At 48.0% G+C, this 142,780-nt stretch overlaps 3 protein-coding genes across 6 annotated transcripts; 1 reads left to right on the forward strand and 2 right to left on the reverse strand.

Annotated features, from left to right (window-relative positions):
* Positions 1-4,042: 4,042 nt before the first annotated feature.
* On the reverse strand, positions 4,043-31,937 carry LBP (lipopolysaccharide binding protein). The gene is made up of 15 exons (XM_037012723.2): positions 31,759-31,937; positions 28,881-28,995; positions 26,341-26,469; positions 23,624-23,779; positions 22,927-22,990; positions 19,611-19,674; positions 18,167-18,258; positions 17,472-17,648; positions 16,048-16,107; positions 14,017-14,184; positions 12,659-12,726; positions 12,094-12,136; positions 10,337-10,400; positions 9,441-9,517; positions 4,043-7,436 (listed from the first exon to the last, which is right to left on the reverse strand). The coding sequence occupies exons 1-15, from the start codon at positions 31,880-31,882 to the stop codon at positions 7,392-7,394; spliced, it is 1,446 nt and encodes a 481-aa protein (XP_036868618.2). The 5' UTR covers positions 31,883-31,937; the 3' UTR covers positions 4,043-7,391.
* An 8,248-nt stretch (positions 31,938-40,185) lies between these two features.
* Positions 40,186-74,880, reverse strand: BPI (bactericidal permeability increasing protein). Its single transcript, XM_017652788.3, has 16 exons — positions 74,744-74,880; positions 69,496-69,689; positions 66,696-66,810; positions 65,274-65,402; positions 63,625-63,786; positions 62,320-62,383; positions 57,263-57,326; positions 55,605-55,696; positions 52,483-52,659; positions 51,351-51,410; positions 49,790-49,957; positions 48,620-48,687; positions 45,962-46,004; positions 43,212-43,275; positions 42,056-42,132; positions 40,186-40,539 (listed from the first exon to the last, which is right to left on the reverse strand). The coding sequence occupies exons 2-16, from the start codon at positions 69,623-69,625 to the stop codon at positions 40,501-40,503; spliced, it is 1,452 nt and encodes a 483-aa protein (XP_017508277.3). The 5' UTR covers positions 69,626-69,689; positions 74,744-74,880; the 3' UTR covers positions 40,186-40,500.
* A 23,881-nt stretch (positions 74,881-98,761) lies between these two features.
* Positions 98,762-137,676, forward strand: KIAA1755 (KIAA1755 ortholog). Of its 4 annotated transcripts, XM_037012790.2 has the most exons (15): positions 98,762-98,883; positions 110,053-110,250; positions 113,817-115,128; positions 115,616-115,813; positions 118,198-118,321; positions 120,857-120,950; positions 121,775-121,861; positions 123,150-123,266; positions 124,980-125,078; positions 126,043-126,191; positions 128,483-128,621; positions 129,680-129,802; positions 130,427-130,648; positions 132,865-132,999; positions 134,491-134,621. In XM_037012790.2, exons 1-14 carry the CDS (start codon positions 98,878-98,880, stop codon positions 132,949-132,951), a joined length of 2,955 nt encoding a protein of 984 aa, XP_036868685.2. In that variant the 5' UTR covers positions 98,762-98,877; the 3' UTR covers positions 132,952-132,999; positions 134,491-134,621. The 4 variants fall into 4 exon arrangements, with proteins under 4 accessions (XP_036868685.2, XP_036868684.2, XP_036868683.2 ...); XM_037012789.2 differs by lacking the exons at positions 132,865-132,999; positions 134,491-134,621 and adding an exon at positions 131,695-132,814; XM_017652787.3 differs by lacking the exon at positions 132,865-132,999 and having other exon boundaries at positions 98,763-98,883; positions 134,491-137,676.
* Positions 137,677-142,780: the final 5,104 nt, after the last annotated feature.

Genomic DNA, 142,780 nt, shown 5'->3' on the forward strand with positions numbered 1-142,780 from the left:
GACAATGGTTAAAGATCTGATGAGAGCTTACTGTAAGACAGTTGACATAAGGAAATTCTGTTATTTCTGTAATACAAAACATTTAGTAACAAAGTTTAGCATCATTCTCTTTGACAGTGCTTTCCTGGTAAATAAATAAATATATATCAGATAAATAAGCCAAATTAGTCAAATACTTTCTCTAATGAGAAAAAAATTCTTCTGACATGTTCCAGGGGCCCTCTGGAAAATATCAGAGTTAACTAGAGGTAAAAGCACTTTTTTTTTGAACTTAGCATAAGTGTCCAAGACTAGATACAAAAAAAGCAGAGAAAGTGCTTAAGTCTACAGGTCTTCTCTGAAAGCTTCAAGAATGTTTTACTCTTTAATAGTAGATATAAGCTGCTATGCAAATTCTATTAAAAGCTCTAAGATCATTTGCATTAAAAAATATGAAGAGTCCTCTGAAGGACTACTACTAGTAAGATGGCAAACTTCCGGCTTCTCTTCGGGGTCCTTGGTTTCCGCCGGCGCCACCTGAAGCCCAATCACCTCTCGCTCCCCTCCCAATCCCAGCACCTAGCCAACAGCCACCAGCTCCGTAGAAGTGACACCTCAATCAATTCATGCCCCTTCCTATATAACCTAGCACTTTTCCCTAATAAAGCGGAACTCTCCGGTTAATTGCTGCTATGTGTCGCTCCTTTCCTTTCATCCCCCATTTTTTTTTTTTTTTTAAAACATACAGCATATAAATTAAACAAGAAGACCTGGTGGTTGTCAAAAAAATCTATTACAACCTTTCTCAAAAGTGGTCACACGTTTGTCCATTTAAACTTTTACAGTGAAACTTGTTTTTCTGGGAGAAACATAATCTTGTCTAGATTCTAGTTTAATTTTTAAGAATAAATTTTGGTTTGTTAACTAAGTGCATTTAATCAGCTGAAAAAAGCTTTGTTACCATTCTGCTTAGGTGGATAAATTAAGAAAACAAATAATCAGTAACAACTTTAATCATTTGTTGGTTAGAGATTTTTCCACTTATAAAAATATATGGAATAATTCAATTTCTCAGGCCATGCAATCGTTTTCAATAACAAAATATTTCAAAGGCAAATAAAGCTTATACAGTTGTTAACAAACTTTAGCTTTTCGTCTTTTTAATATTACGATTTCATTTTTTTTTTTTTTTTTTAATATTCTGGCAACTCACTGAGACTTTAAGCATGAGAAACTGCTTTGATCTTTCAACATTAAGAGCAGACTAACAGTTAAAGAAAACTGTTTAACTAGAAACAAGATTCTAATTTTGCTGTGCACTTGATGTCAAGACTCACTTGCTTTAATTTCACTAGGCACGACTATATCTGTAAGAATATAGTAATTTATTCTTCATTTGCCCTATGGTCCCAAGCACATAAGCCGGTGAGAATTAGCCTGGGCTTGCCTGCGGCTTGACTGGGTTTATCTCACTTAATCTCTAAACATCCTGACCCTCCCCCCCAAAGCAACATGCTGAGCGGGTCTTCTACAACAAAAGGCACCACGCTGTTTTCTCTCTTTAAACAAATAGCTGTACTTTAGAACAAAGTTACTTTCTTTATCACAAAACACATTCTTTAGCATGCAGAAGACTTTTCATTCTTTATACTTTTTCTTATTAAAACATACATTTTTTAGCATAGAGAAATGTTTTATTACTTTAAATAGTTTTAATTAAAACTTAAAACCATTAGAAACTTTAATTTCCAGTGAACACCGAGAAGCAGGCCATTGTAAACTGTTAAACTAACATTCTTTAGATTGACAAATTTATGAACACATTTTATAATTTCTGTAACCATGAGCTTTACAGCACAATCTCTCATAGAGTATATCTTCTTAACTTAGCAAAACTTTAAGGTTTTAGGTTTCTACAAAGATTCTCAGGCAGTAGGTAGGTATACACACTGTAACACACAATTAAAAAGAGGTTCACTTGCTTCAGTCATTTAGTTCACTCATTCGTAACAACTATTCTAGATTACTTACAAGACCTTTACTGAATATTAGACAAAGCCAAGCTTTTAAGCATTTTATTTTTAAAAGATTTAGCAGATAACATGACTTAAATGACCTCAGGTAAATTTAGGCAGCTGATAACTACAAGGACATGCCCGCCTCAGGCAAACTCAAATTAGCATTAATGCTTAACACTTTTTATCAGGTTTTCTGGAAGTTTTAGAATACCCAATTTTCACAAGCGCTTGTCTTTAAATCAATTTCATTAATACCATCCGGAGGTAGAAAGATATATTCATTTACACACTTAGGGGGTCGTCTGAGTCTGTCTCATGGTGAGAAAGAAGGAAAAAGAATATGAGGGAGACAAAGGCGAAGGATGAAGATGCCACTTCAAACAAAATGACTGTTGTATGTGCTTGTGAACGAGTGCCTGTCGTTGCACAGTTTTTCTTCCACGGGGGACGCGAATTTATCTGGGATTCGCGGCTGTGACCCCCTTATCCTGTCACGGGAGTCTTCTAGCGGCGGGCGCCCTAATGGCTCTTAATTGCCCGACCCGTGCCCGCGGGGAATGATGTAGTGGCAGAAAGGAGGAACGGAGAGAGCAGGAGAACCTTAGAACAAGGAAACTTAAAATGAGAAGCGCAAAAAAATATAAACTGAAACCAAAACACAGTAAAACAGTCAATGATAACACCAAGCACACACACACCACATCTGATCGCACTCGTTCGGACCGGTCCTTCTCTCACTCTGGTGCGCACCACACTCACCACTTTCAGGGTCTTCAAAAACTCTCGTAATTCTCCTGAAGGGCGTCCACTCGGACTGCCGCAGGGTGACGAGCTCGATCTTTTCCTCCTCGGGCGCCAGTTTTCTGCCGATCGGATTTGCCTTCCTAAGGCCGAGTCACTCGGACCCTAGGGCCAGGATTGGTTACCTGGGCTTCACCCAGGGTCGCTAACCTGGGGGCCGGGACTACCAGCCCGGACTTCCTCACTCGGGACCACTAACCCGAGACCATACACGGGATGGCGACTCCCGCTTTATAATGGATTTATGCAGACACGAGGGGGCGACCCTCATACTAACCAGCGTGGATTCTGGAGTTGGCAATTAGGAAGCCTGGCCAACACAGGGTTTGTAGTGCTGACAAGAGCAGAGCTGAGGATGAGTCAGCAGGTGGCAGGAGGTGGGGACCCTCCAGGCCCAGCCAGGCCACAGAGAGCAGATATCAAGTGTCATCAGCTTCACACTGGTGTCTGAAGCCAGCAGTGTGATGACCAAAGGAGTGGGAGGACAGAAGCCCCTGTGCGGTTAGAGGCAGAGAGGCCACAAGACCACCCTCACTTCTGACGCCGATTGCAAGTTGGAGGGTTCCCAAGAGCACCGTAAGTTCCATAATTTGCTAGAAGGACTCACAGCACTCACAGAAAGCCGTGCACTCATGATTACAGCTTGTTAAAGGGAAAGGACACTGCCTGAAACCAGGCAAGGGAAGAGGTGCTTGGGGCAGAGTCTAGGAAAGTTGCAACTCAGAGCTTCCGGCTGACCTGTCCCTACGGGTCTGTGATGGCCTCATTTTCCCTGGCATCAGTGTGTGACAATATACAGTGCGTGTGGGTGACCAGGGAAGCCCACCCAAGCCTGGGTGTCCAAAGTCTCTGCTGGGGCTCCATCTGCAGGCCTGGCTTTCCATCCACATGGGTGACCACAGTCTCCAGCCCCTGTGGAGGTACAGATGGCTCCATGTGACCAGAAGTCCCCAGCTTAGGTCACACTGTTGGAATGTCTGGTGTGACCCAATGCCCCCAGAGAGAAAAAGACTCTCTTCAGGCAGGACTTCCCAAGGGCTTAGAGATTACGTCTCGGGGGCTGAGGGTGAGACCAGGCCTCTTGAGCAATTTGAGTTCCTTACTCCTTGACCCTCATACTCCACAGCGTGATTCCACGTGCACCCCTCCCCTACCTACTCAGGGCCCAGCTCAGGAGAACGGGAGAGTGTGCAGACGGAGAGACCACGAGCGAATACCCAGTTGCTAAATTATGGAAGAGTCTCTTTAAGTTACTGGATCCCATTTCTGGGCATTTATTTAATGGGTGTACCTACACACATACATGTACAGATGCATGACTAAGCAATGATGTACAGATGAAGGCATTCACTGAAGCACTATTTAGCATCAACCATTTGGGTGAGCTGGAGAGAGCTGAGCTGCCAGGTGTCAGAGTACTTGATTAAAGCGGCAACAAGCCAAAATGCTGGTGACTGGGAAGCCTTTAGTCACTCCAAATCCTATAAACAAGGGCTTGAACTAGAGAAAGTGGAGTGTGGGGGAGTTGGTGCAGATATGGGGGCCGTCTCACTGGTGAGGAGCCCCAAACAGAAGCCTCTGGCAATTTTACGGACCCTGGGAATGAGGTGTGGGGGGAAATGGACACAGGGCTGGGAGTAGAAAGTAATGACTACTTACTTATTCCTGGTGGGCAAAAGTTTTTCTCCCTGATAAAAGAGTCCTTGGCAGAGGTACTGAAGATGATCTCTGTTGAAGGCCTCAGATAGAGATTTGGGAACGAAGGCCCCAGGGCTAGGAATGGGTAAAGCAAGACCAGCCTAGGGGCCTGAGCCCTTGACTCCCACCCCTGGAGCCTGCAGTGCGTGGGCTGGGCACCAAGCCTGGTGTGGAGGGGGCAGCCCCTTCCTCCAGGAGGCCTGTCAGGGGAAGCCTTTGTAATCACCTACCAGCCTCAGAAAGCACACATCTAAGTTTTTGGTTAAAATGCTGGGCTTAGGCCCATTCGTATATAAAAGTGAAGTATTGGAAACGACCTAAGAAACCATCAGTGGGGGATTGGTTAAATAAATTGTGGTACATCCCCACCAGAAAATCCTATGCATCTTTAAGAAAGGGGAAGCTGTCTCATACATACACAAGTATGGAATTCTGTGTAGCCGTAAGGAGAGGTCATTGGGAAGTCAGTTAAAAGCAGAGCAGGAGAAACAGGCTATAGTCAACAGGGGGTGTCTGGGGTGGTGTCTTAGTTTGGTGTCAGGATGAGGTCTGTGGTGCAATGAGCCTGTGGGCTCTTGGGGGTTCTTTGACAGCCCAGAGTTCTGACCATTTAAATCAGAATGTTGTGTCCCACATCTGGTCCTTAAAAATATGCAGAGCAGAACAACCTACAACTTTCCCAGGCAACATGACAAACTATTTTACAGTTTGTCCAGGATACTGAGCTGGTGGCTCCTACTGCACTGCGGGGCCCTGTGGAGGCCTTGTCAGTGCCCGGCTCTTCTCCCCACAGCAGTACACGCAAACCTGATTCCTACCTGCTGGCACTTGTGGTTCCTGTGGCCGCTAGAGCCAGCTCTGCTCAGACTAGAGGAACCAGAGGGCCGATGGCTTCCAGGAGCTCCCCGCAACCAGTGACTGATAGAGGATGGTGTACAAGTACCCTGCCTCCCTTGGGTGGATACTCTGAGGAGGGGTGTACACTGGCTCACAGCCCACCTCCCCAGTGGGATTAAGCTCCAGCTACCTACTGTGCTAGCTGCACCTTTATAGGCTGCCTTCCCCTCCCCACTGCATTTTCTGTCCTCCACAATATGTCCTAGGCTCTTCCTCCACGGAAGCCGCTAATGCTCACCTCGTTGTCTCAGGGTCTGCTTCTGGGGAGCCCAAAGCAAGACAGGTGCTCATTGTAGCAGCCATTTACCAGGACCTGGTTATGCCCCAGGCCCCCCCAGTAGCTTGACATGAAGCCATCAAATCCCTAATCACCTGTAAGGAGCCACATTTGATAGATGAGGGCATGGAGACATGGAGTTCTCCTCTGCATATTTTTGAGGACCAGACTTGGGATACGGCATTCTGATTTAAATGATCAGAACTCTGGACTGTCAAAGAACCATCAAGAGCCCACAGGGGCCCAGGGGCCCAAAGCAAGTAAACTGGAATCAAGGCGAGCTCTTTCCCCTAGTCCTGAGGCAATGTTCCTAAAGGCAGGGATGGGAACTGGGTCTGCACTGCCTCTACTTCCCCAATGCCCAGCAGCCCAGCACCTGCGGATAGAAGATGCTCGGTAAGCATGTCCAGCCAGTAACTATCAAATCCCCACCAGGGCTAAATAAATAATTTACACGGATTATTCAGCATCATTATAACAGCCCTCTGAAGTGGCTACTGCTATTACCACCCTTATTTTATAGATGAGGGTCCCCAGGGGGAAAGGACCCACCCAAGGCCACAGGGCTAGTACTGCATGACCCTGAGCCCTCCCCCAGTCTACCACAGGGAGGAGGATGGTGGCAGACAAGTGAACAAAAGGTAAGAGGAGGGAAGAAGGGAAGCCATGGCATACCCTGCCACCAGCTGGGTGACAGAGCATTGTCCCATCTTGGATCGCACCTCTGTGCTCTGTCACACACAGGGTAAATGGGTCTATTCCCTGTGAATTATCTGCCAGCCGGCAGCTCCATCCATCTGCTCACTAACTCAATAAAAAAAATATCAAATGAGCTTTCTGATTCCCAGCGCCCAGGGGCCCAACTACATAACTTGGAAATGACTCTTCAGTAAGTCTGATCAAAGGCTGGTTGTTCAGTAATTAGAAATCATGGCCTCTTCTCTCAGGCTTGGGGCTCATAAACAACAATTGGAGGAGCTTTTTATTTGGGTCAGACCCAAAACCTAGCGGGAACCATTTCCTCCTAATTTACACCCATTTCAAAGGGGAAAAAGCAGCAGGAGGCTGAGCCTTTGCTCTGGGAGACCCACTGGCTCCCAGATCTGCAGCAGGGAAGAGCTGAGGGAGGGGCACATACGGAAATGAGCCCAGGAACTGCCCATGCCCTGAGGTGGGCAAGCACCACAGAGAGTGGGCACTGGCCAGGGCGGAGCGGGGAGCAGAAACCCTTGTTCTGCCACGAGGTTCCCAAAGCAGTGGCCGATGAGAAGGGACTGGTGGTTAGGGTTGTGCTCTGCAGCCCTCAGATGGGACTGACCATCCAAAGGCAAAAGAGGGTGGGCAGCAGGGAGGTTTACCTAGAGTTCCAGGTGGCCCCTCCATTGAACCATCCAGTAAATACTTATTGAGTCCCTGCTAAGTGCCAGCACTCTGTTAGGCATGGAGATCGATGGTGAATGACCAGATTGCCTTCCCTTAAATAAAGATAGTACAAGCTAGTGTGGAGGATGGTCCATCCTGGAAAAGTGCAAAGTCCAGAGTTAGAGGGTGTGGTGCCCTTGTTGAAGAGGAATGTGGGGGCAGAGGCTAGCAGACCTCCTCTCCAAGCTGAGACCAGAAGAGACTTCATCCTCCCAGAATCTCCAGGAATGTGTTGTGCATCTGGAAATGTAACTTGCTGAACCAGCTGTGGCCTCCAAGCCCCACCTTTTTCCTTGCCCTCAAACTCTCTTGTACTGGATGTTGGAGCCCAGGAACAGGAAGTCCTAGGAGAGACAAGACAGGACAGGGTGGTAAAAGCATCCTCTACTTCACAAAGATGCATCTCCGATGTAAAGGGAGGCCCACATCTGGGGAAACATAAGCTCTGCCGAGAAACCAGGTCAGTGCATAAATCGTGTGCCTCTGTCCCCAAGGTGTCCATAAAACACAGCTTTTGCCAGCTACCTTTTTTAAGGTGGTGATTTATCTGTCATTTCCCAAGCTGCTGCTTCCTGGCAGGCCTCATAAATGTCCTTTATGTCATCTAAATTTTCCTTCCTTGGCGAATAACAAAATTGTGAACTGTTGTAGCTTATCTTCCTACCGCCTTATAAATCTCCATCACCCAAAGGAGTGGGAATTCTGAACTCAAGGCAAAGTCCAATTCTTTACCCTCAGAGGTCCATTCCCTGCTTTTGGGGATCAAATGGACAGAGTTGACCTCCAAATTCTAATGAATATGATTGTATTATAATAAATCTTCGAATGACTTCCCATGTGCCAAACCAAGCTAAAAGCTTTCATACTTGGCCTCTAATCTTCAGAAGAGCCAAGCAAAGTTTGAGCTACACCCCATTTTACAGAGGAGAAAGCTGAGGCCAGCTGCATGGATGGTCACTCAGTCTTTGCTTTGAACAACGATCTGACTCCTTGTAAACACGCCACATAGTTGGGAGGTTGGGTACCTCTAGATCAGAAGGACTTTGGACATTTGTTTTCCAAATCTAACAGTTGGTCAGTGTTTCGGTGTTTCTGACTACTCTGTTGCCCTCTCTTTCTTTGGTAGCTGTTATTTGATGGATGTTGATGGTGTGCCAGACACAAAACAGCATCTCCTTTAATGCTCCCAAGCCGGCCGTCCCAGTCATCCCACCTTACAGATGATATTCTAGAAAGATAACCTGAACTGTGGGGCACAGACGGACCATAAAAATGCTTGGTCAAAAGACTGGAGGGAATAGTGAAGAATCAGACATATTCTTTGGTATTTGTGGATATCACTGCAGTATTTCCAGAATCTTTTGCCTGGCCTTAGTGCATCTCCATACCAATAGGTGTTTCCAAGGGGTGGGGAGAAGTAGTCCATCTCTATATCAATAGGTGATTAAGAGGGGGAGCAATCTGGACCAGAGAGGTTGGGTGGGGTCCCTTTTCACAGCTGGGTGGCAAGAGACATGGGTGAACAGAAGTGGATGACTGCTTGTAAGAAAAAAATGGGTTTCTCCTACTTTATTTCTCCCTTTGATTTCGGTTTCAAAGATAATTTGCCCCGGGCTGGGAACATATTTAAGTATTACAGTATTAAAATAGTTAAGTAATTAAATAGTTATAGTATTAAAATAGTTAAGTAAATTAGGGTCCATTTGATGGATGAGACAGGATTTAACATGGGGTGGTGGTTGGGGAAGGGGGCCCATTAGATTACAACAAAAAGAAAAAAGGAAAAGAAAGACAATAGATGTTTTGAATGGTAGCAGTGCAACCATCCAAAACAGTTTTTAAAATGCTTAAAGGAAACAAAAAGACTGGAAGGAAGTATGCCAAAATTCAACCCGTGGGGAAGCACACCAAACATTTTTATAATAAATATATTTATATGTATTATTTTATAGTTATATAAATACATTCATAATAAAGCTCTTCCACTTAAGAATTTAGAAGAAATTTAAAAATTTTCCAATTGGCTTTTAGAACCTGGCCTGTTGGCATGCCTACGATTGCAGTATTTTCAAAATGGGCTGGTCTTGATGTTCCCCAGGCCGCCCACGGTGGTTGGGTGGGAGGCAGTGTGGTACAGGCTGTGTTGTATACTTCCTGCCCCAATAGATGTGCTGCTTCTGAAGGATGTGTGGATAACCTCATGGCATTTAGCCCTGCCCGGAGCATCTGCCCCGTCTAGGCTTTCCCGGCTGCAAAGCTGGGTCCCAACCGCTGAGTTATGGCTCCTGAACCCGAAAAGCTAAACATCCTCCTCCTGAAATCCTCCGGGCTCCCCTGAACACACTGACCTTGTGGATCTGGAGAACAGGATCACAGAGCTGAATATGCTTTAGCAGAGGGAGAGGGATGCCTTTTGCCAAGTTATCTGTAAGTTGGGGTACAACATTGAGAGAGATGTGTTAATAAATAACAATTTTTAGACAGTCTCCCCCCCCAAAAAGAGGTCCTCTCTGCAAACTCTATACATAGTATATTCCATTTAATTATCACCAAAGACCATGAGGTAGATATATTATTGCCATTTTATAGATAAGGAAATTAAGGTACAAAGCAGCCCAGCAACTTGTCCTAGGTCACAGAACTAGGAAGTGGCAGAACTGGGATTTGAACCCAGGTTGCCTGAGCTCTCAACCGTGGTGCTATCCGGAGGAAGTGGCAGGTGTGAGGCAGCATACACTCATGATTAGAAGCCAGGGATGTTGGCTTTGCCCTCCATTTCCTGTCCTGCTTTCTACTGCAGCCAAATGAAAAGGGCCTCATGGAAACAGGGTTTAGGTCTCTGCTTTATTTTTTGACCTGGGAGTTGGCAACTCACTGGGAAGAGAGATCAGAGCTGGGCTGCCTTGTGTCCTCTATATTAACTTGGTCTCAGTCTTTCCCCAGCCACTTCAGGGGTAGGAGTGGGGGGCACTTCTTCTGTGAGTCTCTCCTTCTCCCTTAGGAGGAGGTTTCCTGTGCTCCAAAGAGCTGCACCAATTTCCAAACCCCATGAGAACTCTGGAGGGAGATGAGGCCAACTTCCACACTCCCATCTCACAGACAGTCCACTGAAGCTCAGGGAAGTGACTCACTCAAGGTCACACAGCCTGCCGGAGAGCCCTGTTTCCCAATTCCAAGTCCATCTCCCTTTCCCTCAAAGAGCAGTGTCCACTCTTGATTTGGAATAATCCATGGTGATTCTTACCATTGACGTTTGGGTACAGGGTGTTGAGAATGTAGTAGTTGAGTAGCGCCTCCAGCAGCGCCACCTGGTGGAAAGCAGGAGAGGTACACTGTGACACCTGTCATCTTGACCAACACTAACTGCCATACTACCATGCTGGTGGGGGTGGTTCTGTGTGTGCTGACATAACAAACGTCTTGTAAAAAGCAAATTTCAGATAGATACCTATACCATGCTACTATTTTATAAGAGAAAACTATATTGAGATGCACATTTATAGGAACAGAAAAAATTTGGAAGACTACACACCCAACTGTGTTTCCTCTAGGAAGAACATCAAGGTTTGGCTTAGTCTTATCTTTAGTATTAGATTTTTTTTATGGTAAGAATGTTTTCCCTGATTAGTTGTGTAATAAAAAAAAATTTGAAAGTTAAAACAAAAATTAGACACAACTTTTTACACTAACTGTGTACCAGGTATAGGGCTCAGAGCATTGCATATATATCTGATTCAATCTTTGCAATAACCCCTCGAAGTTGGTATTAATGTCCCCACTTCACAAATGAGAAAACTGAGGCCCACAGAATGAAAGTGACTTGTTAGGAACTGGGCAGCAGGAACAGAATTTGAATCCAGATCTATCTGATTCTACAGTTTTTGCTTTTTCCATTCCACATTTGGAAGACCTTATAGGATGACTTTCTGTGAATCTTTACATATGAATGTTTTACTTCACAGACATTTTTACATGCCATGCACAGATGTAGTATTAGTGTGTCATTACCCACTTTATCCTTCATTCTCTGAAAGGAGTCATCCTTGGGGTCCCTATGGGCAGTGTCTCTCCCCACACTTTATATGTTTCCATTTCATAAGTACTTAAGGGAACATCTGAGCAGTGGACGGCAGGGTGAGGATTATCAGCAGGGGCCAGTATCCTTGGGGTGGGAAGAAGACAACTACTGCAAGTTAAAGTCTATGGATCTCCTCCTCAGCTTCCGAGGAACAGCTGTCATCACCCCACTGTCCCTCTTTTCAGAAATCTCTCTTTGATCGCTTCAGCCTGCACTGATTTTCCCATTCTCTTCCCTCGTTTAATACGGGGCTGTCCATTTCACCACTTTTTCATCTTTGTGGAAATCACCTCTTAGGTTTGTCTGCCCAGTTATCCATTCTACTTGTTTTAATAACAGGTTTCTCCCAGGGAGCCCTCCCTTCTGATCTCAGTCCGTATGCTTTGGGACTGCAAATCCATGGGTTCCAGCTGTAGTTGAAAACCATGCGTGGCTGATTGGCCTTGTCCAATTCCTGGCCACGGTGATTGGCAAAAGAAGGGGCACATGAACAAGGTTAACCAGATGAGAAAATGTGTCTGAGAATGAAGCCAAGACAGACAGGAGCAACACAGAGATGGAGAATACTGACACACTACTTTGAGCACCTGATCCAGGTACACCTGAAATCTCCAGCCTTAGTTTCTTTTTAAATTATATTACCCTGTGTGTTCCTCCTTTTTGCTTAAGACTTGTAGCTGACTTTCTATTCCTGGCAGTTAGAATAATTCTGTCCAATAGATGATTTAATTACATGTTGTCATTTGGGGATGTAACTGTTCCTTGGCCCTATGTTTCACATACTTGAGGGCTTCTACATATTCCAGGGCAGAGAGCAGCTCTTTCCTTTTCTGTTTCTTACTATATGTGCCATAGCATAGCTTAAACACTCTAAAATAATTAATGTTCTAATAATTTCATAAATAAAAACAATAATAACTTACATTGAATGCTCCAACTTTAGATTCTTTCAGTTCCACTTGCACCCTATAATGATTCAGAGAAGATTCAGAGATGTGGGCATTATGCCATGGGAAACCTAAGCAAAGTAGGGGTCCTTAGAAAGGAGGAGGCATTGACTTGGATGGCACAGGGCTGAGGATGGGTAGGGGCAAGAGTGAAAAAGATGATTGAGTAATGACAAAATGACACAACTTTACTGGGAAGACTCACAGAGGGGATGTGGTAGTGTAAAAGAGCTCAGTTGTTATCTGTCATTTCAGGAAGTCTGAAATACATAGATTAAGAAAAAGCAAAATTGGTAAATTCTTTAGAAATTTGAAACTAGTGGGGATTAGGTGGAAATGAAGTTTGTGGAGGCAGGATCAGTGGGGCAAAATGATTGGGCCAACTGGAGTCAAGTTTAAGTTTCCTTCCCAAATGATGGGCCCCTAACATCGGTATCAGAATCTCATCGCATCCCCACCCCCAGCTACAGAGAATCCACGACTGTGTCCAAATGGAGTGAGCACAGTTCAGTGCTCCCATATGGGCAGGAAGCTGACTCACTTTTCTGGCTTCAGAAACCCAGTGATCTTGCTGGTATTGAAGGTCAACATGGCGGACACATTTGTGGCCTGTAAATTCCAGTAGAAGGAAACATATCTAAATGAGGGAGGTTGTCATGTACAGATGGGATAACTAAGAGGATCAGCTGTCTCCTCTAAACAAACAGCTCAATGAGTTAAAAGCAGGAACTTGCCCCCTTGACTGTAGACTCCCAGAAGGCTCACTATAGGTGCTCAATAAATGTTTGAACTTGGACTTGAACATTTTTACTTTAAATTGCTGATTATGATAGCAATTAAACTTTGAACAGATTCTCAAGAGAAGGTACAGAGTGCTTACCCCCAGAGATCACTAAAGGATTGTTTCTAGCTAACCTTAGGGCCAAAAGTCAGCTGTAAAAACAACAACAACAACAACAACAATAATAATAATAATAATAAATGTTTTAATTTAAAATATATTGCAAACAACAATTTTGATAATGTAACAATGATATCAGTTGCAGATGTAGTATCTAGGAGCAATTGACCAGCCAGAAATTTGTCTTTTTGAGTTTCAAACCTGACACAAGGGGGCAAAATTCTCCATCCAGTGAGTAGGACCCCCAAAGGACTGAAAATCCCTTTCTGTTAGATAAGGTCCATTAAGAAAAGAGAAACCACTCTCAATATTTAACTCAGAGGGAATTTAATACAAGGAATTGGTTAAACAAGTGGTGGAATTGCTTAGAAGCTGAAAAGAGTTGGAGAGGCAACTCAGAGATTATCAGAGGCAGAGAGCTGCTTCCACCCCAGGACTAGAAAAACAGAGGGAGAAACTGGGGTTTGGGAGTCACTGTGGAGGAGGCTTAGTCACTGCCCAAGTCTCAGTCCAGGACAGAGAGGGGAAAAAATACTCTAGCTTCTTCCTTCTTCCTGCCTGTAACTCCTTTCAGTGCTTTCTATTGGCTAACCTGGTTGGAAGTCAGAGTGCTAGGGAGCCTGGGAGATGTAGTCTTCAGGGTAAGATATAGATCACAGCAGAGCAGAGAGGTCAAAGACCCCTATACCTTCCTCCCCACAATAGCCTAGTCTCACTTAGTAGGAGATATATATATATATATATATATATATATATATATATATATATATATATATATATATATACATATAAACAAATGAATATGCAAACAGCTATATAAATACAAGAAAAAAATGACTAGGGGCTTAAGGTAGGTCAGGGGTAAGGCCAGTCAAGAAAGGCCTCTCTGAAGAAGTGGTGTTTGAGTTGAGATCTGAAGGAGTTAGCCAGGTGGTGAGTGGGGCAGGAAGCATTCAGGGAAAGGGAGCAAATGGTTTTGCAAAGGCTTTGAACCTTACCACACCAAGCCGGAAGATAGGTGCCCTGACAGAGCTGGGCAGGAGCACAAAGCCCTCAATCTCCATCTGAGGGGCCAAGGACAGATTCCCAGGGGTGAAGTTCAGTAAGGGAGCAGAGACCACCACTCCCTGGAGCTCCAAGTTCATGCTGGGGTAGAGTCGGGCTAACTGCGGGCAGAATGAAGAGATTATGTCAAAAGGAGATATGCAGGTTTGCTGGGAGAGCCTTGCGGGAGTCTGATAAAGCTGAGAAGGAAGGCTTTCTGGTTGGTTTTATTTGAAGAAAATACTCTGGGCCTTTTCCTCTTAACAGTATAAAAGGACATATAGAGTCTGTGCTGCATTGTACTCCATTGTGCATGGGGACTTAGTTGATCTAGCTCTACAGGGCATAAAGTTGTCTCCTAGGTTATTATAATGCCACTCCCTGTATACCCTTGGCTATTATTTGGGGGGATACATTTTTAGAATTGCTGAGTCAAAGGACAGGGATATTTTTAAAGCTTCTGACAGGTATTGCCAAACTGTTCTCCAGAAAGGTTGGGCCAGTTTTCCACTCCCCACTCATCCCTGGGCACTGGGTGAGAGCTTTTGTTTCTCCAAACCCTTATGACGCTCAGGTAACTGTACATATGGAGGCCAGACACCAACACTTTCGATATATGACACAACTAGATCCCACCGTTTCAAAAGGGCTTGTAGTTTAACTAGAACTGAACTTGGGTACAAGACCTTCTCTTTGAAGGGAAATTGGAGGAAGAACAACAGTCTCACGAGCCTTTTGGTTATGCAAATATAAAATCTACATTCTACTATAGAAGGTTGGGGAGGCAAGCTGCTTTACTAAGAAGATGGGCTGATTTGCTTCTCTGTCAGATTATTGTGCAATCAGGAAGTGGGAGGGAGAATTACCTCCTCTTTTGAGGGTACAAAGGCTGTTGGAGCCAGGATGTGGTCAAGGGCCCTCCAAAGCTATCTCTGACAACATGGCATCAGGATTGGTTGTTTGGGGGGTCTAGGAAGAGAAAACGGCCTGGAGGTGCCTTATGGCAGGAATGACTATGCACTCCAGGACCTGACATTTAAAAACTTTCCCACCATTATAATTCTTCTCAGTCATCATCCAAACTTCTTCAAGGCATGTTAAACACTATTGTCTGTCTGAGCTGCTTCTGTGTGGGGAGACTCAGAAGGTAGAGGGGAGGACAGGTGCATTTCTGTGGGATTAAATGAGATCCTGCACGTGAAGACATAGCCCAGCGATGAAAGAGCTACAGGGTTATTCACTACAACACTGACGTAGCAAAAGACAGGAAACAACCTACGTTTCCTTCCATGGGAGGCTGACTAAACAAACTATGGCCAGTCCATACAATGGTGGATGCACCGAAACAAGAGTGAAGGAACTCTTTATCCACCTAGATGGAATGACACTAAGGGGGAAAAGTAAGGTACAAAATGGTGCGTACAGTGTGCTGCCATAAGTGAAAAAATATGGGGGATTAAGTCACACATTTGTTCGTATTTATGCAGAATATTCCCAGGATGTATACAATCTGATAATATTGGTAGACTTGGGATAGAAACTAGGTGGTTAGTGGGCAGATGTGGATGGGAGACTTTCTACTCTGTAGCTTTTTATGGCTTTTGAATGTTGAGCTATGAGAATTTATTATCCAGTCAAAAGCAAATTTTTTAAAGCACCGAAACAGGGCTTGATCCCTGTGCCCTGTATAATTGTTTGATGTTATTAATTAGGGTGCATTTTGTGTTGACATTTCTTGGGATTGTCAGATATCATCAGCAAAAGACTGGGCAACCTGTGGTCCCATGAGACGTGGTGCTCAGGCCTCTGTTATTTGGGCTTTGAAGGGAAGAAACAACAGAAAGAGGCCCCAGCCTTCACTGCGGGCCTCACTGCTGGCCTTCTGACTCTGGATCAAGCTGAGAGGAGTGTGGAGGTTTTAAAGAGAAGCCCCTGGTGGCTGGTGGGCTTGGCTTGCATCCACTGAGGGCTGGGGGATGCCTTACCCGGGGGACAAAGGTACGGAAGGACTTGGTGGTCAGTCGGATGTTAGAATTTGGTGGAATCTGCAGCAAAGAGACACAAGGACATGTTAGGGTACTCCCGCCATTGCTGAAGGTCCAAAGGGAGATGGGGAGGTGGGGATGTTCAAGACCGTAGCTTCCTGACTGCCTGGAGTTACCATGGCAGTGATGAGATGCCTGTACCACATTCACCATGAGAACATGTTACTCTGGGCTACTCTCCTTGGGGCATTGGTGACATGGGGGACATACTCAGAAGATCTGCAAGGGTGAGATCTGCAGTCACACAGACTTAGGTATGGCTCTGGGCCTCATTACTTTGTGGTCTTAAGCCAGTCCCTTCACCCCTCTTGAGTCTCAACTTCCTCATCTGTAAAATGGGAGCAATAGCAGTCCCCACCTGTAGGGTCATTGTGAGGGCTCAGTGAGCTGTGTGTACAAAGCATAATGCCTAGCACATAGTGAGAGCTCAATAAATCAGGTACTATGATCTCATCCACTGAAATAAAGGACTGCACTATAGGCGGGAGGGGTGAATGAAACATGATAATAGAAGCAAAAGGCTTGTGCATGTGTAAGAAATCATTCAAAACACAGTTACTCCAACCATCCAACACATGGCTTCCAATTTATTATCAGACCAAGGTGGATCACCCAAGTTGGACTGTACTGTGTTTCCCCTACCATCCTGGCATTGTTCACAAGACCTCAGCATTACAAAAGGTACGAGAAAAAATTTTCTAAAACCCAGATATATTAAAGAAACTGAAGAAATGTTAAAGATGTGGCCCACTATAAGTTTTAGTATTCCTTATACAAAGCCCCATTTGAAACAGTTGTTTTAGAGGTAAATGCTAGAAAGACTGTCTCTCCCTTTCATTAAGAATCACTAAATCATATGCCCTTTTCACTTTGGCTGCAAGGAAGCTCCTAGATAGATTTTTTTTTTTAATTAAAAATATCAATTTATGGGCACAGTGTTTTCATAATTGGACTTTACTTTTAACTTGGCCTTTATTTCCTATTCTATATAACTTCATGCACTTATCAGTGTATCTGTTATTCTGCCTCATTAACTAAAATCTTTTTTTAAAAAAAGATTTAGAACATACCCCTACAAACCATCACGATGAGAGAAAATATGGATTAGAATAATAGGTCTAGACTGGGGGAAAAGTAAAATAGAAACAAGCCACAAAGCCTTCCATAGTCAAAAGGGAGAAAGAATTTTGACTTTGAGCTTCCTGCAAACCAAAGGAAAATTGTGCTAACTTATATTTTCCCTGTTTTTGATCTTTTTTCTCAGCCATAATTTACCATTTCACTGATGTAAATGGGGTGGAAAGGAAAGAAGGAAGGACAGGTTACATTGTCATCTGTGAGCGCTATTCTGCCACCATCCTTACCATGTCATCTGTGATGGAGAAGTTCAGATACCCTGCCTCGTGATAAACCAGGCTGGCTGTGTTGAAGACATAGTCAGAGACGGCAAAGTAGACCATTTGACTGTGTTCCTCAGGAAGGTTCATGACGGGAGCAACAAAGGCCACTGGGGAATGGTGGTGATGGTTAAAAAATTCACCCTGGAGAGAGAAATAGGATCCATTTGAACTTTTCAAAGTCTAAGCCAGGGGTGGACATCTGAGCTAGGGAGTCACATATACAGCCTGACAAGGGGCCCTGGCTGGAGACACTGCCTGAAACACAACCACTAAAGAAGTTTTCCTTTGGGTCGAAGTGCTTCATGTTCAGAATCCCTTAATGAAAACTCCCTAATTTCTGTATACGAACTACGAGACCTACTGGCCAGCCCCTCTACACCACCTACACCCAGCTGTGACTGGCTTCTCTTGCAGGGTGGGCAAAATGGAGGAGGGGAAGAGCAGGGAGCTTCAAGGTCTCAGAGTCCTGTGGGAGGATCCTGGCTGTGGGAACACTCCCCACCACTCCATATTGCCCTGCCCTTGACACAGCTGGACCCACCAGGGAGATGAGGGTGGATCTGAAGCCAGAGGGACAAGAGGCCCCAAGAAAGGGCTGATCCTGTGGGAATGCTGCACTGGAATGGGAACCACCCAAGCCCCTGCTCCAGAACCCTCACCTTAAACATCACGTCCAGCATTTGGGCTGTTGCCCGTGGGGCCTCCATTAAGCTGTAATCAATGCTGGCAAAACTGTCCATTTCTGTTGTCACTGTGAACCAGAGAAGGGGCAGAATTAGGAGCCAGGCAGTGGAGAAGGGGTGAGGGCTCTGACTGACCCAGGTCCAGTGATTTCTTCAGAGACCCCTGCCCTCTGCCTTAAGACCCTTCACCTAGTTCAGCCCTGGGACAAAGAGCTGCTTCTCCAAGAGACAATGTGGGCTGTCTTGTCCCACTGGCAGATTGGCCACGGAGGGTGGTATGCTCATCCTGGGGCCTGAGTGGGTTTCAGGGTCTCACTCTCTCTCCTCTTTCTCTCTCTCTCTCTCTCTCTCTCTCTCTCTCTCTCTCTCACACACACACACACACACACACACACACACACACACACAGGGCAGAATCCCAGGTCTGGCAGCCCCTCAACACCTGGAGCTTCATGCTGAGGAAGCCACTCAATGGGGAGAATTCTCCAACCCAGGGTATTGCTCCCCAAGTTTATAACCAAGGCCTTAATCTTGGAGGGAAGCCAACCTCTTATCAACATGAACTAAATACCCAGGAAGGTCAGGCCGTGTCCAAAAGGCCCAGACCATCCCTTCCGAAGCCCCAGGGGAATGGGAGTTCTGTGTCCCATGTGCTGGTTTATCTTTGCCTGCCTGGACCTTCACAGAAGGCAGATGTCACCCAGTCGGTGGGGGGGCCTGGGGACCGAGGCATCAGAGAACTTCTCAGACAGTCTATCAGGGACTGTACTGTCCCTCCACTTTATGTGTGCACCCGAGATCCAGGGCCTCCACTTACAGAGAATTGTTCTACAAGTACATTACATGTGAGGGTGAGGTTGTATGAACTGTACCCTGCCCTGCTGTTGGCAGTAGGGAAGGATGGCAAAAAACCTACATGTCCAGCTGCTGGGGACTTATTAAATAAATGAAGACATAGCCAAGTGACAGAATACTACACAGCTATTAAAATGAGGTCTGTTAGAACCACTTTGGAAAACTGTTTTGCAGGATCTGATAATGCTAAACCTATGCACACCATGTGAGCCTGGAACTGACGACTAGGTGTGTACCCGAAGACATGCATCCATAGGTGCAGCTCACAGTTGAACACCATGGGGGTTGGGATGTGGACTGACCTCTGTGTAGTCGAAAATCTGCATATAACTTTTGACTCCTGCAAAACTTGACTACTAATAGCCTACTGTTAATTTTATGTTAGTAAATGATAAAAACAGACTAGAAGCTACATATATTTTACATAATCAAGACATGGGGAGGAAAGGAGACTTAAAATTTTTACTTTGTACATATCTGTCCTACTTAATGTTTTATAAGGTATGTATATGCGCTTATAGAAAATGAGAAATAAAGTAGCTTAGGGATGGGTGGGCTGTCCTACCTGGCACAGTTTGGAGATAAAGCTGTAGGTCAGAGTTAACCAGTTTCTGGACCATTTCACAAATCTGAAAAAAATGGGAGGAGAAAGGCTGAGTGAGTTCCCAGCTTTGGTCTGGTACCTTGCTAATTGCTTCAGTTGTGTTATTTCACAAAGTCGCTATTAATCATCACCTCTACAGAGATTTATCAGTGCTCATCATGTGCCAGGTACTGAAAAAACAAAAATGACCAAATACGCATAGGCCCAATGGGTCCAACTGGACCTTTAGAAATTGAAAGGCTGGACATCTACACAGCCTGCACAACCTGAGGAGGCGACACTGGTTGGAGGCACTGCCTGAAACTCTACTGTTAAAGATGCCCCAGTCCCCCAGAATGTAGGTTGAGTAGCAGAACTAGACAGTCAGTAGAAATAGCCACAAAAATAAGCGTATAATTAATGTAAATCTTAAATGTCATCACTCAGCAAGTTGGTTGGATTGACGGATACTCCCCGTTTCCCCGGGTGCCCTGGGAAGATCGAATGCTCACGTCTGGTAGGCTACAGTATACAGTAGGCACACAGAACTTGAGTTGCATACTTTTCAAGAAAAGGAAATGTGTGTTCCCAAACCGAGTTTCCTATGCTTGCTTTTGTAATCACTCAAATTAACTATGATGTAAACCAGTGAAATATGACCGAGAAAATACTTATTCTTCATATTCTATGAACATCTAAGATAAATGCTCTGGAAAGGCAAGTTGCTTAAAGAAAATACTGTTAAATTTGGTGTGGACAAGAAAAATCATAAATATCTCAAAGGATTCTACACTGGGATTGCTTTGCACATGTTTTAAATTCTCATTGTGGCTAAAGAAATTTGAGCTGGCATTCGTAGCAGATCAATGTTTTATGCAACATGACAAAGTGCAATGCCAATCAAGAGACCATTTTAAAAGAACAGTGCTGGGCCCCAGGTCAAAATATGATAATTGAAGTTATATTTACTGAATCTTAAAACCTTTGGATTTATATGTAAATATTTTGTTTGTGTGTGTGAGAGATCTCACTCCGAACAGCTTTTTTGACTAACCAGCTACCACCTCCTGTGTGAATGGATCTATGTGTTCATGAAGGGGAGGGACATGGGTGGGGGTCTCCAAGACTATGGGATGGGGCCCTGGCCTTATGTAGGCGTCATAGGTGCCTCCTTTGAAGAGGTGACATTTTAAGGGCAAGCCAAAGGGTGAGCAGACATAAATCAGGCACAGGGGCGTGGGGAAGGGCCTTGCATTGGGTTGGGCAGGCAAGGAGTGAACTCCTTAACCTCCCTCTGCAGCTGGCCCAGTTTGGGGAGAGGAGATTGGTAGTGTGGAGCTGCCAGAAAGCAAAGAAAAGGAGTAGTGAGTAGCATTCGTGGTTGATTTCCCAGGAATAAGGAAACTGTCAGCCTCACCCAAGACTGTTCCTTTCCTGCTTTTCCTTCCCATCAGACTATCCCAGAGGCCCCGAGCCTGGATGCCTCACCTTTGAGGGGACCTGCATGATTGGGGATGCGAGGCCCAGGCCTCCATTCCAGACACACAATAGGGCCTCCCAGAGAGGCAGGTGGGCGTAGCAGCTAACGGTATGGTTGAGTTGAACAAACTTGGGTTCAAATTTGTCAAAATTGGGTCCTCCACTACTGTGCAGCCTTTGCAGAATCTCTGTATCTATTTTGGGCTCCTTGCCCACAGAATACAGTGACAAGGCCAAGTGTTTCCCAAGGATTTTGGGAGGATGAGAGGATGAACAGGGAGTATATGTGACCCAGAGAGCAAGCACTCCGCATGCCCATTATTCTTAGCCCTGCTGGTCAGATACCATATCCTGCCCTGAGTGGGAAATTAGAAAAGTCTTGTACCAGGCTTACTTTTCCTGGGACAAGGAGATTTCTGAAGATCTATAAAGATCAGGGGTCAGGTGAGATCTCCGTCTCTCCCAAAGCACCAACTCCTGCTATAAAGCCTTTAGGATAAGCTGCTCTAAGTTCCAGAAGTTCAAATCCTGACCAAGCCCCTTACCAGCAAGGTGACCACAAATTACTCTACCTTTCAGAGCCTCCTCTGTCAAATGTGAAAAAGGGCACCTCCTTCAGAGGTTGTGCTTAAGATTCAATTGTACTGCACCTGTACAGTAGTTAGCACACTGCTCCTGGCCAACCAAGGCTCACTAAATAGCCACCTTTATTGTTATAAATAGTTATACAATGATATGTTATGTAAAACGATTAATTATATTAATTTCTCAAAACAACAATTATCGTAATGTATTACGATAATTACTATATAATTGATTATAATATATTGCTATTGTTATATCATTACTAATGATTATCACCATCATCAACATGGGAGTATTAAATCCACACCACTGAAGAATATCGTGTCCTACTTAGGCGTGGCACCATGGCAGTGGGGTGCTCAAGAACGCGGCTGGCATATTTTCCAAGCCCAGCTACATCCCAGGATCCCAGACACAAAAAGGAACGGAACGCAGCTTGCCACATCCAACGTCTGCTATTCCCATCCCAACCACCAGGGGGCACTCAAAACCGAACCAGAAGATGGACAAGGAAGGGGGCGGGGTTGTGCTTGTGCGTGTGTGTGTGTTTTCTCGTTTACTCCTCCATTGCTTTCTCTCAAGCTAAGGTCACTGCTACAGACGCAGCTTCTAGCAGATGAGCCTCTGAGATGGGATTTGGGGTTGAAGTGGGTGGGAAAAGAGGGTCAACAGGAAACCTCTTTGTTTTAGCCAGAAATTACATTTGGAGATTTCTCATATATACATACATACATACATACATATATATATATGTATGTATGTGTATATTTTTATATATAAAACTGACACTGCTGCTGCCTTCCTGTCCAGGGCAGGTGCTTATGAGCTTACCAGGTAAGAATCAAGTTTTGGGGTTCACACACTCCCAGAGTTTCTGTGGTCTCCACAGGCACCTAAGTGCTGGTTTCCTCTTTGACTTTGTGGGATGTAGGGCAGTGGGAGGCATCAAGCAAGGCCAAGCAGTGGGAGGCAGGAGTCTCCATTTGGCTGCTGCTGTATCACCCTGGGCCAAACAGGAACTATTCTCTCCCCATCTGTGCGGACTCAGAGGCCAGAGACTGGGGTTATGTCTCCAGCTTTGCACATATCGGCTGGGTGACGGACGTTGAGCTAATTACTTGTCTTCTCTGAGCCTTGAGCCAGACCCCATGGCTGTCCAGGGCCAGAGGTCAGTGAGGACTTGCACCAGCCCTTGAGTGGCTTGCCGGATGCCTATCTGCTTGGACATTCTTACCTTGCTCTCCAACACTCTTCGGAACTTGGACTCAATCTGACTGTGGAAGAGATTCAGCAACCACCTGGAGGCGGGAGCACAGTGGATGGTCAGCTGTGTGCCATGCAGAGTCCACAAGGTGCCTGGGAATGCCAGGCCCTGGACTCTGGCCAGACCAGTCCCCAAAGAGAGCCCACCCTACCCCATCCTGGTACTATACTGTGTCCCAGAATCTGAGACAGACAGAAGTAAGAGTCCCAGCACCCAGCATACCCACAGATTGAGTGCACTGGCATCCCAGCCCCTTCTGGGCCCCCATCAAATTCTCTAGATTTGGGTGGGGGGACAGGGAGGTCAGCTTGAGAATCTACGTTTTTCTAATCAAAGAAACTGAGATTCAAAGAGACTTGCCCAAGGGCTTGTATGCTTTTCACAAAGTCTCCTTTGACCAAAAGCCTTTGTGTTGTTCATTCTAACATCCAAATTTTATTTGCCTGGTGTTGGTTTCCCCTGAGTTGCTTTTTTGGTGCAAATGGCACGCCAATACGCCTTGAATTTGTGTCTGTTAATATCAGCAGGGTCCCCCAAAGAAAGATCTCCAAGTATCCCTGATGTGCTTGTGCATTACACCTGGACCCTTATGCTTATCAGAGGCAGGGCTGTGGGCCAGATGATCTCAGGCACAACCAAACTGGCTACTGTCCCAGAGGTGACCTACCCCAAATTTCCCGACATGTCTGCCTCCACATCGCGGATATAGCTGCTGCAGCTGGAGGCAGTGACTGTGGGCCTCCCAGGGGGCTGGCTGCCCAAGAGAAGGTTGACCGAGAGGGTGATGCCCTTGACCTGAAGGTCAAATGAGCCCTGTAGTTTCCTGGAGGAGATGGAAGAAGCAATCATTGGTTCCTAGATTAGGGTCAGCCACATTTGGGGAAGAAAATATGAAGCTCAATTCTTACCCCAAAATAAGTGGAGCTGGAGCAAAAATTTTATTACAAAAATTAATTACAAATGTGTATTATGAAGTAAAGATTTTTGCAATATTGCAAATAAGACCACAAAAGATGAATAAGAAAGCCTGGGTCCAGCTATTTATGGTCAGGGATGGGCAAGGCTTTTCTAGGTGGGATCCAAGACTCAGAAGCATAAAAGAAACGGTTAATAAGCTTGCCAGCCTAGAAAATTAAACTTAACTGAGCAAAATTGTCCTATGCAAAGTAAAAAAAAATTGCCTCATGAGCCAGCCAAAGAGCTAATTTCCTTAACATATGAGCTAATATACGAGCTAATTTCCTTCACATATAAGCTAATATATGAGTTAATTTCCTTAATACACAAAAAGCAAACCTTTTCAAATTAATAAGGGAAGGACAAAACAACCCAGAAGAAAAAAAAAGAGATCAAAGATATGAACAGAAAGTTCAGTTGCAGATAAGCATATGCAAAGTTATTAAAAATGAAAATAATAATGATGCCAATTTTCCCCTAACAGATTGATAAAAGTGTGAAGTTTGAACACCCACTGCTTGTGAAGGTGTGGGTCAACAGAAGTCTCAGACACTGTGTTTAGAAGAGCATGTGGGATATAAATTGGTGGGATCTATCTTAATTTTAACACATCTATCTTTGGCCTAGTAAATTTATTTCTAAGTCTTTATTCTCTAGCTCCTGTGAAGATTTATGAATGGGGCAGCTCATTGAAGCATCATGGGTAATAGCAAAAAGTGAGAAAACAACCTAAATGTCAATTGTCGGGACAGATTCACAAGTCATGAGCAATCATCCATAAAAAGGAATAAAGTACTGATGTATGCTAAAATGTGGATGAACCTGAAAATCATTTTGCTCAGTGAAAGAAGCCAGCCACCAAATGTCACATATTGTGTGAATCCATTTATGTGAAATGTTCCAAATAGGCAAATCTATGGAGACTTATCTCAGATGGTGGTTGCCCAGGAATCTGTGTGTGGGGAAACAGGACTGCCGAATGGGTAGGAAATGATCTTTTGGGATGATGAAAATGTTTTGGAACTAGCTAGAGGTGGTCCCTGCACAACACTGTGAATGCCCTTAATGCCACTGAACTGTTTACTTCAAAATGGTTAATTTTATGTGATGTGAATTTCACCCCAATAAAAAGAATACATTTTTAAAAAGGAAAAAAAAATGGAGGTAGAGCTTCATATTCTCATACAAAGAGATCTTTAGGATACGTCAATGAAAAAGCCAGGACAGAAGAGTGTGGTCTGATTGCTTTCATGGAAACTGAATGTGCATACGTAGGTGACATCTATACCGGGCACTGCTCTGCAGCAGTGCTGGCCAACAGAAACATAATGTGAGCCACATAGGTAATCTAAAATTTTCTAATAGCCACATTAAAAAAGGCAAAAAGAAAGAGGTGAAATTAATTTTAGTAGTATTTATTATTTCAACATGTAATCGATATAAGAATTATTAATGAGAATTCTTATGTTCTTTTTGTACTAGATCTTCAAATCTGGTGTTTCACACTTACAAAAGATCTCTATTTGTACCAGCCTCTTTTCAAGTACTCAGTAAAGACATGTGGCTAGAGGCCACTAGATTGGACAGAGTGGGTCTAAAATGTGGTTAGGTCACCCAGAAGAGACAAGTCAACCCTCCTGTTATGGGCTGAATTGTTTCCCCCTCCAGACTCATAGGTTGAAGGCCTAAACCCCAGTACCTACGAGTGTGACTATATTTGAGACAGTCTTTAAAGGGGTGATTACATTACAATGAGGCCATTAGGGCGCCTTAGGAGAAGAGATTAGGATGCAGCGAGAGACACCCTGGAGCTGTGCACACTGAGCGGAGGACCACGTGAGGACACACTGAGAGGGTGGCCATCTGCTAGTCAAGGAGGGAGGCCCCAGAAGGAGCTAGTTAGTCCTCCTGCACCATGACCTTGGACTTCCAGCCTCCGGAAGTGTAAGAAAAAACGTTTCTGTTGTTTAAGTCCCCCAGTCCAGGACATTTTGTTATGGCAGCCAGAGAAGACTAATGCACCTTTCATCTGAGGACCTTGGAGGTCAAAGAATAGTTCAGAATGCTAGAGAGTTGGTGCCCATGGGAGTCACCCTTGATCAATGGCGAACAGGAGGATGGGGTCCCACTGCTGACTTGGGGTAACTAAAGTTCTTGCACGTAAATTCCTGCTTTAGGGTCTGCTGCTGCGGGCAGAAACCCAGAAGACACAATATTAGTGAGCTTGCCCACAACCCCACAAGGAAGCCCGAGAGGGGAAGAGGCTCTTCCATAAGAGCCAGGACTTGGACCCCAGTTCACCCCTGGGCCTGGGCTCCTTGTATTCGCCATGGGGCCTTCTCATGAGCTAGAATGCCACAGACCACAGGAGGATGGGACAAAGCCCACGGCCAAGGGCCCAAGAGCCTGGGAGCAAAGTCAACTTACAGGAACCTCTTGCGCACTTTCCACTTGCCCTGGACCCTGATGAAGGAGTCAGAGATGGTGAACGTCAGGCCTTGGCCGGGGAGGAGCCTCAGAGCGGAGCCGAGCAGCTCGCAGCTGCGGATGTCCAGGCTGTGGAGAGAGACGAGGAGAGGGCAGCACGGGCCCAGCTTAGGTTCAGCCTTAGCAGGGGTTTCAGTCTCACTCCCCTGCCCCTGTTCTGTGGCATCTGGCTCCCTGACCTTACTGAGCACCTGCTGTGAGCCCTGCACTGACCAGACAGCCATGCTGAGGGCTTTACATCCATTATGTCAGGCCTCACGGTGGGGGGGCGGGGGGTCAGCACCGTTCTTGCTCCCTTTCTACAGAGGGAGAAAGAACCTCCTAGAAGGGATGCATTTACCCAAAGTCACACCAGCAGGATCAGAGCCCACAAATCTCGTGATCCCGGGTGGGATCCAGAGTGGGGCATCAACACACCCCTCTGGGTTTGCAGAGCCATCCCCTCCCAGGACACATCCAGGTGGGAGAACAGGAGAATTAGGTTCAGGGAGGGCTGGGGGCAGCCTCAAGAAAAGACACAAAAAGGGCTGGGAGAAGCAAACCAGACAGTTCCTACTGTGGGGCTGTCACTGGGGAAAGGAAGGCCATGTTCCATTGCACTTGCCTGGCACATAGCAGATGCTCACTAAATGTTTGCTGATGGGCAGAATAAAGAAGGAATGAATGAAGTCATCAAAGGTTCTGAGCAGGAAGAGGGTCATGAGCTGTGAGCTTGATTGCCCTCCCTACTTGCCTAACCCTCAAATAGTGTTTCAGGCCTTTTTTTTTTTAGCATCAGCTGCTTGTGTCTAACGATCCTTTGAAGATGCAGCTCAAAATGCCACCACATCTGGGAAGCCTTTGTTGACTCCTCCAGATGTGCAAACCTTTAGTACTGGGCTACTTAAAGCTTAAGGTCTATCTTCCCTTCTCGCCTACATCCAGCAGCTATACACTAGAGCCTGGATTGTCACTTGAAGGAGGTGGCAGTGTGCTCTCTACTTTACAGATAAGGAAATTGAGGCTCAGGTCAGTCACACAGTTAGTACGTCTTCTTTCATTGGTTGTATGGCAGGAGCCATGCTACTCAAGCTGTGTAGCAAAGCTCAGACTGGAGGAAGACCCTTGCAAAGACCTCGCAAAGCAGGGGTCTTTGCAGCTGGCTCCCCCTATAACCCACCTTGATTTTGTTATTCTCCATTGTACTATTGGCTTTGCTTTTGCTTTCATTGTTGCCAAGGGCTAAGCTAACCTTTGATAAGCAGCACGGAAAAGAGGAGAACATAAACTTCCCAGAAGCTTTTCAGGACAGTGCTCCTGAAGAATGGAACACGCAGGGGCCAGATGGCGATCTTGGCATGGAATACCGAAACCTGCAGTTAGTTAGTCAAACATTGACTACCCTATCTCCACCTTTTGCAATGCCCCTCCTTTTGCAATCTAGTGAAGTTAGTGATGAAGAGTTTTATAGGAAAATTAGGGAAATGGAGTTATGGGAGAATACTGAATGGAATAAAGCTGTTAGTCAGCAATGCCATGAAAAAACTCCTAAGATTAGTCCCTACAGTGATGGGGCCATGGGGACCTGCATATTATATATCAGGGAAATTTTGGTTTCCCCCAGAGGGAAGAGAAATACAGATAAGATAGGGAATTTAATTTTGCTGCCTACTGTGCCCTATGAAGGGATGTATGATGAAGATATGAATTTATGGTTTTGGATTGATTATAAATTTACTGAAGCCTCTAGAACATCTTTGTGGGAAAGAATAAAGCGAAGAAAATGAGCACGGTGCCTGTGGATGAGGGCAGAACGGAAGGCTGGGAAGGCACAATAGAATAAATATTATGAAGGGATAAAATGTACCCGTTGCGTAGAAATATAGATGATGATACCTGCCTAGCTAACTGTGGCAGTGGGTGACCTGTATTTCAGCCTGAGCTGATAGACTCCATAGTCACTGCTACATGCTGCACGCTTCTGGGGTCACATGCATTACTTAGAAACCGCTTTGCATAGAAATGAGAGACACAATAGAATACATGTTACTAAGAAAAGTTTAGATCAAGGAACAGGAAAAGGTCACCTGTCTGACACTTGGCTAACCATGTATAGATCAGAAGGAAATAGAAAGAAAAAGCTTGCCTATGCTTGTTAATCAAAAGAATAAATAAAAAGTAATCATATCCTTGTGCAAAATGTTATAAATAAAGATGTCATCGGCACTTTGTCAAGAGACCTCCTCCAACTTACTCCGCATCCTGTCTCTCCGTGTGCCAACTCTGTCTCATCCTTTCGGGCAACCCACCCCTCGCGGGAGCTGGACTCCAACAATTGTATGAATGGAGGAACTGAATCCCTTGCAGAACTTCCCTCTAACTCCGCAAGTAGCCAACCTTGTATGCCCCTCCTGACACAATCCTGGGGCTCTCCGTTCTTCCTTACCAGGCCCTGTGCCCCTGCCCAGCTACCTGGGGGCCCCAGCAGAAGAAGGCCTCACCTGTGGAACTCATACTGCCCATGGCCAGCGTGCTTGATCTTGAAGTCCCCGGTGAAGTCAGGCAGCATGATTTTGTGCAGCTCACTCTGCAGAGTCACCAGCCCCTCCCTGGTCACTGTGGACAGACAGAAGCTGGGAGTCAGTGTGGTCCGCCTGCCTCCCTCCCTTCTGAGCCCTTCAGTGGCTCCTGCCTGCCCTGGGGAGAGAAGCTGACTTCCTTACTAACAGTTATTGCAGGTACAGCTCATGGAGCCCCTCTTGTGTACCAAGGGCCTGAGAAACACTAGGGGGCATCATCCCATCTCAGGTGGTGGTGGGATGTGGGTGCCCATTTTATGGATGAGGAAACAGAATGCCTCTGTCAGCAGCCCCACGAGGGGAGGACTGCTGTGTGCTTGGGTGGGTAGTCCTCTGCTGTCCTTCCCAGTGTCTAGCCTGTAGAAGATCTGTAAGGATTTTAGGCATAGATTCCTGCTGTTGGCATCTTTCTAGCTGGACAACCTTGAGCAAGCCCCCGACCTTCACTTTCTCCATCTGCCCGACCACAGTGACAACAATGGTTTCCTTGCTGGAGTGGCATGAGGATTAAAGGAGGTCGTTGCAAAGCAAATGAGGGTCTGGGAGGGTAAAAGCTTGGTGCCTGGCACACAGCAGGCCCTCCGTAAGTGCCTGGAACAACAAGCAGGGTTTACATTATTGAAAAATATGGAAAGGACCAAAAAGTCCAACTCTAGTAAAGGATTGGTTAAGTAAACATGGTACAGATAAAGAGAAATACCATCTGACTTCACTTATGTGTGGAATCTAAAAGAACAAATGAACAAACAACAGAAATAGACTCAAATACAGAGAACAAGCTGGTGGTTGCCATAGGGAAGGGGGACAAGGGGACTGGCAAAATAGGTGGAGATAAAGAGGTACAAGCTTTTAGTTATAAAATGAGTAAGTCATAGGGATGAAATGTACGGCTTGGGGAAAGAGTTACTAATACTGTAATATCTTTGTATGGTGACAAGTGGTAACTACACTTACTCTGGTGAGCATTTCATAATATATATTATTGGTGAATGTAGTACCCTTACATCAATATAATATTGTATATCAACTATACTTCAATAAATGAAAATAAAGATAAGAAAACAACATCAACAACAACAAAAAAACACAGTTAATTTTTACAGTGGAAAGGAACAAAGGGCGAATTTTGCCTGATTTAATAAACAGCATTTACTAGGACCCTCTGTTTGTTCTGAGATGCAAGAGACCCAAGATTCTGCCTTCAAGGAGGGCCTGTGTACACAGAAGTCCGGAGGCCTCCCTCCTTCAGCTTGCAGTCTTCCCTCCAGCAAACACAGGCCGGTCCCTCTGTCAGAATGGTACCTCTTGTCCCAGGCAAATTCCACTGTATCTTTTCTACCTCACCTCCTTCAAGAAGCCTTCCCTGATTTCCTTCTCTCTGCCCCCACCAAGTCTGGGTTCCCAACAACCCTGCCCGAGGGAATGTTGTTACCCCATTTAACAGATAAGGCGATCAAGGCTCCATGGATGTGAGGAGCAGCCCTGGGTGAATTACTGTGGAGAGCCGTATATAAGCACCTCAGCTCCCTTGGATGGATTAATCCTGATGCTTTGTTTCAGCATCTTTTTTGTTTTGTTTTGTTTTTCGATGCAGTAAATATTTATTGAATACTTAACAAGTACAAGGCACAGAGGTTGGAGGTGCAGAGAAAACAGAGATGAATGAAATATGTGAGAGAGACATGTACAACTAGCTGTAGTTTCTGTTGTGAGCATTGTCATACAGATGTTAACAACACACAAAAGGGAAATGGAGAAGCATAAAACCATCCCAGGCCCTCCTGGCAGTCCTGGAGCCAGCCCCGCCAGGGCAGCGGCCAAGTTTGTCGGTGCCCATATTTGGTTTTTTTTTTTTTGAGAGGGCATCTCTCATATTTATTGATCAAATGGTTGTTAACAACAATAAAATTCTGTATAGGGGAGTCAATGCTCAATGCACAATCATTATTCCACCCCAAGCCTAATTTTCATCAGTCTCCAATCTTCTGAAGCATAACGAACAAGTGCTTACATGGTGAACAAATTCTTACATAGTGAATAAGTTACATGGTGAACAGTACAAGGGCAGTCATCACAGAAACTTTCGGTTTTGATCATGCATTATGAACTATAAACAATCAGGTCAAATATGAATATTCATTTGATTTTTATACTTGATTTATATGTGGATACCACATTTCTCCCTTTATTATTATTATTATTATTATTTTTAATAAAATGTTTCAGCATCTTTTTAAAAAGAGTTCTACTTTGCACAGTCTTTAACACTGAGGTATAACAGTTAAGAAGTACCTAAAGGGCACGGATCTTAAAGACATTGCTAGGCCATTTTTAAACGTTTATTGGCCCATGTAATCATCACCCAGAGCAAGATATGGCATCTTCCCAGCACCCCTGCAGGCTCTCTTGTGCCCCTCCGGTCACTCCTGCCTCCAGAGGTAACCACCACTCTGACTTCTGGTTTTAAGGCGTATGTTTTGTTCCAGTCATGGGGGTGGTAGCTGCCTTCCTTTCCCATCTCATGTTCTCACTTTCCTATGGTGTTCCCTGAAATCACTCCCAAATCAACTACTTGCACCCAAATCCTTATGTCTTTTGGCTAGTGGGGAGCCCAGTTAAGACAAGTAACATGTTCAAGTTGAACAGTGACTGGCCAGTGAGGCCAAAATCCTAGCCAGAGCTGCCTGGCCGGGAAGGCAGCTACACCCCTGAGGGAAAGTGACCTGTGTTCCTGCTGTACCCAGTGCAGCCTGGTACCAAGCGGATCAGCCAAGTCCAGCCAACTGCCACAGCTTCTTACCATACTCCAGGCCCTTGTCAGTGATCCTGGCGACCAGGCCAGCGTTGGCCCCCAAGGCCCCTGGGGCGGACATGAGCAGTAATCCCAGCAGTAGTGGGGGCAGGGCCCTGGCCGAGTTCGCCATCCTGGATTCCCAGTGGGGTGGGCCAGGACCCTTACAGCTGCTGGCTGGGCGCAGCTCCCTTATGTAGCCAGAGGGTGAGGGAGGGTGTGGCTTCAGAGGGGGGGCAGGCTCCTGGGACCAGGAATGGGAGGCTCAGGGACAGGAACTTGCTTGCGACACTGTTAGGGTCACGTGTTGGACACAGAAGCCCGTTGTTGCTGCACCCAGGCAGAGGGTGGATTGGCCTGGCCCCAGGTGACAATCTCTACCTACCCTTCCCACAAGAAGACCCAGTTTTACAAACTAGGAAACAGCCACCTGGTGAGCGGCAGAGCTGGGAGTCAAAGCCAGGTCTGGTGCCATGCAAATTCTCTCTTCTTTATCCTTGACTCTTGTTTATTTAAAAAAGAAATCTCCCCCACCTCCCGCCCTGCCCCACATGGGGAAACAGGCTTCCTCAAATCCTGCTGGTAGTAAGATTTTCTGGAAGGCAACTTGGCAAATCTTTAAGCACCCACATGCCCAGTGACCCAGCAATTTTACTTCTGGAACTTGACCCTAAGTACATAACTAAGTCAGTGTGCAAATATGTCACTGCACCAAGATGCCCGCTGGTGTGCTCTGTGAAATAGGAGAGGAAAGAGAAGATCCCCACCTAAAGTGTCTGACAAAGGGCATGGGTCAGATTGAATACGATACACTTAAAGCAGGGCTGCAGAAATAATTGCATTTATTGATGTGAAAGATACTCATGGGGATCAGTTTTCAATGGCACCATATAGCAAGGTTCTTCAGCCTATTCCCATGTCTATTGATCTGAAAAATTTTTAGCAAGGAGTTATGAGGGATTGTCTCTGGCTGGATGGGCAGGATTATGAGTGTTTTAAAAATCTTTTTGTTTGTTGGGATTTAAATTTTTAATTTTCTTAGAGATATATTTTATTTGCAATAAGTAAAGATAATATAATTTCATTTTTGAAAACAAAATTTATAGTAAGGATTTGGCTTAATTTGTAGGGACCCTCCCTCAGGACTCCTTATATTTGTGAGCTTTGTTTTGCACTCCCCCACCTCCAGGAAGCCTTCCCTGATCACTGCCATGTTTCCCTGAGTCAGGGAAAGGTCCTCCTCTGAGGTCCCAGAATCTTCTATACTTTCTCCATCATAGCATTAACTATTCTCTGCTTTTTCATAATTGTGGTCCTCTAAAAATATGCCCACAGATTTTCTGATATCTTTTCCATCAAAAAGTGGAGTCCTTTGAAATTTGGTGGGACTTTATGACTGCCTTAACAAACTGAATGAAGTGGGAGCAACAGTTTCTTCCCAGTGGGTCATAAAAGGCACTGGAATTGGGGTCAAGATCAGAACTTCCTGTGCTGGGCAGAGGGAAACCTATAGCAGGGCCTCTCTGTTCCTCTGGACCCCTGTGTTCCCGCCCATCAGGCTGAGGTCTGTTGGGGGTCCTCTGTCCCCCCCAACCAGCCTGTGTGCTCCTGAGGGTGGGACTGAGCCTTCTGAGCCCTGTGACACTGCCAGCGTTAGGCAGGACCCGGCAGGACACTGATACTTACAGAACTCCTACTACATCCTAGACCCTGTGCTGGTTATGCACACTGCCTCTCAGCCCTGAGGCAGCCCTGGAAGGTGGGCATCCAGTCTTGTTTTGAGCTGAAGAAACTGAGGCTCCACAGGGTGACGTGATTTTGGCCATAGTCACCCAGCAGAGATTTGAACTCAGATCTGTGGATGCCGTATCATAACAATGGTTAGGGAAGGCTTCTCTGAGGCAACATGCTGAGGCAAGGCCCTAAGGACCAGAAGGAGCCAGCTTTTGGAAGAACCATTCCAGCCTGGGCAGAGAGCAAGGACAGAGACCTGGCTGTGGGCAAGCGTCTGCAGGTGGCTCCTCGTTTGCCAGGGGCATCTGCTTCCTGGACTCAGGCTGTGGAGCGGGTAGGGGTCCTAGGCTAGGAGTTGGGAAACCAGGGTTCCGAGCTGGCTCAGCGTCTGCCTGGCCATGTGGGCCTCAGCAAACCTTGTTTCCTCCTTGTACCTCAGTTTCCCTGTGTAAAATGAGGGGCACAGAGCAGGGGACTCCCATCGGCTCTTCCAGCTTGGAAAGTGGGGAGCACAGTCTGGAGAGGGGGTCTCCAGGGGTACAGATGTCACCCTTCTTCTGGAGGTATGCTGAGGATGACCTAGGCTGGGGACCCTTGGCAGGGGCAGGAATTCCCACAGCAGTGACCTTAGGACCAGTGTGCCACCTGGGCCCCAGACAGGTCTCCACCTGCCCAGGGGCTCGCCCCCGGCTCAAGGTCCGTGCTGGTGACCCAGGACCCAGAGAGGCTCCTGGGAGCAGCAGGACTCCAGTGTTGCTCAGACCCCAGGCCTTTCTTCTGCCAGGCTGTCCACCCGCTTCCCTGGCAGTGGTAACTACCACTGTCACCAGGTCCACAGCAATGAAACACTGGCCCCTTTAACCAGAGCGGTGTTTATTGTACTGTCATTACAAAACTATTGATTGAAAGAGTTTGGAAAACCTACAGTTTGCAAACCACAGTGCCTGGAATACTAAGCAGCATAGAATAGGTAATTGTTGGAAGTGGGACTGAACATTAAGCAGAAAACAGCATCAGGTGATGGCCATGGCCTCTGAGGCCAGACGGTCTGGGTTTGAATCCTGACACGCCCACTGCATGACCTTGGGCACTTGGTGACTCTTTGTCTATAGGTGGGCTCAGCCAAAGGGTGGTGCAGCAGGAGGTCAGAGGTCAGGAGGAGAGAGGGGTCAGAGCACATGTCTGCTCCCTCTGCTTTGGTTTTTTGTTCTGGTAGTGGGTGTGTCAGTCCCCAAACCCTTGGCTCCAGCCCAGGATACTCCAGCCCCTTTCTTTGCAGCTTCAAGCCTAAGGACAATCGCTCCTGGGGGCTTGACATCTTTTGCCAGTGTCCTTACGCCTGTTCCCCAACTCTATAAACAGCGCCTTCATTCGAAGCCCAAGAGCCATCTGCCTTGGGTTCTGCTCTCCAGCCTAGACCTCGGTCAACACAGCACACTAAGCATTTCTTCTGCACTTATCCATCTTCTGTAGCAAATGCCTTCCTCTTGTGTAAAGCTTTAAATTCTCTTTCAAGGTCTCTACAGGTCCTGTGTGGGGACAGCAGACTGCAAAAGTCAGAACTGAGAATACACAGCAACCCATGCTCTGCCACCAAGGTCGTCTCTGGGGGTCCCCGAGGAAGCCTTTGCAGAGAGGTGACGTCCTGTTGGAGCGTGAAGGTCACATGGAGGTTTGGTGCAGGAGAGAGCAAAGGGCAGTCTAGGAGGAGGGAGCAGCAAGCACAGGAACACGGAGCAGTGAGGTGTGAGGGACTGGCCGCAGGAAGCCTGAGTCCTTGCAGAGGCTCTGGGTGACATGGGGCCAACCAGGCCCCTCTCTGATCCTAACTTTCCCGCAAATGCAGATGAAGCCATTGAACCAGGACAGCATTTCTCAAATCACCCAGGGAGCTTGTTTATTTACCCATTTATTTTAAACATATCTTTCTTGAGGTATAAGTTTAAGGTGTACATTTTAATTTGATATACTTACATATTGCAATATGATTACCACTATAGTGTGAACTGGCATCTCTATCAGGTCATATAGTTATCATATCCTTTTGTGGTGGGAACAGTTCAGACCTAGTTTCTTAGCAAATTTGAAGTTTATTATGTGGTATTGTTATCTCTAATCAGTATGCTGTGCATTAGATCTCCAGAGCTTATTTATCTACCAGTTCCAAGAATGTACCCTTAAATAACATCTCCCCAGCTCCCCTAACCCCAGCCTCTGGTAACCACTTTCCTACTCTCTGTTTTTATGAATTTGGCTTTTTTTTAGATTCCACATGTAAGTGATAGCACACAGTATTTTTCTCTCTCTGCCTGACTTATTTCACTTGGTATAATGCCCTCAAGTTCCATCCATGTTGTTGCAAATGGCAGATTCTCTGTCTTTTCCAGGACTGAAATATATTCCATTTCATGTGTATTTGTGTGTGTGTGTGTGTGTGTGTGTACACACCTTCTTGATATGGGTGCTCTTGCCCTTGATGTGGGTAGTTCCTTGATAAGGGAACTCTTGTACACTGTTGGTGGGAATGTAAACTGGTGCAGCCGCTACGGAAAACAGTACGGAAGTTCTTCAAAAAATTAAAAATAGGACTACCGCAGGATCCTGCATGTCCATGATTATAGCAGCATTATTCACAATAGCCAAGACATGGTAATAACTCTTTATCCATTCATCAGGAGTCTGACAACAGATGAATGGATAAAGAAGAGGTGGTATATATATGCACCAAGAATCTTGTTACGTGCAAATTCAGCTTCATCAGTTCCTTTGGGAGCTGAGACTGCATTTCTAACAAGCTCCCACATGGGGCCAGTCTTGGACTGTGCTTTGAGAACAAGGGATTACATGAGCTCCAAGTTCCCTCCAAGCTCAGTGGTTCTGTAACTCTGGTCACTCTTATTGTCAGGGTGTTTTTCTGCCATGCCGCCCACACTCCTTAGAACATCGGCTCTAGTGGAATAGAACCAGGTTATGGAGACCTGCAATTCGGATCTCTGTAGGGGAATATGGAGTTGAGAGTTTGATATTTATGGCAGACCCCCTCCTCCAGCCCCATCACCTGCAGATCTGTACACACACACATGGGCCCTAAGTCATGTGGATTTACAGAAGAAAAATAGTACTCTAGTGATGATTCAGTGTGGTTTGAAGATTGTGTCACCTACTTGGGGTGCTAGGAGACCCTCTGGAACAGGGTGACCCCACAGCCCCTCACCCCAGGGAGACTCTAAGGAACTTGAGGACCCTCCCATCTCTCCCTCCACCCACTCTTCACCTCTACAATTGGCAGCATCTAAAATCCTGGCAGTAGCTTCATTTTACTGAGCCTTAATAGGTTTGGGGACCCTAAGGAGCTTCTGTTAAAATCAAAATTTCTCAGCGAGAAAAGATTCTTGATATTTGCCAGAGCTCACTTTATGGGGTTGCTTTCCTGGAATTCCAGAGAGCCCTTGCTTTTACAGACAGGGAAATTGAGACCTAGGGAGGGAGAAGGACTAGTCGCACTGTGAGTCCATCCATGAACCTAGATTTCTGGCCACATTTCAGTGGTTCTGATTCTTGGGGTCAGGCCCAGTCAGGCAGGCAGCCCTAGATCATCCTTTGAAAATAATGACATAGGACTTTGAGTCACACAAGTATAAATTCAAAATCTAGATCATTTAAAAAATGTTTATTGAGTATCAACTGTATGGCAGGCATTGGGAACACAACTATGGCAAGCCAGATATAGTCCTTACAGTATAGTGAGAATTACTTGCCTTACTAATATCTAGAACTTTGATTACTTTGATTACTACTTGTTAGGTCCAATATCAGATTTCAGACACATGTGATTCTTATAGCATCTCCAGGAGGTAGGTACTGTTACGCCCCTCACTTTGCAGATGAGGCGGTTGAAGCCAAAGAGTTAATTGTTCAGGGTTCCACAGCTAGTAAATAGCAGAGCTAGGATTTGAACCCATGGGGCCTGGAACCACAGCTCCTGCTCTTAACCACCATGCCAAGAATCTACTGATGATATCACTGAGTCCACCCAACAACCTCACACCAAAGAGGAGGGCAGTGTTTCAGCTCCACTTTTTAGAAGACAAAATGGAACCAGAGAGGTGAAGTGATATTTGGCAAGTTGTGCAGCCCATGAGGGGCTAGGCTGACAGTTGAAATCAGGGCCGGGGGACTCCACAGGCCAAGCTCTGAACACTGAGCTCAGTGACCTCGGGCAGGACACACAGCCTCTCTAAATCTCAGACTATCCATCTGCCCTCAGAGGGGAGTCATGAGGATTCAGTGAGATAATATGAAGAGATTGGCCCAGGGCAGGGCCACTCACGGCCACTGACCAGACGTAGCAAAGTGGTGAACACAGTGGCTTATCTCTCTGTGACACATTGTACCCCTTCTCTGCCCCAGTTGGGTTCCCCCCTTTCATATTTCATAAGTCAGCATTTTTTCCCCTAAAGGAACCCAAACAGGGCAATGCTTAACTCAGAAGGGATGCTGCTCCAGTGCTGAGCTTTTAGGCAATCCTTTAAAAAAAAACAACAAAAAAGATTTATTGGCCTATATTTCACATACTGTTACAGTCACCCACTTAAAGTGTACAGTTCAGTGGTTTTTAGTATATGGACAGAGTTAGCCAACATTCACCACCATCTAATTTTAGAACACTTTCAACACCCCCCAAAGAGATGCCATACCCTTTAGTAGTCATTTGGAGTGGGCAATGCTTGGCCTAAAGGGAGAAACTGCTTAAATAGTGGTTTCGTAGGCAGCGTGGCAGATAATTTGGAGTGTCCTGGGGGATGCGCTTCCAATCATACCTCCAAACAACTGCCTATTTTTCAGCCATTAGGGAGCCGTCCACAGGGCACAGTGTGTTCCACTCACCAGTCTTTAGGTCTAAGAGATAATTGCATTTTTTTTCTGTAGAGAGTGGGGCAGGGGCTGCCTGAATGTTTTGGAAAGTAGAGGCTAGGTGCAGGAGGGGGCCAACTATACCCAAAGAGAATGGTGGGAGAAGAAGAGGGGGTCGGGGAGAACAGGGTTATGTCCTTGTACTTACCAGCTATGCTCCCCTCCACAGTCAGAGGGGTCTTTTAAAAATGTAAATTGGATTGTGTTGTTCTCCTGCTCAAAATTATCCAGTTATTTTCTTTGGAACAAAGTCCAGGTCTCCCAGCCTCATCCCATGCTATGCTCCCACTTGCTCTCTTCCTTCCAGCCTCACAGGCCGATTTTCTGTCCCTATTCAGTGCTTCCATTTGCCTTTGGCAAATAGAAAAAGATGTACTCTCTTGGTGGGCAGATTAGAGAAAGGAGTTTGTTCCTTCAGCCTGGTGCCTTTTTATAGTGTACAACCTGTACAACTGAACACAGTAGTCTTGCCTAAAATACGCTCAGCCCCAAGCAGATAAGGATTTGACTTCTGGGAGGGGTGGAAAAAGTGTGAGCTCTGATGGCAGAAAGGGTGGGAATCCCAGCTCTGCCACTTGCTGCTGTGTGATCCCGGGAGAGTGACTCAATCTAAAAGGATTGAGCAATTTCCACCTTTGGGGACAGAAAATGCTGTGAGGAATACACGTAATTATTCATGTGCTATGCTTGAGCGATGTCCCTCCCCTCCCCAGTGTGGCCCCAGAGTCTCTACCTCCACTTAACAGAGAATCAGGGATGTTAGCAGAAGCAGGTGCATTTTTCTTTAAAATTAAAATTAAAAATATCTTTCATCTGCTTTTCCTCAGTACAGACGCTTCTCTCCATTTTTACTAAACAACTTGAATGAAATCTGAATGACAGCAGAGTCCTAATTTGTGCCCACTTCCTTCCACTCTTGACCCTCCAATGCTGTCAGAAGTCACAACAAAACATTTTGAAAACTAAATCTGGTCGTGTCCTCCCGTATCCCACTGCCTACTTCAAACTCTTTCTTATCCTCTGGTCTCAGACCACAAGTCAACAGCTGAAGGGTTTGCCTGGACTGCTTAATCAACTTGAAGTACGACGCTACCAGGACCCATGTAATGGCCTGAGATAGCCACTCCTAATGTCCCAGGGCAGACAATGGTGCAAAGCCCGCAGGGAGACTTACCAAGAGTCCAAGGACAGTCTGGGCTGGTGATCTGGTTCCACACCAGCCTGGAGAGTCAAGGGGAAGTGCTAATTGCAGCTGAGGATGTGACTGACTAAAAATTCCAATACCTCTGTCCCTTGACCCACTGTTCTGCTTTGGGCCCAGTGGCTGGGCAGGAGAGGTGGAGTAAAGGAGCCATCACCTTGGTGCCCAAGTGTGGTTAAGAAAACTGGCTGGATAGCGACACCGTGTGGTGGTGACAGGAGCAACAGTCACCTTGTATTGATTACATAGCAAGGCGATGGGCTATGCTGAATCACTGTTTAACAGCGACACCGAGCGGCGATATGAGGAACAACAGCCCAGTGGGCGGATCCACTCCACAGACCAGCTTGACATGGAAGCAAGCTCCCTTTGGACTGAGTAAACTCCCTTTGGACTTAGTAAACCCCAAGTCTTCTTGGGCTGTATGGAATGAAGGGTGTCTCAAAAAGGGACTTTCTGCTAAGGAAGGCATTTGGAGGCTCAAGAAACTAACTGAAGAAACAGGTGATTGTGCTGGAAACTGGCCCTTCAAGCCAATGAATGAATGAATGAATATAAAACAAGAAACACAATACCATCACACAGAATTCCTCAGACAAAACATTTTTTGGGGGGCAAGGGGTGAAGCACAAATAGAAATATTGTGGTTATAACTGAAATGCAATTCCTGGAGGAGATGATTGTGCAGCCTTGGCTTTTGAAAGACACCCATAATCCCTAAAATAGACACCACACAATTTTCCAAAGAACTGAGTTCAGAGAAGCTGGCAAAACTCTCTGGTGAGAGCTGGAGAGGGATGCCTGGAGGAAGGTGGCCTGTGCCCCATGGGCCTGTCATGAACAGGTGTTGATAGTCGCTCACCTCCTGGCACAGCTGACAGCCCCCAGCCCCCATGGCGACTTCAGCTGTACTGAACATCTGCACCAAACAGCAGGAAATCCTACGGAGAGATGGAAATACTGTCATCAGCTGGACGTGCACCCCTTGTTTGTGAGTGGGGGTGGGGCACTGGGTTTTTAGGAAACTTTGGGAGCCTGCTTATTGGGAAGGAGAGAGCAGAGCAAGGCCTGTCTGTTGACAGAAATGCAGGGGTAGGTGGTGGCCACTCGGGGTCTCTGTGCTTGGGTCTGCTTGTCTGTGGCTGCCAACACCTATGAATCTGTCAACAGCCTCCCTAGTAGCTCCTTCCTTCTCAGATGTGGAGAGGTTTGGGTTGCTGTGGAAGCCTTCATTTGTCATCCTTGCCTGATGGCAGCTCAGGAGAGCTCTTGGTCCAGTCAAGGCTACAAAACCACTTCTCTTTGCCCCTTCCTGCCCTTCACTCAGAATTTTCAGAAATTGAGAAATTAAATTGTGCCATGGGTCATTTTTTTTTTCAATAGATGAACTTGGTAAAATGTGGGGAACATGGAGGATGAGTTTCCTCTGCTCTGCCAGCTATTTTTCTACAGTCTCTTAGCCCCAGTACTTCCCTGGTCTATAGAACTGGGGATTGACTGACTAGACATCGGGAGTGAGGGGCAGTAAGGAATCTGGGTGACGTGGAGATTTCCCATGAGGGCCACAAGGTTATCAGGAAAGTCAAGGCAAGAAATGCAATAGTTTTCTTGCAGAATTATCAGCTTTGTTGGGACATGAAGGTCTTAAGAATCCTCAGGGTGGAGGTACAGAGGAAGCCAGCAAATGCACCACTCAGGACTGTGGAAACTGGAAGTGTGTCTGGGTAACTGGGTGGCACAAAGGTGGCTGTTAACCTGAGTGGATGAAAGTGACCAGGCAAAGCCAACTGTGGGGAAAGGGCAGAGGCCTGGGAAGAATCCCTGGAGAACTCCCACTGGTGAGAGAAGAAAGGAGAAGGAGGAACCAGCAAAGGAGTCTGCAAGGGCTGGGAGAGGTGGCTGGGAAGCCAGGAGAGGAAGTCTTGAAGTTAAGAAGAGAAAGTATTTCAAGGATAGAGAAATAGTTTCAGATACTTGGGGGGTGGGGTGGGGGTGGGGATGGGGAGATGGTCAGGCTAAGGGAAATCAAGAGATTGGCACCCATTCTGGTATCTAAATCGACCAGACTCTGACCACACTTTATACCCCGCAGGCTAGAATGATGCTGGGTGCAGCGGAAGGCATGCAACCCATATTTGTCATATATTTAAATGCATCCACCTTATAAAAGAGGCTATCACAGATGACCACCAAATGAGTTCTGTTTTCACCAAGTGTAGTGTGGGAATGATGTATCCAATGGCGAAAGCAGGGACCTGGCTTTAATGTTGGACTGCATTTTATATCTGTGTGGCTTTTCTGAGACTTGGCCTTTCCCCTCTGTTCATTAACAGCACCCACCTGCAGGACTGTTGGAAAGGTAGAAAGCTTGATCCCAGGCTTGCACAGAGGAAGCTTCTTGGCAACAGGTTGCTATTGTTGGGGGAGATTTGTCAAAAAGAGACCTCTGGGACTCACCTGCTTAGATTGAAGCACCAGATTGAAGAGCTGAACATGGGTGGGCAGTGGGAGAGGGAACCCCTTCTGCAACCTCTCTGCAATGGAGAGAGAAGGTAAGGGCCAGGGGTGGGTAAGGTAGAGGTCAGGCAGGGGACCCAAGAGAGCCACGTGGGTGGCCTACCTGAACCAGTATGCCGGCTCTAGGTAGGGACTGGCACGTGTGTGCAGGCTGCCCTGGAGCGTCCCACTCTCTCCTCCACCATGCTTCAGGGGCCTGGGACCTGCACATTCCCATGCTATCAGCCCCAGGGCCACATCAGGACCTGTGTAGGTTTGTCCCCAAGACCATCCTCCTCTGCAGGTGATGGCATTGCTGGTGTACACGAGGCCCGAATGGCAGTGGGGCTGGATGCTTGCAAGGGAGACATAGGTGGACGTGGGATTGGGGATATCTACTCACGTGCACACAAAGCCCCTCAATGTTTAGGATGAAACCAGAGTTGGTCAAGAGCATGCTCCCCACTACCATCTCATTCTACATGGAACTCCAGAGAATTCTAAAGTCATACCAGTTTCCCTGGTCATTATGGAGCCACATTTGTTAAAACAGGAGGATACATCATACTCTATATAATAATTTGTTGTCTGATATGGTAATTTCCAAAAATTCTAGTTGCATAATATATGGGCTTCTATTTGTACTCCTGCACCTGGCTCTGCAAACATCAGGGGCTTTGTGGATGTGGGGAGTGTAAGCCTTTAGCTGAGGCCAGCCCTTCCTCCCTGCCCTTTCTGTGTTGGAAAAAACCAAGGGCTGTGGCTTCAAAGCTGGGATCAACTCCAAGCTCCATCTCTCACCTACTGTGTGACTCAGAACAAATCACTTAACGTCTCTGATCTTCCACTTTCCCCCACGAAAAGCAGAGATATTAATAATCCCCCATCTCATGGGGTTTAGGATTGGATGAAGTAATGGATGGGCATATGGTAGGAACTCAACCCATGAGCATTTCCCTTTATCCATCCCTTTCTGGGTCAGATGCCATTTGAGGTTTGTTTGAGGGGACCACCCTGCAGCCTGCCCAACAGAGGCCAGGTATTAGGCGGCTCTAGGACTTCACCCCACCGACTTCCCCGAGGACTAAAAGTCAACTGTTTTCCCAAAGCTCCTTACCATTCACCTTGGGAAGCACAACCGTGGGCACGACATAATTCATGACAGCCTGCAGCAATTCAACCTGGCAATCAGAGGGACAGGACCCATGTCAGGGCACAGTGACATTGGGCCTCTGTCACCCTCCCTCTCACCCAGGGCCACCTCACAGCCGGGAACTGCAGAGAGATGGCCACAGTGAGGACGTGAAAACTCTGCAGCCCCATCAAGGTCACTGAAATGATCATTTGTGCTCTAAAGGTAAAGCACATTCTAAACTGTAAGGGGCAAGACGGGGGAGAAAAGTCATCAGAGAGTATCTAACATAAAAACCTTTGTGTAAGAAAATGCATCCTCTTGGATACTGCAGGCTATAGGGCAAAGTGGTTCAACCTTCCTTCCTGAGGGCTACTCAACAATTTCACTGAAAGCCTTAAAAATGTGTGTGCCTGGTGGGCTGGCACACATGCCTCTAACGCGTTTATCTTAAGGAAATGATGCAGGGTGGGGCAAGAACTTATATGTAAGGATGCTCACCAGAGCTATAAATTTAACCCAAACAAAAAATTAACAGCAACCTATATGTCCAAGACCTGGGGAATCATCTGGGGCACTTCAACTCTAGGAAAAACTATGCAACTGTTAAGAGTGGTACTGTAGAAATAATTATCCACACTGAGATATTCATGATACAGTTTTGAGCAAGAAAAAACTGGCAGTGGAAACCATGAAATTCTATTTCATTACTAAATACAGCATAGCAAAAGGTCAGGAAGGATATACTCCAAATTAATAACTAAGTGGCTAAAATAGGAACGGTTTTTATTTTCTTGGTTCTGATTGTTTCATTATGTATATATTCTGCTTTTGTAATAATAAAATTCAAAAATAAGGTAACACCCTCGAGATAATTGCCTGGTGACATTTACAACTTATAAATATGTACATTTTTGTTTCTGGAACAATTGAGTTTTTTTCGCCAGTCTGTAATTCCCTGGGCTCATCAAATGTGGTGCCCTTCTTCCCATGAATCTGGGAACTTAAAATTTTTACTTTCTGCAGAAGCAGAAGTTAGTTACTGACTCAGCTGAGAGGCTGTGACAGCCTTGGCACCAGGAAATCCATGAAAATACAATGAAGTTGCCTTGGGTCCTGCTGTTTGTTGTCATCTTATCAGATGGAAATGCTGGCAGGATTTCCTTCAGGTTTGAAGGGCATGTTGGGATGGTCTGGCTTCAGGGCTGGGTTGCTTACAAGGTACCCACTAGGTGAGGATTTGGGGGTGCATTTCAGAGATCCAGGGAAATGTTCTCCAGGGGTTCCACAGCAGGCCCCTGGGAGAATCAGGCCATGTGTAGTAAGACGCTCTGGACAGAATCACCGTACCTTGACTATAGGGAGTCGCAGGGGTGATGCTTGTCCAGGGCAGGGCGGCTGTGAGGAGCATCTGAGCTGATATTTACGTGGGCACCTCACCACCCATGCCCTGGGGCAGGGACGGGAGGCAGGGATGAGTTTACTCGATGATGGTCAGTGACTCTGGGTAGCGGAATAAGGGCTGGGGAGATGCCTGCTCCTCCCCTCCCACTTGCCCTTCTCCGTCTCTTAGCGACTCTGCTGGTCACCCAGTTGCTCAAGCCAAAAAGCTAGGAGTCCTTCTTCAACACCGTCTGACTTGCCGCACACATCAGATCTCTCACCAATGTCTGTCTAATTCTAATGCCAAAGTATATTTTCCATCTAATTCTACTTCAAAAGTGTCTCCAATCTGCCATTGTTGTCTTCCCTGGCTGGGTGCCAGGCTCCACGGTCTCTCACATGGACAAATGCACCTGTCTCCCCACTGATCCACACGGTCTGACTCCTGTCCCTCGAGACCCAGTCCCTCCATCTCAGATGGGGCATCTTTCATAAAGATATAAACCAGATCATGTCACTCTGCAGGAAACAGTTCACCAGCTTCTCCGATGCCCTTTGAACACAATCTACTCTAGCCCAGAAGGCCTGGGGCAAGCCAGCCCTCCCTGCCTCTCCAGCCACATCTCTTATGCCCTGTAGTTACTCTGCTCCAGCCAAACTGGCTTTCTTCCACTCCCCAAATGTGCCAGGCTTGTTCCCACCACAGAGTCTTTTCCCCTGCTATTCCCACTGCCTGCAACAGATCTTCACTCCGCTGACTCCTTCAGCCCAAATATCACCTCCTCAGAGAGGCGTTCCCTGATCACACGGTCTAACTCTCAACCTTCCCCACTGCTTTCTACTCCACCCCCACTTTGTTTTTCTATAGCATTGATCTTGACTGGAATGATCTTCATTTCTTATTGTCTGCTTCCCTATGACAATGTAAGGTGCCAGAAGGGGTGACTTCCCTGTCTTCATCATTGGCATGTGCCCATTCCTGGAACAGTGCCTGCCACATAGCAGGTGCTCAATAAAATGTATAAGTTGTTCAATCAACAAACATTTGTGGAGCAGATTTTCTTTGTCAGATTGTGCACATTTAACATTACACCTCACCACACTAACTCAGGTGGAAAGGATTATCTCTGGTTTGCAAGGAAGGTCTGAACTCAGAGGGGCCGGCAGTTAGTAGGCACTGAGTAGACTTTCCAGCTCAGGTCTCTCTGCTCACAAAGCTCCTCCCAGCACTCCTTCATATGCAAATTATATGCAAATGAACAGAGGCTTCTTGAAATGATGCCAAGAGCCAGAGTGACCCTCAGGACAGTTATCTCAAGAGAAAGGGGAGACACCCAGGGCCTCAGACTCACCGAGAAGGGGCCGATGTCTGAGTGCTTCAGTTCTAAGAGCAACCTGTGAGAAGGGGAAGGGAAGCTGAGGTCACAGTTTGCCTGACCCGTGTTAGAGCCCAGTTGTTGGGCAGAAGGGCCCACTCCGGTGGATGCTGCCTGGTTTCCCACCAATATCCACTCCCCTTCCTCTGGTCATAGCCCCCTGATTTTCCTTTGGGGAAGTCACCCATTCCCTACAATGTTAGTGCTGAGTGCTGGGGCGGGCTGGCCAAAAGGCAGAGTCCACTTCCCCCCAGTGATTGTTTCAAGGAGGGACCTTTAATCCAATGGGACCCCATGTGTGACCCAATGGGAGTTGGTTGCGGGACTACTTCTGGAAATACTGGGAATGAGGTGTTCTCTTTGCTCCGGAAAAATTAGGGAGATGCTGGTGGCCACCTGTGCCACCACTTGGTGACGGCCTGGTGGGAAATGAAGCAAGCATAGTGGATAGCCAAGCCATGAGACAGAGAGAGGCAGAGGCCTAAAGACATCATTTGAGTACCTGGGTCCTCCTTTGCCTAAAACCCTTGGACTTATCAGTTATCTGAGCCAAATAACTGTCTCCTCTTTACAGCCTTTATCACATTTTAACAGTGACCTAAAATAAAGAGGGAAGTAAGTGGCTACGTATTGAGCCCTATCATTCACTATGTTGGGTGCTTTATCCCATTAAATTCCTGTAACACCCCAAGAGACAAGGGCCACACTCCTATTTTACAGGTGAGGAAACTGACACTCAGAGAGATCAAGCCACCTACCCAAGCTTACCCAGCAAACAATTATCAAATAGAATTTCAAGCAGGTCTCTGTTGTCTTCAATACCTTACAAAGCTCGAAGACTTGCACTTGTTCACCAAGAGTTGGGAGCCCAAGATTCCTGCCCTATGGCCTCTCACCACTCCCCCTCCTTGCATGTTTTAGAAGGGCTTTGCTCAGCCATCACCCAGCTGTATCTTCTCTGGCTCCTCTACTTGAGAGGCTCATGGGTATTTCAAGGAATATTAAATACACAGGTATCCGAAGCAGTAACACTTGTCAAAGAGAAATTAGCAGCGTGTAAACCTCAGGAGCCAATCTCAAGGTTAAGGATGACAGCTCTGTGCCAGAGAAAAGGTGGAAATGGGCAGGAATGTAGGTCAAGACTCAATTTAAACAGCATGAGTGTGTTAAGAGGTAGATGCCAGGTCTAAAGGTTGAGGTCATCACATCTATTCTCTCTGAGTGTCTGTCCCCCGTTCTCTTAATCTCTGTGTTCTTCTTTCCCTCTTCCTACTTTTGAGTCTCTCTGTCTCTCTGAGTCTCTTTCTTGATGTGTTTCTCCATCTGTCTGTCTCGTTCCTTTGCTTTCTGTGGAGAAAGTGAAGTTTCCTATGGCCAGAATTCTCACTTGGCCCTGGTTGGCTCGCTCACTACACACGTGTGGGCAGTAGGTTGTTATTGACTCCATATAAAGAGCTCTGCCCAGTGCTCTGGGCTGCATGGCTACAGAGCTGCCGGGCTGCAGGAGAGCAGAGCCTGGAGTGGTGGCAGTGCAAGGCCGGGAGACTGAGATGGCTGCAGGGGTGGAGAGGCCCAGAGGCAGAAACCGGCTTGCTGCATCTGTGGACTTGCTCTGAGTGGACAGGATTCTAGTGATTGACCTGCCACGAAGGGAATAAAGTTGGGTATAACCCTTTCACCCCAAAAATGTTCCATTGTCATTCTTCGGTCTCACTGAATCCATAGCAAACTTGCTGGGGTCTGAAACCCGCTGGCAAGGTGCTCTCACTATGTCTCGCTCTGTCTCCCCTCCCTCCCTTCCTTCGTGTGTATCTCGCTCTGTGTCTATCTGTCTCTCCTTCCATTTCTGCATCTCTCTTCTCTGTGCATCTCTCTTTCCCTTTGTCTCTGTCTTATTGGGTGCTTATGATATCCCTGAAGTGTTCCAGGGGCTCTGCCAGGCCTCTAAGACCAGGAGGGTCAGCTTGACAGAGGCTCAAACACATATGAATACCTCATGTGAGTCTCACTACAAAGCTGTTGGCAAAGAACAATTATTTGCCTTATTTTACAGCCTGGGAAGCTGAGGTTTGGAGAGTTTGGGGCTTGCCAAACTCTTGTCTGCACCTCAAATGCAGACAGCCTCAGCGTCAGAGCCCACACTTCTAGCCACAGCCTCCTCTGCCAGGATTCAAACCTAGCCATGGTTTCCAGAGCCTCCCAGGAGCAGAGGGCTGATGCAGTACAAGGATGGGGTATGAAGTCGAGAGAGTTTTCCAAGTGCCAAGGAAGGCCAGGGACATGGGGTGGCAGGGGGCTGCCATGGTTCAGTGTGGAGGGGGATCATCAGCTGGTACTGCCCAGCCATGAGTGACCCAGGACTGAGGGATGTTTTGGGATGTAGGACTTTTAGTCCTAAAACTGGGACACTACAGGCAAACTGAGATGGCTGGTCACCTTGTGATGTGTGGCCTTATCAGGTCACTTCATCTCTGAGCATCAGTTTCACCGTCTGCAAAACAGGGATATTGTGCCCACATTGCACCATTAGAGGCTGAAATGTGATGGCTGAACAGGAAAGCAATGGCACAGTGCTTGGCATCTTTCTGGCACAGGGCCACCAAGAATGCCCCCTGTCCCCACAGGCGCACTTACCTGCCCAACCGGAGCTCTCCAACAAGCCTGTCGGCCCTGGCACCAACTTCCACAGAAATGTTCATGTTCTACAAAGCAATAATCCACGAAGTGGAGTCCCCTGACCCAGGGGCCAGGGCCTCTGCCAGGCCTCCAAGCCCAGGAGGGTGAGTTTCACAAAGGCTCAGCAGAGGAGCCCGCCCTGCCAGCTCAGACCCACCCAACCCAAGGAGGAGGGGGGCACTTCCTTTTGCCTTGTGCTTGTTGATGAGTCCCCGACTGTAAACCAATTGCCACCCCACCCCCACCCCCCACATACACACTCTTCCAGTTCATTTCAGAGTTCCCAGGCCACTCCTTTGGGCTATGTAAGCCAGACTCTGGGGCTGGAGTCCAGGCCAGCCCTGTTCTCATAGCTATTCATTCATTCATTCAACCAATATTTAAGTCAGAAGCCAAGGTTCCCACCTCAGCTTTCCTGCCCACTGTCTGCATGACCTTGGGCAACCCCTTTAGGGTTAACCCACTTAATCCATAGAGTGGGGAAAAGGTCTCAACTTGAGACCAAGCATGCCTGCCTAAGGCCTGTGAGTGCCTCCTGGTGGGGAGAGAGCCTGGCCCTCATCTCCAGTGGTCACAGTGGGTGCCACCAAATGTTCCTGGAGCGGCAGGGTGATCAAATGACTGAACACACAAATCCACAATGGAATAAAAACCTGAGTAAGTGAAGGCTTAAACACACAAATGAAGGAATAAATAAAGATATGCATGGATGAACAAAGGATAAACAAATGAATGAACAAATATGGAAATGATCAATTGAACAAAGGTGTAACTAAATGAAAAAATGAATGCAGGTATGAACTAGACAAGGTATAGTGTATCTCAAGTTAGCAATCTAATGAATACAGAATGGATGAGCAAGTACACAATGCATGATTGAGCAAAGAGATGAGAGAATGAATCAGAAATAGTACACATATTTCAAGCTAAGGACTGAATGAACAATTGCAAGAATGAATGGCTGTAGACACCGGGATCATTTTAGTGCACTGGCCCTGGTCTCAGGCCCTGGAGCTGCACAGTCAAGGTTCTAGTTAGGCAGGACTCACACTCATACTCCTAACTCAAGGGCAGTGCTCTATGCCCTATCCGGGGCTCCCCATCTGCCCACACCTGGGAACAGCTTACCATGTCAATCAGGAAGAGGGGGGCTAAGGAGGAGTTTGGGAGGACAGCAAAGGCCTGAACCTCCACAGTAGGGGTGAGGGCAATGCTGGAGGGGCGCACTGTGAGGTGCGGTGGGGAAGAAGCCCAGATGAGGAGCTGCATCTTCATGTCGGGGAACATCTTGGCCACCTGCAGCCCCCAGCAGGGACAAGCAACAAAGACACGATTTTATTAAAACGTTTCTGAATCCTGGCTTGTGTTGGCCCTGCATAAATGCCTCCAATATCTTCCCATTGCTTGTTGAATAAATCCTAAAGACTGGCACCTGGCACTCTACTGCCTTCCCTCCACATGCATCTACCTCTTGCCCTCCAACTCCAGCCGCACAAGGCTCCTTTCTGTTCCTCAAATATGACCCACTGTTTTCCTGTTTAACACCCTTTGCACTCTCTGTTCCCTCTTACTGAATGCTTGTCCCCCCATTCTTTCCCAGCTTGGCTCTTTCCCTTCCTTCAGTCTTAGCTCAAATGACACCTCCTCAGAGAGCAGTGGTGATGTCACAAGGGAACTGAGAAGGGTTTTGACATTCCCATCTCAGCATGCCTCCAATCCCCCTCCCCAGGTAAACTGTTTCAGAAAAATAATGTGATTGTTAAGCAAAAGAAGCTTTGAGATAAATCCCTGCCTCCCCACTCACACCTGCCCCACACCAGGTCCTCTGTATAGAAATTTCTGGAAGTGCCATCTGGAAGAGAGACTGTTAAGGACTGAATGTTTGTATCTCCACAAATTCATAAATTGAAGCTGTAACCCCCAACATGGCTGTATTTGGAGGTAGGGCCCTAAGGAAGTAATTAAGATTAAGTGAAGTCACAAGTCTGGGGCCCCGACCTAATAGGATTAGTGTCCTTAGAGGAAGAGACCCCAGAGCCTGCTTTGCTCTCTCCGTGTGCTCAGAGAAAAAACCACCTGAGGACACAGCAAGAAGGTGGCCCTCTGTCAGCCGGAGGAGAGCCCTCACCAGCAGCCCGATCTGTTGGTACCTGATCTTGCACTTCTCGGCCTCCAGAACTATGATAAATAAATTTCTGTAGTTCAAGAAAATGTCATTCTGTGGCATTTTGTGATGGCAGCCTGAGAAGATAGAGGCTTTCGTTGGCCTCCTTGTCTAAGGTGACAGCATCAACCTGTGGGCTTCACTTCTCACAGTCTGCATTTTCTTGCAAATTTTTCAGAGTGCCTGAATAATACTTTACTCTCTCCACTGGACTGGAGCTCCAAAAGGGCAGGGTTATGGTTTGTGTCGCTGGTTGCCCAGCAGGGCCCCTGGAACACGGTGGAACTCAATAAATGTTTGTTGAATGGATGAGCCCAGCAGCTACCCTTTCACCTGGTCACCTGTGTGCCTGGAGCTTTTCTCTGTAGTGAGGATAGGCTGCATGAAATTGTTTCCACTCACTCAGGCTGAGTTGTTTCCAGATTGGGAAGGGGGCTCTCCTCAGGCCACTCAGCAGAGCCCCCTCCTCCCGGCATCCCCAGGCTGCCTCATGAGCTGCCCAAAGGGGAGCAGGTCCTTCCTTACCTGTGGTATGAGGGTCCCAAAGAATTTGGTTGTCAGTCGGAATTTAGATTCCTGTGGAATCTGTAGCACGGGAAGAAGAAAAAAGGATATTCGGGATTATGTTCTAGATTGGGAGTGGGCAAATTCCGTAAGAGCAGCGAGAGACTGAACATACAGACAATGGTCAGAAAATAGACAACAGAATATATGACATTGACGCTGATGCACCCTTTCTGCAGCAATCAGCTAGAACAGTCAGGACATGATCAGTGCCAGCTTCCCTGCTTTTCTGCACTGAAAAAGTCACTTGTGCTCCATAAACCAATCACATAGGATGCCCAGCTTCTGTTAGTCCGCAGCCAGCTGCTCCCTGCCTCCGTAAGAGCATGCCTGACCCTCCCTTTTCCTCGCTGTAAAGCTTCCCCACCCCCCTGCCTGCCTTTGCGCCTCTGCCAAATGCAAGTGAGGTGGCTGACTCCCTTACCCAGAAGAGTTTTCCTCCCGGTGGTCTTTATTTCTATAGGGGAACATAGCGGGGGGTGGGGGTGGGGCACAGCATCCCTTTGGTGGCCCCACAGAAAGGGAGAATGGGGCACCTCTTCCAGGAGCAGCATGGGAGGTCTCTGTGTGGTTGGTGGGCAGGCTGGCATCAGGTTGCAATTGGACTCTGGAGAGGATGGTCATTTCCTCACTTTACAGTTGGGTAAACTGAGGCCCAGAGCAGGACTCAGGAGTATATAGGTAGAGGCAATGAGGGCGATGCCAATAATGGTGAATGGTGGTGACAGAGCGTGATGCAGGGCAAGTACTCAGTGCTGGCTGTTGCTTTCATTACTCACCAAGTGCTTCCTGCAGGCTAAACCTGTACAGAGTGCTTCTCATGAATTTCTATCTATTTAATTCTTATGACTCTCTTTGAAGAAAGAAACCATTATGGGTGTTTTGCAGATGAGGAAACTGAGGTTCTGAAAGGTTGAGTAACTGGCCTAGTGTCATCTGGTTAGAAAAGAGGGGGGCCAGTATCTAGACTCTGGCCTGTCTGACTCTGGAATCCAGACCTTGACTTCCCGGTGTGAACAAAGCCTCAGACCCAGAGGGTCTGCAGCGTTTGAGTCCTGCGCTCGTCCCACGTCCACCCCCAGCCCAGTCTTACCATTTCATCCGTGAGGGTCAGGTTCAGGACTCCAGCCTCTTGGTACACGAGCCCGGCCGTGTTGAAGAAGTAGTCGGAGAGGCCCAGGTACAGCATGCGGTCGTGGGTGGAGGGCAAGGCCAGCGCCGGCGGGGCAAATGGAGGGGGGCTGCGGTGGGCCAGCCTGAAAAACTCCCCCTGGGGGTGACAGAAGGAGCCCAGGCATCCTTGAGGAGTTATAATGCAATGTCTCCATTCCAGGAAAAAGTGGGCCCAGGACACCAGCCACGCATTCACAGGGGAGAAAGCCAGGGCCGGAAACTAACAATAGCATCAGATGTTCCCTGGGTGCTGGGTGCTAAGTGCCTTCCCCACCCACCCTGTGAGGGGCATGTGGTGATGCTCACTTTTACAGGAGAGGATACCGGGGCACAGGGAAGGGAAGTGACGGGGCCAAGGTCACTCTGGGGGTACGTGGCAGAGCCAGGAGCTGAACCCAGGCAGCCAGAGTCCAGCAAACACACTCCCAACCACTCTACTGGCTCAGCCTCAACCTTGCAAATAAGCACAGAAATTCTACTAAAAGTACAATTCTGTTTGTCTGGTTTCAGCTATCAAACTTGCAAACTTTTAAAGAGGCAACCATTTAAATGTGTGTGTATTTTGAACCCATGTTATCCAGTTTTGGGTAAGAACGTTCATAGGCTGCTGGGGAATATATATGCTTATGTTTATGCTTATGAAGGGCAATTTGGCAACATGCTGCAAAAGCAGGTCATTTATTTAGCTAAAAAAATATTGTTAAGTTATAAAGAAGCAAATTGCAGATGGATACATATGGTGGAATACCATTTATGTAAATTTAAAGGCCTATAAACCATGCTATGTAGGAGTTACAGACACATACGGAGATATAGTAAAAGTATAAAAAACACAAGCACGAAGGGCACACACTGGTGTCATCAGTGTGAGTCCCTCAGGGGTAGAGGGTGCCCCAGGGGCCTCAGCTATTTATTTCTACAAGGTTTCATTTACAAAAAATCAGAGGCAAATACGACAAAATGGTAACATTTCTTTAATTTGGGTAGTGGGGAGGGGAGAGTGTATAATATTTTCTGTAAAGCAATCATTTCATCATTTAAAATTTAATGACCATGACAGTCATATTATAGAACACTGTACAATTCTTATAAATTATAAAATTAATATGTAGACCTTTTATAAAATTAACAGGTGGACCTATGTACCACCCAGGAACCATCTCTAATATATGTCCTTGGGTGAGAATAGCAAATGGAAGAGCAGCGGGTACCCACTCATGTAAGCAGATTGTGAGGGAAACTAGACGGGCTTTCATGGAAGCGAACGTGACTGTGAGGACCAGGGTGCTGGGAGGCTGACCACCACCCTTACCTCCGGGCAGGAGCCCCGGGGACCAGTAAACAGGACATTCTCAATGCCTAGGGATAATTATGTATCATTCTAATCCTTTATTCCATTGTATCACTTAGAGTTTTTAAAAATCTACCATTTGGTTCAGCAATTCCGCTTCTAGGTAATATTCAAAAATTGGGTAGGAATCCAGCTCCAGGAATGTTCCGGGCAGCTCTGGTTACTTTTGTGGGAAAAAATGGAAAGAGTCCAAATGTTCCAGAAGGGGACACTGTCCGTGTGCCTCATCGCAAGCTGTCCATTGAAAGACCCCACAGCCAAAGGGCTACAGGGGGATATTTCATGGAATGATGTTCACATGACACTGTTCTGTTTTTAAAAGTTGTAAAAGTATGCATGACTTGTGTAAATGTATGAATGTGTCTATGCCTATAATAACCATAATATACTATATATGATATATAATAATAAATGTAATAATAATCTATACCTATATATGTCATTTTGTGTGTATTTCTGCCTCTTTTTATGCATGTGTGAGCCTAGTGTTTTGGCACAGACAAGGATTGCATGGTCAGAGGGATCTAACTTGTGTGTCATAGTGCCTATCTCTGAGTTGTAATATTTGAATAATATCTCTCCCTCCCTCGCTCCCTCCCTCCCTCCCTCCCTCCCTTTCTTTCTTCCTTCCTTCCTTCCTTCCTTCCTTCCTTCCTTCCTTCCTTCCTTCCTTCCTTCCTTCCTTCCTTCCTTCTTTCCTTCCTTCCTTCCTTCCTTCCTTCCCTTTCATTTATTTATTTCTTGGCTCCTTTGTAGTTTCTAAATATTCTTGTTCTTTCTTTCTTTTTTTATTTTACATTAAATGTGTTTTAGAATAAACAAACAAAGCCATCACCAACTGTGGAGGGACTGAATAAGGTACATCCAGAGGAATTCGGGGCGTGGGACCTGCTCCAGTGGGGTGCTCAGGGAAGGCTGCTCTGGGAGCAACATCCGCTGAGCACAGACCCACCTGGAGTATAAGAAGCCAGTCGGGGGCAGGGGGAGATGGGAGGGAACGGGGTTCAGGCAAAGGGGATGAAGAGGACAAGGGCCCTGAGGTAGGAACAAGCTTGATGTGTTGAGGAAGTTCAAGGCTAGTGTGTCTGGTTGGAGGGTGGTGAGTGAGGGGGAAGGTGGCATGAATGAATCTCCAGCCAGCCAGCCAAGAAAAATACTTACAGAGCACCTAATATATGTCAAGCAGAGTTCTGGGTGCTGTTCATACAGTCAAGAATAAAGCAATAATGGCCCCTTTTCTTTCATCGCAGAGGAGACAGACTTGTGAGTGTGTGTGTGTGTGTGTGTGTGTGTTGGGGGTTTAATAATAAGTGCTGCTGAGAAAAATAAAGCAGGATAAGTGGGAGCAGGGGAGGGAGCTATCTCAGTGAGAGTGGTTTGGGAAGGTCTGTCTAGGGAGAGGAAATTTGAGTAGAGACTTGAAGGAAGGAAGGGAGTGTTTATGTGGATATCTGGGTGAGAGCATCCTGGGCAGAAGGAGCAGCAAGTGCAAAGGCCCTGGGGCAGGAGCAAGCATAGTTTCAGGAATGGCAGGGAGGCCAGCGTGACTGTAGCAGGGGGAAGATGAGGAGGGGAGTGGGCAGTAGGGTGAGAACAGATAGGAAGGGGTGGAGTCACTGTACAGTTTGTTTCCAAGGGTGATGCGGAGCCCCGGGAGGGTCTGCGGCAAAGGTGTCAGGTGTAAGTCTTACCTTCAGCTGTCCATCTAGGTTCTCAGCTGTGATTATTGGAGGGGCCACCAGTGAGTAATCGATCCCAGTCACATTATCTATTTTGGCTGTCACTAGGTGGAAAGAAGGTAGATCATGAGCTGGCTCCTCATGGCAGCACCTCTGGGGCCTGGGATACAGGGTCAGCATCCCCTAATGTTGAATCAAGACCCACAGTGCTAGTTCCACTCCACCTCCTCCAGGGAGCCTTCCCTGAACTCCCTTTAAAGGAAAACAAACCCCCTGCTCCACATTCACAGACATCAGCCCTTTTTTCTTCTAACAACTCTGAAATGTGGCTGAAACACAAGCTCAAAGAGCAGAGGGATTGAATTGAACTCTATATGACCTCGGGTAAGTCCTTTCTCTGCTGCAGACCACTTTGGTCATTTGTAGAATGGGTTATACTGGTGACCTCCCAGATGGCCTGTACATGGTTAGGGGCTCAAAAGCCAAGGGATCCTTTATTAGCAGTGATAATACCCCAGGCTGAGCCCAACCTGGCTCAGGTTTCTCTGTTTCTCAGTAGTAATCAATGAGAATTAAATAAATACTAGTCCCTCCTTTAGCCCTTCCTTCCCATGTTATAAGGGAAGAAACTGAGGTTCAGAAATAGTAACTTGGCCAAAGTGGCACAACTGGTGAGTGACAGAGCCGGGGCTCAAGCCAAACTTTTTTCTGCCTGGTGAGGCCAAACCCTGGACAGTGCAACTGCATTAGACACTCCCAGGATGGCCTCTGCCCCTGCAGGGGCTGAGGCAGAGCCTGGGGAAGGGAATGCATCTTAAGTGGGTATATATCATGTGTCAGCCATGCCAGGCTCCGCAGGGAGGGAGCCCAGGGGACAGTCTGGAGCACAAGCTCTGGAGTAAGAACACCTGCATTTGGATCCTGCTTCTGCTTCTTACTGACTTTGTGACCTTGGGCAAGTCATGGCTGCTTTCTGAGCCTCAGTTTCCTGATGTACCTGGAAGGATACACCAACTTTAGGGGATATTGGGAGGCTGAGAGGGGACAGTTCTGCTGGGTACATGACACATGGTGATCACTTGGCAGAGAGTCGTCCCCCATCCACTGCAGCTCTTCACAGTTTACCAGTCACTTGGGGATGGAGAATATTGGCCCCATGTTAAAGATATGGAAATGGAGGCCTGGAGAGGTGAGATGACCAGCCTCAGAGCTCAGGCCAGTCACGTGTGTCTGGCCTCAGGAAGCTGGGAGCCTCTGGTTATTTGACCCCTGCAGGGGTAGGGGGATGTGTGGGTGTGCATTGCTCTTCTACCTCATTTCCATACCTGCCACAAGCACCTGGCCTGATAGGGTTCCAATGCCAACTGCCATCCAAGAATAATCTTGTATGCTCCTTCCACTCAGCCTCTTCCAGAACCATGTCATGCACACCCATGGCCCCTGCTAAGGATGCACTTGGTCCACCTGAGATCATGTGCACCTAGTATAACTCCCCACACATCCCAGCAACTGCCTGCATAAGGACTTTCTCCACTCTGAAGAGTCCAAGGGTTCTGCCATTCCTACCCAGACCAAGGCCTGTCTGGGAAACTTCTGGCCCCATCACACTCTCCCTGTCTCCTCACCTCACCCTCTTCTATACCAGCCCCCTGGCCCTACCCAGCTCTCACCTGGCAGTGTCTGGAAATAAGGTTGCAGCTTGGAGGACACGGAATGGGTCACTACCTCGCAGATCTGGGAAGAACCAAAGAAGTGATCAGTGGGGATTTCCTGTAGGAAAATATACTTTGGGAATAATGATCTGGATGTGTTTCGCTTTCCTCAAATGTCTCCTTGAAAATCATGTAACTAATCACGTTTCCCTTCTCTCTTTGGCCACCAGGATGCTCAGTGTTGGAACTTGTAACTATGACTGTTGATCTGCATATCTGCATTTTTGTTTCCTGCCCTGGTGTGGAACTTTCCTGATGGGTACTTATGTTTTCTATTTCTAATGTGGATTTTGTTTGTTTTTGCTGTCTCAGATCCTTTGCAGAGTGAGATGGTGAGAAACACAACAGGTGGTCAGTGGTCAGCTTTTCCACAGCTTTTCCAGCTGTGTCTGGGAGCAGGGGACAGCCCTCTGCTTAAGTCTGGGTGGGCACCCTCATCTTTGCTGTGTATGGCTAAAGAAGCCCTCCCCAAACCCCTCTGTGACTCATAGGGGAACAAGCATCAGTCTGACAAGACCTGGGTCATATGCTGATTTTGCCAATGAGGAAATCACTTCATTTCTCTAGACCTCTATTTTCTCATCATGATGCTATAGTTTAAGCTATTTGTTTTGAAGCAATAGATAACTGGAATACAGAATTAAAATCATTGGCTTCCTTAACTGGAAGGCATTACAGCCAGGGAGGCTGGTCAGAGAAGCCCCTACCTTCACCAAGTTTCTCCCCCGCAAGTTGAAAATGACTTTCATGTCATTAATCCAACTGAGTCTCTCCAGTCCTTGGAGTTCTTAACTGTTGGGCAGCCCCTGGCATGGCAGACCACTGTCTCCTAGAAACGCTCCTTCTAAAGTCCCTTGGCCAAGGACCCTGTGCTCCACCTATCCCTCTACTCACTCTTCCCCAGACACCCTGTGAGCTCCTCTTCCTAGTGAAAATGTCAGCTCCTTGGGGCCTTCCTTCTGGGTGTCCTGCTCCTTCTGCACAACCTCTTCCAGAACCATGTGATGCAGTGATGTACCCTCGTGGCCTCTGCTAAGGATGCAGTTGGTCCACCTGGAGGTCACGTGCACCTGGTGGAACTCCCCACACACCCCAGCAACTCTCTGTGTGAGGACTTTCTCCACTCCCATGTGTCAAGGAGTTACAGTGCCAGAAATCGCCCCAACCAAAGAGGGGTGATAGTTGGTGGACAAATACCCAGCTTCCTCAGCCTCTTTGGGACAGCTGAGGTGTGCTCCCCACGGTTCCTCTGAGGGTTGCCCATAGGGCTGAGCCCTGGCTTCCCACAGCAGTAGTCCACTCAGTAATGCTGCTGTCCTCGGCTCCCTTCCCCACCCCTTGCTGTCCTGCCTGGGATCCCCTCCCAATACTTGCACCTGAACCTTCATCTCAGCATTGGCTTGGGGGTGGGGGAACCAAGCAAAGCGACCTCCTCCATGATCCCAACATGTGGCCACTGCCCAGACCTTGGTTTGCAGCCAGACCTCTCCCCAGAGCTCCAGCCTGAGGCCCCAGCTGCCTTCTGGACAACTGTCCCTGCATGTGGCCCACAGGCCCCCAAGGCCAGCACATCCCACCAGACTCCTCAGGTTCTTACTCTTCAGGGCTGGACCCCAACCTCCCAGCGGGCACCCTCCACACTTCCCTCTCTCCTTCCCCTCTGTCTGTCAGTTATTTTATTTGGGGGACGGAGGGAGGAGAGAAGGAAAGAGGAAAGGAATGAAGGACAGAGGGAGGGAGGGAAAGAGGAAGGAAAGAACTGACGGAGGGAGAAAATTGGTTTCCTGGGTGTGTTTCTATCACAGAAGACTCTGGATGTCTCAAGAATGTCACCCTCTGAGGAGCCTGGGCCTCTGGTCCAAGTGGCCCAGAGTGGGAGGGCAGCACCTGGCAGCTGGACACCCGGGCTGCCTGTTCCTCGGCCACTGCCCTCCAATGCTGCTGACCCATGATAAGTCCAAGTATCACAGCAAGTCATGGCACAGCCGGAGCCTGGCTTCCTGCCGCGGCCGCCCCTATGCTCCATCCCACCTGCCCCCACACCTCACACAGCCTCAGCTCTTCCTTCCCTCAGATACCCACCCTCCATTCTGTATTCCTTGGGAGTCCGTCCGTCCGTCCATCCATCCATCCATCCATCCATCCATCCATCCATCCATCCATCCATCCATCCATCCCTCCACACACACACACACCCACCCATCCATCCATCCATCCATCCATCCATCCATCCATCCATCCATCCATCCATCCATCCTTCCACACACACACACACATCCATCCACCCACCCACCCACCCACCCACCCACATATCCATCCATCCATCCATCCACACATCCATTCATCCATCCATCCATCCACACATCCATCCATCTATCCATCCATTCATCTACCATCCACCCACCCACCCACACATCCATCCACCCACCCACACATCCATCCATCCATTCATCCACCCACCCACCCACCCACCCACACATCCATCCATCCATCCATCCATCCATCCATCCATCCATCCATCCATCCATCCATCCATCCATCCATCCACACATCCATTCATCCATTCATCCATCCACACATCCATCCATCTATCCACACATCCATCCATCCACCCACCCACCCACCCACCCACACATCGATCCACCTACGCACCCACCCACCCACCCACCCACACATCCGTCCGTCTGTCCATCCATCCATCCATCCATCCACCCATTCATCCATCCATCCATCCACCCATTCATCCATCCATCCATCCACACATCCACCCGCCCACCCACCCACAAATCCATCCACCCACACATCCAGCCAGCCAGCCACCCACCCACACATCCATCCACCCACCCACCCACCCACCCACCCACACATCCATCCACCCACACACACATCCATTCATCCATCCATCCATCCACGCATCCATTCATCCACCCATCCATCCACCCACCCACACACCCATCCAGCCACCCACACATCCATCCATCCACCCATCCATCCATCCATCCACCCACCCACCCACCCACACATCCATCAATCCATCCATCCACCCACCCACCCATACATTCATCCACACATCCATTCATCCATCCACCCACTCACACATCCATCCATCCATCCATTCATCTATCATCCACCCACCCACCCACACATCCATCCATCCATCCACCCACCCACCCACCCATACATTCATCCACACATCTATTCATCCATCCATCCACCTACCCACTCACCCACATATCTATCCACCCATCCATCCATCCACCCACACATCCATCCATCCATCCACACATCCATCCATCCATCCATCCATCCACCCACCCACCCACCCATACGTCCATTCATCCATCCACCCACTCACACATCCATCCATCCATCCATCCATTCATCTACCATCTACCCACCCACCCACCCATACATTCATCCACATATTCATTCATCCATCCATCCATTCACCCACTCACCCACACATCTATCCATCCATCCATCCATCCACCCACCCACACATCCACCCACCCATCAATCCATCCAGGCAGTACTGTCTTCTAAACAGTATCTTGCTCTGATGAAGAGCTTTCCTCTGAGGTGGGGTTGCCTGGGCTTGAATCCCAGAACTGTCACTTCCTCTCTCTGTGTCTTAGTTTCCTTATCTGTATAATGGGGTTTTGTGTGGATTAAATGGTAGAGTCCTTGTAAAGAGCTCTCAGTGTGGCGCCGTGACCACTGTCAGCAGTCAGTGTCTGGGGGAACCTCCTCCTCACATCACATCATCTTCACCGCAGCAGCAGCCTTATTACTTATTAGCTTGGCTGCTATTGAGGGACTATGCATAAGGTGTTCCCAGGCAATGATCTGTTTCAAGAGTTCCAAATGTTAAACATACACTAACACTTCATTCACACTATTACTTAACTACAAAGACAGTTGAACTGAGTCACCAAGCTGGCGGGTGAGCACACTTAGTAATCCTTATAACAGCTTGGTGACGAAGGTATTAATGTCCCCATTTACAGGTGGTGAAGCTGAGGTTCTGAAAGATCAAGTGATTGGCTCAAAATTACCCAGCAAGTTAGACTCTGGAGTCAGAGTTAAAACTCAGAAATTCTGACTCTACAACCCATTCTGTGACCCCTTCTGTCATGCATTTTGACAACTGTGCACTGATTTTTTGGTTTTTAAACTTTGACAGATCACCTTCAGGTAGATTATCTGATCTGATGGATGTCTCCCTAGACATGTCATCAGTGCCCCTGAGCAGGAAACCAATGTCTCCCACCCAGAAGACAGCGCAGCCTCTTGGGTTCCCTGTGGCTCCCTGCAGCTCCTTGTCCCCACTTGTGGCCATGCCAGTCATTCTCATGGCAGCCAGAGAAATTTTCCTAAACCACAGATCTGGCTGGTTTACCCCCTTGCCTAGAACTTTCCATGGATCCCCCTTGCCCTCAGCTCACTTGGCTTCTGAAGTAGGCTCAGGGCATTCCTGGAAGCTGAAGGTTCATTAGTGAAAAACCAGGCCATTTAGTAGTCCCTTTTCTCAGGTGAAAAAGCTGGCTTGGTGGGTGGTTAGGGGGAGGCAGGGCTGGGGAACACTGGCCAGCGCCTGCCTTCTGTACTGGTTCTGGACTCAGGGAAGAGTTTGGTCACACTCCAAGCTGGCAGCTTCCTCAATTGCATGTTTTCTTTGAGGGGGGCACCAAGAAGGGAGCCTGGGGTGAGGGGGGCGGGAAAGAGGCAGAGGGCCATGTAAGAGGGGTGGGGAGCCAGCGGCTGTTTCTCTGCAGGAAGGAGCTTTGCTGTGGGTGAGGGATGTGACCTTGACTTAGTCTCTGGCTGGAATCCTCTGAAAAATACACATGACTGATCTGCAGAGCCCGATGTGTGCTTTCAAAGGGCTGTGAGGACTGCCTACAGTCCCCTGGCACAGGAACAGGACGGTCCAGTGGTGTATGAGGCCTGTGGACACTGAGGGCGCCACTCTGTCAATCACTCTGACCAGTGATTTGACTCTGAGCCCCTCCTACCTTGCTGTTCATGGTGTTTCGGAGTGAAGACTCGATTTTTTTGTGGAAGAGCTGCATCAGCCACCTGGAGATTGACATAAGGGGACATGCATGAGGCTTCCCAGGTGTTCCTGGGCCATATTCAGGAGGCTGCCTCCTCTGGGAAGTCTTCTTCCCACCTCCAAATAGGCCGAGGCACACTTGTCCCTGGTCCCCATGGCACACACACACTGAGACCCTGCCCTCTGTGTGAGGTGACAGAGAAGTTTTTGAAGTTATTTCCTTAACAGGTGTCTGGCGGGGCTCTTGCCCAGTCTCAGCCTCATTCCTCATTCCTCCTCTCCCTCTCTGCCCTCCAGCTATACTACTTGGCCAAATCCTCCTGTGTCCTGTGCTTCCTCCTATCTCAGGTCCTTTGCATGTGCTGTTCCCTCTGCTTAAAGCCCTCTGTCCTCAACATCTACTTAATTAACTCTCACTTATTCTTTACGTCTCAATTCAAATGTCATTTCATCAAGGAAGGGCTAGCCGGCCCCCAGTCTAGGTCAGATCACCCTGTTCTGTGCATTTCAAAGCACTCTGCCTCTTTTTTTCTTAGTTCTTATATCCTTTTGTAATCCTTCGTGAGCCATTCACTAATGCAATGATTTGATTAATGTTTGTCTTCCCCACTGGGCTGGAAGCTTCAAGAGAACAGAGATCATGTAGCTAAGAGTCTGGGGCCAGATAGTCCTGGGCTGAATGCCTTCTCAACACTCATTAGGTATGAAAACTCAGGTTATTTCACATCTTTTCTGTGCCTTGGTTTTCTCTCCTGAAGATGGGATAATGAGAGACTAACGTCATCAGTCATTGGGTGGATTGAATGAGGTAATTCACATGCTTAGTACAGTGCTTGGTATACAACAAGCCTCTAATCAATGTTAGCTATTGCTCAATTTTGTTGGCCACTGCTGTCTCCTGATCACATCTCACAGGCTTGGTGCATAGCAGATTCTTACTGACATTAGTTGAATGGATGGGTGAATGCCTACAAATCTGTGGTGAGGATTGTACAGCTTAGTGCCCATAAAGTGATTAGCCCAGAGCCTGGTGCATAATAAGTGCTCAGTAAAACCTGCTGGATGAATGTTAAATGAACAAGTGACTCCTTGAGGCAGGGACGGTGTCTGCAGTACCTGCAGGCCCCTGTCCCCTGCCCTGTACCAAAGCCTCTGAACAAGGCATGGAATGGAGGTGGTACTCAGGATATTTTCTGAACACAGGGATGATTAGGAAAGTTATCTCTGAGACCCTCCCACCATCTACAGCCCCAGGAGATCATACGCCAGGCTGCCTCCTGAGATGTGCACGTGGACACTGTCGATGCGGCTGCTGCAGCTGGAGCAGGCGATGGTGGGGTGGCCTGAGGTCGGGTCACAGCTCAGCTTCAGACCAGTCAAAATGGAGATGCTCTCCATACTCAGGTCAAAGTTGCCACTGGTTTTGCTGAAGGGAGAAAAGAGAAAAGACTTGGAGTGAGCACGTTCTTCCTCACTGCATTCGAATCATTTGGGATCGTATGTTACACAGCATCCTTCCAATGCTGGAAGGAGGTTCTGCTATCATCCCTATTCCGGGTGAGTTCAGAGAGGGGAGGCAGCTTTCCCAAAGTCCCACATCACACAGCAGCTGAATGAAAGAACCAGGACTCTAGCCTGAAGTCTTAACCCATGTTTTCCTGGAATAACCCCACCTTTACCCACTTCCATAACCTCTGCCTTTGCTGTGTACCTTCAGGCATGTTTCTGAACCTCTCTGAGTTTCCTCACCCAGACTCTGAGCCAGCAGTGGGACACCACCTTTGCCACTAAAAAACTGGGTGTTTGGGGACAATGAGTTTAATTAATGAATCCACATACATGAAATGGGGTCAATAACTCCTTCAGGGATGAATGAGGTTTGGATAAGACAGTGTGCTCGAACGTAGTTTGTCAGCTCTTCCCTAATGTAAGGAAGTGTTACTTTTCTGTCATCAATAAATGAAATGATAGGTACTTAGGAGTCTGAGTAAAGAACTGAGCAATTCTGGTTGTGGAGGAAATGGGCAGACCCTGTGGGCCTTGTGAGTGGGGGCAGCTTCATGCCCCTCTCCACACCAAAGCGCCTCCTACTCCATTTTTCCCTGGGTTCTCCGCAAAGGAGAAGTTGCCGAAGTGACTGTCAATCTGAGCCCCGGTCAGCAGTAGGCAGGGTCGCTCTCGGGAGAGCCCAGTATGTAGATTCAGAGTTGGAGTTTGGATGACTTGGCCCAGTTGGTCGCCCCTCCCTGCACCCACACCCTCGGCACTGCCTATCTTAGGGGGAGGTAGGTGCGTTTCCAGGCTCCTGACTTTGGATTTGGCCATGTGACTTACTTTGGCCAACGACACAGGAATAGAGGTGACCGTGGCCAGTTCTGAGTCCAGGCCTTAAGGGGACCTGCATGTTTCTCGTCACCCTCTTTCATCTCTGCCATCACCAGGAATATGCTCTGAGTAGCGCACTGGTCTGAGGACGAGGAGGAAGAGGTACATGTGGAGCAGAACCACCTAAACCAAGCCCAGCCTGGATCAGCTGAACCCCACCTACATATAGATACGTAAGTGATAATAGATGACTGTTGTTTCAAGCTACTGGCATCGGGATGGTTTGCTATAAGCAAGAGCTACTGGATAAAGGGATAAATTAAAGATCCCACTTGGCCTTCCATCCTAAGCCACATGCACCAACTTCGTCTTGCCAGTGTCCTGTGTTGTGATGTGGACAAATGCTCAGCTATTAACAAAAGGCTGTGTTGGATCTTCTTACGTGAAAAAGTCCGCCAGGAACCCTTTGGGGACAAGTGGAGATGGGCAAGACAAAAATTGGGCATTCCTGAGCTCTGTCTCTTATCCCTTTCAAATATCACCAAGAGTCCACTCATTCATTCAACAAACCCAAGCTTGGAAACTCACATGAAATTCTTTCGTGCTTTCCATTTTCCACTGATCTTGACATTGGCATTTTTGATGGAAAGATGAAGGCCCTCATTGGGCAACAAATTTATTTGGGAACTGGGAAGCTGGAACCCATGGATAACCATACTGCAGAGAAGAAATGCTCAATTAGCCTCCTGGGGGTCCACACGAGGAGTCAGTTAAAGATGAATGCAGACTCACCCCCTCACTTCACCCCTTTACCACACCCATTCAAGGAGAACCCAGAAGCTATGGGAGCAGCCTTGGGAACTCTATGGACATTGGGCAGAGTTGCTAGACAGACAAATCTGCATTTGTGTCTTGCTCTTTCTTTACTATTGTGTAACCCTGGGCATGTCACTTAATCATCCTGAGCCTTCATTTCCTCATTTGTAAAATGGGCACAGTCATCTCTGCTTTGCAGGGTGTGTGATGATCAATGACAATAGCCAATGTAATCTCATTGGCCACAAGTTCTTAAAAGGGCAGAATGTGTCTGTCTCTTTCTCACTATTGCAGCAAAACCTGAGTGTCAGACACATAGTAGGTGTTCAAAAATATTTGTTCAATGCAAAAGTGTATAACATTCTATAGAGGACGTTTATGGCACTCATACCCCCTTGTTGTGGGAACAAAACTGCATTTTTTTGGGGGGGAAACCCCTCCTCACATCCATTCCATGTTGTTCCAAAGAAGGTTAACTTCACCTCCATCTTCAGGGGCTGGAGTTTTTTATTTGATCATAAGCTAATTAGTGGATTCTACTCCCCTGGCCACAGTGACTGGTTCAGGAGTGTGTACATAACCTAACATGCACTGATCAGAATGAGTCTTAGGGTTTTTCTTGAGTTGCAAGGGGAAGGTACTCTCCTTCCACAGGACTGGGTGTGCTGAGGAGATGCTGGTGGCCCTCCTGCCTCTTCAAGGGGACACCCTACCTGAGACTTAGATTCCCCCCAGGGGAACTGATACTGAGAGGTGGCAAGAGAGAAACAGGGTCCAACGACAGGAGCCTGCCTCAAGCTGAAACCGAAGCCGGACTGACTGCTCCAGGAACTTCTCAGTCATGTGAGCCAATAAATGGTTAGGCCCTCTGGGATTGGCTTTTCTGTGCTTGCCCACCTCCCACCCCCGCCAAATCCTAATTGATATACGGGCCTGATATGAGACTGGGGGTTCACAACACCCCTCCCCCTGCCCACACACACACACTGGGAGTCATGACGAATCACTGAAAGACCGTTTTGTGCCTTCCACCATGCTCAGTTTGGGGCATTATATCCCCTTGGATGGTGTCAACACTAGCTTTGGGATCCTAACCTTTGAATTTAGGAGTTTGTGGCTCTGCAATTCTAGGTCTTGGCGGCCCCAGAAAATTGTAAGTCCTGCATACTGAGGACTGAGCTCAACAGGCCTCACCTGTAGAAGCTGTAATGCCCTTTCCCAAGATACTTGATTTTAAAGTTTCCTGAGAAGGTGGGAATCTGAATCTTCTCCAACTCCTTCTGCAGCACAGCCACTCCTTGCCGGCAGGCTGAGGGGAGAGAGCAGGGGAGAGAGCAGGTCAGATGCACAGCCTGTGAGCCCGGGCTGGCAAGGCCGGGCAGCCTCTGGACCCTCAACCCTGTCCATAGCAGGGATGGTGTGGTTGGGAAGGTCCAAAGCAAAGGTCAGGGGTCAGCTAAGGTTTTCTGTAAAGGGCTTTGTGGGTCATACTGTCTCTGTCACAGCCATTCAGCTCGGCTGTTATTACAGAAAAGTAGCCATGGACAATATGCAAATGAATGGGTATGGCTGTGTTCCAATAAAACTTTATTTATGGACCCTGAAATCTGAATTTCACAGAAAAGATGGTATTCTTCTTTTCATTTTTTTCAACCATTTAAGAAAGTGACAGTTATTCTTAGTTCATGAGCCATACAAAAACATGTGGCAGGCCAGATCTGGTCTGTGGGCTGTACCAGTGCCAACCAGTAGCCTAAAATATCACCCCATTCAAACACCCAGTCACGCATCCTATGAATATTTATTGGACACCTATTTTGTGCCCTTTCTGTGCTGTGTCCTCACAGATACTCTATCTCTTGGGTTTTTGGACATTTGCATGTGCCATTCCTGCTGCCTGAGAAAACCTTCCCTCCCATCTTTACCTGATCCACTTCTAGTCAGCAATCATCACTTCCTCCAGGAGACTTCTCTGACTCAGCAGACAAGGACAGTCCTCCTGGCTATCATTCTCATGATGCTGTGGGCATCTTCTTTGAAGCCCCCATTGCTCTTTGTAATTACACACTTATTTGTGTGACTTTTTGATTAATATTGCTCTCCCCTACTAAATACAAGGCCCCCAGAGTCGGTTTTCTTACAAATGTATCTCCTATACTCACCACAATGTCTGTTTTATTACAAATATATCTCCTATACTTGCCACAGGGACTGGTAGTTAATACCAGAATGCACTTACTATTTGTTGGATTAATAAATGAATGAATGTCCGAATGTCAGGAATTCTACCGTCAGTTATTATGTGGCTAACAGCATCGAAAAACCAATTAAAAAACAAACATGTTACCTAAGATGGGGTAAGTGGTAAGATGAGACATTCTAGGCTTTTTGTTTTCCAAGAACCAATTAGGAAATCATCATCATCATCAAAATCAACATTTATAAAGCTCTTACTCTGTGCCAGGCACTGTTCAGGGCTCTGTACATGTATTAAGTTACTGAATCTGAACAATCCTAGGAAGTAGATCCCAGTATCACTCCCAACTGACAAATAAAGAAGCTGGAATTCAGAAAGGTGGTCACACAGCTGCAAGGGATGGTGGTAGGATTTGATCCAGGCCTTCTGGTCCCAGAGAATGGGAATAGGCCCGGGAACAGGCCTTCTGGGAGTTCAAAAGTGAACTATACATACATAGTCACTGACTGGAGGGGAAAGAAATCATGGAACAGCCAGAATCTGTGAGTTGGCAGGAACCAGGTCTTGAAAAGCCTTGAATCCATGCCAAGGGCTCAGGACATCTGAGGGCACTAGAGAACCACTGAATAGGGTAAGTGGGTGGGGCATGGGCAGATTTACTGCATTTCAGAAAATCCCCTGTGGTGGCCACATGGGGCGTGAATAGAAGGGAAACTTAGGCTGCTGTGACCAACCACGGGGACCTCTGGGCTTAAAGGCTGAGCCCAAGCCTCTGCTCCTGGGAAGCCTCAGTTCTGGCTGGATTTAGAGCAGAGCCATATTCCTTTCTCTTAACTTAGACGGAGCCTTCTGTGTGCACCCCTAGGGTTCAGAGGTGGCCTGCCTGGGCTGGGGTAGGAACTCAGGGATGGAACACCAGGTCCCCCTGAGTCCTGCCCTGATTCCCCCAAAGACACACCAGTGGAGGAGGCTCTGCTTTCTCCCAAGTCTGATTTCTCTTGAGGCTGGCTATCCTCCACCGTTCTGCAGTTCATCTATCTGCCACTGAGAGGCAGCATCGAGCAGCCGCAACCGGCGACATCACATCCAGGGCACCCACTTCCCCAGTTGCTTCTCCAGGTTTCAGTTTGCTCATCTGTAAATGTTACGAGGAACAGTATGTCCCACCCAGGTTAGAAATGAAGACGAAAGGAGACTGAGAGTGTAACACGCCTAGCACAGTCCCTGGCATAGATCTGAGAGGTCAGCTGCTTCATGCCACTCTCTCCTTTGCCTGGGCCTGCGTGAGTGTCCTGGGGGAATCTCTCTGCGTCCTCTGGGTGCATGATGTGCACAGCATGGCTGGCAAGGCTCTGCCCTGGGGGTGACCATTAAGAAGAGCCCGCCTCACATTCCGCCTCCCCCTGCCCAGCTTCCTCGTGGGCCTGAGCTCTGCTCATGCTGAAGACTGAGTCAGAGATCTAGGCGCAAAGGGCAGTCCTGAGAACCAGCTTTAGAAGGAAAGGCTTTAGAAAGGTGTAGGAGCCAGAGCTGGCAGCTGGGTAGAGGCGGGGGGGAGCCATGTGGACGCTTAGGGGCATGAGCACTGGACTCGGAATCCTGCAGAGCAGGGCTCCAATCCCAGGGTTCCCCAACCTGTGACCCTGGGCAGCCCAACTTGCCTCGGTTTTTTCATATGTAAGACAGGGGTCAGAGGAGCTGTGAGCTTGGCATGTGCTGAATTTAAGCAGCTGCCACAGCACTCGCTCAGTAAGTGCCCCTTGGGGTGAAGAGGAGGGATGGAAGGCATATGATTACCATAGTCCAGGCCCTTCTGGGTGATCCTGGTCACGATGCCGGGGTTGGTGGTCGCTGTCACAGCTGTGCCCAGGGCGGTCAGCACCGTCAGGGTTGCCCACCACAGCGCGTTGTCAGGGCTCCTGGCCATGTCTTCCTCCTCCAAACTGTCCAAGCCTCCAGGCCTTGGAGGGGAACCAGGGATCTATAAAGAGCTAGCGGGGTAAATGCAAGTCAGGAGAAAGGAGGAAGGAACTTGGGTGGGGGCGGAAGGGGGGAGGGTGGCTGTCTGCAGTCCCCACCGTGGTTGGGGCCACAGCCCCAGAGGCAACTGGAAGTAGAGCCTGGGCGCCATGTGTGTTGTGGTGTGTGTATTTGAGTGTGTATTTGTGTATATGTGTATGTGTGTGTGATGTGTATGTGTATGTATGTGCCTGTATATGTGTGGTATGTGTATTTGAGTGTGTGTGTGGCATGTGTATGTATGTGGTATGTGTGTATGTATGTATAGTATGTATGTTTGTATGTATGTGTACTGTGTGTGCACGTGTGTGTAGTTGAGACTTATGGCTCTAAGGCATCATTCCCTTCCCTAAGCACTGCATCCCCTTCTCTGAGCCCCCATTGAATCCTTCTATCTAAGGACTTCCTTGAAGCTGGGTGGTGTGTACATCAGGGTTCATTATATTTTTCTTTTCTTTTTTTCCCCACTCTATTGAGGTATAATTGACAAATAAAACCATCCATTTAAAGTATACAATGTGATGATTTGATATATGTGTACATTATGAAATGATCACCACAACCAAGCTAATTAACACATCCATCACCTCACATAGTTATCAGTTTCATGTGTATGGTAGGAACACCTGAGATCTACTCCCTTAGCAAATTCCAAGTATACAATATTCTTAGCTACAGTGACTATGCTGCACACATTAGATCCCAGAACTTAATTAAAATTCTATAACTGAGAGTTATACTTTTCTTCCTACTTTTGATTTCTTTGGTATTTTCCATAAAAAAACATTTAAGAAAACAGAACCGCTAGCATTTTCTTGTCCTGAGAGTCAGTTGTGGTAGTAATTAAATGCTCAAATTTTGGAGTCCAGAATCTTAGCTGCGGTTTTAAATCTTAGCTTTGCCACTGTCTGGTGGTTTGACCTTGGTCAAGCCCCTGAGCCTCAATTTCCTCTTCTGTAGAGTGGGGATAATCAGGGTAACTTCCCTCTCTGAATTATTGTGAAGAAAGGGCTTTATACCACCTAAAGCATTTAGCACAGTGGCCCCTGCATAATAATCACACAAATGGTAGCTAGTAATGTCACTCTGACTTTAGAAGTAATCTGTGTTCATTGGCCAAAATTTGAGTAAGAACCAAAAGAATAAAACTCATATTTAACCCCCAATTCCAGAGATACCAAGCAGAAATGTATTTTAGAGTATTTCTCATTCCCTTCCTTTTTTTTTTTGCTAAGCAAAGGTAGACTGTGCATTTTTTGAACAAAGAAAAATGGGATCACACTGGTCAGTTTTGTAAAGTTCCTTTTTATCAATAGACAGTATGTAGTGAACATTCTCCCCCGCCCCCGAATATCCTAAGTATTCTTTTACACACACCACATTTCATCGCCTCCTCATCCCACAGTTTTCTTCATCAAGTTTTTGTTTTGTCCCTTTTTACCCTTTGCTTTGACAAATGTGGAACTTGAGGCTTCAACAAGGGAAGTGTTCTTCCTACAGCTGTGCAGCAGCTTGCTGCTCCAGAGCTGGGATTTCATCGCAGACTGCCAGACTCACCCTGTGCCAGCCTGAGCCCCTCCGTGCTTAGAGGATGTGGGGGGTGTAGTCACTGCCCACCCCCATCCCTACTTTCCAGACCAGTCTTTGCTCAGCCCCAGCCCCTCCCTTCACAGCAGCCTCAGGCCCTGGGAGGGTGGGAACCCCGCGGGGCAGCCAGCTCCGTCTCCATGGTGATGAGAGGAGGGGGTGACTGAGGAGGGGGAGACCAGCTTCTCTCCTGCTGGGTCTCCATCAGCCCCCTGGCACCCTGTCTCCCCGTCTCCCGTCTCCCCACTCTGATTTTGTGTAAGTCTAATGAAGTCAGCTGAGCCAAGAGGACGTGAGCCCTCCTCAGTTCTTTTTCCCCTTTATCTCTTAGCCCGGTTCTAAAAGGGTCTCTCCCTTCCTGCCTCCATCCACAACAACAAGAATCCTGGTTTGCTTAAGAATGGAAAGAGCAGCCATATATACAGAGCATCTACTATGTACCCGATGCATTGCATATATTATCTCCAAGCTTAAAAATATCCCTCCAGCAAGGGATGATCATTCTCCATTTTGGAGATGAGGAAACTGAGTAACCGAGTGATCATGTCCCTGTCAATGTCACTCCATCTTTTCCCTCTACCCGGGGCGGTTGCCAGGAGGACTTGCCACTCCAGGTCCTCACCCCAGCTACACCTTTCTGGGTCCCTGAGTCAGATTCTATATCTGTGCAAGGAAGAGAGCTCCAAGGAGTGGCCAAGACACACAGATACGTAGACTTATCAGAGAATTAAGAGTTTTGAAAAATTATCTCACATAGTTTTGAACACCTACAGTCCTAACCACACAAAATTCCTAAGTCCCCTGGGCCCTGGTAGATGTTGCATCTGTGAGAGTGTCAGACAGGAAAGGAGCAATAAGATGAAATTCACATGACTGTGACTTTCATTACCACAAAATTGGAGTTGTAAAACCAACTGGTAGGTTTCTAAGTAAGCCACCTCCACTGGCTCCCCTCTGATGGTTCATGCCCAGCCGGATCCAGATGAATCCATCAGTGACTCTCCAGCCTCCTTTTCAGTATGGCTGCAGGCCACGGAGGTGCCCCCTGCTTCAGATCTGACTTTCTTCTCTGTATAAGTGATAATGTCTTCAACCCAAGTAACAAAAATCCCCAACTCACTTTGGCTTCAACAGTATGCATATTTATTACCTCATAGAAGTCTGGAGAGAGGGCAGGTTTGAAATTCTGGTTGATTCAGCAGCTAACAGACATTTATCATCTCTCCATCTCTTTTTCTCTGCCATCCTAGTGTCTCAAATTTACCCTCACACTGACTTCTTTTATGGTTGCAAGATGATTGCAGCAGCTCCAGCTATTGCATCTAAATAGGCACCTTCCAGTGTGCCTCCTGTTTCTCCTTCTCTTCTTCTTCCTCCTCTGTTTTGGTATTTTTTTATTACTGTAAGCTATTTCAAACATACAGATAAGAATAGGCTACCCAGGTTTATAAAATCTTAACATTATGCCATATGTACTTCTTACAGTTTCTTTTAGTTCTGTGACTTTTAATACATGTATAGCCACGTGTAACCAGGACCACAATAGGAATATAGAAAGTTTCAGCATCCCTCTAAGTCTCTCCTGCTATCCCAATTCAATATGGCTTAAATCATAAGGAAAATATATTATCTCAGCAGGAATTCAGAGGTGGGATGGATCAAGAGTCAGTCGATTCAGGGGCTGGTTCTGTCCGCCTTTCTACTCTGTGGTCCTTTGGATGTCAAGTGTTCCAGAGGAAAATGCATTGGCCTTAGAATTGGCGGGCCTGGGTTCATAATCCCAGCCAGTCTACCTACCTTCTCTGTGATCCTGGTTAAGTTCCTTGACCTCTCTGAAATTTGGGCTTCTCGTTTAAAGATGGGGAAACACTGCTCATTATGGAGGTTGTTCTGAGGATTACATGAGAGAATGGATGTGAATCAAGTCTCACAGAGAAGGTGCTCAGTAAATAGTCATGATTCAACCTTCATCACTCACTGGCTGGAGAGTTCTGGAGCCCCCAGGAACATACACTAGAAGCACCACAAACTGGGTTTTCTGTCCTCTGGCCTTTGGGTTTGGGCTGGGTTTGTGCAGTGAGAGGAAGCCAGGGCTCACATAGCCTCTGTGAGACTGCCTCTCGGCCAGCACTGTGAGCTGACATGGCCCCTCCCCACACAGCAAGGCAGTTAGGAGCGTTGGCTGGGAACACCCCGGATCTGGGCCCCAAATCCCAGCTTGCCACTCACTCATTCTGTTAGGTCTGAGCTCAGAGCCTGCTGAACCTATTTGCTCACTTGTCCCCACACTCCATCCTCAGGGCCAGATGCTCAGGTTTTGTCACTGGCTAATGCCCTGAGCAGATCAAAATCTCTGTTTTGACCCATTTTTATTGCAAGACCATAAGATTTCCAAAGCACCTGCTGTCTTTCAAAGTTGTTTTTCAGTTAAGTTCCAGGAAAAGATGCAATCACGACCTATTCTAAATCAGTTTGGTCTGTTCCATGGGAGCCACACCTGCCAGAGCGACCAAGAAGTGCCCGAGAGATACCTTTGCCTCAGTAGTTTAGTAAAATCCCAGCCCAGGGGGGAGCTTAATGTGCATCTAGGCTCAATGACTATGTAGAAACACGGTCAGCAGGTGCTGACCTCACCCCTCCTCTAAACTAAAGACAACTTCATTCCCTCTCCCAGAATAAAAGGAATCTGCCTTCTCTTTCTTCAGGGAGCTACAGCTTTGGAAGTGATTCCCTGTGGTCTTCTAATTTGCTGCAAATAAAATGTACTTTGTAGGACGACTACTTCTGGTGGAGGTTTTTGATTTCAGCTTACCAGGAAGTGAACTCATCCTGAGCTGACAACAGTTTTACCATGAGTCCATCCCTGTGGTCCGCTTTGCCTCCCCCTCAGGCCCTGATTCTTCCAGCTCTTTCCCTCCTTTGCCCTGCCCCCCACCCTCCCACATACACAGCCTGCCTCCTCTGTGTGTCTAGCTTCCTGAATACACTGGTGGTCATTTTCTGATTAAAGGGGGGCTTGGAGTGGATCCTGGGGGTGGGGGGGATAGAAACAGGCCCTCATGCAGCTCTGGCCTCAAGGTGTAGCATCTAAAAGGCAGTCAGCCACTTGCCTCCATGGAGATAAACCTCTGGTGGGAGGTGGGGAGGGTCTCCCCCAGCTTGCTATGCTGAAAAGTGTCTGTCTGCTTCCGAACCTCAGTTTCATAACGGAACTCTTTTGGGTACCCTGGTCCTGGAGGTGGGGGCAGGTCTTTCTCATGGTATTATTAATATTAGTTTTAGTATTATTACTGCAGTCCCAGAGTAGATCACAAGATATGTTCAGTAGTGAATACATGAAAGAAGGGTTAATCCCAGTATAAATCCCAGACCGTAAGTGTTTGGAGCCTGAGAAGGACAAGCAATCCTGAAAGGCTTCTGGGAGGAGGTGAGAACTGACCTTGGCCCTGGGGTGGCAGCCTGTCTGGTGAGGTGCTGATGGAAGCAGGGCTGCTTCTGAGGCTGAAGCCATTGGCTTTGCACAGAGGACATTTCTGGGAAGAGCTGAACGCTGAGGGAAAGGAAAATAAAGCCAAGGGCTTCCCAGAGGGCAGAGGCGAGGGAGAGTGTGGCTCTCACTTCTCCTTTTTCTTGGTAAACTGTGTTATGCTGCTGGCTGGAGTGGGCTGGGCCTCCTCCAGCCTGAGGGAGGATAACAGGAAGTAATGCAACCAGCAGTTGCCACATGGCCACGGACCTCTGAGCCATTTCTCCTCAGCCCATTAAGAAATAGGTATATGTGCAGCCAGCCCCAGGGGGCCAAGGACTGGTCCCAAAGAGGATTGTTGCTGGTAAAGCAAACCATTCCCTGCCTGGCTTGCCCAGGGGTGGTAAGAGCCTGGGGCTGGGGACACAAACAGGCTGGGACTAGAGGGAGGCCAGTGAGGAACAGGGACTGGATTTGTCTCTGCTTGTGCTTGGCTGTGTGAATTTGGATGCATCTTTGGGTCTCTCTGGGCTCAGGGTCCTCATCCATAAAAGCAGCCCCCATCTTTAAAGGGCTTAAACCATGCCAGAAACCACGCCAAACCCGTGGCTAACATTCTCTTTTAACCCTCACTCTTTTCTGAAAGTAGGCCTCCTTGGCTCCATTTCACAAATGAGAAAATTGAGGCTCAGAGATGTTAAGTAGCTGGCCCAAGGCCGCACAGCTGAGAAATGCCAAGGAGACATTGAGAGCTTCAAAACGAGGGGAGACAATTCTGTTGGGTCGTGTGAAGGAGGTGGCTATGGAATGCCAGAACGCCTGGAGAAACAGCCTCTGCCCTGTCCAGGGACAGGGAGCAGCTCAACCAAGGCACTGAGGTGGAGCCCCCCAGGGGCTGCAGTGTGGGACTGCAAGGGGGAAAGGTTGGTGGGGGTTTGGGCCTTGGGGTCATGTTGTGGTCTTTTTCTTAGAGGCCAGTGGCCCCCCTCCCCAGTTCTTCTTCCATGATAGTAGTTAGATTTGCAGCCAGTGGGTTGAAGAAAAAACCACTGCAAAGTTAGCAGCTCATTTCAATGTATTTGCATTTTTCTAAGCCAGTTAACAGACATTTGAAATAAGGAACCAAGGGCATGTTTGGTGATAGTTGGTGGTTTGGCTAAGGGACCTCTGGATGCCCAAAACTTGCCCTGCCAGTTCCGTGCCTCCTGGCTCCCACTACACCTGGGGGGCTGTACTCAAAGACCATCACACTCTGAAATGCAGTACTGATTCTTTGTCAGCTGGCCAGTGGCCAGTGGCCAAGGCTGGGCAGGAGCACAGAAGGCAGGGGTGTGGCCCCACTTCCCGCTGCTCGCCATCCCCCCTCCCAGCCTTTGGCTGGCCGCCTGGGGGAGAAATCCCAAGGATGATTGGCTTGGGTGGAGGGAGAGATGGGGACAGAGCGTGGGCTTAGTTTGCTGGTCACATGGCACGGTTTGAAGAACAGAGAAAGGGCACCCAGCTGCGTGGCCCTTTAGCTACCAAGACTCCTGCCTACTAGGAAACAACAATCAATGTCTTAGAATCCAGCCAATCAGAGTAGCAATTCCAAATTCCTACGGGAGGAGAAGGACAAGGAGAGTGGAGAATCAGGTGGGGTTAGGGTGGGGATGTGTGCTGGCCTCCAGACAATGCTTCATGCCTGTGTGGGTGTGCAGACCCTTGGAAAGAATTCCAAGCCTCTACCCCCACCCCTCCTGTGAGTATCCACAGCCCAGAGGCCAGGACTTTCTTAGTGACATTGGAGCTATTAAAGGATTATTATTAGAAAACATTCATGGAGCACTACCTCTCTGTAAGGCACAATGGTAGTATATCTCTCAATTAATTCTAATGAAGTTTGCCCTGCCTTCAGGGTACAGGCTAGGAGAACTTTCTGTGATTCTGGAAGCCAAACTTTTACCCTTTCTAGCAATTCCTTTTCTGCTCACGCCAGCCACAGTTGCTTTCTGTTGCAGTTAGGATCCTTGATGAGTACAATACCATGAGTGTGTGTCTGTGTGCTGCACATGAGCATGCATGCGTGACTCTAAGGGACTGAGGCCACCACAGCAATAAGAAACACAAAAGATGGTGTCCTAGGGTTTGTTCCCAGGCGTCAGATAGTCTGAAAGTGGAGGCTTCTTCATGAGAGAAAAGGGCAGTTGAGCATTTCAAAATGTTTCTATGTACCTTGTTTCATTTATTCCCCTCCACCATGGAAGGGTTAACATTTACAGTTTTATAGATAAAGACATGGAGGGTCAGGAAGGTGGCTGAGGCTTCAGAGCTACTAAAAGGTGAAGCTGAGGATGAGTCCAAATCCTGGCCTCCTCCCAGGGCACCTGGTGCCTGTCCCAGGGGGCTCGCAGAGGGAGGCAGACTAGCTGGGTAGGGCTGGAAAGGGGTGGAGTGATGTGACTTCTCTAAGCCAGAGAAAACCCTGGCAGGGCTGGTGAGCTCCCCTCTGCCCCCACATGCCTCCCAGCACATCAGTGGATTCTGAGTGGGCCATCCCTGGGAAGAGATTGGTCTGTGGGGCACCTTAGAGGGCCACCCGGAGCCTACTGTGTGCCTTGCCCTATGCTGGCATTCCCTCATGAGTGAGCAACAGTGGGGCCCTGCCTGGAAGTTGCTGCCTGTCCATCTGGGGACAAGATGACTACTGCAAAATGAGGCCACCAGGGCTGGCCCTCTCCACCCGTAATGGGATGGAGCATTGTTGCTAACTGGAGGTGCCCTGTCTCTGCCTGAGCTCTGCCTGCTGAAGAGTCTGGCTTTACTGACTCAGCTTCTTCCTGTCCCCCACCCTTTGAGGAGCGGGCTGCAGGGTTTTCCTGGGTTCTAGGTGGCAGAATGAGGAAGAAGGGGGAAAGGGGCAAGAAAGAAAGAAAAGACCTTAACTCTGGGGGAATCTATGGACAATGGAGACTCCTGTCTGTTTTGTTTCCTGATCTATCCTAGGTAGGGCTCTTGGTACATACTAGGTGCTCAGTAACTGCTTGTTGGCTGAATGGAGTTTAGAGAAAGAGGACCCCCAAAGAGATGGCATTGAAGTAAGTTCCCATTGAAGAGAGGGAGATACTAGGAAGTATTTCTGTAGACTGGGCATATTTCCTTTAGTATGCTTTAAATCACAGGGAAGAACTTGAGTCATTTTTTAATTATTTTAGCAATGACAGGACAATGGCCTCATGACTGCCACATGCCCTGAGTAGGCTTATACATATATCAGTTGGATTTCACAGCAATCCTCCTAAACATTCACTGAGCACTTAAATGCTGAGAGCATGGTTCTAGGCTCTTTGTAAATGTGCGCATGCACATACACACACATCCTGATGAGGAAGGCCCCATCTTTATCCCCATGTTACAGAGGAGGCTACAGAGGTACAGAGCGGTTGAGTAACTGGCCCAGGGACACACAGGTGATAAGTGATTAAGTGGGAGTTGATCAGAGGGCAACAGAGCCCACCCTCTTGGCCTTACACGCATCTACCAAAGCCCAGGCAGTGGGGAAGGGGCAAGCAAGCAGGGGCCACTGGCTCTGCGATGGCAGGCTGCCTGTGGCAACTGAAAGGGGCTTTGGATCCTGATTTTCTGTTCCCTCTTCCAGTCTCCTGCCTTGCCTGTCCAAAGAAAAAAAAAAAAAACATTGACAGGACAGGGCTCAGGGTTCATCTGGTGGCCGCTGTTTTCCCAGCTGTGGACTGGCCGCCTCCTCCCAGCCTCTCCAAGCCAGCCCTGGACTCCAGCAGTTCCAGAGAACCAGGACAAAGTGTGGTCATCGTGGGAAAATTAGCAAACACAGGAGCGAAGGAAAACAAAGATCAGCTGTAACCTCTCCACTCAGAGAGACTTGTGGACACCATTTTTGGTGCTTTTCTAGCGGTCTGTCTTTCTACCAGCGTGTGTGTATGCACATGTGCATTTGTGTATATACACCCAGATATTCTTATTATACAGTTGTGTAACACAGATATTCACCGACAATATTGTAAATGTTTTTCTATATCATTAAGTGTCCTTACACAATATTTTTCTTTAGGTTTTACATCGTTGGCATATTTTAATTTACAAAGGTATTATGTGCAGCACCTTTTATAGTTTTTTATATTGGGGTATACTTTGCATACAGCCGAAGTCACCCTTTCTAGTGTTTATGTTTGAATTTTGACAAAACCATACTCATGCAATTGTTAGGCAGGAAAATAGATATGAGCAGGGTGGAAAGAGAAAAAGACCAGGAAAGTCCACTAAAAAGACCCAGAGTTAATCAATTAAAGCTCAAAAAGCCAGGAGGAACTTGGCCTGGAATGTTTAAATATTCTCCAGATAAAGGAGGGTACCTCAGCATAGCCCATGTCTTTGTTATGTTAATCATGCAGGTCTAGCTTATTTTTTAACTTTACCTATATGCTGTTTTTCTCCTTTGGCCCTAATCAAGTAGTTTGCAATCTAGGCAACTAATTTAGCATGCATGCCCAGCCATAAACAACATGGTAAAAGGCAGGAAGGATTCCATCTTACAAATAAGATTGCATTTTAATACCCAGGAAGTTAAGAAGTAAGATTCTTAACTTACTCTTTAGCAAACAGACAATAACACAGCCCACCTTGGGGGCTGGGCAGGCAGTCTTGTTTGATATGCTCCCAGACCAAGAGCGCATGTATCCCAGGGAGAAATCAGAGCAGGAAGTTATTTGTGTTAAGTTAATTCTAAATATTCAGAGACCACTTAACAAGTCTGCACCCCCAGCCCTTAGTCACATTCTAAAATAATCCTTATAAGGGGGAACCCCCAACCTTTCAGGAGCTCCTCTCTCTGAGGTCACCCGCACTTTCTAAGTGTGTAACCTTTTAATCTTAAACTTTCTCTCTCCAAACTTTCAGAGCGCCTCTCCTTGCTGAGGTGGCCTGTACTTCTTCTCTCTTTACGTAACTTTAAATAAAACTTTTACTCTGCTTCACTGCTGTGTCTCTGCCCTTCAATTCTTTGTTGTGGCGGGGACAAGGCCCGAGGAAAATACACAACGCTCCCCCAACATATTCAGCACCATAGTCCACATATAGAACAGTCCCTTCACTCCCCAAAAGTGTCCTTGCACCCCTTAGCACTCAAGCCCTCCCATCACCCCAGTCCCTGGCAACCACCGATGTCTTTTTTTCCTATACGTTTGCTTTTCCCAGAATGTCATATGAATGGAATCACAGAGTATGTAGCCTTTTGAGTCTGGCTTCTTTCACTGACCATGGTGCACTGAGGTTTACCCATAATGTTGCCTCTATCAACAGTATTTCTTTTCATAGTTGAGTTATAACCCATTGTATGGATGTACCACAGTTTTCCATTCAGCAGTTGAAGGAATCTGGGCTGTTTCCAGATTTTGGTGATTATGAATAGAGCTGCTATAAATAGCCACATACAGGCTGTTGTGTGAACATAAATTTGTATTTACCTCCAGAAAGTACCTCGGAGTAGGATTTCTGGGTCTTTTGGTTTGAGCCTAGGTATAAGCAGCATCATGTTTTTACAGAAAAAATGAATTGCACTTCATTTATGGTTTTCTGATATTGCTATACAAATTGAAACAATATAAATAAACTCATAGTGTACTCTCAATCCTTCCTTCTTTGTAATGCACGTGTGAACATACCTGTAACTCTGGGGGGGAAATAAGTTCCCAACTGAGGCAAATTACCTTTGAAGCTGAAATCAGTCAAAGGGAAAAATAAAGTCGGAGAAACCCATTTATTGCTTACAAGCAGTTGTCTGCTTCTGCTCACGCATGTCTCATGCAACCCAGTTGCAAAATAGGGACCCCAGACAATCTCTCCGGTCCAGATATGCCCTCACTCCCCCTCATAATCACCTATTGATATGGAGATGGACTACTTCTCTCCATTCCTTGGAAACACCTATTGATACAGAGATGCACCAAGGCCAGGTGAGAGATTCTGGAATATTACCATTTTACCCACAATACCTCTAGATTATGTAAAGAGGTTTATACTATATGTGTGGTTCTATAGTCTGCTTTTTCAATATTTCTTCCCTATTACCACCTTAAAATCTACTGCACCATTTTAGATTACTACACAATGTCCCATTGTATGGATGTATGAAAATGTATTTAAATAATACCCTCTTGCTGAATATACAAATAGATTGTTTCCTTTTATTTGCTCTTATAAACAACATCCTTGAACTAAGTATCTTCTCACATTTTCAGTTCCTTCTTGAGGATAAATTCCTAGATATGGGACAAAGAATAACAAATAACTCCATTTCATTTTACTTTTTCCTTAACATTCTTTTTCATGCACGTATGAAAAGCTGATATATAACACAACCTGCATTGCAAACCAGGAGGAAAGGATGGTCTTTCCAATAAACAGGGTCAGAATAATTAGCTATTTGTATGGGAGAAAATGAAAATGATTCCCTACCTCATGCCATACATTAAAAGTTCATTTATTCCAGATGGATTAAGGACTTAAATATAAATGATAAAATTTACAACTTTAGAATAAAATACAGGAGAGCATTTTTATGGAAAGATCCATTCATGAAGTCTTTTAAAAATAATAAACAAAAAGTTTAAACCATAAAGGAAATATTTGATGTTTTACACATTGAAATTGACAACTTCTATTCATCAAACACCCCATTAGGAGAACAAAATGGTAAGTAACGATCTGCAGTAAGCTATGTGCAGCACACATAACTAATCAAAGGGTTGCATCCATAATATATCAAGACACCTATGAATTAATATGCGATGAATATATAACACTATAGAAACTGAGCAAAAAACACGAACAGGAATTTAATTAAAAAAGCAGGAATGATCCATAAACATGAGAAAAGATGCTCAACCTCACTATTAACCAAGGAAGTACAGATGAAGACCCAATGAAATATCATTTCATATCCACTGGACTGGCAAAAATAGTATAGAACCATAGAATGTGAGGGTTTGGAGGGAGCTGGTGGGCATGTGAACTTTGAAAAGTGTATTTTCATTATTTTCAGGAAAGCCAAAGATGCTGCACTGTGATGTGAACTTCCAGTCCTAGATTTACCCCAAATAAGCACTTGGCATCTGTGTATCAAAAACATATGCAGGAATACTCATAGGAACATTGTTCAAAAGAGCAAAAAAAAAAAACTTGGAGGAAACTCAAATATCTATTAGCAATAGAAATGGATACGTTGTAACATGCATTGCACAATACACATTGTGACATGCAGACAATGAAATACTATATAGCTGTGAAAACAAACTTCTGCTGCCTGTGTCATGGATGAATCTTAAAAACAGAAAGTCCAGGGGGAATAGAAGTCACAGAAAAAATATATTCAGTCTGACTCCATTAATATCAAGTTTGAAAAGAGATGAAGTAAAAGAATATTGTGATTTATATATAAGGACTTTGTTAAAAAACAAAGTTCAATAAGTAAATTAGAAGCTCTAAGTGGCTTTTATGAAGCAATTCATATATGGGGTAGCATCCCATCTAGCAAGTAGAATGATGTGCAGAGGGATACAGAAAGGGAGAGCTTTTTAAAGGCAGGACAAGGAAGCCACAAACAGCAAAAAGGGCTCTTTTGGGTGAGGTCACCTCCCTCTGGGGGATAGAGAGGGTGCATGTGACAGATGCCTCATGGATGCTGACCAGAAAATTGCCAACTGACAGTTTTGGGGGAAATTAAAATTGCAATGCTAGATTAGGTAGGAAGCCCCAGTTTGGTGATTTGACCTAGCAGAAGGGACTCCATGTTGGACATATGGCTTTTTATTTAACAGGAGTAAAACTGTAGAGAAAAGCAAGGGAATAGGTTATTTTGAGTAGGGTGCAGGAACATGGAGGGAGGGGTACATTAATCATATTTTTGTTTTCTGGGTCTTAACAGTGTTTTGACATCTTAAGAATATTGCTGCCATGACAGATTGCTCTCCTAGGTCTAGTCAATTTTTAGAGGTAACCAAGGGCTCTGCCAAGAGCATACCTTTCATATGGAAACCAACCAATCCGGAGTCCATACCCACTACTTTATCGAACTCTTGTACACCAAGACAATATTTCCACTGCTGTAAATTTTCCCAGGCTCAGCTACCAGGTAGACCACCCCTACAGCCCCAAAGCCCACCAGAATTATTTAAACTAGCCAACTATAAGCTGTTTCCTCTGCCCTGCTTTGCCTCCCCTGCAGAAACCTCACTAAAGGCCATGGCCTAAATGCCCCCCTCATCCTGTTTCTCCTCCTAACCACCCCAGGTCTTTCCCAAGGGGCCCTGAATGACATTACCGACCTCCTTCTTTGGGGAAACATAAATGATAAATTCTTCTTTCAACGACATTAGCCTCTCTGATCACTCAATCACCTCCATCAGTACAATCTGCAGTACCATTGACGTGGGGATTCTTGTTTGTGGAGTCGAAGAATGAACTTAGCAAACACCCGAGGTAGGAGAGCCAGGCAGAGGCTTTTATTGAGAGATACAGCGAGAGGACAGAGCTCCTGGCTCACTCCAGGGGGACAAGAGAGCCCGTGATGGTGTTTTGTCTAGGGGATTTATAGTCGGTTGAGGATTTTCAGAAATGTGGCTAAGGGCTAGGGGTGCAGACTTGTACCCCGTGTCCTGTCCGCAAGGTGGGCTGGGTTGTCTTCTGTTTGCTAGGGCTGTTTACAGTGAAGTCACAGGTTATGCCAGATACCCTTCTTTATTTGTGGAAGACCCAAACATTCCAGGAAAAGTTGTTCCTGGCCTTTTGAGCTTTAACATATAACATCTATGAGCTATAACGTCTCACTGAAGATGTCTATATTCCTAGTCTGGTATCTTTACCCTAGACAATTAGTGTGACCTTGATTTTGCATAATGCTTAACACAGAGTTTCGATAGGGACTTCTTTGCACATTGTTACATTGCTCTGACTGTAAATATCCTGCCTTGCTTTTTCTGGAGGCCCTCACCCTAGTCTGACTACACCCACGGTCCCTGTCTCAGTGAGACAGGGATTCGTTTGATTGGGGAGGGGAACCCAGAGAGCTCCAAGGTGAGGGTCAGATTCTGTTTCTTAAAGGGGTTGGTGGGTCCAAGGACATGGGTCATTATTTTTCAAACTGCATATATCTGCCTTTGTATCTAAGATATAATGTATCTTTTTATTCCATAATAAAAATGGGGGAAAGTCCATAAATGTTTTTATTTACTACAAAAGTAACACATCATTGTATCAACATTAATTTCTCAGCTTTGATAAATGTACGATGGCTCTGTAAGATGCTATCATTAGGGGAACCTAGGGGGAGGCTGTATTGGAATTCTTTATACTGTCTTTGTAACCCCTCTGTAAACCTAACTTTATTGCAAGATTAAAAAAAAAAAAACTTAAAAGCACTACAGAAGCCGAACCATGCTGGAAGCTACTCTGAAGGATTTGGATTCTGTTCTCTGAGCAATGGGGCATCACTGGAGAGTTTTCAAAAGGTGGGGCAGGGTCCAAAGGGAGTGACAAGACAAAAGACAGCTTCATTAAGAATTTCAAATATTGTCAGAGATGTGGATGCAGAGCTTCCCTTCTGCCAGATGGAGATTGCCTTGACTATGGGTCCTGATGCCCCTCGGATGGGGGACACATGGAGGGGGAGCTGGAGAGAACACAGTGTCCTTTGATCAGAGTGGACATCAGTGGGGAAGGAGGGCCCCACAGGCTCAGCATCAGAGGGTCACGGGGGAGTAGGGGAGGATATGGGAAGGACAGAGTCTGCAGGGGCTGGTGGGGGGTGGGGAGGAGGCCTGTGAACAGAGGGCTGAGGAGCCACCACCCTTAAGCTTCTTGGGTCCCCCAGCCAAGCCCTAGGCCTCCACGCTCAGCAGGCGGTCTCCTTCACCTTCTTTCAGCACCTGCCTCTCCCCTCCCTCCCTTCCTCTCAGGTCCCAGAAGCGGCCCAGCCCCTCCCTCTTCTAAAAATATGTTTGAGTCCTCTCAGCTGACAAAATTCTCCATCATAAAATCAGACACAACTGTTTGATTCCAGGCCTCCTTCCCGTCCCTCCAGCTACAGCCCTCCCTCCCCTCTTCAGTCAAACCTTCTCAAAGCTCCATTTGTCTCCCTGGCACAGATTCCCCTTTCCTGTTGTCAGGCCACCCTCCCCTGGAACTTCCCACCCCATAGATAAGAGCAATGCCTTCCCTTTGGGCTACTCAGCCTCTTGCCCTGCTTTCTGTCTCTCCACATCACCCCTTGCCTCCTGAAGTATTATATACAGCTGACCCTTGATCAACCCCCGGGGTACTGATCCTCCCATGCAGCTGAAATCTGCATATCACTTTTGATGCCCCCCCCAACTTAACTACTAATAGCCTATGGGAACTGGAAGTCTTACCAGTAACATAAACATCCGATTAACACATATTTTGCATATGTATTATATACTGTATTCTTAAAGTAAGCTAAAGAAAAGAAAATGTTTCAAATTGTTGCAAATCTCCAAAAAAAATTCCAATGCATTTATTGAAAAAAAACCTGCATATAAATGGATCCATGCAGTTAAAACCTGAGCTGTTTGAGGGTGAGCTATATTAATTTGCTTATCATCTTTCTACAGCACTAGATCCTAAGACCAGTGTTATAGGTTGAATTGTGTTTCTCCTCCCCAGCCTTCCCACCAAATTCCTATGTTGAAGTCCTAACTCCTAGTACCATAAAGATCTTATTGGAGATATGGTCTCTACAGAGGTAATCAAGTAAAATGAGGTTAGAAGACTGAGTCCTAATTCAATGACTAGTGTCTTAAAAAAGGGGACGTTTGGACACCCATTGTAACTCTTGGGGGGAAACATTTTCCCAGCTCAGGGCAAATTACCTTTGAAACCAAAATCAGTCAAAGGGAAAAATAAAGTGGGGGAAACTCATTATTGCTTACAAGCAGTCATTCGCTTTTGCTCACCCATGTCTCTCACAACCTGGCTGCAAAGTGGGACCCCACCCAACCTTTTGGTCCAGATATACCCTTGTTCCCCCATGTAATCACCTATTGATATGAAGATGGACTACTTCTCTCCACCCCTTGGAAACACCTACTGATACAGAAATGCATCGAGAGATTCTGGAAATACTGTGATTTTACCCACACCCATATACACAGGAAGAATGCCATGTGAATGTGAAGATGGCCTTTCACAAGCCAAGGAAGGAGACCTACAACAAATCTTCCCCCCACAGCCCTCAAGAGAAACCCACCCTGATGACACCTTGATGAAGCTGACACCCAGTTTCTAGAACTGGGAGGAAACAAATTTCTGTTGTTTAAGCTACCCCATCTGTAGTATTTTGTGTTGGCCGACCTAGCAAATGAAACCAGCTGATGACAGCAGGAACTTGGCTCTGCTCACATCACTGTTTCCAGTGCCAAGAGCAACGCCTGGCACACAGTGGGGACTCAGTCAAAACATTTGTAGTTTGAAGGAATAAAAGAACTTCTCTCTGGACTTAATGGATACTCCTTTTGTTGATCTGATAATTATTTTAAATATATATTTATTAGAATAGGGGAAACGTAAATGATACAAAGAGATAGACAGTGAAAAGCATATCCTCGCAGAGACATTCTATGAAATAGGCATTAATGTTTATGCTGATGGGTGACCTTTGAAAGACCTCCACAAATCACTGTATTCCAAACACATTGAGGGACAATTTATGTCTCCAAAAGGACCCTCAGTGACAACTGCCCCCATGTATTGTCCCCTTCCACATTGAAAGGGGCTGACTGTGATCAGATATTGTGGAAATTACAGTGTGTGACCTCAGAAGTAAGGTTGTAAGACATTGTGGCTTCCACCCTGTCTCTTTGGTCACTCACTCTGGGGGAAAGCCAGTTGTTATTCTACAAAGCCAGAGGCAGCCCTGTGGAGAGGCCCATAGGATGAGGAACTGAGGCCTCCTGCCAACAGCCAGCACCAATTCATCAGTCATTGGAGTGAGCCATCTTCCAAGTGGATCTGTCAGCCCCAGTCAAGGCTTCGGATGGTGGTTCCCCCTGGCAAATGTTTTGACTGCAACCACATGAGAGGCTCTGAGCCAGAACACTGCAGCTACACCATTCCTGAATTACTGATCCACAGAAACTGCAAGAAATAATAGATGTTCACTGTTGCTTTAAGCCGCTGAATTGTGGAGTCATTTGTTACCCAGCAATAGATAATGAACACAGCTTTGGAGATAGCTCCACAGCAGTCCCACTGAGAACAGTGTCATTCTGTTTAATGCCTGACATAGCTCCCATGGACATATTTTAGTTCTTGAATGGATCTCTGAGCGGTCTTATTACTGCATGTCTTTTTCCCATCGAAGCATCCCTTGGCTTCAGCCAATTCTCCTCTCACTCTCCTTGGGGCCTAGACAATGACTTCTCTGGTTCCCTTGTGGGCTTCTATTCTACCCTTAAGCCCTGGGGCTTCCTGGGATTCTGTCCTGGATCCCCTTCCCTTCCCACTCAACAATCATGGGCTAAGTGGTTTAAGTCTCTCTGCAGCCCCTTATTCTGCTGTCAACCCCAACCCTGCAACCTCCCTCTTCAGTTCAGATCTCTCTAGAGCCCCAATTGTTATCCCCCTGGGCTGGGGCATCTCACAGGAACCTCAAGCTCAGGAACTCAGTTTCGAAGTATCTTTTTCCCAGTCCTGCTCATCCTGGTTTGTTCCATCTAAGAGATGGCCCTGTCTCCCATCAGTAACCTCATGCCATCCTGGACACCTCCTTCTTCCCCAACAATAGCAACCAACCCAGCCCTGTGGATTTTGCCTCTTGGGTTGTTAGTTCAGCATTTCTTTTCTCTTCCTTGTCCCCCTGCATGCCGTCACATCCAGGCCTCCATCTCCTCCCACCTGGACCACTGCAGCAGCCTCCTCACAGTCTTCCTGCTGCCAACTGCTTCCATTCTCCATAAGGCAGTCAGAAAGACCTTTAAAATATAAATTTGATGATGCTCCCTCCTCTCTTTTAACCTTTTTCTGGCTTCTTATACTTTACAAAAAGAAGAAAAAAGAACACTTTTAACACGTCACATCAGTTCCTTCTTGAATTGGCCCCTGCCAACTTTTCTCCAGCCACATCTCACTCCTGCCTCAGGACCTTTGTACTTGCTGCTCCCTCTTCCTAGTATATGCTCCACTCAGTTTATTTATGGCTTACTGCCTTGCTTCCTTTAGGTCTCTGCTAATGGCCATTTTCTCTAAGCGGCCTTCCCTAACTGCTCTTCATGAAATAGGAACCCCCAGCCCTTTATCCTGGTTTATATTCCTCCTTAGCACTTATCACCACAAGCACGTTACACATTTATTTGCTTATTGGTTTGTGTTTTTCTCTTTCCCACCAGAATGTAAGGTCCATGAGGGCAAAGACTTGGTCTGCTTTGTTCACTGTGCCCAAACATAGTGCCTGAATAGGGGCATACAGTAAGTACTCAGCAGATGTAATCCATGAGTGAAATTCTTGCCTCCCGTTTTGGGCCCCAGCAGCACTGAACTGCTTTCGGCTGCTCCCACACACCATGCTTCTTCTCGCCTCTAAGCCTTTGCTCGTGCTGAGCCATCTGCTGGAGAGCCTGTCCTCCTTTGCACAAATATTTCCTATGACTCAAGATTCTGCTTGGGTTATCACCTTCCTCAAGTAGCCTTCCCTGCATGTTGTTGACTGCATCAAAAAATACCCCTTTCCCTGGGGTAAATAACCTTTCCAGGCTCCAGGTTCCAATATCCTGGCCATCTCAGTTGTAGTCCTCATCAGTGTTGTTTAAGGATCTGTTTGTTGTTTGTTGTTTGTTTGCTTCCTTGCTTATTGTCAGCACCTTGGGAACAAGCCTTTACTCTGCTAAAGCTGTAGCCTATTGCCTGGTAGAGTCAGTGCCAAGTGAATGTTCTTATGAATGAATGAATGAGTCCATTTGGGTCAAGCCATAAAATTTGCTCTGTGACCATAAGCAAGTCCCTGTCCCTCTCTGGACCCCAGTTTTTCTCAATCTGTATAACCAGGCATCTCACCAACCAGCAGAGTTTATTAAAAATACAGTTTCCAGTACTAGCCCTGGGGTTTCTGATCCTGGAGCAGAGGAGACGTCTGCCTGCATTACACGGCCACAGGTCAGACTTATGTGGCAACAGCTGGGCTCCACCCATGGCTTCTGGGGCCCCTTCTCACTTTGCAGACCTGAGATTCTGATTTGAAAAGAAACCAGAAGGGGAAAGCAGCGCCTGCTGGCCCCTGGACGACTGTGTGGGGGCGGTACAGGCAGGAAGAAGGCGAGTGCCCACCCCCCACCCTGACCCCCACCTGGGCTGGAGACTGGAAGGGGGTGAAAAGCAAGCTCAGCTGTGCAGCACAAGGCAGCTCTTTCATCATGAGTAAGTTCTCAGCTGCAATGTGAGCCTGGCCCCATCCCCTACCCCCGTCACCACCACTGCACCATCGACCCAGTTTTTTCACAGTGCCCAGGCCTTTTCACCCCAGGGAGCAGCTTAGGGTGGTGTCTTGGCAGGACCCAGAGCCCCTAAGTGGGAAAGCAGTCATCCCCATGAGAAAGGAAGGAGAGTGAGCTACGGTTTCAGGAAAGGAGACACCTCAGTGCTGAGAGTCCTGTAAAGAGGGTAACTCAGGCTAAGCAGTGGGCATTGGGGGACAGGGGATTGTGGAGCCCCACTCCCTTTATTTTTGCAGCTCTGCCACTCCAAAGAAATCTGGGGAAATTCCACTAGCCCTCTGAGCCCTCCTTACCTTCTCTGCGTCAGCTCTCACAATGTCATGAAGAGGCCTGTTGGGTGCCTGCCATTCCCAGCACTCTGGGATTTGGGGATAGATCCCTGGGCTAGGGGTGAGGATGGTGTGCTTGAATCCTGACACTGCCATGAACATACTGTATGGCCTTGGAGAAGGCTTTTGCCTTTTCTGGGCATCTTTCCAAGGCAGGAGGGAGCAGAATGGAGGATATCTAAAGACAGTCTGTAACTCAATTACCCTATCCTTGTACAGCTTATCAAGAGCATCAACTATCAATACAACTTACCACTCTTGATGTTGACTAGATCACCTGACTGAGGTAGTGTTTGTCAGGATTATCCACTGTGAAATTACTGGTTTTCCCCTTTCCACACTATGCTCTTTGGTCTCTATGTGCAGCCCACTTTAGGAAGCACTTTCAAGTTGATTCCTTTTGCTTGGCCTCATCATTCTTTGAGTGCTTCCTTGTTCTCTGACACAAGATAGTTCAAGTTCACTTTGTACTTTCCTGGCCCAATCCTGCAAACAGCCATTTCTCTAAGGACATGGGTTTCATTTGCTGGGGAATGGTATTTAGGAACCAAGATTTGGGCGCTGGGTGTGCTAACTACTATGGGAGTATTGTTCCCTGGCACTCACAGTGGGCAGAGCTAAGGAGTATGTGTGTGTGTGTGTGTGTGTGTGTGTGTGCATGCGTGCATGCATGTGTATGTGTCTTAAAGCATGAGCGCATACTAATGTCTCTAAAACTCAGCCACAGATTCTTCCTCCATTCTGTATTTTAACTTCCTTTCTCCATAGATGGTTCCAAATCATCAATATATTTGCTCATTTCTTTTATCATGAAACACACTGATAGTGGTTTCAGAATTAAAGCACTAATATCTCTGCCAAAGCACTACCAATTAGAGTTCAAAATTTCTCTGTAGTTATCTTTGTCTTTAAAATACATCCCACTAAGAAAGGGGTCAGGAGTCAGACTCCTGTGGCCAGTTTCTTGAATTAATTATTTTCTTTGTATGGTTACATTTACTAATTTCACATACAGTTAAGCTCATTTTTCCCTTTGTTTTCATGTTTAGGTTTTCATGTTTTTATTTAACTTTACTTTTGAAAATGTAAAATGTTTATGTGGTTAAGAAGTCATAACTGTATAAAAATATATTGGAGAAAAAATATATATAAATAGCTGGATATATAACATATTTATTCTCACTCCCATCTTTTTCTTCTGCATTGCATTGCCACCAACTCCTTATGAGTAACCATTTTCAATAATTGCTGATTTAAACCTGCCTGGATTTCTTGTGCACAAATAAATAATTTCTTTTGCATAATTAAATCAATGCTTTTTTAAAAACTTATGTGAAAGCATACTATATATGATTCTTTACACTTTGCTCTTATTTTTTCGCTTAGCAGTATATGCTGTAAATCACTGCATATAGATTCATAGAGATCTTCCTCTCTGCTTTCATGGTTATAGAACATTTCCTTAAGTGGACCCATAGTTCATTCATCTAGTTTCCTACAGATGGACATTTGAGTATTCCAACATTTTGCCATTACAAATAATGCCTCAATGAACAACTTTGTGCATATATTTTTTGCATTTGTGGAATTATCCTTTACGATAAATCCTAGAAGTAAATCAGAGGATATAGCATATGTCATTCTGTTAGATATTACCAAATTCCCTTCTATAAGGCTTATTACCAAATGGCATTCCCACCATGTTGAGAGTGCCTATTTACTCAATGTCTCACCAGCATGCATTGTCAAGCTTTTGAACTTCTGCCAGTTTGATAAATGAGAAATGGCATTTCAGCACAGTTTGATTTTGTATTAAAGCTGCTCATATGTGTCAGGCCCATTTGTATATACATTTCGCCAGGACACATGCTGGGCTATTTCAAACAATCTTTAACAGGCTGGATCTCAGGGTTGACCTCGCCCCTTGGGTAGTTGGTAGCTGTGGCTCCTGCTCATGCCTCAGGGCCAGCAGGGCCTCCACAGAGAACTGCAGCTCTTCATCCCCCATCCCTAGTCCCTGAAGGCCACTGACCCTATCCTGAGCCCCCCACCAACCCAGGGAGCAATTGCTTCCTCCACACAAAGAAGAGTCTGAGCGAAGGGGATGACATGGCCTCTGAGAAATGCCGAGTCTTGACCTCCTCCACAACTCAGAGGGCCAGCTGGGGCCGAAGAATGACGGACCAGGACTCAGGGGAACTGTTGCTACGGGAAGCTGGCTTGGGGGAATCAAGGCACTGATAGCCTCTTGCTCCGCTCAGCCTTAGTCTTATCAAGTCTATCCCCCACTGCCTGCCTGAGTGACTGCCTGCAACTTAAGACATGACCGTGGCACTCCCAGTCCATAAACTTCTTTGGCTCTCCAGGGTGACAAAACTCAGTTGGGATCCTACCTTCCCAATAGAATCTCCCTCCCTTGCTAACATACCCTATATCCATCCATAGATATAGATGTGTTAAGCTGTGTTAAGTTATCTGTCCAGCTGTGTTAAGTTATCTATGGATGCATAACAAATTACCTCACTGTCTGGAACAATAAACATTTATCAGTTCACACTCTTCCTGTGAATTGGGTGTTTGGAAGCTGCTTAGTTGGGTGGTTCTGGCTCAGGGCCCCATGAGGTTGCAGTCAAGTTGTCATCTGCCTCTGCAGCCATCAGAAGGCTTGCCTGGATTGGAGGCTCCATTTCCAAGGTGGCTTGATCACCTGACCTGCAAGTTGGTGCTAACTCTCAAGTGTCCTAACAACATGCTAGCTGGCTTACCCCATCGCAAGTGATCTAAGAGACAACAAGACAGAAGCTGCATATCTTTTATGATCTAGTCTCAAAAGGCACACACTATCACTTCCTCCACATTTGATTCATGAAGGTGAGTCTCTAAATCCAGCTCATACTGAGGAGAGCTCTCCTTCAGGAAGGGAGTAGTGTTCTGAAATCTGTGGACATGTTTTAGAATCGTTACACTATCCCTCCACCCAGCCAACAAACACTTATTGAGCCCCTGGCCCTGTTAGCAGTCCCTAGTCCAGAACCTCAAAGAGCATATCATCTAGCTCAGGAATGCACACTCAAATGCTCACAGTGTCCAGGAAGTAGTGTGAATGAGTAAAGCAAACCAGGTGGGGACTCAGGTGAGCAGGATGCCACATGCCTGGATGAAGAGAGAGGCTTCTGCCCAGTGCCACAAGTTTGTGTGAAGCCACCCTATTGCTAGATGTTGACAACTAATTCAGTTTTGGTTTTTTTTTTAACCCTCTGTTTGCCTGGTTTGGTCCATACTCTACCAGTTTGCAAACTCTGATGCAGTCACACCAAATTTCTTAATGTTCTCCCCAAACATGTATTCATTCAACAAGGCATGTTACACACATTACACAGAAGACTTGGCAATCACCTCTTGCACACATTGTTTCCTTGGCCTGGAATGCCTTCTCCTCTTTCTCCTGGGGGGATTTCTATTCCTCCTCACAACCCAGCTACAAATGTCCCTTCCTCTGGGGAACCTCCTTTGACCCCACCTCTTGGAGGGTGTTATTGGTTCCCTCCTCTAGACTCCTACCATATTTGTGTCCATCATAGCATTCCCCTGTCCCGGTCAACAGAAGGTAAGCTCTTGAGGGATGATTGGATAGACTGGTGCTGCTGAGTAGAGGTGGGGGTGACCACTGTAGGGTACCAGGTAGGACTTTCCAGAGGAGCTACTCCTGGGGGCATGAACAGGACTTGCAGAAAAGGGATCCCCTGGCAGTAGGAAAAGAATGAGCAAAACCATAGAGGCAGGAAGGTGTGGCTGGCGTCTGAGGCTCGCAGAGTCCCAGCTCCTTCTTCCTTAGACCTCCCCCATGCTGGAGGGGATCCTCACTGCTTCCCCAGACAGTGAGGGGTGAAGTCTGCAGGTCCCAGGGAGCTTGAAGTAGCTGAGGAAGGGGAAACGGCTGGAACAAGAACCCAAGTCCTGCATGAGTCACCGATGGAGTCCATCCCACAATAACAACCAAGGACAGACTGGGAGGAAAAGAGAAACCCAGGGGTGCAGGGCTCATAAGGGGCAGGAGCTAAGGATGGGCTGGGGGACGGCCCTCAGGGACCCCTGCCTTGGGGCCTTGGCTTTTGGTTGCCAGTGCCTTGGAACTAGATCCTTCTCCAGTCCTCCAAGGTAGCTCCTTGCTGGAGGGTCTCCTTGTAGCTCCTGCCCCTTCCTACTGCCTCCGCCACTCAGCAGCTAGAGAGGTCTTTTGGAAAAAAAAAATCTGATCACATTTCTCCCTCCTCAGTTCCCTTCCATGGATTTTCATTGCTCTAAGGAGAAAATTCAAACTCTGATCTGCAGAACCTTGCCCACCTTCCCACCTCTTTTCAGGTCCTGGTCCCTGTCACTCTGCCTCTTATGTGCCTCCAACTTGCTCTCCTGCCAAAGGGCTCTTGCATTGCTGTTCCCACTGACTATTATGCTCTCCCCTGACTTCTTTCACTGGCTGATTCTCCCTCTCTTTTCAGATCTCAGCTCAAGCCTTCAGGGCAGTTCTCCTAGACCCTTAGCATCTACTGGGTTCCTTTGATGGGTCTTTATCCCCCTTTTAACAACCACAACACCATTTGTACTATACATTCACTAGTAACATCTGATCCCCTACTGCACTATGAGCTGATTGAGGGTAAGGACCATCTGTCATGTTCACCCTGTTACCCCTAGCACTCTGCACACCCCTGGCATGGAGAGAGCATCTCAGGACTCCTATCCCTTGCAGGACATGACAGTGCTTGTGGCTACTGCCTCATAGCAATCAGGGGGGAGGCAAAGCAGTAGTCATTGGTTCCTTGTTCAGCTGGGAAAACTGAGGTTCAGAGAATTTAGAGCTCCATGAGGTTGCAGTCAAAGACCACTGCACCCCGTGGTCCTGCAGTGAGTTAGTGGGTGGGCAGGAACTTGAACTCAGGGCCCCTACATATGTAGCACGGGCTCTTCTACCATGAAGCAGTTTTAGGAGCAGAGCAAGTATGACAGGCAGTTGTCCTGGTTGGGCAGTGTGACACTGTGCATGTCACCCCTCTTTGGGTGGATCTCCCTGCTGTAAATTAGGACAGTGAACAAGGTAAGTTTTAAGTCTCAGGGGCTCCAAGAGGTTTGGTTCTCATGGGTTGTTTCCATCTCTGTGCCTGGCCCTAGATGGTGGGAATCCTAGGAGAGGGTGGAACAGTAGCTGAGGTTTTGTGTGTCCACAGGTGTCCTCCACTTCCATTCCAACACCTGGTATCAGGAAGTTCATTTAATCTTCATATTTTCCCCTGAAAGAAGAAAAGGTCACTGAGGTATAAAACCATGCTGTCCATCTTTTTTCTTCCCAGTGTTTATGAAGTGGGCAATGATACCCAAACTTCTTGGCTTAAGCTGTGTTTCCAGCCCCTTCCTTCTGGTTTCTTTGAAGAACTTCCTCTCACTCCATGCTACCATCTGGTAGAACTACCAGCATGTGTTCCCATCCAAGGGTGGGCATAGAATCTATTCTGGCCAATCAGAATATCCTCATCACTCTGACCACAGTGATTAGTTCAGGAATAGTCCTGTGACCCAAGCAAAGCCAATCAGGGTCTTCCCTAGAAGTAGTATATGGATGCAGGAAAAACTGTTGCCCTTGTAGTAGGATTGCTGAGCTGAGACCAGGCAGGCCTGTACCACCTGGAAGCCGTCTTCCCTGGCCACAGGGCAGAAACCAGCAGAAGAATGATGACAGAGCTCTGGCACCAGCTCTCACTTTGAAGAACCTGAAGTCCCCTTTTTACTTTAGCTAGTTTGAGTTGAACTTCTGCCTCTTACAGACTAGTGTCCTTGACAGGTAAGGCTAATTGCATCCAGAGGAGGCCATAGGTTATGTTACTATGCCCTTCAGCCTACCTGTTCTGGGTCGCTCTTTGCTCCCAGCCTCCACAATAATCTTAGTACCACTCCTTACTCTCACCATCGCAGAAGAGGAGCACCACTTCTTTCCAAACCAGACTTGTGCAGCTCAGTGTCAGCTGCACCGTCTGAGAAACAGATGCCCAAAACAGAGTTAGACGCACAAGAGATTCACTGAGGGAAATGCCTGCAAGGATAAAGGAGAGCGGGAGCAGGAAGAGAAAGGAGGGCCTTCAGATCATGCCACAGGTCCAACATGTGTGAAAGGAAAGGGGGAAGAGAGAGGGATTGTTAGAAAGAACTTCAGACTATGCTGCAGCACTGAGAGAGCCTCAGCCAGCCCAGTGGGAGCTCTGGCACAAAGCATGTTCACAGAAGAGGCCCACAGCAGGCAGAAATGGTGAACCCTTGTGCACATGGTGCTTAGTGGGAGGCTGCCCAGAAAGCTCAAAAGCTGTGTCCCAGGGGCATCCACAGCTCACTGAACTTCCTGCAGCAGGCTCTTATGAAGGCAGACCTGCATGGCAGACCTGCGTGGCACACCCAGGACCAGCCATGGCCGACACAATGCTTCAGTATCTACTCATTATAAAGCCTATAGGGGATTTTAAGGCAAGATTCCAACCCAGATTTACTGCCTCCAGAGCCTCTGTGTTCTTCAATGCCCGTCTTCCTTACGGACCACAGATGGCAAATAAGCATTATCTCCAATGCCAACTCATATTGATTGGCAGCAGCTGCCTGAGTTCTGTGTTGAGGAGGATTCTGAGGCTGCTTCTAGGTTCAGCAGGAAGTTCCATGACTGATTAATGATGTCTCCCATGGGTAGGAGAGGAATGAGTGTGCAGATGTGTGCCAAGTATTTGTTTTCCTTACTGTGGGAATAAATATTTATTGAGTGATGAATTCTGAATCTCCTGGCATTCTGTTTAAATTATGCAATTCTTTCCCCCCAAGTAAAACCATCCCCTGGTGAGATGTCCTGGTACCTGGCCCTGGTTATCTCAGAATCATAGGTAAAACTACCATTTGCTGGGGCCTATTATATGCCAGGCACTGTGTTAAGCTCTTTCAACACATTATTTCTTTGGATTCTTACAAAAATCTCCTAAGGAATGGATTAAAACCTCCATTTTATGCTGAGGAAACTGGCCCCAAGAGGTGAGGGATCTATGCAAGGCTACACAGCAGATCAGCAGCAGAGCCCACTTCCATTACACTCCGTTTTTCTCCACTCCACCAAACGTAAGACCAGTGATGAGTTTTGTTATTTCTCCAAATCTAGTGTAGCAATTGGAACATAATTCAGTTATTCATTTACCAAAAAGAGAGGAAATGAATACTGACTAGTCCTTGGAAAATCCTCTGGAAAGTCCCAAGTCCAATCCAACAGTTAAGCCTGTGTATTTGGAGGCTGGTTTCACAACTACTGGCCCCTAACATTAACAACCCCATTTTGTGTGTTGTGTATTAATTTTGCTGTGTACCACACACAGTGCGAAACACCTTACATTCATTAACTTATTTAGTACCCACCATAGCCCTATGAGGAAGTAAATATTATTCTCTCTCTCTTACAAAGGATGAAACTGAGGCTCAGAAGGGTGAACCTCCTTGAGGTCACACCCAGTATGGGGCCAAACCATGCAGAAATTTATGTATGTGTGTGTGTACTTTTTTGGTTGCATGTGGAGTTTGTGTCATGTCATAGAGAGTATTTTTGGAAGAACATGTATGGGAATAAAGGTGCAAAGGATGGCGAGAGGCCCAAGGGGTGGACTGTAATAGCACCTGTTGTTTATAAACCATTTTGGATCCATTTCCACCCTTCTATGCCACCTAATTTCTTTTTGGGTAACCAACTATTCCTGATATGTTCAGTGTTAGTGTGACCTTCGGCACATGACCCAATTAGAATCTCTCTTTAAATTTAAAGGCTTGTGTAGCACAAAAAGGTGGTTAATAATGGAATTTCTAGAAATGTGTAGCCTTGTCCAATTCTGGACTGCACAGTTCACTAGCATTCTGACATTGGGCAAGCTGCAAGATCTCCCTGTGCCTCAGTTTTTTCATCTGTAGAATGAGGACAGTAATATCATCTACCTCATAACTGTTACACCCTTAGAGGAGTACCTGACACATAGAAAGTTCTACTTTGGCGTTTTTTGTCTGTTTTGAATTTTAGTCCATCAATCTTCAAGGGCTTACAATTCATTCTTGCCAATGAGACCCCTGGAGCATGTTAATTATTCCTGAGCTTTCTAGTGACAGCTCCCCAGCCTTCTCATTGATTCTGTGAGCCCCTGATACCTTGCCAACCCATTATTTCTCTGCTTAACTAACTCAGAGTTACTCTGTTGTCTTCAATGCCAGAACACTAGATGTCTCATCAATTCTGTTTCACTGCAAAGCTGGGACTATAGATCCTCCCTGCTACAGTCTCCCCAACACCCTGTGCCTGACCCCAACAAGTCTGTCTGTTCTCTCCCAAATTCATGTCTGTAACAGTGGCCAAAACCATCCAGACTGGCTCCTGCAGTTTGGAGAGGATTTATTTGATTGCTTAATACATACTGCTAAGGGATTCTCTCATCTGCATGTCATGGTGGAATTATTGGGGATTATTAGTCCCAAATTAACAATGAGCAAATGGAGGTCCAGGGATATAAAGGGACATGTTAAAAGTTACACAGCAAGATGGGATGGCTCCTAACCTAGCTCAGGCTCTCTACTAAAATACTGATTAACCTTTGTGGGGTGGGAGGTGGGCTGTGAATAAGGTTTGGACTTTGAATTTAAACCCTGACTACTACACTTGACCTTTTGCAGCTCTTCACTTACTCCCAGTTTCTTTAAGCTTAACACTACACCAGGGCCTTTGCATAGGCTGTTCCTTCTGCCAGGAACTCCGTTTCTTCCCACACCTCACACCCCCATTCTTCACCTAATTCCTTCCCCTTTTAGATCAAGGTTTCTCTGTTGCCTCCTTGACCACCAGCTTTAAGCTGATCCCCTTCTAGTTCCCAGTGTTGACACATGTCTGTTTCCTTAGCAGTTGCCACATTTAGGGGTTTTTTTTTGTTTTTTGTTTTTTCTGTTTATCTGTTTCTAGCCTTCCCCACCAAACTGTATATCACTTTAGGGCAGAGACTCCAACTTGTTCTGGGTCAGGGCTTGGCACAACGTTTGATGAATCAGTTGGTGAATCCCAGAGCCATCCAAGCAGAGATCACCTGCTTTCTAGTCTCCCTCCAAAGCTGAGGAACAACGGCCTGGCCAAGGTCACAAAGCTAGTCATTATCTGGAAGGAGCAACACCAGAACTGGCAAACAGCCACCCTCATCCCTCAGCCGTGCATGGTGCCGTCATGACGGTGGGTGCGGTAGGTGGGCTGGGCTTCCCGGGGGAAGTGTTGGGGCAGATGCTTACTCCCTTACCCAGGTCTAAGGCATTTCGAACACCATTATAGTCGCTATCATCACCAGGGTCATCATCACCCCCACTTTACAGACGGAGAAACTGAGGCTTAAGAATCCCACACGTGGGAAGTGGAGGAGGAAGGGACTCGACCCCAGGTCTGAGTCTGCGGTGGCGGGGCCTCGCTCTGCGGGTCTGCACAGTGGGTGCTGCCGGCGGAGGGGCGGGCGGAGGGCGGCCGGCCGAGGACTTGGCAGCCGGCGCCGCCCGCGGGCCGGAGCGGGGCGCCTGGTTCTCATCACGCGCCGCGGCGGGCTGGGCGGGGGCTGCCGTCGCGCCGCCGGGTCCCACGCGGGAGTCGCGCCGACCCGGGCGGGCCCTGCGGCCGCCCCGCCCCGCCCCTGCGGCCGCCCCGCGGAGGTGGCCGGTCCGCGCCGCCCGCGCCTCTGCCTCGACTCTCCCGCTTCGGCCCCGATCTCCGCCTGTCTCTCCGGCTCCCCGGCGCCCGCTCCCTCTCCCCCAGTCTCCCCCGCCTCCCCTCGGAATGAGGCCCGGGTCGGCGCCCTTGGCCAGCCCGCTCCGCTCGCTCCGGTGCTAGGCGAGGGCTGGGGGCTGCAGGACAGACAGACCAGCGGACCGACCGACCCGGCACCCAGGACAGGAGCAGCCCGTCACTATGGTAACGCCTGCCAAGGCCTGGACCACCTAGCTCTGCCCCCTTTTGGTGGGCACAGCCCTCGAGGAGGCGCCGAGGGCAGACCCCAACCATTTAGGCTGAGGCGACACTCAGTACCTGGCCAGGGGTCTGTGCTTAACTGCCCCCCTGCCCCCCAGAAGGGGTAGTGGCGAAGGGGGGTGCAGGAGGCCATCTCTGGCAATGTTCCCTCTCCGTGCACGAAGTGGATGGAGTAAGACTGGGTGACTTGTCAGCTTCGGTATAGCCCCATCCCACAGCCTAGAGCTGGAATCCCCCCTCGGGGCCTGGGACAAACTTTGGGGTGGTGTTGCGTTTTAGACTTGGGGCTGGAGGTCAGATAAGCCCATTGTCCTGTGTGGGGTTTGGATGAGATGGGAGTTAAAGTGCCCTCACAGCCCAGTGAGGTAAGGGTGGAGGGTTAAGCAGGGCAAGGAGGGTTAAGGGTGTGGAGTAGAGAGGAAGGAGTTGCTCACAAAACGCGGGGTGTTTTAGACTCAGGGCAGGAAAGTCATATATGCATATTGTTCTGACAAGAGGTGTTCCCAAGGGAATTGGGTGGGGAGGTGGACTTAAGGGAAAGGGACAGAGAGGGCAATATCCCCAGCCTGTGGCTTTCTGGGCTGGCACCTCAGAAAGGTTGGGCTGCACTGGGAGAAGACTGTGTGTTTGCTCCAGTATCTGGGGGCAGAGAAGGAAAGAGTTGGTTGTCAGGGAATCCCAGTGGAGCTCCAGACAAGCCCAGGTGGATTCGCAGGAGCAGTGGGCACTTGGAAAAGGGCTGTGAGGACAGGCTAGGGCTTTAACCTGCTGACTGTGATCAACCATGTAGAGCTTGTGTGGCCCTCACTTTGGGCACATCCATGCACAGAAGAACTCTACACAGAGACATGTTCACACACACACACACACACACACACACACACACACACACACCAAAGCATGTTCCCATTACACAGTGGAACACACATGCCCTCTCACATACATGCCTTGTCCACCTGCTTTCCCATACTGCTAAAATATGGTCATACATCTGCACATACACCACAGACATACTGCAAAATTTAGGCTCTAAATCCACATACCAGCAGGTGTACACACACATTGCTCTTGGAGCTGTATGACAATAATTACTGTAAGCTAACGGTTATTCACTTCTCATCACAGGCAAGGTCTGTGCTAGGGGAAGCATGCGGGAGCTCGTTTAACTTACACTGACTCTAAGAGTAAGCCTGCTGGTATCTCTCCCCCACAGCTCCCACCCCCAGATGGAGACTTGAGGCTCTGGGAGCTTAAGCGCTGCCTGAGTTCACCCTGCTAGGAAGTGGGAGTCAAGATAGCCTGAATTCTGAACCTGTGCTCAGCTGTCATGACCACCCCAGAGCCACAACCTGCACCAAGTGTTTGCCAAACCTTCCCTTGTATTGGACCTAATGCAGTTATTAGTTTCAGAATCCACAAACTCCTTACCAAACCCCAGGCACTCAGATCAAGAGTTGGGCACTGGGTGGCTCCTTGCAAAAGTTGAGCTGAATTGAGCAATTCTTTACTGAGTAGAAATGATGGACAGATTTTTCTCCAGCCTGAATTATTAATGGTTGTTTCATGACCACCCCTCTGGCCTTACCTCTGTACTCCAGCCACTCTGACCTTGGTTCAGAGCCTCTTATGTTCCATGCTTCTTCCTACCACAGGGCATTTGCACATGCTGTTCCTGCTGGGTGGAGTCCCTTCACCTAATCAATTCCTATCCATCCTGTAAATCTCCACCCAAATGTCACCTCCTCAGCAAAGCCTTTCCCACTTTCCCCTACTCCCACTGTAGCATGCCATATATCTCTCCTTCATGGCACCCATCACAGTTGTAATTTTTGTAGGAAGACTTGATTAATGGTTGCTTAGAGTCCTGGGGCAGCCCAGTGTCAGAGCACCTTATGGCCGAGGGGCTTAGGGTTTATTCAGTTCCACATTCTCAAAATTTTAGTATCATCGTAACAATTGCATATCCACTTAACTAGATAAGGTTTTATAAGGAAATAATAAAATTTACTACTTATTACTAGCTTTATTTTTCTTTAAATCAACTTTATAAACTTAAAAATATGTTTAAAGAGGAAATTCTATATCACAACCATGAAAAATCAGTATCCATTGTCACAAATAGAAAGTAACTGTAAAAATATTTACAACAAAGGCAGATTCATGTTAGTAAGTTCTGGCTGGATGAAATTGGCTGTGGACAATTTCGAGCCCAAGGACTTCTTCCTTTTTGTTAAAAGGCATAATGAAGAAGTGTCTGAGAGGTGTTTAATATATACTGGCACTGAACTGGGACTTTCTCTTTGGTGTCATCAGGACTGGAAGAGAGTTGGAGTAACTTTCTTACTGTGACTTCATGTCATGTTCATCTCTTTGCCAAATCGTTTCGTGGGCCACCTGTTAATCCCTTTCCATGCTTTGAGAAAAGCTGGTTGAATCCAAATCAATTCATTCCACATTGCCAAAGTACCTATTTCATGAAAGTCCCCTAAAGCTCCAACTGGGTGCCAGGTCTTGTGTGTAGAGATGAGTAAGCGCTGGTCCCTGCTGGGGGCTTGCAGTGCACAGGGAAGGCATGGCTGCTCACTGAGATTTCTGGGATGGGTGATGGGCCTTGGGAGTCCATCCCTTTGCTGGGAAGCACATGTGTCATGAAAAGGGGAGAGATGCCAGGCAATCAGGGCTCTGAGGTTGGGTGGGAAGGCGCTCACCAGTCCAGGGAGGGGTGCAATGTGAGTTCAGGCGGTGTTTCCCAAAGTGTGGCACCCACCTTGGTCCTAGGAGGAGAGACTTCAGATGGCCCTTAAGCGAACATTTTTTATTTATCTTAATAAGTGTTAGAAAGTGATTTAAGCAGCAGGAACACATGATAATAAAAATAACTTTATTTAAGTTGGGAACAAATTGACAAAAAGACACATGTGAAGCTGAGTTGCTATGGCAGTGGGGAGCTACTTGAGACTGTTGAGCAGTGGAGGGTCACTATCAGATCTCTGTGTTAGGAAGGCCATTGTAGTGGCCAAAGGAGAGCCTGGCCTGGTGGCAGGGGGCCTGGGGAAGGAGCAGGAGAGCTGGTAGTTATGCGTGTAGGTTTGTACCCCAGCTCTGCCATTTTCTGGTGGTAGAACCTTGAGCTCAGCTTCTTAACCTGTAAAATGGGAACAAAAATACCCATCCTATAGAATTGTTGGGGAGATTAAATAAAATAATGTAGGGAAAGTGCTTATGATGAGGCCTGTAATCCTCAGAAGCTTTGCTCATACAAAAGAACTCTAGTTATAATCGTTATCATTATGTGGTTTGGATGGAAGATGGTAAACCCCGAGGCAAAGGCAAAAGGGACAGGGAGAGAAAAAGACAAACACAAAACTAAGGCCCAGAGAGGTGATGTGACTCGCTCAAGGTCACACTGAGCTGGACTTGAACGTGGGTTGTCTAATGCCCACTTGCTTCTCAGTTCACTTCATCTGGGCTGTTTTTCCAGTTTCTGAATGGTTTTTTTTTTTTTTTAAGGAGACAATGCTCAGTCATACCTCCACCCACACAAAAATAAAAAGGATTTAAAGCCGGAGAAGTTTTAGTTAGATGTGAGCAACAACTTCCTGGCAGTCAGAGCAACAGTACTCTGGTTTTAGAATATCCACTGGAGAAGTTCAGGAGTGCCCCAGGTAGTTGAGTCCAGTAGCTCACAGATGTATTTGGTTTCACCAACCTTGAAAGTGTTGGGAGGTCTTACCAATATAGCAATAGATCCGGCAATGCTGGGCAACAATCAGCAGGAGTTGATGAGATGGGACGGGTGCCTCAGGCCCCACGACTCCATATTGCTTCCCCAACCAGATGCTGACTGTCAGGGGCCACTCACCAAGGGACTAGAGTAGTTATTCCCTCACACTTGGCTAACTTCTATCTTCTGTATCACCTGTGAGGCCCCTGGAGGCATTTGCACCCGTGGCTGCTCGTTTAGATGCTCCCTGGGCCTTGGTAGGGAGATGATGGAGAGGCAGATCTTTTTAAACCTTCTCACCAATTGGAGATTAACTGATACCATTTGAAAACCACCTCCTACCTCCAGACCATTCTGAACCTGTGTGTAGCTTGAATTCTAGAAGGGCCCTGCTAGAAGGGCCCTTGGAGATAGATAAGCCCAATGCCCCTATTTTATAGATGGGGAAACTGAGGCCAAGGCCACCCAAGTGAGTCAAGGGTGGAATATCACCTTCCCTGGGCATTTCTGCCCCGGAGGAGAGCAGAAGTTGATGGTGTAGCTCTGGGACGCTGCCTACCTCAGCTTTTCTCCATCCTTTCTCTTCCCAAGCTAGGAGGTGCCAGTGCTGAGTGATACTGAGCATCTTTGCCTGTTGGAATAAATGGATAAGTCTGGACCTTTAAGAGTTCAGCCCACATCTTAGAAGGCCCAACTAACAACATCTGGTGAGACCATTTAAAAAGGGAACCAGCCTTAAAAACACACACAATCACACTTCTATTCACCCTCTCTCCCCCCAGATTATAAAAGCTATACAAGCTGGATACAGAATGTTTGGAAAATCCAGCAAACTATAAAGAAAATTTAAACGGTGCCTTATAAGCCCCCTGCCCCTCACAGCCCTCGGGGAAACTGCAGTTAACACTTCATGGCCTCTTGGCGTACACCCATTTTTACACAGTAGAGACCATACTTTATGGGAATTTTTCTTTAAAAAAATTCCAGTAGTTAGAAGAGGTACTCCTGAGCTGAGGAAGTTGTCTGAGAGGAGGCCTCTTTCTGGGGTGATGGGTGTCATATATTGACCTGGGCAGTGGTGAGAGGCGTCTGTACATTGCTGAAAACGCATCAACCTGTGTACTTTATATTTGCTTATTTTACCTTATACAGATAAAAGATTACAACAATAATAGAGGCTCATTGCAAAGACATTGAAACAAGTATACACACATCCTTATTGCCCACTCCTCCCATGCTGAGGACTGCTGGGAACAGACCCTTCTCTGGGGCTTTCAGCCCCACACAGGTTCCCCGTGTCAGCACAGAGGGTCAGGCCAGGTTCCTCCAGCCCCCCTGGTGGGCTTCTTTGCTGGGCCCTGGGTTGCAGGGGAGGGGTTTTGCCTGGTTGTCTTGCCTTCTTCCTTTCCGGCTTCACGTTGTCTCCTGCTGGCTCCTGCTGAGGAACAGTTAAAGGCCCAGCTGGGCTGCGCTCACTGGGAAAGAATGGAAACACGTTGATTAAGTTTCATGGAAATCATTTTGAGGGGCCCACGTCTGGCCGCCGGTGTTTGGGTTCCTGTGGTCCTGGGCTGGGCTGCTGGTTGATTTTGAGTGGAGAGTGGCCAGCTTTCCTTTCTGCAGCCTCCTGGGTCCCTCTATGCTGTGCCTCCCCCAGTACTTGGACAGCTTAGGAGCCACTGGGGTTCAGGCCTGTAGCAGGTAATGCTCTGGCCAAGAGCTCCGAGTCCCATTAACTTGGAACTTTCCTTTTTACTGACTGCTCCCTAAATGGTTACAGGGTGCAGCCAGCTGAGCCCATTGGTGAAAGCCAAAGGCATCCCATCTGTGAGCATTAGACTGTGAGAGGCAGACAGCTTTAGGATCTACTTATATCATCGCGGGACAGGCAGCTGGGAAGCCACCTCCAAGGCTGGTGGCTGCTGGTGGCCCCGAGGCAGATGAGGCACCAGGGAACAGAAGAGGGCGGGCTTGGGTGGCCCAGACCTGGGTTGGATCCTGGCTTTGCCCCTTTCTCTCTGTGATCTTGGGCAAGGTCAACTTTAGCTTCTTCATCTGCAAAATGGAATGTTCCTGCTCTGCCCCTGGGATTGGTGGGTACTTTAAGTAAGAGAATGTGAGTAGAGACTCTAGAGCACAGTAGGTGCCTGGAAACTATTGTTATTATTGGGATGATGGTAGTGGATTCGGGAAAGAATGAGGAGGGGGAAAATTTCTACATGCAGTCTGGGTCTCGAGCTTTGTCTGACAGGAGGAATAAAAATAAAAAATAATTAACAAATGACAATAGCAGCAATATCTTTTATTTTTCCTGGTTCTTCTATATTGTTATCTCTGTGTATTTCCAGAGCAATCACCTGAGCAAGACAGGCTAGGAACCAGAATTCTCATTTACAGATGGGGAAACTGAGACGCAGCAAGGAAAAGATGGTTTAACGTGTTTGTTTCCCAGAGGTTGCAATGCAGACAGCAGTTGGGACGCAGGTTGTCACAGACTTTAACTAAATAATGTGGAGTTGTTTGGTGAGAGAACTGAGCCCTTTTGAGTTCTCTGATCCTCTGAGGACCCCGGGAGAAAGCGTCCTTTGGGTGATAAGATGTCTTTAACACCTTTCTCGTGCCTGGAGATCTTGCTCTGGAAGGAAGAAAGGGAGAAGACTTGCTGCGCCTTCAGGAGGTGGCCAAATGTCTCTAGAATTTAATAACATAAGTATGTGCTAATATAAGATATATACTATAGCTATAATAATAAATATATATAGTAAGTTAAATGTATTTATATAAGTAATGTAAAACACCAATGCTTCATTGGTTTATTTTGGAAGTTCCATTCTATTTATGTCAGTTGATGCTGATTTTTCCATTTCAAGTGGTGATATAATAATGACTGTAATCTGGTCACGCAGGTAGTGGTGATGGCAGTTGCTGGAGCACCTTCTAAGGGCTATTCCTATGCAGAGTCTCTGCGGGTATTACCTCATTCAGTCTCTCTCAAGTCTTTAAAGCAGGTACAATTACTACCTTCAGTTTTACCGATGAGGAAATGGAGGCAGAGAGAGTTAAGCAACCTGCCAGGTCATATAACCAGTAAGTGGTAGAGCCAGAATTTGAACTCGGGCAGTCTGGCCACACTCTCTGAACCTACAGGGTGATGTAAAGTCTCCATTTAAAATGCAATTATGTACGATTTTTTTTTATTGAGAGGGCATCTCTCATATTTATTGATCAAATGGTTGTTAACAACAATAAAATTCTGTATAGGGGAGTCAATGCTCAATGCACAATCATTAATCCACCCCCAGCCTAATTCTTGTCAGTCTCCAATCTTCTGAAGCATAACGAACAAGTTCTTACATGGTGAACGAATTCTTACATAGTGAATAAATTCTTACATGGTGAACAGTACAAGGGCAGTCATCACAGAAACTTTCAGTTTTGATCATGCATTATGAACTATAAACAGTCAGGTCAATCATTATTCGTTTGATTTTTATACTTGATTTCTATGTGGATCCCACATTTCTCCCTTTATTATTATTATTATTTTTATTTTTAATAAAATGCTGAAGTGGTAGGTAGATGCAAGATAAAGGTAGAAAACAAAGTTTAGTGTTGTAAGAGAGCAAATGTAGATGATCAGGTGTGTGCCTGTAGACTATGTGTTAATCCAAGCATTATGTACGATTTTTAAAAAGTGAGTAGATTCGAATAAAAACAGGAAATGCTGATAGTACAAATGGTACTTAGATATGCTAGAATTCATGAAGATGATAGCGGATGATTAAATTTCCAAAAACAAAATTAAATAAACCTAGCCCGATACAATGTGCACACGAGAAAAGAGGCCCAGAGAGGGAAGGCCCCTATTCAAGGCAGCACAGCCAAGTGGATCCAGGAGAGGCTGAGGGGGGTGAGGAGGGCCTGAGACAGGGGAGGACTGCGGGCCTAACTGGCTCAGTGTGTCTGTCCAAGGATGTCAGGTGGGGTCCTCTGACTGTCCTTGTTCCCACTGCTGTCCTCAGGATTGGAGGGAGGGGTAACTATTGGGGTTTGGCCTTGTTTATGGGGGGCATTGGAAGAGGTTACCAGGCCAGATGAACCTTTTCTTGTTCTGCCAAACTGAAGACTCCCCCTCCACTGTGAAAATAGCCCCTCCTGGGCACGTGTCCTTTCAGTGTCAAGTACCTTCAGGACATTGTCCCCTCTGAGCTCACTGCCATGTCAGTCACAGAACACCTCTCTCCTCCAGAATGGAGGCTGTAGACATTCACTCATTCCTTCTACAAACAGTGATGGGCTACCTGTGCCCAGCACTGTGTGGGTAATGGGGACACAGAGGCAGCACAGAGGCGACACTGACACCTGTCTAAATGCCCTGGGCTAGCATCCCTGCTTTACAGCCTCCTGGACTCTTGCTGGGGTGGAGAAATGCCATCTTCCTTTTCCTCAAAGCCCCTGTTTTATTTCCCTGTCTCCAGAGGCCTCGTTTATAAAAATGACTTTTTTTTTGTCGTAAGCAAGCTCCCTTCATGTTGGATTCTGATTTATTCTCATCTTCCTTCACCATTCAGAGGCAGATGGACCCTGAGCCTGCAACCACTCTGGGGCAATGGAAATGGCTCCGATTAGACGTTTTAAGAGTTGAAAACCATAACCCATGGATTCTGGCCTGTTTTACAGATGAAAAATCGTGGCTCAGACAGGGGGCATCTGGTTCATCCTCATACGACATTTACTGAGCACCTATTTTGGTGCTGGGTACTGAGGACCCTAGAGCAATAGGAGCCAGTGCCTGTTATGTTTGTCTCTATTGTTGCTGAAACAGATGATCACTCACACACTAGTAGCTTAAAGCAACATAAATGTATTATTTTGCAGTCCTATAGATCAGAAGTCCAAGACGAGTCTCACTGGGCTCAAATCAAGGTGTTGACAGGCTGAATTTCTTTCTGGAGACTCAATGGGAGAATCTGTTAGCTTGATTTTTCCAGCTTCTAGGAGCCACCCACCTTCCTCAGCTCTTCCTCTAAAAATATTTTGAAGCATCATCACACCTCTGATCCTGACTCTCGCCCTTCTGCACCCTCTTCTACTTTTGGGGGCCCTGGTGATTTGGATCCACCTGGATCATCCAGAATAATCTCTCTATTTTAAGACCAGCTAATTAGCAACATTTATTCCATCTACAACATTGATTCCTCTTGGCTATGTGAGGTAACATATTCACAGATTCAAGATTAGGGCATGGCATCTTTGGGGCCATTACTGTGTTTACCATCCTGTCCTCAGGGAGCCTGGAGTCCACTGAGGGAGAGAGCAATCAGTGTGGGAAGGACTTTGACAGGGCACCATCCAAGCCCAGAAAAGGGTACGACTGACCCATCTGGGGTGGTAGAGGGAGGCCAGAGAAATTCTTCTGGAAGATTTGAGGGCTGACCTGAGCCTTGAAGAATGAGAAGGGCTCAGTCAGGTGAAGAGGGATTGATAGTGGAAGGCATTCCCAGGAACAACATGTTCAAAGGCCCTGAGGCAAGAGAAAGAATGCATGTGTCATTGTGATGGAAGCACTAGAGAGGTCATGGGGCTGGGGTGAGGCTAGAGAGGTGCCCAGTGGTGAGACCATGAGGCTCTGAATGCCTGGAGGCTGGAGGCTTTCCTGAAGGTGGGGATAGCCTTTGAGGGTTTTGAGCAGAAGACTAATGAGGTTAGTTTTGCATTTGAGAAAGGCCACTCTGTGTTCATGGTAGAGTGGCTGGAAGAGAGGCCGACTGGGGGTTGTAAACCAGTGAGGAGGTGATTCACTGGAAGAGATGATGGAGGCCTGGATGAAGGTAGGGGCAAAGCAGAGCAAGTAGTTGGTGAGCTGTGGAAGGCCAGAAGGCCATATGGGACATGGCTGTGGGGAGGCAGGAGGAGGGCCAGGGTGATGAGCAGATTTCTGGCCTAGGAGTCTGGCTGGATGGTGGTGCCAACACTGAGGTAGGGACACGAGAGGAGGAGTAGGTTTAGGAAGGTGCTGAGTTGGGTTTGATGTGTTGATGGTCTGTGCCTGATGGACATCTAAGGGAGGCATCCATGGGGCAGCTGGATATAGGCATCTGGAGCTCATATATCAACTGATACCAATTAGTTATTGCTGTGTATAAACCACCCCAAAACTCGGTGGTAAAAAACAGCAGTTACTTATTATTACTTACATGCCTGAATGTAGCCTGGGGCTTGTCTGATCCAGGCTGGGCTTCACTGATGGCTCAGCTTCAAGCTGCTGGTCTGCAGGTACACCAGATGGTGGGATTTAGGGATGCAACCTCTCCTTTCCCTCTGCCCCTGACCTGAATGCCTCCCTTCCCCCATTCCTCCACTCCACCTTGGACCAGTGGATGGCATTTGAAGAAAGATCTGTAGGAAGTGAGGAAATAAGCATGTCTTGAGGAAGAGTATTCTAGGCAGAGGAACAGCCAGTGCAAAGGCCCTGAGATGAGATGGTGCCTGGTGTCTTTGAGGAACAGAAAAGAGGCCGGTGTAGCAGGGGGAGTGGGTGGGAGAGGAGTCACAGAGTTCATTCGGGCCTTAGTCATATGGGGCCTGGAAGGTCATGGGAAATGGCCTCTACCCTTATTATTACTGCTACTATCCTTTTCATCCTCTCCTCCTATCCCCCGCAGGACCCCCCATCTCTGGACGCAGCCATCCAGCATGTCTTGGCAGGCCTATATCCCCCTTTTGAGGCCACTGCGCCCACCATCCTGGGGCAGGTGTTCCGTCTCCTGGATTCTGACTTCCGGGGGGATGGGCTGAGCTTCCTTCTGGATTTCCTGATACCTGCCAAGCGCCTGTGTGAACAAGTTCGGGAAGCAGCCTGTGTAAGTTGGAAGGGACACGGGGCTGGGGACAAGCTCTCCCAGAAGCCACAGGGCTGGTGCTGAACAAGGAAAGAAGTGGGCTGGTGTTCTTCTTGTCTCAGAGCAAGAACTGAGGGTGTGGGATGGTTTTCCAGGTATCATTGCTCTCCCAAAGGGAGACATTAGCCATTCCCACCCAATGGAGCAGGAAGTCCACATCTAGAAGTCAATCCTGTTTCCCTTTCATTAGCAGGGAGGAAGGCCTGGATAAAAGACATTCTTGTAGGTTTTCTTGTCCCTGGGAGCCTGACCCGGGGCTGGCATTATGGGCATCACCAGCCTGCCTTGGCTGAAGTGGGGCAGCCTGCTGCTTCAATGGAAATAGCAGAGAATGTTCTAGATCTTCCTTGGAGCCCTTGATGCCTCTGGACTCTCACTTTCTTCCCAGGAGACCCCTTCAAACCCAGATCTCATGGAGGCCTCTCCTGAGGCAAAGTGGAAAGAAAAGTGTTTTAGGCAAGACTCATTGACTGTAAATGACAGATCTTTACTCAGACAGGGTCAGGGTGATCCAGCCTCAGACTCGAGATGATCCACCAATTGAACTGTTAAGGACCCTTTCTGTCTCTTGTCTCTGCTTCTTGCTTGCCAGCATCATTCTTACAGGCTAGGTGTTTCTGCGAGGCTGGACTGGGCAACTCTGGGATCAAATCCTACCCTGGAGAGGAAAATGAACTCTGCAGATAGACAAATTGCAAGGAAAGATCCTGATTGGCCAGGCTTTGGTCCTATATCCAGCCCTGGACCAATCACCGCAGCCAGAGGAATGGGATACAGGACTGGCCAGGCTTGAATCACATGTCTACCTCTATGGTCAGAGGGTGGAGACTGTTTTAAGAAAAGGGTGGAGAGAGGCCTTTGGAGGCCGGATCCTCAGATGCCCACTGCTGGAACTCACCAACCCTTTCACAGGGTTGCCAACTGTGCCCTGTTCTGCTGTTAGTTATTACCCATGCCCCCTGCTGCTCCAGCCGCGGGAATCAACAAGAGGTTCATAGACCCCACCAGCCTTTCCTGAGTGGCTCGTGCTTGCCGGGACATCAAGAACAAAAAGTAAGGGTAGGGACTGTGTGCATCATTTCAGTGGTAGAAAAGAACTGAATGCTGCAGCTAAAAGTTCTGGTTTAGGAGCCAGAACTCGAGATGGCTGGAACTGCAAGGAAACAGATAATTCGTGTGATGTGCTCAGCACAGTGGCGGGCACATGGCAGCAGCTCCATACACATCAGGCGTAACTGCAGGAGAAGGAAGACTCTCACAGAAACATTTGCGGCCAACTTCTCCATGTCCATGCGGACATGATTTCATACACAACTTTCCTCATCCTAATTTCTTCCGCAGGACAAGCTACGCAACTGCTTGCTTCCTTTTTTTGGCCATTAAAACTGCATGTGCGCTGTCGCCTTCCCATTTTTCCCGGAGAAGGGTCACAGCCTTTTGATTTCTTTATTTTTAAGTATGGGTGACTCGAACTGAATTGTAATTGTAGGTGGATTTGTATCACCACAGCGCAGGGGATGGAATGAACAGTAGGGCCTCAGGGGTCAGGTGCCCACGTTCAAATCCAGGCTCCCTCACAGTGAAGTTGGGGGATCTACGTCACCCTCTCTGAGGTTCAGTTTTCTTCGGTATTGTCTCAGCACCTACCTCACAGAGACGGCACCTGCCACGCAGCAAAGAGCCTGGCGCAGCAAGTGCTCAGTAGCTGGGGGTTGTTACTCTCCCACTTTCCTCCTTCTCCCTCTGAGATGAGTGCCAGCCTCAGAATCTGCCTTTGTCACCACAAGCCCCCAGAGGCAGCCAGCCACCCTCTCATGAAGTCTAGCGGGGATCAGGGCTGGACACAGGTGGCAGGATGTGAAAGTCCAGGCAAAAGTCCTGCTTCTGCTGCTTATCAGCTGAGTGACTATAAGTCAGTTCTTTCACCTCTTGGAGCTTCAGTTTTCTCATCTGCAAAGTGGGAACAATAACACCCAAACTCTGAATTTCTCCATCTGCAAGAACCAAATATCTGTGAGAGTCAACTCGTCCATAAGATGATCATCTCTATTTGCAAAATACCTCGGGGCTGTTCTGTCTCATTCAACGAGAAGATCATAATAGCAGGGGGCTAAATGCAAGGGATGGACTAACTTGGACTCTTGGGGTTAAGGGGTGTGAAGGTTCTCCTAGGGAGCCAAGTCTACAGTGCAATGGACAGCAACTGGTTTTTTGTCAAGTTGGGGGATGCAAGTGTGGTCAGTTCTTATTATTTCCTCAATTAATAATTACAGGAAACACCTGCTAAATTGGTAGGAAGTTCAATGCTGCTCTCTGGAGGTCTCCCACACACACATCCAAATGATATAAGATTATCTGGGGTTTCTGCAGTCCACAGGAGTAGGACTGCCAAAAGGCAGGTGGAGAAAGACCTGTTGGCAGTCCAGGGGAGCTGCTATTCCTGCTGTTGACACATGTGTTGGGGGTCACTGGTGAACACTGGTCCTGCACAGCCCGGTGGAGAGGCTGAGCTAAGCAATCAATCATGTCCATCTCTCACTGTGGTGGGGCTTGCTCCAGGACGACTTGCTGTGTCGACCTATACAGAGAGTTGCCAGCACCTTCTGTTGAAAAATAATTTTTTTTAAGCTTTGCCTCATCTGCTATGTTGTTGCCCAGTGATGGGAAATACATAAGTAAATAATAACCAGTTAGACAATAAACATTCAAGTCCAGAATAGTGGAGTGACTTTCTCAAGGTCATCCACCAGGAAGTTAGTGGCAGGGTCCAGATCTTCTGACTTCTCCCTCCGTATAGTTTCTATTTCACTGTAATCTGCCTACTTAACCATTAGAAAATGGTATAAAAGCAGTAAGTGACCTTTTTATTTTTTAATCAAAAATCCCCACAATCTTTCAAAGGATAAATGTTAGAGAGAGACAGAATTCATTATTATTGAACATCCACTTAGTGTATGCCAGGCATTGTGGTGGTGGTGTTTTGCATATACATATATAGCATCTCATTTAATCCTCATAGTGAAACATATTATTATTCCTATTTGGAGATAGAGAAGCTGAGGCTCAAAGCAGTTATGTAATTTGTACAAATTAGCCATTCAGATGGTGGAACCCATGTCTTCCTGGTTTTAAAATGGAAGGCTCAGGCTGGAGCTGGATACATGTGGAGGAGAGGGGGCCGCAAGCCAGGCAAGATGATCCTTGCGGGAAAAGTACTTGTTAACTAGTGCCCCGCGCTCAGAGCTTTTCTTCCATAAGCCAGTAGGTTGGCAAGTATATTCAAGGTCAGGGCCAGGACTAGGGTGAGGCCAGAGAGGCATGGGAGTTGCAGCATTTAAGGAGGCATCCACTCTCCTGGTCGTGTGACTTGTGGGACCCTGAGAGTAGGGCCTCCTTAGATGTTCTTGCAGGACCCTCTTGCCCCATTCCCATCCCTGACCTACTGGATTCCATCTGGGAGAGGGAAGGAGGCCGACCCACGGGCAGGGTCTTTCGGGTCCTCTGACACCATCCCCTTCTCTCTGCAGGCCCCGTATGCACACTGCCTCTTCCTGCATGAAGGCTGGCCCTTGTGCCTGCGGGATGAGGTCGTGGTCCACCTGGCACCCCTCAACCCCCTCCTATTGCGCCAGGGTGATTTCTACCTCCAAGTTGAGCCCCGGGAGGAGCAGTCCGTCTGCATCACGATCAAGTGCCTCTCCCTGGACCTGCGAACAGTGGATGCAAAGCCTGTCGCCGTGTCCTCCTACCCTCTCCTTTTCACTCAAGCATGGTTGGAGGTCATCAACAGTGACTTTGAGGGAAGTCCCCTACAACACTGCCTGGTGGCTTCAGAAGATGGGATCACCTCTGTGCCCTGGACCAAGATAACCAGCCCAGAGTTTGTGGATGACAGACCCCTAACAGTGGATGTCCTCTCCCCAGCCTGGGAGTCCCTTCAATTAGAGGCACTCAATTCAAGCAGCCCTCAGGAGCTGTTCCAGGTCAGGTCCCCAGACAGCCAGGTGCTCCTTTCCCAGAGCCTGACCAAGAGGAAGGGCAGGAAATGTGGGAGCAAGTACCCAGGACTCATCAAAGTGGAGCAAGCCAGGCCTGGGATGAACGATGAGGCCAGCAAGGACTTGGAGGGAGACTATGTGGCTCTCCTGGACTTTTCCCAAGAGAGCAGAGGAGGATCTCCCAGTAGGGAGGTGGAGACATCCAGTGGGTGTCCTTTTGGGGCACTGGAGGAGTTATCCAGCACTAAGGAAATGCTTCTCTCTCAAAGAATGCTGCCTCTCTCGGGGGCCGGTGGGGAACCTTCCTTGGAAAAATGGACTTGTGCAAAGCCTTGCTTTCTGGGCTTGGGGAGAAAAGTCAACCATAAAGCTCCCACCCATGACTCAAAAAGCCAGTCCCAAGAGCCCTACCTCGATGTCCTTGAGCACCCACCGCCCTGTACCTCTGGCCTTGGGACAAGTGTCTCAGATGAGCCATCTGCCTCCAAGATGCAGGGACCTCTGGAAACTCCAGAGAATATGGTCCAGCCCAGGCCTGGACTGGGACAAGCACCCTGTCCCTGCCCGTGCCCAGCTTCTCATGCTGCTCCTGCCCCTGACCCCGGGGAGGGAGAGGGGGCCAAACACAGGAACAGGAGGCTTCCCAAGCCTGTGACTCTCTCCGGTCAAAACACCCCCACTTCCAGATCGCCCACTCCTGGCCTCAAATTCTCATTCTTGAAAGAGCAGCGGCGAGTCCCCGTGCCCCCAGAGAAAGCCTCACTCCAGCAAGACAGGCCTTGGAAAGGCCTGTGCTCCCTTTACTCTCCCAAACCCAGCAGAGCCAAGCCCTTGGGGAAAGGTAAGGTGCCCACTCGCTCAGTTGGGCAAGGGAACTGGTCTCTGATGTGACTGGGTGACAGGGTGGCACAGGCTGTCAGGGACAAAGACTCACCCTAGCTGCTCGGTCTCTGGGGTTTTAGTGCACAGGGTGGCATGTCAAGAGGCTTGATGTCTCACCGGAACTGAGCAAGGTGCCATGACTGGGTTAAGATGGCAGGGTCCACACCCTACCTACTCAGCACACACTGGCTGGGGCACCCTGGTCCAGGACATAGCCTCTTTAAGTCAGGGCCCCCCGCCTCTGCGCCATGGGGTCTCACCTGCCTCATAGAGCTGTTTGGAGGTTCAGAGACATACCAGAAGTAAGGAGCTTAGCACAATGCCTGCCACATAGCAGCAGCTCAGAAGTTGTAAGCTATTATTATTCGCCAGAGGTGAAAGAAAATATCTGCCCTAGGAAAATCCATCTTCTGCTTAACACCCCTTTTCTTGTTGCTTTTCCACAGCTGTAAAGATTCAGACCAAAACATCTGGCCCCACTGCTGACTCAGGCCCACTGACTGGGGAAAATGCTGGCTTTCCAGAACCACCTACGAGCCCTCCAGAAAGAGGCCTCACTCTGGATGAGGAGCCCCCAGGGCCAGAACCCAGGATTGGGGCTCTGAGGGTGGACATCTTCCACTCTGGAATAGCGTGCTTGCCAGGTCCCCAGGGGTGGTGGGGGAGGGGGAGGGGCTGGGGCAGGTGGCTGTGAAGGGCGGGGAGCTGGGGGTGAGGGTGGGAGGTCCCTGAGCATCCTCAGATGCAGGTGGGTGTGGAGGAGACAGGGAAAGTCCTGGGGGGCCCATCCTGGCTGGGCCATAGGTGACATGGGGAGACAGGATATTAGTTTGCTGGGACCACCACAGCAGAGTACCACAGACTGGGGGGCTTAAACAACAGAAGTTTGTTTCTCACAGTTCCGGGGACTAGAAGCCCAACATCAAGTTGTCTTGTGGGCTGGTTTTCTGAGGCTTCTCTCCTTGGCATGTAGGTGGCTGACTTTTCCAGGTGTCTTGACACAGTCTTCCCTCTGTGTGTCTGTGTCCAAATTCCCTCCTCTTATAAGGACAGCATCATGTTGGATTACGGTCCGCCCTGATGACCTTTTAACTTAAATACCTCTTTAATGATCCTGTCTCCAAATACAGTCACATTCTGAGGCACTTAGGGTTAGGACTTCAACAAAGGAATTTGGACTAGTGAGGCACAATACAGCCCACAGCATGAAGTGTCTGAAATAGGGCTGGAAGAGCATGCAGACCCTGCAGAGGCTTAAGTGCCAGGTCCAGAAGCAAGCTTGCATTTTGCCCTTGAGGCCATGAGAAGCCAGGAATCGTCAGGGGAGCAGCACCCCTGGAGCTATGGTTGAGCTCAGTCATCAGGTTTGCAGCCGGACAAAAGCTCTTCTCTTGATGTGGCCCAGGGTCAAGGGCTGAATTAAGCGTGATCCCCACCCACACTGGTAGGTGAGAGACCTGGGTCTGTGGGAGACTGGGAAGCTGCTCCCCCCAATTCCACAGTTTCCTTATCAATAAAATGGGTCCAGGGATATGACGCAGTATTTCCCAACTTGAGGGACACCCAATGGCTGTGAGAAATCTCAGAAGAACAAGGACAAACGTCTCCAACTTTGCAAATTAGGTAGTTTTTCATGGTTAATTATTTCATGTTTTTTGACTTTCTATTATGAAAAAGTTCAAACTTACAGAAAAGAAGAGATTATAGTATAATGGACACTCAGATTTAATAAATCTTAACATTTGGCATAAAGTAAAGATCTTCATATTTTACCCCTAAATACATCAGCATGTGTCTCTTAACTGTAAAGAGATTTTCCCTAGCGACCACGATACCATTAGCATACCTAACAGAAATAAAAATAATTCATAATACAACTCAATACACAGTTCATATTTACATTTCCCATACTATCCCCTTAAAAATGTTTTCCCTTTTGAAATTTATGAATGGATGCTAGGAAAAATCAAATCCATGATCTTAAGAGGATATAAAGTTATATATACACACATAAATGTACATATTTTTAAATTATGTTAAATTTTCAAATACACATGGAAGAAAGAATGTTCCAGAAGGTTGTGCCCTTCTGTAAGGCAGCACTTATGAAGGTGGTTAAATTTGTCCAAGACGCCATGAGGGTCTCACACAGTTACACACTGCAGAGGATTGTGGCCACACGGAATGGTGGCAGTCACTGCAGCACAGCCCTGCGTGAGGTGGCCCTGGAGGACAGGACTCCAAGCCCAGGGTGTGCGACAGGCCCAGTTTCTAGAGGACTGGGACTCTTTTTCCCCACTGTCCTTCCCCCTTCCCCTCAGTGCAGCCAGGCTGTGCTGACTCCCTGGACCCTGGACTCTTGACCCCTGTGGGGAGCGTGGGGCACACAGTCCTGATTCCTGGCACAGGAAACAGTCGGTGGAGAGCCCAGAGCTGAACATCTGCAAGACTGAATAGTGAGCTGGTGGCCGTGGGCTGCACACTTCCCATGCAGGGGCCAGAGACAAGGACAGAGATGATCTTTGTAACAACTGCTGTTCATTGAGCCCTCGCCATGTCTGTGCTGCTAAGTAAATGTCTCATTTAGTCCTTGAAATAAGCTAATATTATTTCAATATTTTATTCTCACCGTTTAACAGACAAGGAGACGGAGGCTCAGAGACACACTGACTTGGCCAAGGATGCACAGCGAGTCAGTGCAGAGCTGGGACTTGAACCCGTCTCTGTGATCCCAAAGCTCATTCCATGGGCTTTGCCTCCCTGGGCACCTTGTACAGAGCGAAACCGGAGGAGGACTCTCTGAGGCTATATGAGTCTTCCTGGAGGAGGGATTCGGGACAACTTTTCTGAAGCAGTGGGTTTTGAACTGGGTCTTGAAGGATGACTAACAGTTCAGATTTCACAGGAGAGAGAGGGCATTCCAGGCAGAAGGACCAGTAGGGGCAAAAGCCTGGAGGCCATAGAGCAGATTCCCATGAAAGGGCTTCACCAAAGTGCTCACAGCTCATCTCTGTCCTCTCTCCTCCAGGTGGTCGGGACAGGGTGGGGCGGCCCCTGCTTCTGGTGTCAACCACCCAGGGGGCCTGGGATGCGCCGTGGTGCACAGCCTCAGAGGTCGCCAAGCTGCTGTCCTACCTGTGCACTGTCCCCAGGTAAGGGACTGGGCTGGCCGGACACTCCATCTCCCCTCAACCTCTTGGCCCAGAGCCCAGGACAAGACACTCAGTGGAGAGACATCATATCCTTCCACCCAGTCTCCTATTCCCCGGGCCAGTCCCAAGACAACTGCTGGGGGGAAAGCGGGACAGACTTAGTCCCTGCCACCAGGGGGTACCCAGGGCTGGTAGAGGAGACAGACATTGTGCAAGAAACAAACTATGGACCAAGCAACTCTCAGGAGTGTTAGGGAGTGAAGAAAACAGTGGAATGTTGTAGCTCAGTGGTTCTCAAACTGGAGGGTGCATCAGAATCATCTGGAAGCCTGTTAAAACAGATCACTGGACACCCCCCTCCCCACCCCAGTGTTTCTAATTCAGATCTGGTGTGGGGCCTGAGCATTTGCTTTTCTAGCAAGTTTCCTGGTGATACTGATGGCATCGACAGGGGATGCATTTTGAGAACCCCTTTTTGCAAAGTGAGAAAGGTGGTGGAAATAATTTCAACTGGAAATCAGGGAGTACTTCCCCGAGAAGGTGATAATTGAGGGGGCATCTGAATTATAAAAATTTGTTGAACAAATCAAGGGTGAATGAGTGAATAAATGAATGAGTGAGAGAGTGAAAGAAACAATGGGTGAGTCAGCGAGTGAATGACAAGTGACCCAGGCTGATTTCTGACACTCTCCCGCAGACCCCTACCACCATTCGGACTCCCTGATATACTAGCTGGGGAAGAGCCACCACTTTTTCCTCTGAGTCCCAGCGCCCAGCAAGGCGGTGTCAGATGTGGTGTTTGCCCCGGACTGTGACTGTAGACCCCAACCGAGGTTCCTCTGCTAGGGGCAGGGGGTGAGGGACTGTTGGAGCCCTCCACCCCACGGGAGCCATCGCTGCCACCTGCTGGCCACTAAGATTTTTCTTCCCTTTACCCAAGGTGGAGTGGCTTTTCTGGCTTCAGGGGATATGGGACCCCCTTTCCGTACTGAGAAATGGCCAGTGCGGTGGACCGAGCTCTGGAATCCCACCAACTTGCTGTGTGGCCTTGGGGCAGTAATGTGCCCCCTCTGTGCGGCTCACCAGAGGAAAGCGCATAACCGAGTGGGCTCTGAGGACCAAGTGCGGCCATGAGAGGAGGGGGGCGCCGTGTGAACCGGGAGTGTGCTGTGAGAGGGGCCCTGGTGTGCTGGGCTTGCCTTTCCACTCTTGCTTTGAACCGACTTGCTGGGCACCTGCTCTGGGCCCGGCTAGAGACCCAAATACCCCTCACATCGGACCCTGACCTGTTTGGACCACAAACCACTTGCCAGCATGCACATAGCCAGAGGCAGGGAAGGTGTGGGACATGAAGTCAGACCTGCTGTCACGTCCGAGAACCGCCTCTCACTGTTCGCCACATCGCCACCCTGTGCCTCAGTTTCCCCTCCTGGGATAGCACAAATAGCAGATGTTTATAGCCCTCTTGCTCTGCGAAGTCACTGAGTGCTTCACAGTAATGAAGTCATCGGTCCTCACCACAGCCCTGTGCGACTGATACTATTATTATTATCCCCATCTACAGATGGGGAAACTGACTCCCAAAAAGATGAAATGAGTTCCCCAGGTGACCAGGTACTATGGCAGTGCCTCAACTCCAACCCCACTCTGGCCACCTGTGGTTTTACCTATGATCGGGCTCGTTGTAAGGCTTGAAGGCAGTTGGGTATTTTTTCCCAATGTGCCTGGTCTTTGGAATGGCCAAGGCCACCTGAAACCACGCCTTGGCCCCGCCCCGTACATGCTGGCCAGATGTCTGCAGGGATGCGAGTATGTGAGGAATAAGTATTTCAACAAGTCCTGGCAGTCCAGGACATCCTAAGGTAGTCACTGAAAAGTGCAGCATGAACCTAAACCAGTGAGGGTGTTTCGGCTGCAAGTAACCAATTCCAATTCAAAATGTCTCAACCAGTAAGGAAATTCAATTTTCTATGTCTCTGCGTTATATCTCTTTGTAAGAACTATTTAAAAGAGGAAATGTCTTTCCCAGAAGTCCCCCAGCAAACTTCCCTTCACAGCACATTGGTCAGAAATATGTCATATGACTGCTATTTAGAGCCATCATTGGCCAAAGGAATTGAGTCACTACTGGCTTCAACCAGTTAGAAACCAGCCTCTCACGGAGGAAGGCGTATTATTTGGAGGGAACTGGGTTTTTTAACAAAGTAAGAGTTCTGCCCACACAAAAGGGGTGGGTGAATGCTGGGTAATTCACCCATTGCAATTGCTTATCGCTTCTGATTATTAGGCTGTAAGACAGGGCTGTGTGAAGTACTGTGGAAACACCAGTGGGAGGGAGCAATGGACTCTGCCTGGAGAAGAATCTTGGAGGGCTTCCTGGAAGGGGGGTGGTAGGCATTGGAACGTGGTCTTGCAGGATAAAGTATGCATCAGTAATTTAAGGATTCTGGCAGCCAGTGTTCCTCTACTAGGTGCTTCCCCCCGGGACAGCCCAGTCCATCCAGCAACCCTGCCAATTCTGTTTACCACCCACAGGCCTGAAGATAAAGCCAAGGGGCTGGTGGTGGTGATTGATGCCAGGAAACAGCCCGCGCACCCTGGTCTGGTCAGTGCCCTGCAGGCTACCCAGGTGAGTGGGAGGTGGACAGCCTCAGCCAGCAAGTCTTGGGAGCACCAGGGGCTTGGTGACATTCTCAGAGCCCCGGGAGCTCAGAGCTAGGACCAGAGCCCTCAGGCAGGGACTCTTGGTTGCAGCTAGCAGAAAACCTGGGCAAATAGCCTTCAGGACAAAGGGAGTTCATTGCCTCAAATTACCCGACTGTCCGGGACTTAAATCCACTTTCAAGTATGGCTTGATTCTGGGGCCAAATATTGTCACCAAGACCCGGGCCCCCTCTCCATTTCTGGCCCTGCTCCAGGACGGTGCTTTTCTCAGCCAGGCCCCCTGTCAGGGTGCAGTTTAGATCCTGGTAGCTCTAACTGCTCATGGTCTTTCCTTTGAGTCCAGTAGGAAGGAGTGAGAGATTCTTTTCCCAAAGTCCCTAGCCAACGCTTCTTTCTCTCCTGAGCCCCGATTGGCTCAGGTGTCCACCCGTCAGCCGATCTCTATAGCCAGGGACTGCAACACACTGGTTGGACTAGACTGACTGAATGGGAAAGGAGGGAAGAGATTCCTCACTAGCTGGGCAGCAGAGGAAATGGAAGTTTGGCACATGTCTACTTCCTGGTCTGATCCTCTCCTCCCTGTATAGATGGGGAAACGGAAGCCCAGGGAGGGCAGGCCATCCAGGAAGTTTGCTGCACAGCTTGAACCTGCTGCTCTGTTGACTCACCCTCCAAACATAGCACGCAAAGATCCTCCCGCCCTGTCTCCGGGGCCCATTTGCCTGCATCTTAGCGGGAGGCTCAGCGAAGGCCCAGACAGAGCAGCTCTGAAATGCTTCTCTCGGACAGGCTCTGGTCCCAGCCGCCATCCGTACCGTGCTCTACCTGGGGGAGAAGGAGGCTGCTCTCCAGCTGGAAGCGTTACCTGACACCCAGGTGAGGGGGAGGCAGCGTCCACAGAGGCGGAGAGGAGTTGTTGGCTTGAGCTGAGCTGGGGTGAAGAATTGCAGAATTCATGAGCTAGGAGAGGCCCTGAGCAATCTAGCGGTCAATAAATGCAAGCCTGGATGCTACAGCTCTCCAGCCTGCCTCTGTGGCAGGCACTGCCAAATCATCACAGAATTATTTCTCTCTGGCAATCCTAGCAACTCCTAGTGGGCACTGCCATGTGAGTGAAAGCTGCGTATGGCTTGAAGCCTACCTGAAAAGCTTCGTGTAATCAACCCTTGTTCTTTTCAGATGAGGAAACTGAGGCCCAAGGCCACATGCAAGCTAGAGGCAGAGGTACCTTTTCTGCACTGTGGCCCTGATCTTCCTATATTTCTCTCCCTAGTTTCAACTCAGATGCTGAGTTGGTTCAGGACTTGACAAGGCAAGAGCCCTGAGGCTCCTTTAATTAGTGTCATGGACCACAGTCCTGAGCGTGGGCATGCTGCCCTCTACTCTGCTTTAGGAAATGATTTTAAAGGTCTCCTTCCTCTGTTAGTAAAGGGATACATTGTGAGCTAGACACGTGCCTACAAACCACTTGGAGATTTCATCAAAGTTCAGGCTCTGATTAAGTAGTTCTAGATGGGGCCTGGGAGTTCTAACATTCTCCTGCTGGTCCATGGACCACACTTGGAGTACCGGGGATAACAAATGGGTCCAAAACAACCACAACATCCAATCCCAGGGTTAGATATCTGGAGCTGTTTCTAGCATAAACCTCAGACTTCACTGCTGGGGAGAAGCAGTCACCTAGACCATCCTCCCCATGTCTTAGTGCATACTGTCAGGCTTTGGTGACCTTTCTCATTAGCCCCAAAAAAGAAGACAGAACCTTGGTGGAACAGTACAAGAATTACAAAGAAATTACTTGACAAGGGTCAGTTTCAATCAGTCTGTATGATTGCCTAGAGGACTGCGCTGGGAAAGAGCCCAGCTCAGAGGCAGCAAGTGCTGTGATTGATTAATGATGTCTGCCTTTTGGACACAGGCTTAGAAAGTAAAAGTTCGAGTGCTATTTATTTGACATTCCTTACCCAGGGTCTGGTTCTGAATTTTTATTTGTCAGAGTTTCCAGAGAAGATCCCTTGCCCAGAAAGCAACTCTGAAAACCAGAGCCAGTCTTACCTGTGGGAGGTGGAGTGGTGCCAGGGCAGGCATCTAGGCAGGACCTTCTCAAACGTCTGTCCCCACGCTGAGTCCACTGGCCCTCCTGACTTACTTTTTTTGTGTGCAGGTAGAAGTGCTGACATCACTGAAGTCCCTCAGCCACCATGTGGACCCCAGCCAGCTGCCCACAGCCCTGGAAGGCCCCTTCCCCTACTGCCACAGCGAGTGGGTGCAATTCTTCCAGGTGTCTACCATCATAGCCTTTGGCCCCATACCCTCACTCTTTCTCTTCCTCCCTTCACCCTCCTGCCCAATAAATCCATTGACCCTGTCAGGTTCAAAAACAGTCATTCAACAAACCTTTATAATGAGGGTGCAGAGTGAAGTGATTAAGAGCTCAGGCTCTGGGGCTGGGCTGCCTGGGTTCCAATCCCAACTCTGCTGTGTGCCCTTGGGTAAGTTATATACGTTCTTTGAACCCTTTTCCTAACTGCAAAATAGGAGGCAATAATAGTACCTGCTCATGGGGCTGCTGTGAGGATTAATTGAGTTAAGGTGGGTAGGGAGCTTAGAAGAGAGTCTGGCACATGCTAAGAGCTCTGTCTGTGTTATGAAAATAAATTTAGTCCTCTGCTCTGTGGACTCACCCTGCCCGGGAGCTCAGGGCCTGGTAGGGGGGACAGATGCCCTCCCTCCTGCAAGAAGGAGGAAATAAGGAGACGGCCAGTGCTGGACTCCTGCCCTGTGTGCTTCCAGTCTCTCTGCACCACAACCTGCTGGGGGCAGTTTAACATGAGGACACACAGGACGGGGACTTGCACAATGGCTCCAAAAGATTATGGGCTTTAACAACAGCAAAACCAGTGCCCTTAAATGAGGGTCCAGGACTCTGTCTAACCAGCACTCTTCACACTGGGGCCGAGAGTTCTTTTTTGGGAGCTGTTTGATGCAGTGTAGCATGACTGGCACCATCCCGGCCTCTGCCCACTCTGACAGGAGCACCCCACAAATCATGGTGACCCATTGTGTCTGCAGACATTGCCAATGTCCCCTGGGGGACATGACCCCCGCTGAGAACCCCTGCGCTACACTAAGTCTAAGGCAGTGGTTTGCTTATTTGCTTTTTGTCTAGGGGTTCTTCTCTTTAAAACTGGGTCTGTCTTTGAGTAGGCAGTATGTTAAAATTCAAATGGAACAAAGGGTATATGCTGAAAAATCTTCTTTCCCATTTGTCCCTCAGGACCCCAGTTCCCCTCTGCAGAGGCCTCCAATTAATCCAGTGGCTTTTGAACTGTATTTTCACTTTAAAACCTTCCCTTTAAATGAAATCTTACAACAGACCCAAAATATAAAACTGGCAATGATGATGACCAATACTGTGTGCTGGGTGCTATTCTAAGTGCCTTGCACAAATGAACCTATTTAATCTCCACACAAATCTATAAGGCAGGAACTCCCGTGATCCCATTTTACAGAGGAGGAAGCAGAGGCACAGAAAGGTTAAGTAATTTGCCCAAGGTCTCAGAGCTAGTAAGTAGCGGAGCTGGGTCGAAGTGGGACCCAGCAAAGGGTGTGCCTCTAGCCCCGTCCTGCGTGTCCTCTTCCATCCCCTCCCCCAGGGTATCCCTGCTGGGCCGGAGAGCTCAGGCCTGTCTTCTCTCTTCTCACACTGTCATTCACAGCACCAGGGTGTCTCAGGGTGTGGCCCCTGGCTCAGCAGTGTCAGCATCACCTGGGGACTTGTTAGAAATGCATGTTCTCAGTCCCCCCCCAGAGGAACTAAATCAGGACCTCAGGAGTGGGACTCAGCATCTGGATTTTAACCAGCTTTCCAGGTGATTGTGTGGCAAGTAGGTCTGAGAACCGCTGCCTAATGCCCCTCCTGCATCCCTGGGATGGGGAAGCGCCCTCCTCTGGGCCCAGGCTGACACCCCCACTCTGGCCTTCCCTTCTGCAGAAGTTGGACCCTTTCCTTGCTGACCTCCACCAGGCCTCCTCCCTACTAACGGCTTCCATCAAGGTGTTTGAGAAGGGTGACCCCCCTGGAGGGGTGCAGGTGAGCCAGGAGCATGGGGTGGGGAGGCCACGCCACACCCCAGATTCCACAGACCAAGGCCTCAGCGAAGGGGACATACAGCTGGGCATGTGTCATCACCCCTGCTTTTAATTCATTTGCTCAACCAATATTTACTGGGCACTCTGTGTGTCACACCCTGGAGCCCCAGCCTGGGACATACCAACTTGTCCCTGCCCTCATGGCATTTATGGTGCAGTGGCAGAGGTAGTATTTAAAAAGTAAGCAAAGTGATGGATAAGTTGTTACAATTTGTGCCAGATGCTGTGAAGGTGGAACAGTACACTGTCATTGAGAATAACAGTGAAGGAGGGAGGGACTCCCTGAAGAGATGGTATTTAATTTGAGGCCTGAAGGATGAGAGGGAGCCTGCACTGAGAATAGAAGGGGACCTGTGCTCCAGACGAAGGGCAGACTTGTATGTGTGCAGACCCTGAGGTGGGATACGGTTGGGATGATCGGGGATAGCATGGAGGTCAGTGTAGTACCAAGTGAGTTGTGGGACGTGGTGAGGAGAAGGAGAGAGGAACTAGGGGATATTCTGGATCAGCAAAGGCTGGAGTTGGGTGGGAATTTGATCCTGAACTGTTAGGAAAGCCACTGGAGAGCTTTAAGCAGAGGGATGATCAGACTGGCACTTTGAGAATCCTTCCAGCTGCTATGTGGAGAACAGACTGCATGGGGAGCTAGAATGCCACAGGGAGACAGTGTAGAAGCTAGGATGGGTGTCCTAGCAAGAGACTGTGGTGCTTGGACCAGTGGGTTGCCATGGCGATGAGAGGAGGAGTAGCTGGAGAAGATATTTACGAGATAGAAAAGAGAGACTTTCTGTAGGACCTTGAATGCCAAACTGGGGAAATTAAGAGTGACCTGGGTGTGAGGAGCCCTGGAAGGCTGTAGAGGGAGGTGGGTAGTTGGGCCTCAGGTTACTTCCCTGCACTGGCAGGAGGCCTCCACACGTCTGAGCAAGTCCAAGGAGCTGATGGAGGCTGTGCTGAGGGACCCAGGCCTGCTGGGCCTCCAGCGGGAAGGGGGAGGCACCCTGGCCTGGCTGCAGCAGGAAGCCAATAGGTTGGACTTCAATCCTGACGTCAGGTATGGACACCCAGTTTTCCTCCTCCGCCTCCACCCTGTTCCTTGGCCTGCTAGCATGGAGCTGGGGACCCATAAGACAGGCCCCTCAATATGCAATTGGGGGCATTTGCAGGGCCTGTATCCTGGGCTCAGGCCTTGGTAAGCTCCCTGTCTTTTCTCTGCTGCTCCTCCTTCAGCTCTGGCCACCTGCAGCCTGAGGTAGCATCGGAGAATGGCTCCTGCCTGTTTCTGGTCACCCTTATAGACCGTATTCTTTCTCTGATGCAGACAGCTGAGTCCCTTTAAGAACCCATCTCGTTTATTCCTCACCAGCACCTGTGAGCCCTACACCATCTGCATCTGGCTGATGTGTAACAGGCTCAGCAAAATGGAGTAACAGCTGGGCCATCGAGCACTGACCCCTGCACTGCCTTCCCCGCGGGCGTCTCCGCCTGGCCGGGAGGACCTCATGGTGTGTCAGGGGTCTCAGAGCTACAAAACAAAACACATAGATTCCTGGAAAGTACCAGATTTCTTTAACTTAGGGGTAGGAGTGGGCCAAAAATCAGTAACTAAATCAGCCAGTGTAAATTGGAAATTTTTAGTCTCCATTAGAACAAACGTGATTACAAAGTTTGCTTTGTATAAGCTTCTGGGAACAACATGCTTGCCTAACAAACACCTTAATAGAGCTTAGTGTGAGCACAGCATTGTTCTAAGGGCTTTACAAATATTAACTTGTTTAATTCCCACCCTTGGGGTGGGTCCTAGTATTATCCTTATTTTATTGTGGTAGAGCCTGAGGCTCAGAAAGCGGTTAAATGACTTGCCCAGGGTCACACAGCTGGGATGTGGTTGGGCCAGGACTTGAACCCAGGCAGTCCGGCCCAGAATCTTGAACACATCACCCTGAGCTGTGCCCACAGACAGATTCTGGCAGCCGTGGGACCTGGCACTGGGTGTGGTGGCGTCTCCTGTCCCTCACGCAGGCTGGTGGGGTGGCACTATCCTTCCCAGCATGTCCCCACCTCTTGTCCTCCATAGACCCTTCCGGACTGTTGGCCACCGGCGGCTCCACCAGGTGGCGCTGTGCCCCCACAGGAGCCGCTAGGCGCGTTTGTTTTGCCAGTGGGTCAGTGTAGCTCCGGCCTGCCGACCTTTCCTCCCTCCCTTGGCCAGGCAGGCTGGCATTTTCCATCCCGGGCACCCACCTATGCCCTCCCCACTTCCTGGGAGGACAGTGACCTGTGGAAATCTGCAGTGAGATGAGGAGGCCCAGAGCAAGGCTCCTCCAGGAAAGCAGGTTTCCTTCCATCTCCTCTTTTTCCTTTTTCTTCTGCAGTGAGACCCCCTAGGGCAAAGGAGGGTGGCATGGGGTTTAAGGGGTGTTTGGAAAGCCCCTGAGACCCCTCCCTTTACCCAGATGTCACCACGCTTGGAATCCCCTCTGCATTCCATCATTTATGTCTTGCTGGCTTTGACCATTTTTTTAAAAATTATGTGCAAGGAAAGCTGTGGACTGGATTCCAATTCAGGCTGCCATGCATGAGAGTCAGTTGCTCCCTCTGGACCTCAGTGTTCCAATCTGTAGGATGGAGGCCAAGAAAAGGGTGGGCTGGGGGTGAGGTTACAGTCGTTCACCATCGCTGCAATAGAAATAGTAAGCACGAACAAACGCTGAGTGCTTGCCACTGCGGCAAGTGTTCGGAATGTGTGAGGCCTGGTTCTCAGTCCTGGCTGCCTCCTGGAACCACCTAAGGAGCTAGGAAGCACTGACATCCAGGCTAGACTCAGCCTGACTCAGTTGGCCTGGGATGGGCTTGGGCATTGATATTTTTTAAGCTCCCACACTGGTTCTAATGTGCAGCCAGGGTTCAGAGCCAACATATTTGATCATTTAATCCTGGCAACCACTCTATGAAGGGGGTCCCATTACCCCCACTTTTCACAGACTGAAAAATGTAGGCACAGAAAGTTTGAGAAATTCGTGCAGTCTCATTACCAGAAGGTAGTAGGGCTGGGATTTGAACCCAGATTTGTGTGCCTTGGTTCATACCCTCCTATAAACTGAGGGAACAAGAGGGTCATTTGGTTTCCTGCTGTGTCCTCTGGTCTTTCCAGTTCCATGAAAGGCTAAAGCTGAGACCCAGAGAGGTATAGGGGCCTTCCCAGGGTCACACAGCAAGTAGGCGGTTGTAATACCCAGGCCAAGATCCCAGAGTTGGGGGGAGTTGGGGGAACAGGCATATGCAGTGCAGGAGGACTGGGTGGGGGAGACCTTGGGCCTTCTCTCACCCTCCTTTGCCTCCCAGGAGCCGTCTGGCTGAAGCCACCACCCTGTATGGCCTTGTGGATGAGCAGCTGCATGTCCTGGTCGCTGCATCCAACCACCTCCTGGGGAGGCTGGAGCTGCGCATTCGCCTGGGTCGTCTGGAAGCTGCCATGCACCAGGTGAAAGGAGAGGCTGGCCTGGGAGCTGGGGGCTTGGCTGGGCCCCTTTCTTGTGCCAGGCCTTGCCCAGCCATCAACTTTGCTCTGGTATAAGGACACAGGGGCCAGGCAGGCGTCACAGCACATGACATGGCACTCAGTAAGTGCCTAATGCGTGAAGACATAACCGTGCAAATTGCATTGATTGTGCCAAGGCCTGGGCCAGAGCTTCTGTGTATATCGTGACTTTCCAACTCATCACTTACCAGTGATGTGGGAAGATTCTAGGATTTCTCTCACTCATCAATGACAAAACTGAGGCTGGAGAATATTCTGTCACCTGCTTATGGTCACACGCCTGGGAATCTGATCCTGCAGGCCACACTTGGTGTCACTTTTCCGACTGCTGGTGCCTAGAACCAGTGCGTCCCTTCACTCTGGGCCATGGAGCACAGTGTGCCCAGAGCCAGACAGCCCGGCTTCTGATCCTTGCTCCAAGCACTTCTTAGTGGTGTGACCCTAGAAAGGTGACTTCACTATTCAGTGCATCAGTTTCCTCATCTGTTGAATGAGGGATAATATTAGTGCTGCCACTCTGGGCTTTGCGAGGATAGAGTACACACTCTTTAAGACATCCCTGAATAAGGAGACATCTGCCCACTGGTCAAGAGCTGTTTTTCTCCCTCTGTCCCTCATTGAATCATCATATGTACCCCATTTTGCCACTGAATAAACTGAGGCCCACATAGAGAAGTGGCTTGCCCAGCTGGCTCACAGCTGGTCCACATGCCCTGCCCCACAGCTGGCCGCTGTTTCTCCAGCACCGTTTGCCACTGACAGGATACTCACCACTCCTGAGCTCTTTTTATGATTGGGCAGCACTGAGTGGTTAGAATAAGCTAAAACTCACCACCCTGTGACTTCCTTCAGGCAAGTGTGCACTGAGGGCCTACTCTCTGCAGGGCACAGGGCGGCCACTGAATGAGGACAAGACCTCAGCTTCCAAGGAAGTTGGGGAGCTGGCCAAGGGACATCTCCCCAGCAGCCCCTCATGTCCAAACCTCCCTCCCCTGCCCCAGGTCAGCCACTGGATGGAGCAGGAAGGAAACCGGTGCCTGCAAGTACTGACCCCCAAGGGCGGAAGCTTGGAGACAGTAGAGAAAGCCCATGCAGAGTTTGAGGACTTCTTCCTTCAGGCTGCAGTGCGTTCCTAAAACTGAGGAGCAGGACCGGAGCCGATGGAGAGCGCAGCAGTGGGGGGCGGCAGTGTTAGGCCCAAGGTGTGGAGGTGGGAAAGAGCAAGAGAATTTCCAGAGACAGCGAGGAGACTAGTGTGGGTCCCAAAGTTCCAGTTGAATTTCTGTCTCCTCCAGGAAGCCTTCCTGGGCCACCAAGTCCAAAGATGACCTAACTCAGAGTCCCTGGAGGGTTTCTTAAAATGCAGATTCCAGGGCCCCATCCTAGACCTATTAAGTCAGCCTTAGAGAGCAGGGCAAGGATATCTGCATCCTTGATGACTCAGCCTTGGGACTTCCAGCCCAGTGTGGGAAGCGGGTAGGGGACACACAGAAACAAACAGAAAGGGAGAACTGTGGAGACGCAAAGGAGGAGCCCCTAACTGGGACTCGGGGGAGTCTTAGAAGGAGCTGACACTAAGCAGAGTCCCAGCCAGGTAAAATGGATTACCTAGGTAGATGCCTGGGCGCTGCTTCCTAGATGAGGAAACTGAGGCTCAGAAAGTCTCATCACTCAGCATCAGGCCAGTGGGAGGCCCATGACTCAGTGGAGGTGGGCGCTGAGTGGATACCCCTCCACTCCTTGCTCAGGCCCAGTACCGCCGTGGCTTGGAGCTGTCCAAACAGGCAGGCCGACTGGGAGCCGCTGCTGGAGGGACCAGAGAGGCAGGAGGAACAGAACTCCCAGAGCTGGCAGCCTTTGCCTCCACCCAGAGGGCCTTCCAGGCTAAGCTGACCCACTTCTACATGGCAGCTGAGCGGCAGCGCACAGACCTGGAGACGCTGCTGTACCTGCACCATGTCTGCAAGAAGGTGAGCCTTGTGGCCTGCCTGCGCGGATGCCCTACTCTCTCCAGCTGGGAGGCAGGGTGGGGGCAGGGAGCAGCCTAGACACAGCCCTAGGCTCCGTGCGTGTTTCATTCAGCAGTCGGGTGGGAGGAGGGGGGCATCACCTGCATTCCCCAGAAGGGGAACAGGGTTTGAGAGGTTAAGGTACTCTTGCAAACTGGGTCCAGTGGATCTCAGACCCCAGCTTGTCCCACTTCACCAGGCAGCCTCCCAGAGACCCAGCATCAGCTCTCAAAGGAACCTAGAAATCACCTGCTTCTTAAATATTGGTATTTGGAGAAAAGCCTAGGGATTTCCAAGAATCTGATCAAAGCCATAGGCTTTCTCTCTATGCATAGATCTCTGCAGGCAACTTCATGGGCTCAAACCAGGCTAAGAATCTTGATCTTGTTCCACCCCTCTGTTGTAGAGTTGGAGAAATAGCATCAGAGAAGGGCTGTCACTTACCAAGGTCACACAGCACTATACTAGTGCTCTTTGCCATGCTTCTCCTTGCCCTGTACAGACGGCAGGAGCTGGAGAAGGAGGGGACAGTTAGCTGAGGATGGGCCCAGAAGCTGCTCTGGGCACCCTGAGAACAGATCAGCCCTCATGCAGGAGCCCAGGGTTTGGCCAGGAGGGTGGAGGATAGGGTGGGGCTACGGTGGGGGTGGGGGCAGTGCTGGGGCAGGAGGAACCCCATTGCTTTGCATCTCATTTCTTGGCCGATGTGGCAAGGTTGATCGGCCCCATTTTACAGATGAGGCCCTAAGGGAGGAAGAGCCTTGCTCAGGACACGCAATTGGGAGGAAAGAAGAGCTGGGATTTGGACTCAAATGTATCCACCCTCTATGCTCTTCTCCAAAGGTGGCAGAGGGACTGTCCCATGTCCAAGCAGGCATGATAATGGTGACAATGAAGAGGAGATGATTGTTAGGAGGGCAGCCCACATTTCCAACTGGGTACTCCATGCCAGACCCAAGCACTTCCCAAACCTTGTCTGATTCCATTTTCCCCATACCTTTTTGCAGGAGGGGTACCAACAATGTTTCCGTTTTACAGGTGAGGCCCAAAGAGGAAAGTGGCTTGCCCAAGGTTCCCCCAGGGGGCCAGTGCTCAAGCAGGATTTGACTTAAGAGCCCCCACCCCTCCTAAATCCATTTAGCCAAATCCCTCATTTTTCTGATAGGGAAACTGAGCCTTGGGTCAAGGGAGCAGCCTCAGAGAGCTGTAACCCAGATGGGACAAGAGCCCACTGTTTGTCCCCAGCCCAGTGGCCTCAGCTGCCCTCCCAAACTGAGGTCACAGTAGGGGGAAGAGGCTGACTCCAGCCTTCCAGCTATCAGCTGGCCCAGCACCCGGGACAGAGAACACAGGATGCTTCAGAGGGCAGTGAGAGGCACTCGGGTCAACCCACGCCTGGGGCGCTGGCAGGACATGCCGCTCTGTCTTCTTGGGGCAGCAGGCAGAGAAGCAGATGTGGGATGTGGCAGTGAAGGATCTCCCTACTGCCAGCTGTGCAGGAGAGAGCAAGGCAGTGGCAGGATCTGACAGGTGATCAGGGCTGTGTGACCTTGACAGCAGACTTGACCACTCTGGGCCTTAGCTCCTCATCAACAATAGCAATAACAATATAATAATCACCAGTGCTTGCACAGTTCTATGCGTCATAGCCTGTCCAGTCATTTCACCTTGTGTTTTAATTGTCACACCAACCCTATGGGGCAGGTACTATTACTGTGCCCATTTGGTGCATGAAGAAACACAGAGAGGTCAAATAACTCACCCAGGGTCACACAGCTAGGAGGTGACAGAGCTGAGAGTCAAACCCAGATCATCTGGCTCTTGCCAGTTATGACAGAATTAAATTAAATGCCAACCTTGTTGGGTAGTGAGAGAATTAAATGGAAGTAACCTTCCAAGCTTTGCTCAGATTTGGAGTTATTATTATTAACACCAAAATTATTATTAGGAGGAGGGGTAGCAGTAATGCCTCATGGGTAAAGGTGGCTGGAAGCTTCTCTCCCTTGCTTACTAACTTGAGCCAGTTTCAGCCTCATTGGCCTTCCAGGGGTGAAACAAACTTGCTCCAGCGCTGAGGTCTTTGCATGTGCTGTTCGCTCAGCTGGGACGCTCTTCCCCACAACCAGCTGGCGTCCTGTCTGTCTTCAGCGCTCAGCTCACCTGTCCCCTCCTCACAGAGGCGCTTCCTGGCCAGCCAGCTGCCTGTCCCGCATTCTCTCTCATCGCCTTGTTTTTATCGCTCCCTGGTGCTCATGCTGATCTGAAATGACCCTGCTGCTTCAGCACCTGCTCTCTGATCTGTCACCTGTGAGGTGAGTGCCCCTGCAGGGTCCTGGTCCCATCCAGAGTGCCGGGTGCAGGGTCAGCGCCTAGAGCAGGCCCAGGAAGCGCCGTGGGTGACCCGCCCAGTGAAGGGGGCATGAGTGAGGACTTGGGCAGAGGAAGGAAGCCTGAAGTGCACCTGGGAAGATGGAGTCCCACCCAGGCCTAGAAACCCCACAGGAGGTGGCAGCCCTGACCCTGAGGGCCGCCTTGGCCATCTCTCGCAGTTTGACCAGGCAGGCTCTTCTCTTTGGCGCTGAATTCGAATCCGCACAATGAGCCTGGCAAGATGATTTCTGAGGTGCTGTCCACCTCTGCCCAGCTCAGCCTGGAAGATTGAACCCCAGACAGACAGACAGACAGACAGACAGTTCAGGGCTGGGCGCAGCCCTAGGTGCAGAGCAAGTGAGCAGCTTTGGCACTAAATAATGGTAACGCAATTGTGCCGCTAACGGAGATTTATGGAGCCCTTTCCCAGCCATGAGCTCCGTGAGCTTCCACGAATATGAAGCCATTTATCTAAAGACAAGTTCCCTTAATCCACGGAAAGATGGTTTCCTCGGAGAAAATGGTTCTCTAATCCCCACAACCTAACAGCTCGCTGTCGGTTCCTAAATTAATGGAGAGAAAGATTATGTTTTTCACAAACTGCTGGGAATATGTGGGCTCCTTTGCAGCCTGCAGACATCTTGTAGGTGAAGTGGGGACAGACAAAATCCCAAAATGGGGCAGAGAGGCTGGAGTGAGGGGACCTCTGGGCCTGGGTCGGCTGCTGTCTCACTGGTGACTGTGGGGGCACAGCCCTGCCGGAGCGTTTCTCCTGTGCAAGAAAGGAGGTGCTTGGAAGATAACCTTCTGTAAAGCTGGACAGGTCTGAGTTCAAATCCCAGCTCCTCCCTGACATGCAGCACGACCTGGGGCAAGTGATTTCATGTCTCTGAGCCTCACTTTCCTCCTCTGTAGAGGCTGCTGGTACAGTTCAGGGTGATCATGCATGAGATACACAGAGCCTGGCAAACAGTTGTTGCTCAGTAAACACTAGCCAGACTCTAACCTCAGCACCACTCCTAAAGGGTTAATACAATCCAAGAATCCAAATTTTCAGCTCTTGAAAGGCTCTTCATGATCATCTAGTACAACCTCCCATTTCACAGAAGGAGAAACTGAGTCCCAGAGAAGGGTAAGTCCTTGCCGGCGCCTTGGTCTTTCAGACTGTGCCTGAAGCCTCCAATGATACTGTTTCTTGGTGGCACGAGTGTGCGCCCCAGGGAGGAGAGAAACCATAGCCTTGGCTGTCAGTGGAGAAAATCTTGGCCACACTGAGGGGGGCCTAACATCAACTGGGCTGTTACTGCTATTCAGCCCAGCAATATTCACTCTTCAAGTCCTCTCTGCACTCAGACAGGTGCATCTCTGTCCTCATGGAGCCCCACATCCACTCCTACCCTGAGCTGCCACATCCCTCTCTTCTTGTCCCTCAGATGACCTGGTTCCACATGGACTGTCAGGACCTGATGGCCCAGCTCCAGCTGGGCAAGGCGCAGAGGGCCAGCCCTGGGGACCAGCGCCGCCTCTACCGCTACCTGCGGCGACTGGCGTCCGAGTTTCCTGCAGAGAAGCTCACAGCCATGGGGCTGCAGGTGGCTTCTCTGAGCCAGGAAGGCCTGGGCCAGGCCCTGTGGGAGGAGGCCCTGGGAAGGCACGAGGAGATCCAGACCCTCCTGAAGAAGGCATTGGCCCACTGCCCGTGCCCAGCGGGTCCCACTGCCCACTCGGCACACCTGGAGTTAAGAGGGGCAGCTGCCAAGGGCCAGGGTCTGAATGGAGCAGTCACTTCCAGGGGCAAGTGGGACCTGCCCCTCCAGGACTCACTAGGCCTGGATCGTTCACCAAAATCCCATTGGCCAACTCGGGCCCCCAGAGTAGGGCAGAGCAGGAATGTCCAGGCTAGCCCTCTGTCCCAGGAAGCAGGCCAGGCTGCAGAGGCTGGTGAAGGCAAAGGCCCTCAGAGGCCCCCTGCCCCTGAGCGTGTTCTCACCACCGTCTTCTCCTGGCAGAGGCTCCCCAGGCAGAGTCAGACCTCCTGCCCCACTGGGGGCAGTTTCTCCTCAGAGGGGACAGACTCACAGACATCTCTGGAGGACTCACCCTAGACAAGTCCCCCTGCATCCCTCTAGCTGGAAGCCCCCACCAACTGCACCAGGCTCCAGGTCGGGTGGGCCCGGATACAGAGAGGGCTGGGGAGCCCTTGCCAGTCCTGTTAGGATGTGGTCCCTGAGAACGTGGCCTGTGCAGAGGTAATCTGCTCCCAGGTCTAGGAAACTCCAGGAAGACCCAACTCTCACACATTCAAAGTAGTGGGAGTGGAGGGGAGGGCAGGGTGCAATACAGTGTGGAGTTATAACCCCCGGTCTCACGGGGGAAAGAGCTGTTAGAACAGACCCTTCCAGAGGTCTTGGTCTTAGGCAGCCAGATGCCTACCTGGAGTTTGGGGGAACACAAGCTTCCCCTGGGGCATGAGGGTCACAGTGGTCCTCATCTGGAACCATGGGTGGCAAGGCAAGATGCTCCTTGTCTTAGGTCCCACAGAAATAGACCCCAGCCCAGGATTCGAGGGCACACTAATTTGGTGGTGATGCTAGGAACCACTGGAGGAGGAGAAGGGAGGTGAGTCTGGGAAGGGAATAAAGGGTGTGTGGTCAGGCAGATTCTGGCTTGCTGTTTATTTGCTGGCAGCATCAGCCTCAGACAAAGAGAATCATCTGCTGACAGCCAGTTGCATCCTCAGAAGGGGTAGGGGTGAGGGAACGTCTGCCATGGTCCCTGCTCTCTCTCACTGGCTCCTCCAACCCACAGGGGCCACCAGACTTAATTCAAGGAACCCCATGAGGTCTTGTCCTTGCGCTCCAGAGAGAATCCTCTCCCTGTCCCACATTCTGTCTTCTTCCCCTCCCCTCTGCACCTCCTCAGACTCTAATACTTCTACCCCTAAAGCCAGGTCCCCTTTAGGCAGAGCCTCTGCTGCCCAGCATAATAAGGCTCTGCTGGTGGTTTATGGGGCCAGGCAAGGGTAGGAAGCCAGGTCCCCTTCCAGCCCGTGGTTCAGGAGGATGAGGAGGTGGGGGGAGGGTGCCCTTACGCCTCTGATCTCAGAGTGTCCAGAAGACAACCGGCCCTTTGCAGTGCCCACACTAACTCCTGCCAGCACCTCCTCTCAGCCATTACGCTGAGAAAGCGTGCCCCGTCTCTGCCTTAGGATGCATTACCAAGGTGGTCTCTGGCAGCCCAGCCCTGGAATTTTCCTGGCTCTGGGAAGAGGGTGGGGCACACATCCTCCCACAGCTAAGGCTGTGGAAGGAGAGGAGGCAGGACTGGAGCAGATGGAGGAGGACAAACAGGGTTCCTCAGGACTCACGTTGGCAAAGAGCCACGCAAGCCAAGATGGCTTCAGGAATCTTCTAAGATTCAAGATTTGGTCAAGTGTGATTTGGGGCTTGTCTGTGTCAGAACCAAGCAGAGGTTATCAAAGGCAGCTTCTAGGATCCCACCCCAGATAATTAAAATCAGACGCTTGGGGCCCAGGGTGGCTTGAATGTGCATTTGTAACCAACTACTCAGGGTTTCCCACGTGACACAGTAAGGTGGGCGGTGCTGTTGGGGAACACTTGAGGCTGGGGTCTAAGCTGGCCACCCACCCCAAGCCAGCTTTGATTCTCACGTTTCACTCTCCTGCCTTCATCCAGACTGGCCTGAGGATGCAGGGAGCATTTGATCAGCCCATCCACCCATGCCTTTGCCTCAGAGAGGGGCTGAAGGCTCTGAAAATGCTGTTACCATAGCAACAGCATCCAGCCAGCAGGGACCACAGGCAGGGAGCCAGGGTACCTGGGGTGTAAGGATGGAAACTGACTTCTAAGAGGCTACAGCTATTGTGAGAGATGCAGGAGAGGGGGATGGATGACCCAAGAATTCTTGGGAAGCAGGAGTCTCCAAAGCCATCTTGTGCATCCCTCTGTCTTGAAAAAGAGACAAAGCTCAACAACTTGCTACTTACAGCAACCCATGGGGGAGCAGGGTATGCAGAAATGAAATAAAATAATTAATAACAACATAGAAAAAGACTGAATAACAAATAATAGCTAACATGTATTCTGCCTTTTCTTTGTGCCTACCTAGTGTTAAGCCCTTTAAAAGCATTGCAAGGCTTGTTGAATTTGCACCACAATCCTGTGAATCCAATACTAATGTCACCCCATATTACTGAGGAGGAAACGGAGACATGGAGTTAGGTGCTGTCTTACCCAGTGTCACGAGGCAAGTGGCAGAGCTAGGACTTGACACAAGACTGATGCGACAGGCTCACCTTCGGACAAGCCTGGGCTGATTGCTTGCTCTGTGCTCTTCTCTCAGCAGTCCTTCTGTGCCTGGTGACTGCCATGTACCCAGGAGCCTTGGCTGGGCTGGGATTGGTCCTTTGAGTGGCCTGGTCTCCTACTGCACTGAAGACAGTGTGGCAAAGTGGGCAGTCACATGGCTGCTGAGGCCCTGGGTTCCTGCCGAGGTTCCATGGCTCACAGACTCTAAGTTCTGGGCCAAGTTATGCTATCCTCACCTGAAAAATAATAGTATAATAATATGATAATAAAAAAATAATAATATAATAATAATATTGGTTTCCTCACCTGCAAAATAAGAATAATCAGACCTCAGAGGCTTGCTGTCAGTATGAAATGAGTTAACATGTGAAAACCCTTAGAAAGGTACCTGGAACATAGTAAGTGCCCATTAAATGGTATCCAGTATTATGCTTGGCACCAACCTGGCCAGGCCCTGCTTCCATTACCAGACATATCAAGGAAGAAGTTTCTCTAGAGGCCACTGCTCAATTCCCAAAGCTTTTTTTCTCATTTTGAATCATGTGGATTCCCTAATTAGTTTTCTGCGTCCCCAGGTTATCTCTCACAGGCTAGAAAGGGCCTGGCTTACTGACTTTTGCCCTAACCTCCCCAGGGTGGTGTCATGGTGCTGCCTCCCCCAGGAGATTCCCTTCTAGTGACATCATAACTGTGTGGTAGCAAAGCCTTAGCCCCTAAGAGGCTGCTCTGAGGATGCAGACGTACAGTGTCATGTTGTGGGGCTCTTAAAGTTTGCAGCCTGTTTTGGTGGGAAGAAAATGGGGCTGACAAGGACCCCCAGTCTGCCAGGGACATGATGATGAATATCCCACTGTGATGGGAGCCCCTTTTTCAAGCTCAAGGGGTGGTGGGAGGAGTATGGCTTGGAATTCAGGAATCTCAGGTGACACTTCTGCACGGTTGCTGGCTGCCTACAGAACGTGAGGTGGGTTGCCTCCTCTCTCTGACCCTCAGTTTACTGTATCTGTTTAGTTGGGTCATTGAAAGGATAAGGATTTTTCTCATCTTTGGAATCTGAGAGCCCTGCCTTTGAATCCAGGCTTAATAGCCTCATGAGTTTGAGCAGATGGCTGCCTCTCAGTTTTCCACATCTGTCCTTTGGGTGTGTCCTTTGTTTATTATCCTGCGGGGCCAGGATAATGAGACCTCTGGATCCCTGGGCTTCACACCAGGCCTTTTTCCTCTCCACAGACGTGGCCATCTTATGAAGGATCCAAGCCTTGTAGAAATCCACTGGGCAGAGGTAGGACTGAGCCCAAATAGTTGAGGCATTTTTACAGTATACAAAGTTCTTTTTGTCCATCCATTTCCTTATCCGATATTCAACACAACCCTGAGGGCATCAAAGTCATACTCTAAGGTGTGTCCATTTTACAGAGGAGAAGCTTGGAGACTGGAGAGGGGAGGTGACTTGCCCAAGGTCACCCAGCAAGGGAAGGGGTAGAGAAGAGAAACCTCTGAATCTGGATCTAGTTCTGATCGATGTCAAATCCAGAGGAGCGGAAGAGTCTCCAGCTTGTCAGCCACTCTTGAGGTGGGTGCCCCTCACCCTTCTGACCCCAAATTTACCCACGCCAGACCCAGGGCAGCTCTCCTGGGTCAGGCCACAGGCTGCTCTCCTGAAAAAGACATGTTTTGTTCTCTGGGGACTGTGAACTGGCTTCCAGCCCAGGACAAACCCATCAGGCTCAAAACTCCACCTCCTCCCAGCCGAAAATGGCCCTCTGAGGCTGGAGCCTGTGGGCCTCCTGAAGAGCAAGTGCTCTGGCTCTGTGGCAGGACTCCTGGGGTCCCATCCCCTTCCATCTGGGGCATGATGGGGTCCCTGGGTGAACCACTGCACCTCCTCGGGCACCACTTTCTCCATCTGTGAAGTGGGAGATTGGCTCAGGCCAGGGACATCAAACTGGTGGCATCTGGCCCGTGGAACTGCTGCTCTGCTTCCCAGTCCCGCCTCCTCCTCTGTGCACCGACCATCCATCCAGGCTGGACACCTGCACGTTGTCCTTGAACTTCTCTACAGCCCCAGCCCTCCCTGCCACCAACCTCTAATCCACTTCTCTCTTCCTCCACTTTCCCCACTCTCATCCCAGTTTCCTTCCTCTCTCCCCTGGACGCTGTAACAGCATCCTCAATGGTCTTCCTACAGCCACTTGGGCCCCTTTCATCTGTCCACACAGGAAATAGAGGGGCCTTTGCAAAATATAAAATGATGTCAGTCCCTGCTTCATCCTGACCAGTGGCTTCCCATGGCTCTCCAGATAAAAACCCACTTTGGTATACAGAGATCTGTACTCAGGCCCCTGCCTGGCACTCTGGCCTCATCGTATTTCCTAACCTCCATATTCTCTGAGTGCCAGCAACCCTGACTTCTTTTTAGTTCCCCACCCATTCCAAGCTCTTTCTGAGGTCAAGTTCCCTAGAAGCAGACATGCAGATGAGGATTCGGGTGCAGGTGATTTGCTGAAGAGGCAAGCATGAGAGAAACCAGGAAGGGCAGAGAGAGCAGGACAGGGAAAGGAAGGAAGCCAAGGTACAATTTCAGACCAAGAGTCAGCCTCTGCCTGATCATACAGGGAACTCTGAAGGGTATCTTACACCCCCAAGATGCATGTTGCACTGAGCAGTGTCCAGTGCTGGAGGGCAGTCTTTGGAAGAGAGTTACAGGTGTGGACCCACAGAAGATAATATTTTATAACAAGAATATATAGAAAACTCTCAAAACTAAATAATAATGATGATGATGATAATAATAAATTAACTTAAAAATGGATAAAGGATCTGAATAGGCATTTCTTCAAAGAAGATACACAGGATACCAATAAGCATTTTGACAAGATGCTCAGTATCATTAGCTGTCAGGGAAATCCAAACCAAAACTACAATGAGATACTATGTCATACTCCCTAGGATGGCTAGAATCAAAAAGTCAAATAACAAGTGTTGGCAAGAATGTGGAGAAATTAGAACCCTCATACACTGCTGGTCAGAATGTAAAATGATGCAGCTACTTTAGAAAATAGCTTGGCAGTTCCTCCAATGATTAAACATCAAGATACCATATGACCCAGCAATTCTACTCTGAGATATAATACCCAAGAGAAATGAAAACATTTCCATACAAGAATTTGTATGGACATTCAATATTTATAGCAGAATTACTCATAACCAATAAAGGTGTAAACAACCCAAATATTTATCAACTAATGAATGGATAAAAAATGTCATGTAATCATACAATGGGATATTATTCAGCCATAAAAAGGAATGAAGTCACTTCATAACTTATACCATGAAGCCAGCATTATCCTGATACCAGAGCCAAACACATCCCAAGAAAAGAAAATTACAGACCAATACACCTTATGAATATAGATGCAAAAATCCCCAACAAAATATTAGCAAACTGAACACAACAGCGTTACTAAAAGAATGATACATGTGACCAAGCGGAATGCTAGAGTGATTAAACATAAGGAAATCAATCAATGTAATAAACCATATTAATAGAATAAAGGGGGAAAAACCTTGACCATTTCATTTGATGTAGAAAAGACATTTGTCAAAATCTACCACCATTTCATAATGAAAAACACTCAGAAAACTAGGAATAGAAGGGAACTTATTCCGCATGATAAACAGCACTTACGAAAAACTCATAACTAACATCAAGCTCAATAGTGAAATAGTGAAGGACTGAAAGCTTTTCCCCCAAGATCAGGGACAAGACAAGGATGCCTGTTTTCACCACTCCTATTCAACATTGTGCTGGAAGTTCTAGCCAGAGCAATTATACAAGAAAAAGAAATAAAAGGTATCCAAATTGGAAAAGAAAAAGTAAAATGATCTTTATTCACAAATGACATAGTCCTATATACAGAAAAAGACAAGAAATCCACACCAAAGTGATCAGAACTAATAAACAAATTTAGCAAAGTTGCAGGTTACAAGATCAACACCCAAAAGTCAGCTGTTTTTATACATTAGCAATGAACAATCTGGAAAGGAAATTAAGAAAACAATATTTGCAATAGCATCTAAAAGAACAAAATAACTGGAAATAAATTTAACCAAGGAGGTTTAAGCCTTATACACTGCAAACTTCAAACACTGCTGAAAAGAATAAGGAAAACCTAAATAAATGGAAAGATATCCCACGTTCATGGATAGGAAGACTCAACATCATTAAATGTCAATACTACCCAAAACAATCTACAGAGTCAATGTAATCCCTATAAAAATTCCAACAGCCATTTTTACTGAAATGGAAAAGCTGATCCTCATATTCATATTGAATTGCAAGAGGCTCCAAAAAGCCAAAACACCATTGGAGGACTCACAGTTCCCAATTTAAAAACTTACTACAAACCTACAGTAACCAAAGCAGTGTGGTACTGCCATAGGATACACATCTAGAGAAATGGAATAGAATTGAAAGTCCAGAAATAAGCCCACAGATATATGACCAGTTGATTTTCAACAGGGATGCCAAGTCTATTCACCAAATAGTGCTGGGACAACTGAATTTCCACATGTAAAAGAATTAAGTTGGGCTTCTACACACCATATATAAAAATTAACTTAAAATGAATCAACAGCCTAGATGTAAGAGCTAAAACTACAAAACTCTTAGAAGAATACATAGGGGTAAATCTTCACAAGCTTGGGTTTGGCAATGGATTCTTAGGACACTAAAAGCCCAAGTAACAAAAGTAAAAATTGATAAATCAGACTTCATTAAAATGAAAACCTTTGCTATATTAAAGGACATTATCAGGAAAGTGAAGAGAAAACCTACTCTCTCATGGGGGAAAATATTTGCAAATCATATACGGATAAGTTTAATACGTAGAATATATAAGTAACTCCTGTAACTCAACAACAAAAAGATAAACAACCCAATTTAAAAGTGGGTAAATAATTTGAATAGACATTTCTCCAGAGGAGACATACAAATGGCCAGCAAACACATGAAAAGATTCTCAACATAATTAGTTATTAGGGAAAACAAAACCACGATGAGTTACCACCTCAGACCTACCAGGATGGCTCTAATGAAAACAGCAGAAAATAACAAATGTTGGTGAGGATGTAAAGAAATCAGAATCCCTGTATGTTGCTGATGGAAATGTAAAATGGTGCAGCTGCTGTGGAAAAGTTTGACAGCTCCTCTAAAATGTCAACATAGAATGACCCAGCAATTTCACCTCCAGGTATGTATTCCAAAGAACTGAAAACAGGGACTCAGATACTTGTATGCCAATGCTCATTGCAGCATTATTCACAATAGCTAAAAAGTGGAAATACCCCAAGCACTCATCAATAGGTGAATAGATAAACAAAATGTGGTATTAAC

Source organism: Manis javanica, chromosome 5, assembly GCF_040802235.1.
Source record: "Manis javanica isolate MJ-LG chromosome 5, MJ_LKY, whole genome shotgun sequence".
NCBI lineage: Eukaryota > Metazoa > Chordata > Mammalia > Pholidota > Manidae > Manis > Manis javanica.

Excerpts from the sequence above, each read along its gene's own strand:
- LBP (XM_037012723.2), bottom strand. The coding sequence starts at position 31,882 with ATGGCGAACTCGGCCAGGGCCCTGCCCCCACTACTGCTGGGATTACTG. Across the intron at positions 22,991-23,623 it reads GACATGTCGGGAAATTTGGG|GTGGTTGCTGAATCTCTTCC; the intron begins GTAGGTCACCTC and ends TCCCGCCTCCAG. Across the intron at positions 12,137-12,658 it reads GGGTTTCTGAAGCCAGAAAA|GGTGCAAGTGGAACTGAAAG; the intron begins GTGAGTCAGCTT and ends GAATCATTATAG.
- BPI (XM_017652788.3), bottom strand. The coding sequence starts at position 69,625 with ATGGCCAGGAGCCCTGACAACGCGCTGTGGTGGGCAACCCTGACGGTG. Across the intron at positions 65,403-66,695 it reads GGGCATTACAGCTTCTACAG|TATGGTTATCCATGGGTTCC; the intron begins GTGAGGCCTGTT and ends TCTTCTCTGCAG. Across the intron at positions 63,787-65,273 it reads AAAGCACGAAAGAATTTCAT|CAAAACCAGTGGCAACTTTG; the intron begins GTGAGTTTCCAA and ends TTCTCCCTTCAG.
- KIAA1755 (XM_017652787.3), top strand. Across the intron at positions 123,267-124,979 it reads AGTGGGTGCAATTCTTCCAG|AAGTTGGACCCTTTCCTTGC; the intron begins GTGTCTACCATC and ends TCCCTTCTGCAG. Across the intron at positions 125,079-126,042 it reads ACCCCCCTGGAGGGGTGCAG|GAGGCCTCCACACGTCTGAG; the intron begins GTGAGCCAGGAG and ends CTGCACTGGCAG.